Source organism: Plectrocnemia conspersa, unplaced genomic scaffold (genome assembly GCF_051122295.1).
Source record: "Plectrocnemia conspersa isolate PC_06_02 unplaced genomic scaffold, ASM5112229v1 ptg000011l, whole genome shotgun sequence".
NCBI classification, from domain to species: domain Eukaryota; kingdom Metazoa; phylum Arthropoda; class Insecta; order Trichoptera; family Polycentropodidae; genus Plectrocnemia; species Plectrocnemia conspersa.
In genome coordinates, this window is record NW_028277175.1 from 4,627,851 (window position 1) to 4,772,029 (window position 144,179).

Sequence of the window (144,179 nt, forward strand, 5' to 3'; positions counted from 1 at the left end):
ACGGACGGTATATAAAATTTGCAACAGTGTGGTAGCTTACTCGAAGTCGTAGGTCTCGGCCGACTTTAGTTGTAACTTCGGTTCGGACAACTTCCAGAGAGTGTAGTGCAGGCATTTGTGTTTATGTTTTAAAAATGTATTTTAACACTTTTCTATATTTAAATTTTGTTAAATTATTTTACATCTTTTTTATGTATTATTTATGGATTTTTCATATCAATATAGAGGCTTTCAATATTTTTTATAAAAATAATAAAAAATATTATTTGTAATGTTAATTTATTTCGTACTCTTTAATTTATTAGTATTATTTAGAAATCATTTATAATAAAATGAATTAATGTTTTATATTTCTTCAGTTATATATGTAAAAATATAACTATTTAGGGTACCTCAAAACAGTAAAAATTCTACCACCGTATATGTATACAATACTATAACAAAACTCAATATTACATTATTTATTCTTGGCTAATTAAAATTACATGTTTTTTTATTTTTTTCGTACGAAAATCTTTCTTCATATTATTAGTAAATTATAAAAATATGTACATATTACATAATAAAAATGTATATACTCAAATTAAATATCGCTAACATAAGTAAACCTTAATTTGTCCTTCATGTTTTTCAATATATTATAATTAAATTAAATATATTATAATTAAATTAAATCAGCTTTTACAGTAAACTGTTCAGCTGCTCTCATTTTTATGTTCTTAAACTTTTAAAATCTTTCAAACTTATATTAGTTAAAAATAAAATGGTTGCACATATATAGTAATAAGGCAGAATTTTGTATAGTACTATACATATATTTAATTAATATAATAATAATAACATATTTAATTAAATTTATTTTTAAGATTTATTATCATTTATTTTTTGTATTACAAATTTTCATTAATTGACTTAGCAATAATATTTATATTATCAATAGCATAGTATATTTATTTATTTATTTTAAAGTTTTCGTTGCAAAATAAACATGGTAACGTCTTTAGAAAATTTGATACAGTAAAACGTGTAATTCCAATATTTTAGTCGCGGTTTTAGTGGTAAATGTGATTTTACTCTGATTCTGATTTATTTATTTATTGTAATTCCTCAATTGCAACAATGTGTTTTAACGAAGTAAATACAATCAACAACATATATATTACTAATCAGCGACATATATAGTATTAATTATAAACTTTTATTATAGCGCAAAAATAATAGATGTTACTAAGCTCGATCTAGATCGATTTTATTTAGATTATTCATCCGTGATATTGAAGAAATCTAAAATAATCTAATCGGCGAAAATCAATCGGAATTATAATTACTAATTTCGATCTTCCAGACGCAATATAAATTTAAAAAAAAGCATCAAAGCATATATATTTATATTGTCTGCAAATATAAATGCACACAATAGATTGAAACATATTTTTTTTAAGAGTTCAACTTTTACAAAACCGAAATATGTGATTTTTACTTTATCATTAAATACATTAGTCAAGAGCTTATTATAAATTCTTGCAAAACTTAAGTCTGTATCGAATTATGAAATATTGAAATATAATAAGTAAGAAGTTAAAATAATTATTTAATACAATTACCTGATTAATTTTAAATAATACTAAAATAACAGTTTAACGGTTAAATTAATTTATATCTAACTTACATAAATACAGACTTGTGTTAGTTTGATCTTGCGAAATTTTATTTTTGTGTGGTAATGACAGTGTTATTAAATCGTTAAAATCAAAATTTAGTTATAATCTTACCTCATGATTTCAACGCTATTCGTTCAAACCGGCTGTAAATTCATATAACGGCACTCCGCCACGACATTTTATAGATTGACTCAATGCTATTATTGGAAACGATTAAATTTGTACATCATCACATATTTTACACGGAGAATGAATTATATATTTTTTATCTTATTTGCAAAAGCATTACTGTCATTACATACTCACGTCACACATTCAAGCTATAACGGATACTATTACGCGTCCGCCCTTGGCCTCTTAAGGGTTAAACAAACAGATTTCGGTGCGTGGAAGCCATTGTTTGTTCCTTTGCCCCCGTGGAACACGTCCCAGCCCAGAACGAGATTCCATCCCCGTTCTAATAAGCAACCCTCTCACGTACGCAAGACAAGGGTGAGGGCCAGACACCCTTCGGAAAGGGCGTGGCCTAACCCTCCCACCCCGCGCCGGGAATATTGCTTAATCTGATTGCATCTTATTTTTCTAGATCCTCGGGGAGGCTGCGGAGCGAGAGTATTGAGTGGAAAGATGTATGTATGTAGTAGGTACCGTATTATGGTAATTTCGATGAAAATTGCGTTCAAGTTTATGTATTACGTGTCTTGTGTACTTTTTTATAAGATGTGTTGACTCTCGGAGGTTTGATTCAAAGAGTATATCTATTTTGGAATTGAAGAAAAGCATATTCTAAGCTTATTGAGGAAAATTCTATTATGACGTTAGTAGAATATCATATCTTGTTTTCTTCTGTATATATGTATACATAAAAACATAATTTTAAGACACAACATTATTGAACCATAAACTTTCAATCCTTCATAGAAGATTTTCTTGAATTAAAAATTGATTTATTATAAATGTTTAACTATAAATAAATTTATTATTGAATCTTTAGATTTTATAACTTATATTAAAAAACCCAAATTGTTACATTAAAATTGATTAACTTTAAACAAGATTATATTAACCAACATAAACGTGGGTTTGAAATATATTTATACATTTGGAAAATTTACATATTAGTAATGGTTATAGTAATGTTTAAAAAACATATGGGTATGTTATTAATTGTATTTTTATTTTCAATACTCTTTGGTGTTTAGTATCTGAGTTTCTTTTAATTATTATTAAAGTTTAAATTTCTTAAATAAAAATACTATATTTTATAAAAATAGCTTATGACATTTTCTCCTGTTTTCATCATTATTTATTTGGTACAACCCATGCTTTCAAAAGTATTACTTAACCGCTTAATCATTTTTGTTCTATGGCACGTATGCAACATTATAAGATCAACTTTGCGTTAAGTGCCGATGACGCACTTATGCGTCTTTTGTAGTAAATAGCTATTTAAAACGCATTTTTAGTATAATATTGTATTATAATAGTAATTTTATATATTTAATAGAAAATAAAATTTGAATAATTTTATTTTTTAGGCTTATTTATTAAAATTTGTTTAGTATTAAACTGTTTTTGTAGTCTGAATATCACCATAACACTATTCACTAGACAACTTCAATACATGGTTATATAATTGATAGCAATAAAAATATTGTTTTTCAAAAAACTTTAAAAATCAGTTATTTCTTGAATAATTTTATGTTTATTGACTCATTTTTCGTACATTGCAAAATAAATTATAATTAAAAGCGTCTTTAAATATCAGAAAAGATGACTTTGCATTTTTTGTAGTAAGCCTAGATTTTATTTTTAGTGCTTATTTAAATTAATTTGTTTAAAATCCAATTGAAACATAAGTTTTATGTCTGACTCGTAAATCCATCAGAAGTTATATAATAGATAGCAATAAAAAATAATGATGGAGATTTTTTTTTTAATAAAAAATTTTATTTTTTGTATTGAAAAAAATTTATGACGATTATATAACATAAGGATAAAAAAAATAAAAGACGTGCATTTTAAGTACATTATTTTTTCTTTTCTTTAATTTCATCGCATTTCTTACAATAATTAAGTTTATTTATTACATATCACTACGCCATTTATTTACATAATATCCGTCGTAACTAATTACACTTTGTTAAATTTGTATAAGCCTGTATATCATTTAGTCGATCGCTTTATGTATTCAATTATCATAAATAATGTACACGTATATTTAATATCAAATATACAGGCGACACAAAAGTAAAAATCTCAACACGATACTATTAATGTATACAACAAAATCAACAAAAAATAAGTTCATGTGTAGTATATCGTTTTAAAGCCAAATCATTTTTATTTAATACAAAAAATATCATAATGAACTTTTGAGATACATTTTGGGATATACCACAATACGCTTTGGTCAATCGTACGTAGTTCTGCAATAATAATTATAATAATATCAGCATATTACAAATTTTATACAACAAGAATTTACATCATTAGTCTATATACTTTTTTTATTTCACATTCATATTGTTTTATATAATTAAAAGTCACTATCACTTTTGTTAATTATTAAATTAAATAATTCGCTTAGTATCTGTTATCACTGGTAACACTCGAGACTCAGACTTGTATGGGCTCGTCTTCGACGTCTGAGGCCGTCTGTGGTCGAGGGGGTGGAGGCGGAGGGGGCGATCCGGGGTCCAGGTCAGGACTGGGACTTCTGTTCCCTTGGACTGGCGAAGTGTACAGCCCTAGAGAACTTAAAGCTCCTAAAGGTGCGGAGGGTCCGGCTAGGCCTAGTCCTAAGGGAGGCATACCACCTAATGCGCCCATCGATGGCGGGTATAATCTATAAAGAAAAATATTATATTAGTATAATATAAAATCATAATAAAATCATGATATCTTTCTTTCTAAGATCATGACATTCTGAGTCCCTTTTTTATTTTTTACATACTATGACCATATGTTAGCCTTTGTACGCACATTCATCAATCCCTAACTTATCTTAAAGGTATTTTAGATTTTTTCTAATAATATTTGGCCCTAAAATGGTCTCGACCCGTATTAAGTTTCTATTTATTTTATTGATACGCAATTAGAAAAATATTTTGTTTTTATTATTACAAAAAAAAAATTGGTATTTAATGTTTAATCAGATATTATTATAGATATTACAAAAAAATCTTTGATGTACACTAAGTGTACATCACAGGGGAAAGAGTTAATATTTAATGTATTCATTTGTTTTAAATTAGATAATAATATAAGACTATATAATAGAAAGATAGGCAAAAAATATAATTGCATCTAACCACTCTAAAAAATTACTGATTTATTTTACTAATTAAATATTTAATTAATTTGGTCATATTTAAAAAAAATCATTACGGTTTTATTGATATTTTTTTATTTTAATTTTTCAGTAGAAATAAATTACCTGTAAGGCAACGGTTTTTGCAAGGTGACCGCCGCTGCGGCCGCCGCCGCTTGTCTATAATAAATATCGGCAGCACTGGGGGCGGCTCCGGGCCCCCCGGTGTGTCCTCCGCCCCCGCCCAGCCCCTGCGCGCCCCCGTAGCCCCAACAGCCGTAGGGGGCGCCGCCGTATAGTCTCTGGAAGGCGGCGTAGTTTCCAGCTTCAGCTAAAAGCTCTAATCCGACGGCCGTCTGTCGTTTCCATTTCGTTCTGCAACAAGAAAAATAAAAGATTGAGAATCACTGAAATGCGGATTATTGTAAAAGTCGCTATTTTTAATATCGAATATCATATTTTCAAAGTTTATATTTAAATTTAATAAATAGATATTTAAAAACAATATATGTAAAATAACATTTCTGCATATATTGCCACAAAGATAAGATAGTGTATATACAGTATAACAGTAAATGCTGATTATTAATTGTTATTATTGTTTTTCTATATAGATTTTTTAATATTATTATTATAGTATAACTTTTATTAATAGATTTTTATTTTTATTTAAATTAAAATTTGATTTTTAAAGCTATACTTAACTTAAACTTGTGCTATAAATCTTAGTTTATAATATAATAAGCATAATTTATTAAAGACATATGCTAGCAAAATATCATTGAATTAAAAAATAGCATTAGTAGCAATTTTTATACAACAAAATAACATTTTTACCGTTAAATTTTAGTATTGAATTCAAAACTCAGATAAAAGTAAGTTTAAATTATAGTTAAAATCTTAGTTTATAATATAATAAGCGTAATGTATTAACAACATATGCTAGCAAAAAAGTACTAATTTTTAGTGCGATTTTTATGCGAAAAAAATACTTTTTTCACATAAACTCATTCATAAAAATACATAGTTTAAATATGGAGTTCAAAACACAGCCATAAGTAAGTTAAACTTATGTTAAATATAATAAAACATATGTCGGCAAAAAAATACTGAGGATTTTTAGTAGCAATTGTTGTACAATAAATTTCACCTTAACCCTTTGGACGCGTTAATCAAAAATAAATATTAATATATAAATATTTTTTTTAAATGCAACATTTACCATGATACTGTCTGTGTTTAAATGTTCCAAATTCTTAATTTTTATTTATTTAAAATTATATTTTATGTTTATTTACAAAAAAAAGTTTTTTCTCAAAAATAATTTTTTTTACTGATATTTGCGTATATAGATAAAAAAATCAATTGGACGACTTCAGTCGATTTAAGCGTTCAAAGAGTTAAAAAAGCATAATTTTAATATGAAGCTCAAGATATAGCTTAAAATAATACTACAAATCGTAGTCTAAATTATATTAGTCATAGTAAATTAACAACATATGCTAGCAAAAAATAATGCAATAAAAACTACGAAGAATTTTTAGTAGCAAATTTTATACGAAAGATCATTTTCTAACCGTAAAAAAAACCATAATTTTAGTATAAAGCTTAGAACATTACTTAAAAAATATATACAATGAACCATGGTTTATAATAGATTAGGCAATGTATATTAATAACATATACTAGTAAAAAAATCTGCAATAAAAAATTCTAAGCATTTTTAGTAGCAATATTTATATCAAAAATCAATTTTTTACTAAAATCATAATTTGAAAATGATTTTTAAATCATAACTTAAAATAAGTTAAACCAATACTATACATCATAGTTAAAAATAAAGTGCATGAACAACATATGCTAGCAAAATAATATTGTAATAAAAAATACTGAGGATTTTTAGTAGAAATTTTTATAAGAAAAACAACATTTTACTTGGAAAAAAATATTTTAAAATATTATTAACATTCGGATAAAAATATTTTAAAGTACATTTTTAAAACAGTAAAAAAACAATAATAAGACTTATTATAAAAGATCTAAAATCATAGTTAATTTATATACATAAAATAAATATTCTTGTGGCAAAAATATTGTTGTACAGTGTGGTTACTTTTATTTTAAAGTGTTAGATTTCTTGTTTTCAGTTGATGGAATCCCTTTTTTTGCTTTCTTTACGAAATATTTGCAATTTATTATATTTAAATTATTATTACTATTAAATAATGATATAAAAAAGTTTTAGTAAAAAATTATTATGTATTTGTGGACAAGTATACTCGAATGTAGTATCGTAAAAAATATTTGTTTCAATTACAACAATGTTCACATACTTTTAAAAGCAGATTTACCATCCATATTTATGTTATTACATAAATGCTGCACTTCTGCAATCCAATGACATCATTTCATCTTCATATCTCATATTATGCAATATAATAATTGGCTTTATTTTTAATTCGAATTACTTTCGCTCTGGCAACGCTCACTAATAGCCAACGTATTTGCAGGCAATTCGTTCGAGATGAGCTCACACACATGCGCAGGTACTTTATGTGTGTTTTTCACGAAGCTCATCGCCACACCCCTAACCGACAGACAGACAAGGGTTGAGTGTGTTTTTTTCACAGACAATAAATTACCAATTCGTACTTTGGCCGCAATAAATTGTCGAGTGGCAATAATCGTGCGCTGGAATATAAGGAGCGTGCATAATTCGAGCGTAGAGATGATCATAATTAAACTCGCACAACCCTTGTATAGTACACGACATGTACAGAGAGCGTGGTGAATGAACACAAAAGGGGGACAAATGTAAGCGGCTGGTTTTGCGACAATACTGTAAAATTTTATATCTTAAAAAAATAAGGTTAAATATAAAAAAATACATATTTGCGGTTATTTTTTATACTTGGGCCATATAAATCGAAGACATGGTCATAGATCAATAAATACTGTCAATAAAATTGCGTCTTACAACCCTTTTGAATTTTAGCTTTTTAACCCCCTCAATAAAAAGCACTTACAGTACGCTCCCCTGCGGATGAGTACTTTTTTATATATCATTCGCTCCATTATCGTTCTCAATTACATAAAATAAATCACTGCAATAACAATAATAAATATATTTAACCGACGAAGGGTGAATTCCGCATAACTAACCCACATAAAAATGCGCGTTTGCATGCACGCGAAATGGAAAGTTATGGCCAAAATATGCTAAGCGTACAAGCGGCGCGTCTTCTTCTTCTTCTTTACATGCAATTAAATTAACCCTTTCTATGACTTTACTAACACTGAAACATGATACTGTAGATGTGTGTAGATATGAAATATTATCTTAGTTTACAATTTATTAAATAATAAATTTGACGTATGATTTTTTCACCTATAAAATAATTAAGCTTTAGATAAAAGTAAACAAAACAGAAATAATCATCATGAAAAATATTATTTGAACGAAAAAAATAAACAGATATTTATATCCGCATGGATGTCCATTAACTGTATATATTAATAGTGCCGAATTTCATTGCAAATATACATGTTAAGTAGTATTAAAGATGTATTAGGCAAAAATAAAATGCATGGATTCGACCCGAATCATCTGCATTGGTTAAAGGATCGAGAACTAAAAGGGACTTTACACTTTATGCCATTTTTCAATGGTAAATAAATCAGAACACGGCAGTGCTTAATAGCTTCAGTCGAGATTTTTCATCTAAAACTTGATTATAGAGCTACCACTTCGCTTCCAACTTGGAATAATGCGAGTTCAGCCATGAAACAAAGCTACGCTGAATTGACCGAGACGATTCTTATAAGCCAGAGAAAAGCAGTCGCTTTTACTTTGCCCCTCTGATAATTAATGTGCAAATTGTAGGCCCATTTTTAGAAAAAATCTTTGAAATAAAAATAGCTTACAAATTGTTATTTTAAAAATATTTGCGAATATGTGGTTTAAGTACGGCATTTTTTATTATTTTGCTCATTATTTTTGCTCAATATCAGAAATATAAACAGCAATCAAAATGGAACTATTTATACATATATTTAAAAAATAGAATTTATAATTAAATAGTTTTTTTAATGCCATAAAATTTTTATGTTATCAGATTTTTTCCTCGGAAGCACTTTCACAAAATTATCATGATATCATTATAAATTGTGAAACAATATAATGAACGTTTTTAATAAGTATTATAATGTTTTAATAATTGAAATAATTACTGTATAGATTTTTTGCTGTTTTTAAGTTAATATATGAACTGAGAAAATGAGTTATCTGAAATAAATTGCACATTGTGAAAACAGTTACATTTTTTTTAATTTTCAATCAAACTTTTATTTTATTGATTATAAATAAGAAATGTTATTTATTTAAATGTATAGATTGAATAAACTCTAATATATTTAAGATAACAATAAATAATATATATAGCTTGATTTATAGTGAATAGCAATAAAAATATATAGATTTTTTTTATTTCACACACAATTTACATGATATTTTATTTAAATGTAAATTTCATTAATTTATTAGTTTAAAAAAAAAGATAATTTAAAGCATAAAAATTGAGCATCCAGTACTCGTACACGTGATAGCTGCGGTACCTGACGTCAGTGAGCGATATACAGCTAGTTCAATTAATTTTATTACTTAATTCACATTTTTACGCTATTTGATTTTAAAGTACTTAATTCATTTAAAATATATTTAAATATAACATAAGCGATCAGTGAATATCAATAAATAAATATATAAATTCACTTGAATCTCACTTAGAAATTACATTATGTCGCAATATCTGTCAGATAAATTCATAATCACAGCAATTAAATGCAAAAAATTCAATTCAAAGAATAAAAAGTTGAGCGTTCAGTATTTGTACAATTGCTAGCTGCGGTATTTAATGACAGTGAGCAACCGACAGTTGGCAATAAATAATTAAATAATTTTAGTACTAAATTTTAATTTTTACGTGACCTAACTATATAGTGCTTAATTATAAAAAAAATATAGTATGATTTATATAAATGTACAAAAAAATATTAAATAAATAATTGCAACAATGAAATACTAATACCAGTACCCGTACATTCGATAGCTGCGGTACTTAATGACAGTGAGAAGCCGTCAGATACTTAATATAATTTTATCAACTAGCTTTAAAAACGTTAAATAAAGTATGCTTTAAGAATGCTAGTGTTGAAAAAATAGGCAAATGTTACCGTCTCTTTGTATTATATTTCATAATTATTAATTATGAAAACTGCTTTCGTTTTATGTTGTATGTTAATCGATAGGCAATTTGAAGATCTTTGATTAATTTCTGTAAAAATATCTTGGCTTCTATCCGCTGAAATGGCAGATCATTTTATTGCTTCCTCATTCACTTTTGTGACATTTGTGATTGTACATCTTTACAAACCTGATTCTATAATTAAATGCGAGCTTCATTTTTAGATGAAAAATAATATTATATCAAAAATAATACTCTTAGAGTATTATTTCTCTGAAATGAATATGAAATTTTGTACAATTTAATTAACATGTTTTTTAAGCTTTTATTACTCTAAAGATGTAATTTTTTACGTTATTTGGGATAATTATGATCGTTTCATTGATCTAAAGCCACGCAGAGATGATGCGTTTTTATTGTTATGTCTAGATGAGCATCATGAGTTATATCATTTATCTCTACTCAAAAATACGTTATTCTATGTCTATATTTTACATTTACATTTAAATATACGTTTTTAATATAATACGAAATGATTAATTGGACCTCGTTCGTACCGCAGGGGTGGCAAACGATTTTTAATCGCCCCGCTCTCTCTTTGCGGTGGTATAATTTGTCAATAAAATAAACAAGCACTTCAACCCCTTGTAATGTAGAATTTAAAAGCGGAGAGAGCGGGCATTTATCAAATTATAGTGAATTTGTCCCAATTGTGCTCAGCGTTGTCCAGTCGAGCGTTAATGCATTAACAAATTGGTGAATCGATTCATCACCCTGCTTCTGCTTCTTCTATTGTGGCGCAGACATAAAGGGTGAGCTTCTGTCGCTGCTTCTCACAACTGCGAAAAAAACGCCCAATAACGAAACGGGGGCGCCGTTATTTAAGCGTTATTACGATTCTAATTGCAGATAAGGGGGTCTAATTCACTAATCCGTCCACACAACCAGAAAATTATGGATATTTATTCAAATTGGTACGTACACAAGTGTGTGGTTTGTGTTTGAGCTAACTAGACGCCATAGGCGGATTTGTCCGGATAATGATCGCACGAAAATGTTGTTATTAGATAATGAGCTACGCACGATGCTAATTATTGTTATCGTGAAATTGAACGAAGCTATGACACGCAATAAAAATGAATGCGATCGGAAAAAATCAATTTTAAGAAAGTCTTCTTATGAGACAAGTGCAATTATAATATAGCACATTAGATCAAAATTTAATGATTGTAAGGAATACAATATATATTCGGATTTCCTTATATTGCTCTTAAATTTTTTTTTTAAGGGCGAATTTTTATGCAAAAGCCGACAAAACGAGTGTGAATGAAGCGGTCGGGAAATGGCCGGCTTAATTTTTTTGCATTCTTTTTCCCCGCGAGGAAAATCCTTGGCGATTTTCCCCGGTAAGTGGCGCAGGGCATGCGAGCGTTTCGTGCCGCTAAAATATGCATCTTCCGGTTGCAAATTATGCGGTTTAAACGCTTCTAAACGGATTCCGTGATGCATTCAGAGCGGCCCTTAGGTATAGAGTCTATAGAGCCAACCTCTTCAACCCTTTCGAGGCCGAGCCGCGTGAATTAAATTTTCAATTTGTCTGCAAAACGTTGTAATTTTCACGCCGAATTTTCGCGTGCTGCAGGTGAGATTATCAAATAAAAGTTGTGGTAAAACGAAAATAGAATGTCTGTGAAAGAGAAGATATCATAACTCACTCTTCACTCAAAATTATTACTCTAGTTTTTTAATATATAGGTTTACATACAACAAAATTTAATTTATTTTAACTTTTAAATCTTTTTAATAGATTCCAATCTTTAATATTTTTTTCTTCTTAAAATATGTTTGACTTATGTTAGGCTAATTTTTTTATAATTTATCTAGTGCTAAAAATATTTATATTTAAATAATTTATTTATTAAGTTAAAGTAATAGAACTAGTAAAATATTTTAATTTTAACAGTAAAAGTTTTTTAATTCATAAATATTATTTAAATTATCATTATTTTTTTGTATCACATTTTTTTAACTTAACCAGAATTTTGTGACATAAATATTGTATTAAAAACAGTTTTTTCTGTAGTTTTACCTAGTAAACGGGTGTTGATCCATCACAACAAAATTTATTCAAGTTTCATAATCTTTAGTCAAATCTATTTTAAATATTATTATTTAAAACTTTTTATATTGTTTAAGTGTGGTGTTTCATTTTTAATTGTAAATTAAATATACATATTTCATTTTTGTTGCTTTTTTTAAATAGTCCAAAAATATACATTTTACCAAAAATGTATATAGCTTCAAGATACGTGCAAGGTTTATATTATGTATACATCTATATTTTTTAAATGCATAAACTATTTCGTAAACAGTAACTTTTTGAAAAGTTTTTAAATACATAAGTAGTATTTAAAATATTTTTAGCTTTTTTTATCACATTTCTTTATCTTAACTAATATTTGTATTACAACTAAATTAAATTGTTTTACTTAGTATGGGTTAAATGGATGTTGAACCATCACAGCAAAATGTATTAATGTGTTTTAGTCGTTACATAAATCTATTTTAGATTTTATTATTTAAAACTTTCAATAATGCTTAAGGTGTGGTGCCTTATTTTTTTTATGTATATGGCAATTTATATGTAAATTTAATTTACAAATTTTCTCTTCGTTTTTTTATTTAATAGTCGATATCAAAAATTATATGTTTTACTAGGTTATCTATTTCTATTTTATTCGTATTTATAAAATATTTTCTATATTTAGTTATCAATTTTTTCATATGCAGTAACTTTTTGAAAAAAATTTCAATACCTAATTAAATTATTATTAATCTTTGTTTATCACATTTTATTAATTTGATCAGAGTTTTATGGTTAAAGCATAATTTATTGCATTTGTATTACAACTAAATTAAATTGTCAATACAACGTTTATTCTGTTGTTTTACTTAATAAACGGGTGTCGATCCATCACAATAAAATTTCCTAGTTGCTAGATAAATCTATTTTAGATATTAATATTTAAAATTTTTCATGTTGCTTTTAGTGAGTGATTTATTTTTTATGTACATGGAAATTTAATTTACAAATTTTTTCTGTTGGTATTTTTGATAATCGATATCTAAAAATATACATTTTTCTAAAAATGTTTCAAGGTTTTACAAAATTGTCTCATCATACATGGTTTTTATTATTATGCTTATTAATAAAATGTTTTGTAAATGTAGTTATCAATTTTTTTATATGCAGTAGCTTTTTGAAAAGTTTTTCAATACATAAGTAGTATTTTAATTATTATTTATTTTTGTTTATCACATTAACTAGACCAGCTTTTATTTTTATATTTAAAATTAAATTTTTAATAAACTTTTTTTTGATCTATCACGACAAAATGTATTAATGTTTCCTAATTACTATATAGACTTTATTATTTAAAACTTTTATATTGCTTATTGTTTTTTGCCTTATTTTTTCATCTAATATATATGGCTCTTTATATGTAAATTTAATTTACATATTTTCTATCTGTTTTTTTTTTTTAAATAGTCCGTATCCAAAAATGTTTGTAGCTTCACCAATCAAAATTTTAAGCGAATTTATCAAATATTAAAAATATATTTATTTATTGACATTTTTAAAACATATACTTACTGCAACAATCTAAACTCATTTAAACTTTTAATATTTTAGGGAAAAGGAACTATAAAGTAAATATTGCCATAATATTTAAATCATGGGTTCTTATTGCAATGATTTTATAAAAAAAATGCTTTAAATTTTTAACTAAAAATATTTTTTGCGTTCAAAATATATTATTTAAAAATGACTAAACAATTAAAAACTAGACCATAAATATTATTTAAAAATAAAAAACATGCTCATCATAATTTGCCCGATTTTTCCAATGCGTTTTGATGCTTTAACCCTTTCACCGCGGCTGATATTTTTGCGCGCCATTTCGAAATTTGTTAATATGTGAGGGGCCATCTATTCATGCCATATTTAAAAAAAATATTTTGTTTCAATAAATTCTAGTGATTTATAGCCTAAAATTAATCTGAATAACTATATTATTAGGCTCAAAGGTTTAGGTGCCTATTAGGTACTGTCGATTTTCAGAAAATTTTTAAACATCAGATTAAAATATTTTATTAGTTACAAACTATTATCACAGCTTACAATTAATGAATGTCAAAATGCATGAATTAGCTCGATATTATTTAAATTATTTATTACAATATTCATCCAAGGGGTATGGAAAATCTAAGAAAACACAATTTGTGATAATCAATCGTATCTATAATTATATAAAAATCACATTTATATAAAATTCCAATATTCTAGATCACACTTTAAGATCCATATTGAATTCGAGAATAATTAGTCTATATTTTGTAAGTGAGGAGAGATATAAAAATCTAGGAAAATTTATAAAAGCTTTATTTAAAATTGAGAAGTTACTTTTGGCCCAACTTTTGGTCTGACCACGATTCCGGTCTTATCGACCGCTGGTCTTCCACTCCATCCGGACGTTGGGAGTTCCGAGTATCGCTTCGTTTAGATACAACAACGATAATGGCGCACTTCCTGCGGCCGGAAAACCAAGTAACGTAATACGGGGCCGGGTAGCGGGTAATACGAGAAAATAATCGCACGTGAAATTCAATCATATACGCTAAATATGTAAATGGGGGCACAAGAAACGAAAAGCAATAATAGCTAATGAAACAACGGTCACGAAGAGCCGGCTGAAATCAGAGCAGTGCAAATACGGCATTAAAAACGCATTAATGCACTCATTGTCATTGAAATCATTGAAATAGCCTGCACCAGTCACTTTGTCACTTAACACTTTCGCAGCCGTTATGCAAATAGTAACGCAGCAATGGCAAAGCTCGAGCGGGCTAATGTCGAACATTCAATTTGTGTATGGTAAGTCATTAATTGACAGTTGACAGCCGGCCTCGCCTACACTTTGACATCTGTCACCTTTTTGTCGGCTGTAATCACTGGGCCGTTGACAAATGTCGTAGATGGGTGGCGATAATGACCCAATAATGGTGGGTCTTGGGGACAAAATTAAATAAACTCATACGCGGCGAACCACTTCATTATTGAAACAATAAATAAATCATCGCACAGTATTTGTGGGAATGAATATATGTACATATGTATGTTTAACTTTGCTTGGCAATATTTTATTTACTGTGAATTTCGTGTTTCAACATGACGTGGAGTGGCAACGATGTAAACACAATCAACAACCACAAGTTCTGAAACAGCAGAATAAGAATTATTGATGACTGTTTTATAAATTATGAGCTATTATTACTGTTCACACGAATGACCTCGATTAATTTTATTTTAATTAATCATCCGTGAGATTCGGAAAATCAAGGAAAACCTAATCTGTGATGATCGAGCAAAGTTATGCCAATATAATTAATACTAATTTTATTATAAATATTAATTATATTACTTTTATTTTGTCTCTGTAAATATAAAATAAAATGTTAATATTTTAGGTATTCATATCTAGAATCTTTCAATCAGAGTCTCGCAAATCCTCGTGCATAAGTTACACGTTATTCTTGTGTGGCATTATTTTTAAATCACTTATTGATGAATTATGCGCAATGGCAACACTCGACACCTCAACGTCACATTAGCAGAAATCCGCATTGTAGCATTGTATAATGACTTTCCGAGAAGGAAAAAATCACATTTACTCATATGTATCAATTAAAATTTGCACCGCACGAAACGCAGTGGTGAATTCATAAATAAATGATGAATAAAAATCGCTTTTTCAGCTTTGAAAAACGTGACGCGACCATTTACGTGCAAATCGTTCGTGCAGCGTAAATATGTATGTAAGCAATCCTTGGGCGCAATAGTTCAATTAAATAAATGGCGTATAATGAATAGCTTATGGCGTTTAATTGTCATTCAGGTATGAAAAAAAAATCTCAATTTTTCGTTACTGTTACGCCAATAACGTTACGACATTTACAAAACAAAAAAGCATCAGCGCTAATTGATATGCGCGAAAAACGTAACGTTACGGCCAAAAGTATTCGAACGACGAGCGAAGTAATTGTTATGAATTAAACGACGCATTTGGCGGAAATTATGCGCATGCGCAATTTTAATTGTTTTTTTTCTTAATTTGAATACGAAACTCAGAGCCGTAACCACTTAACTCGAATGTATTAATTGATGTAACAATATATAATTGAGCGTTGTATAATTTCAATTGAATTATGTCGCTTATGATGTTGTTGCCGCTGGAAATTTTGTTGGCACGATCAAAAACTTCCCAGACTATCTAATTATAAACGAAATATGATTTTGTAATAAATGTATGAAATAAATACATTTTGATTTTGATTTAATAACAGTTTAAAGTAAGTTGTTATTTCATTATAATTTTTATAATTCATTTATTTTTTTTAAATTAATATTGTCATAAAAAATATAATACACTTATGTCAGAGTTTTTTTTAATTCGTAAAACATTTGTGGCATGTACATCTCTTCAATGGTTGCAAAAAGTTGTTCTCTCAATTACAAAAGTTGCAGGGGATTATATCATGTAAACGCAGTTGCCGCGGCATCACAACGTTGTTGTTTTTGGATAAAAAAATACGGGATTAAGCGGTGCGTTATCGTGTTGCTTGCTACAATTTGAAAAATAATAATAAGGGTCGCAATCGCAACTCTCAATGGCAGGAGTTTTTAATCTGAAACTTATGCACTCATTGGGGATTTGTTGCAGTGAGCAGTGATTTAAATTTAAAGCAACTGCTTGATAAATCTAATAGGCAAAGGAAGCCATATAACCAGAAAGGTTTTTACAGCAACTAAAAATCACATAACATTGCTGGATTGTTGGCACCACCCCTCAGTAACTTTAAGTCAGGAAAGCAGTGAATTTAATATAAACATTGCTAGAAAAATAACACTAAAATAAAAATACAATCCGTGCTTTTGAAGCACTTTAATTGGTTAGATTCTAGACATTCTTTTAAAAACTGTGAAAGTTACACGTGCTCCGTATAATGAAACTGAGCATCTTAAACGCTTGATTGCAGACTTAATATAAAAACATTTCTACGTCTTTTGGCAATGTTAAAAAGTAGCTGATTGTTATGACTATTTTTTATCTTACGTTGTAACATGACAGGTGAAAATGTATTTTGATATGATTCCACTGAAATTTACATTTTTTGGTAATACAAATTCACTGTAACATATATATTTATACATCGTCAAAATAATAGACTGACTTGCACAGAAACAGTAGATCTTAAAAGTTTTTTTATGGATCACAATAATAACAGGACTTAATTTACACTGTTCAGTAGTAAATATACTTATAAAAAATGGTTTTATAATACGTCTCCGAGTCTGATTTTGATTATATCTCATATTTTTATCGCAGCACACATTCCTAAGCGAGAATATGAAGACCTAACGAGTGAGCCAATTTAGAATTCAAAAAGTCTTACGAAATTTCGGGCATAGCTATTAGCGTGTCAGAAAATAGCTACCGTTCGAGGGTAGTTAGTAGTACCTACGTGTGTGTATATAGGCATACGGTAGGTATAGTAATAAGCGAGGAGGCCTATTAAATACTCATTACATTTGCATTACTCAACCCCGGGTAAAAGGGGATCTGGGGCCAGCGGTCATGCCAATTGATAATCGCCCAAACGCGGATATCATCACGCCACTTTACGTGCTAGTGGACAAATTGAAAAGTCAAATACGACAACAAACGCGTGATTGTGATGGCGTTTATTTACATGGTTTCGAAATCGGAGTTGATTTTGAATGCTACCTAATAATAGCAAAACGATAGACTAGTGGTAGATATAAGTTAGTGACTAATACACGAAAGACTTTGGTTTGAATCCCATATAGATGACTTTCAATTTCAATTGTGTCTAGAAGATCAGAATTAGTTTTTTACAATAAATATTATTATTCAAAGGGACAGATTGTACATTTTTAACGCAGCTACTTTATGTTAAAATTTGTTTGCAAATTATTGTTGACTTTATTGCTTTTTGAAAGTTTAAAAAATATGTAATATTGAATGTAAATCAGAAGAGTTGTTAGAAGTGTTGAGCACATTGTGAGTAACATCAATAGACAATTTACATAATCTTCTTAGGAGTCATATAATGGTTCGCAAATTTTGTTGTCTCGCTTTGCTTTGTTAAATACAGGTTTTATAAAGGCGCGCTATGTTAAATTATTACAAGTGCATTTTTTTTATAAAATATGATAGCTTACTTATAATATAAAAGAGTTGATCAAAGTATATTCAAACCGAATTTTGGTCAATAGGAGAGCACAAAAACAATTATCATTTCTCAGAAGGCAAAAATTCACATCAAAAGCAATAAAATCGTGTCGGCGCCGTCGCAGTGGGAACGCTCGGTAACGAGCGTTCCCACTGCAACGGCGACGGCACAATTTTATTGCTTTTGACGTGGATTTTTGACTTCTGAGAAGTGATAATTGTTTTTTGCGCTCTCCTATTGGGCAAAATTTGGTTTAGATGTACTTTATTCAATTCTCACTCGTAACATTGTTGTAAAAACTCCTAATATACGCTTGATAATCGAACGTTTTCACTGTAATGGCATGAATTTATTGCATTTAACTTGAACTGTAAATTCACTATATGGCAACACTGAGCAGCAAAAAAACACGACTAATTATCAAGTAAATATTTTGAGTAGATATTTTAAATAATTTTTAATGCCTAATAAAAATATTTTGCATAAAATATGATTTCGGAAAATGTGTCGCAACAGTAGCTAGTTTTTATATTTATTTTTAGCATAGAAAATATTAACTCTTACCTATTATTATTCATGCAAAAAATTATATTACGATGTTAAATAATATATAAAATGCCATTTTTGTCATTTACAATTAATAAATAAATAAATCACTGCACATAAAAAAAGTTATTTCAATCAGAGCATAACATACTTTATCAAAAGCCTTTTCAAAAGCAATGTAGAACATAAATACTTGATTGTCTTTATTATTAACAATTAACATGAAAATAGCAAATGGATTGTCACTGATAAATTAATTATAATTGGCTATGAATATGTCCTTAAATTATTATCAATATGAAGTTTTTGTTACATCAGTCTTTCATAGATCATTTTTTTATTTTGCCAAAAATATGAGCCATGGACTAAAGCGTTTTTGCTTTTATATTTCTCGAGTGCATTGTGTGTTTGTGTTGCGCGCACAAAACCCACAAAGCGTTATATTTATCGGGCTTTTAAAGCAGTTAATTCGAAGACAAAGTGTTAAGTCATATCCGAAACCACTTTGGCGGCTCAGCGCCGAAAAGGCCGGGGCGGTAACCAATTTGTGGTAGCCAAAAAAAAAAAGAACAAAGAGTACCTACATACATATACATAAAAAACAGTTTTGTAGGACTGAAAAGTAATTAGGCAACGTTAAACACCCCATATGTCCAAATTTTTTACTCGACATGTGGGTTTTTGAGATTAAACGTCGTTCTGAGGAGTCGGTTGTGGCAATTTGGCGATGGTAATTTGTGGGACTTTCTCGCCGAGGAAGGAACATCAAAGGACCCTTGTGAGGTCCGGTCCCTGTGATCTGCTACTGGCCGCTTTCGCTGACTCACCCGGGCCTGGCGCCTCGCTGACACACCTCCGCTGGCTTCAAATCATAAACTAGTAACTCTTTAACCATAAAACTGTGTTGTATAAATGCACTTAACGCTGGGTTTTAAAGCTTTTCGATCATGCAAAACGTTAATATAGTGCAAATTAATGTAATGACAATTCCGTAGCGTGATGTTTGGCAATTAAAGTGATAATTGGAAATCAATAATGAAAGTTCCAATGCTTTGAATAGGACTGTACTTGTTACACGGAAGATATCCTTTTGATCGTTCTACTTAGATTGGAAAAATTACATATATACATTCATTTTTATACGTATGATTTTTCAATCATCGTTTTCACTACAATATTTACTAAATTTATTTGGCCGTGCAGTAAGAAAGTTTTTCGTTTTTTTACAGAAAGATACCATGCAGCTCGTGCAGCTGTAATTCTAATATTTTTTAGAGTATTTATTTATATTACTTAAAGCAATCTTGTTTTTTTATAATATTAAAACAAAAATACATTTTTCTTTCTCCAGACTAACATATTTTTTTATATGTCGCTACGCAGCCAAATAATCAAGTAAAATTGTTTATTTAAAAAAATATAACTGCGTGAATAATAGACTTTGATACATTTTAGTAAAATATTAGCCATATACATAATTATATTAAATAAAAGTTGTTTTTGTAACGTGGTTAAATAGCCCTAAATATTTATTAGGGAAATTTCTCGCTATCATATATATAAGATTTTTTTATTTTTTTATTATATAAGTATAATTTAAATATTTGTTTTGAATAAAACGGTAGTTTTTGTGATTTTATCTGTGTAGCTCAATCACTACACAGCCTAATTAGTTGTTCCATTTCCTTTGAGTCATATATTAGTTCTTAAAAATTTACTAACTGCATAGACATTGACCATATTATGCAATAGCAGTATATAAGAAAAATAGTAGCCAAATATATTGCGTTCAAGTAAAAAAAAAATATTTAAAAAAAAATTAAATTAAAAAAAATCTCGTTGCGTGGCTAGTTACTTCTAGATATTTTCTCAAATACCACGCAGTTTTAATTCAATGCCATTTTCTTTAACTATTTTTTTAACAATGATTCAAACAGTGAACTAAATATATATTAGAATTTATATTTACATATTCTCAAATAAGATAGTATTACACTATAAAATATATTGCGACTATTTCTTTAAATATTAAAGTCAGCCTAGTGATTTTTTTTATGTTAAATTTCCAACTACAGGACCTAATGAATTTGTGGTTGCGCAACTCAAATAATCTATAAAGAAAAATAAAGTACCTAAGCATATTATGACAATTTAGGTTTAGTAAGTTCTACATTTTTATGTTCAAAATATTTATATGTGAAATTTCTCGCTACGCGACTCAAATAGAAACACAGTATATTAAAAAGTAGCTAAATACAAATATAGCGGCAATTTATTTGAATATAAAAGTAGAGAAGTGATTTTTTTACCTTTTTCTAAATTTTTTAATGAGAATATGAAACTGCGCGGCTTAATTTATCTCTATATATTTCAGGTAAAGAAACTAAGTAGCGAAATATAATGCGGTATTGTCTTCAAATGTATTATTAGTATTTGAGATTTTTACTGTGCAACATTTTTAAATACAAAAATAATAAAAAAAATATAATAGTAGTTTTTTAAATGTTTTGCTGTGCACATATTTTTTTTGGTATTCGGCTTATTGAATTGCCATATTTTTTTGGGTTTAATAGTAAAAAAAAATTAAATTCTAAATGCGCGGCTGAAACGATTTGAGATTTTTTGACGTATAAAAGCAGTAGACAAATAAATTACATTCAAGTTTAAAAAATATTCTAAAAAAATTCTTGCTACGCGGCTCATATAGCACTCAAATATTTCTCATATTGTTTGCAGCTTATTAAAATCGTAAAATTTCCTGCAACCCAAGCCAAATAAATTGCCATATTATTCCATAAGTAAAATATAAGTTTGTAAGAATAGTTTAAAAAGCGCTAAAAACATTTCGACATTAAAACAATTTTTTAACTGCGCAGCTAGACATATATTTTTAAATAAATCAGCAGATTATAAGATTACATTTTTATTAATGCTAATAACTTAATAAAAAAATATATGTTTTTTAGATTTTTTGTTGTGTAACTTAATTTAACCCAATATTTTTGATTATAAAAATTTTCGCTACGTGCCTAAGTAAATTGCATCACTAAAATATATTAGTATAGTTATTTGAGGTTTTCAATATTAAAACCTAAAAGTATCTAATATTTATATTAGAAAACTTCTCGCTACGCTGTTTAATGAATTGCGTCATTTTATTTTAGTAAAAGTAGTTTTTGATAAATATTTAATTGCGCAGCCAAATTAGCCTCTACACATTTTTATGTAGAATAGTAAAATTCATAAATATTGTATCTATATTGCATTTTCTTCCATTTGCATTAAAATCACCCAATTTTTTGTAATAAAAAAATTTCTGCTACGTGGTTAACTGAATACAATTTTTTTTTAAGGAGATAGTAGTTTTTGAGAATATTTAAGTTGCATGGTTTAATAAAACTAAATATTTTATCAAATATATATACCTAGCAGTTTATTAGATTGTAAAAAAATCTTATTCAGACAAATTAATTGACTATTTTTTTGAGAATAATTATAACTACGCGGCTAAACTTGCATATTCTTTGGTATAATAAAATTAATTTTTAAGGCATGAAATATACTAGTCTTAGTAAAAAGTGCGACTTAATAGCCAATGAGATAATTTAATTTCGATATGCGAAAGTATATTGCGACATTTATTATAAAAACGGCAGTTTTTAAGAAAATTTTCAGCTGCGCGGCTTTATTTATTTTTAAATATTTTGGGTAGAATAGCATCATGATAAAAAAATCGCTAGGTAGTCAAATATATTTCGACCATTTTTTAATCGTATTAGTAGATTTTGCGTTTTTTGCTTTGTGACTAAAAAGCCCCCAATATTTTTTTTAAAAAATAATTTAAAAATAAAAAATATTCCACTACTCAGCCTAATAATTTGCAGCATTTCATTAAAATGAAATATATTTTTTTGAGTTTTTTTACTGTGTATCTAAAAATACATTGATTTATTCTCAATTAGATATGTGATCACAAAAGCAATTTAATGGATGCTTAAGCAGAATAATAGTATATGCAAAAACAAATTAACCGAATTGAATGATTGTAACTATTATTACTTTTATTAATATTAAATTTTTATATTCAAGTTATGTTCGTATTCTCATGCATCGCTCCGAGGTGCCTGTGATAAAAAGCCCGAAAACGATCTATTTACTTTGGCTCCGTTTAATGTTTTTGTTCTGGATCTCGGTCTTTGTCCGCGAGCTTTTTCCACCTAACCTATTTATTATTTTTATATATCATGCTCACACCGGTCGAGCGGTAGTCGAGATAATGAAAGGTCCAAGACACAGCATCAGAACCTGATCTCGGGCCAGAATGACCACAGCCCAGACAGACGTCGCCCGGCAATGATATTTCAACTCACACATACACATATGTGTGATTTTAATGTAACCATCGATTGAGATGCGTGATTTATATTATTAAATGATGCGAAATTATGAATTACCTTCTGTTTTGGTACCACGTCTTCACTTGAGTGTCTGTGAGTCCTAACTTAGCCGCCAATTCCATCCTGTCCTGAACACTGAGGTATTTCTGTCTTTCGAACGACTTCTCCAGCGTTTGTAGCTGGTGGTCCGTAAAAGCCGTCCTGGCTTTCCTCTGCTTCTTCGATAAAGATCCACCGGAGCATCCTTTTCCAGCCGAGCCGATGTCGTCCGAGTCTTCCTTGCCTCCTGTAAAAAATAATATTTTGTGATGAAACTCCATTACGAGTCATAATAGCCCATATCGTTTTGTACGACGGATCGATATTGACATTAGAAGGGTTCGGAATGGCTCAATTGAGAATGTTTACTCAGTAAACATTATCGTGCTTCGTGACATATTGAGCAGATTTGATGTATGTAAATAAGTTAAATTGATGGGGTCTAAAAGCATATTTTTTGCTTACGTGCTTCTAAATTATTTAATAGGAATTTTATTACACGTTTAATATGATATGAGTAAGCACAGTAAATCTCGTTTTGCCTCACCTCATCCACATAAACCGGTTTTCCATCAATTCCATCGGTCTTTTTTGATTGGCCAGTACTCTTTGCCCATTTTGCGTGGAACAAAGAAGCTGAGAAATAATATTCGGCGTATCGTGCTCGATGTTGGGAGAGAGAGAAAGACCCAGGGGTCGTAACCGGTCCACGAGAAAGTGATTTCTAAAGTAGTATTATGACATAATCGCATAAGAGGGTAGCATATGCTGGCTGGCACTTCACCAGAAGGGCGACGAGTTAGCTGGGGGATGAAATTGAAGTGAGCGATCAAAAGATGAATGCGCTTTTTTTGGGGCGACAATGACGAGACTTGTACGGGGTGAAGTAAAGCGAAAAAATCGCAGAAATATATTTATTAGATGAAAAAAATGTATACAAGATTTTCACCCTAAATGGATTTGTATGAAATGCAACATATAAATGTTGATCCAATTAGAAATAATTCAACCGCGATATTACATTTTAATATCAAATTATTATATATAAGCTTCTTGCCAATATTCTTTATCGTATTTGATGTTTGTATTAGATTCATTGAATATATTTTAAACTAAAGCTATAAAAAATAAATAAAATATAAAATGCTATTCCAACCATTAATGGACCAGAATAACGTAGTCTATAAGGTGCTGGAATAATAAACCAAAGCTGTGAGTTCAATTCACTGCAGCAAAATATTTTTTTTATATTAAAAAAAAGCAGTGATTCAAAGTTGCCATTAAAAAATATTAGTTTCAGTCTAGTATATTCACCAAAAATGTGTTTTTATGTTGTATATTATTCGTTAATAGTGTTTTATTCATATATACATATAAACTTTGCCAGAATTATTATCTCTGCGATTGTTTCGAGAAAGGATTGTCTGATTTTTATTTTCTTATGCTTCCATTGTATTATATAATGCCAATTTTACTACATATATTCCTACATGTAAAAGGCAAAGCAAAACCACTATATTATGGTAATTTCCTATTGTTATTAACTCAACCTTTCATTCTTCTTAACGGCGTTGGAGTCATCGGAAAAGCGTTACGTTAAATCGTAACGATCGTTACGGTTACGGCGTTACGTCAATTACACGATCCGTTTTAATCCGCTTTTACTTTCGCGCGTTTCACAAGTAATTAAGTTTTATCGAGTGCAGTTTTATTAAATGCATAAATGCAACAAAACTTAATTATTAAATAATGTTAATGGTATGATAAACTATTCAGAAACTTGTTGAAAAAATGTTTAATTGAACTACTTTATAATGCTCAATATTTAAATTAATAAAAATAGTAAATATTAAATCCATCGAAACCTTAGCAAGTCTCGTCTTGGGGCCAGCGATGCGTGTAAGTAAATAACAAGGGGTCCTTACATCGCATACACATTATATAGGTCGTTCGAGTCTTTGAGGACCTCAAGCGTGATACCAGCGACCGCAAGCACACCACAATATCCTCGGGATGACGACCCTCGTACCACTTGAACGGCTTCTCCCAAACTACTCGAAATATTCGCAATTAGCTTTCGTCTCCAAGGTCTTGACCCTGCCCGGTTTGAAAGACTGCCAGGAACAATGTATTATAAAACCATGAACCGGTCGTTTGTTTATCAAGCCGATCCGACACACGTGTGTAGGTCGAACGCTAATTTGTTTATGGCGTGCTCTCGATCAGTTTTGCGTGCCACTTTACCGGGAATTAACTCGAAAAATGACACTTAACACAGGTACAATGCGGTTCGAACATTGGTAGTTTGATGCGTTTCACTGAATGAATAGGAAGTGCAAGTGAAATGGTGTGAATCATAGTTTAGTACTGAAAAACTTTCTGATTGTTACAGAAAGTTAAGTTAACTTATATAGATATTTTATTTTAAATGATAAAATATAATCTTATTTTTCGTTCATATATAAAAGATATTATAAATATTAAATTTTAAAATAATAAATAATGAAAATAAATGCTGTGAAAAAATGCTTTACTCTGAAGCTAATATTTCTATTAAAAAAATGTTAGAAAATGTTATAGAAATTGGAATAAAAGCAGTAGAGAGCTTTGTTTTATAATATCCCTTTCATTACCTTTGTTCTTTGAGATAACTATTTAATTATCGTTAATTGAAATCGATCGAAACAAGATTTTTTAGCGTTTGTTGTAAAAAACCGCGAATTTAGCAGAAGCTTATGCCTGCACTACACTCTCTGGAAGTTGGCCAAGGTTGGCCAAGGACGGAGAATATAGTGGGTTACTTCGGTCGAGCTCGGTTCTGCCCGCTCTAAAATCTCTAGGAAGTTGTCCGAGGTTACCGAGAACGGGAGTGGGGGTAATTCAGTCGACTTGGTCAGCTTCGAGCGCTTCCAAGCATTGTCGGTATATTTCCGAGTCAAAGAAACCGAAGTCGGAGCTGTTCTTTCGAGCGCGAGCAGTGAGATACTTCCCCTTTCGCTCTCTCGCGTGTTAAGTGACAACAGTGAGAGAGATAATGATATGGTTTTTCGCAAACTGAGATAGAACGAGTAAATTGGTTCAATTTCAGTATGCGCGTAGTCACGTGGTCAAGTTATAATACCACATGCTTATCGGGGACTTCAACAGACTCTTACTGACATCTTTGCATATTTTATGGCACCAAAAGGGATTAATTATATTTTTGATAGTATATTCTTCCAACAGATATTGTTATTATATTGTTTTAATATATAATTAAATAATTAAAAAATAATTAGTGGTACTTGATTTTATTAAAAAATATCGTTTCAAATATCCTTGTGTATTTTCCTTGATCGGTTTATATAAATGTCACACCATAACGAATTCTTATTTAGAATCGATTGCGACAAATTCTAGAATAGTCACAGATGTGGTGTTCGTATTCTGAAGTATCATTTTTATGCCTTACGGCATTTTGCAAAAGCCGACAAAGATTTTACGTAAATTGGATATTTACGACCGAAAAGTTTTTATTGATATTGTATTGGTGAGTGCCCACACAAACTTTTATAATTATCAGTAGCGTAATTTTAATAATATGACAATTTAAAAATTGCGATTATTTGGCACTTTTTACAATCGCGCGTAAATATGCCGGCTGTACGTGACAGAAGCCGCCGTACATACGTCATTCACGGCCGCCGTCCGAACGGCATATGAAATTTGCGACAGTGCGACTTCAGTTGTAACTTTGGTTCGGACAACTTCCAGAGAGTGTAGTGCAGGCATTATGGTATTATTTAATCACCTTAGATATATTGTATAAAAAAATGATCTTATTAGTAGCATATTTTATCTTTTTGTCAAACTTTTTTATATTACTAATTCATAATGAAAAATTATTGCTATGTAAAATTTTTGTTTTATCCTGAGGCAAATATCAAATATCTGTAAAAAAACATATACGTTAAATATTAAAGGATGCTATAGAAATAAGAATAAAAGCCGTAAAAAGTTTAATTATATATTACCCTTTTATTGTCTTTATTCCTAGGAATTTATTTTTTATTAATTGTTATCAGAAACTTATGATTTCACTGAAATCAGCCTAATCTTAATTTTTAAAGGTAAATGATGACATTATTATTTTAATTTAACTTCTAAAAATAGTTGTTATTTATAATAAAGAATGTTGGAAAAAATGTGTTAAAATAGAGAAATTGGAATAAAAGCCAGATAAAGCTTAGTAATATAATAAACTTTTCATTGCCAAGTTTTTGAGATTATTACTTAATTATTATTTTTTGTAATCAATCACTAAAACATTTTTTTGTTTTAAAAAACATTAAAAATTGGCGAATTTAGCATATACTTATGATATTACTGAAATTAGCTTATAATTTTACATATATTTTATAATTATTACTTTATCTATTAATAGCATTTTAACCACCATCTAAATAACGTTGTATTATATAAAATAAATATATGCTAATAAAATTATATTCTTACCTTGAAATAAATATTATACAGTCTATTAAAAAACATACACGATAAGTGTTAAATAATATTATAGAAATAGGAATAAAAGCCGGACAAAGCTTGTTAATATAATATATTAACCTTTTCATTGCCAAGTTTATGGAAATACTATTAAAATATAGCTTATTGTAATCAATCATAAATATATTTTTTTTAGTATAGAAAAACGGGGAATTTAATATTCTTTTATCAATAGTATATTTAACCCTTTGTTGTTTTATCCTTTTTACTTTTTAAATATCGTTTTAATATATAATAAAAAATATATGTTAGGGAAATATTTTATTTTATCCTGAAGCAAATATCATACAGTCTATTAAAAATTTATATAAAGTTAGTGTTGAAAGATATTATAGAAATAGAAATAAAAGCTGTATAAAGCTTTTTTTATATATTAACCCATTTATTGCAAAGTTTTTGGGATCACTAATTAATTATTGTTTGTTGTAATTAATCACAAAAATATATTTTAGTATTTTAAAACGGCGAATTAAGCAGAAACTTATGATTTTATTATAATCAGCTTAAATTTTGCATATATTTTATAAATCTTACTTTTTCTAAAGACGAATGATGCTGTGATTAGTATTTTTGATTATCTGATTGTTCTCAATCGTTTTGGTATTACTATCTAAATATCGTTGTATTATACAACAAAAAATAAATGTTGGGGAAAAAATGGTTTTACCTTAAAGAAAATATCATAATCAAAAATTATTTCGGTAACAATAGGGTTAAGACTTGATATATTTCGCTGTGTGACTTGCGCAAAAATTACTATAATATATTGACAGGGCCACCGAAATCGAACCCAGGCCCCGGGAAAACAATGATTCCGGGCCGCATTACAATTTTTTTTTGCATTTTATATATTTTTAACTTTGTAATTTAATATATTGAATAAATTATAGTAGGAAGTTGTTAACCTTTTCTATGCTACAAATAAATATAAAAACTAGCCACCGTTGCGACATATTTTCTGAAATTATATTTCATGCGAAATATTTTAATTGGGCATTAAAAATTATTAAAAATATCTACTCATAATATTTATCTGATAATCAGTCTTGTTTTATTTGTTGCTCAGTGTTGCCATTTAGTGAATTTTCAGTACAGGTCGAAAGCAATAAAATCGGGCCATTGGGGTAAAAACGCTCGATTTTATCAAGTGTTTATATTAATACATTTTATAACAATATTACTAGTAAGAATCAAATAAAGCACATCTAAACCGAATTTTGGTCAATAGGAGAGCGCAAACAACAATTATCACTCCTCAGAAGTCAAAAATCCACGTCAAAAGCAATAAAATCGTGTTGACGCCGTCGCAGTGGGAACGCTCGTTACCGAGCGTTCCCACTGCAACGGCGTCAACACGATTTTATTGCTTTTGACGTGAATTTTTGCCTTCTGAGAAGTAATAATTGTTGTTTGCGCTCTCTTATTAACCAAAATTCAGTTTGAAAATAATTTGATCAGCGCTCCTATATTAGAAGTCCATAGTAATATCGTTAAGGATAGCTATCATATTTTAAAACATAGTTTAATATTGAAATGCAATACAAACTGTGGAGCTATATGTAAGATGCGATGTCTGTTTGTACTTATTTTCCCTTGAGAGATGAGTTGACTTATTTTGGATTTGATAAAATTAAAGTTCTATTACTATAATTAATTTTAGAACTTCCATTAGGTTACGTTTGGGTTTGAACAGAAAATGGACGTTTCGCAATTGTCAAATTGTGCTTCATGTACATTTTAGAGCAACATATAAGCGCCTATCAGTTAAATTATATTTTCGCTAGTGGAAATATATATCCACTGTTGAAAATTTATTTGGACTTTACTAAAGATAATATAACTTTACCAAAAAATACACATTTACTGTAACATTTATACATCAGATATAAATTACTAATGATAAATATGTTAATATATATATTAGTACATATAGAAATCACATAATTTTACTAGCACCTGCCAGATAATTTATATTTTCACTGGTGAAAATGAAATAACATATTTAAAAAAATATTTTTAGGATCGATTTAAGACTATTTTTTCTAGATTTTCTTTCAGAAATAAGCACATGAAACTATATGTATTATTTATTTATTTTTCTGCAATAAATCTTATTGTCAAATTACCGATAATACTATCTATAAAAACATTAAATTTGTACAATTCAGATGGTGCTGTTATTGATTTTTGTTAAATCTTTGCTTCTTCCTTAGGTTTTCGATCTGAATTTACAGATCAAATATCTAAATTTACTGCTACTAATTTACATTCTTTGAATAAGTTCTCTTATATCTAATATTTTATAAATATCTAAATATGTCCAAACTGTGTTTATGCAAATGTGTTTGCATTGAGGTCTTAGATATTAGCAAGTATATATTATAGATTTGATTATGGTGGAAAATATTCATGATAACACTATTATCGATATACGAGCTATCAAATGACAAAACCAGACTCGAGACGACGCCATTAAGAAGACGCCGTTACGAACGAATGGCGTGACCGAGGAAAAACTTTTTCGGCGATTTTTCCTCACTTTACATATGTACATTCATATTCGTGTTTTTATAACATAATATAAACCAGTGTGTGTGTGTGAACTTTTTCCTCGGAGTGGAAATTGTTTTTCAGACGTACCATTAGCTGGTCACGGTTGTGGGCTTTCCACACATTTGTATAATTTGTGGAACAATTTCTTTCACATCGACTAATGGGGGAAAATAATACCACGAATTATTCGACGCCATTACGAGTTAAGTTCTACGCCTGAACGCGAATAAACGCCGAACGATTTATATACTTTTTTACTTCTAGTTCTTGTTTTTTTTGTTCTTTGATGAAGCAGAACGAGATTGTTAGAATTGTGCGTGTGTGTGTGCGCGCATGTAATTAAAGTCGATTAATGACATTTTGGCATTTTGATTGCGGTCACGAAAACACAGCTCACCGTGTAACGATGTTGCGTTTTTATTGTAATGTATACCTATTATACATTTTTTAATACTTGTACACGAGGGCGGCTTTGATTAGTTAAAAATTATATTATAAAAAAGAAACAACCCTTAGACCACTATTTTTTTAGACTACTAAACTTTTGCGATCGAATTTTTTCATGTGCTAGTAACTTACGTATATTATTGTATATTCAATATATAAATTTATTATAAATTACAATTAAAAATGCAGGCTTAAAACTAAAAAAATGGTATATAAAATCGAATCCTTAAAAGTTGTTTTATATGATATTTTAAGGTTTCTGAAAGTATTAATTTTATATTTTAGTTAGAAATATTTCGGTCATATAACTTAAGACATAAATACTATAGCAAAAAACATATTTGTTTTATTGTATAATGTATTACCATCATAAGTAGTTTTATTTTATCTTAGGTTATTTTATATGTAAATTATGTTTATTACAGATATTATATTTTTTATGAGAAATTTATTATTAAAATTTTATAATGTACGAAACACGATGCCTTACATTGTATTAGAATCATATAGACGCAGTTAATAATATGTAATTGACGTTTTTATTTATTTTAGCTTCATTATTTTTTTATATTGTTAACCTTTTCTAAACCTCCAAAATAAAATTTAGATTTGAAAATTTATAATGGTTATTGTAAATTTTTTTATTGCGTCGCTAAGAATCACACTTTTTATAAATAAATTGCTGTGTTTTTATTTTATTTATTAAAAAAAAATATTTAATAATTAAAATATTTAAAAAATATTTTATTTATTTAAAAAAAAATTAGAATTAAGATTTATTTTATTATTTTTTTGTAAGTAAAAATGTAGATGGAATTTAAATCTAAAAAAGGACAGGATTAAAATATTAAAAATTGTGTATATAGTTTAATTATTAAAAGCTGTGTTACTTAGACTGTTTTATTAAATATTTTAAGGTTTTTGAAAGCAATGGTTAATATATTACAATAAAATATTTTGTAGGTTTGCATTATTAAATAAATTTAAATCTAAAAAATATAATTTAAACAAAATATTTTCCATGAAAAAATTAAATATTTATTATTTATCTTAAAATGTACGAAACACGATGTCTTACATTATAAATATTAGAATTATATAGTTGCAAAAAATATTTGAGATAAACATTTTTAAGAATTTAAACTTTACAATAATTTTCGTTATTAAGTAAACCTCTAAAATTTCTAATTGTTATTGAAAAATTTCTTATTGCGCGGCTCAAAATTATCGCATTTTTTTTATAAATATATGAATATTTTTTAATTATTTATTGTAGAAAAACAATATAATTTAGTTTTTTTTGTATGTAAAAATTGAAATAAAAGTGAGAAATAAATAGGGTTTAAATAATACACAAAAATCGAATCTTTAAGATATGTAATAAATAAATTATTATTTTTTAAAGCATTGGGTCAATATAATTACTTTAATACACATATTAATAGAAAGAAAGACTCTTAAATTGATTGGTTTCTAGATGAAACATATTGTTTTTATTTGTTAAATTATATCGTGGCGACCGGTTACTACCACTTATATGATAACACCACTTCTCGGAACCAAATAAAAACTGCTTCTAAATAGTTTTTGGTTTCAAAAACTCCTTCTCTTCCCTAGGCGTCAGGGATATCAATAGATTTGAGCCCCATACAGTGGATTTTGAGCCGTCTTAAACCAAGAAAAACAAGATTTTGCGTTTAATGTAAATCTCTTTAAAATTTATAAAAACAAACTTGAAAAATATTTGTTGCTTCTTCTATATATTAATTGACTTTACATATTAATATTTTGGTTTAGCTGATGAAAATCTGAAAACACGGCAAAATAATTCGATTCTAATTTTTTCAATTAAAATGTCGTTGTTTTGTAAAATCTAATTATTTATTTTATTTCATTTTTATATTAAAAATTTTACTCTAATATTATGATTTAAGATGTTTTTCTAATGCATGCACGCGTAAAATAGATAAGGATCATCCCACATCATTTTTTCAAAAACATTCTTGTGTTTGGCAAGTTCGTTGAAGAGCTGGGTAGCTCGTGCAAGAGGAGCGTTCTTAAACGCTGACGTTCTGGCCGCACGGGCAAGAATAAGGGACGCGATCGCGGCTCTCTAAAGCTTGCAGCTGAAAATCACTGCCCCTTAGCACATGTTAAAAGTGCTTTATTTAGTAGACTCTACGCCGAAAGTGCAATAAATTCCAATTAAATCCCAACGCTTCTAGGAAAATACGGATATGTTCCATATCTCAGATTCTCTCTAACAACAAGGAGTATTTCAATTTATTGGGATTTCAGACAAAATTTCTCACTGCTCGACCTAATATTATGTACACTCAGTATATCCGCAAAACATGGCTAAATTATTTTTTTAATTTAATTAAACAGTGTTTATTTTACAAATAAAACATGTATCATAATAGTCAAAGTTAAGTTAAGATGATAATCTTAACAACTGACAACAAAACAATACTACCCTGTGTACTCACACGTACCGGCATATCCCTCAAGGTGAACGACCAATTACAAGACAAAAATTAAAAAGCACGCGATGATCGCGCGTTGAAATTTGTTATTCTGCATTAATTGTTTAAAAGAAATATACTTTAGTGCTACATATTTTTTCAGTTTTTTTGCTTAAGCAGATTAAAAAGCACTACCTTTTTATAAATAGATCGATGTGTGATCTAAATACGTTTTTGTTTAGCCATGAAAATTTTAGTTTAATGTTAAAAGTAAGTCTTTACTTACTTTTAGATTGATTTTTTTCTTTATACTAAAATAAAGTTTCTCTTTTGTGCTTATGTTTCTGTATGTCAATGATTATTTTGGGAACAAGTTCATTTTTACAAAACTTATTCAATCATATTGAATATATCTTATCACAGTACGACATCTAGGTGATCAATCATATATACAATTGTAAATCTGTGTATTTGTAATAAAAAAATATTAGTAATATATTCAGTCATCTCTTTTAGAGTCAGTAACACAATTTTAGAGGCGCTAATGTATATTATGTGAAATATATTTATATATTAATATCATAATATTTTTTAACTAAGATATTTATTTATTATATCAACTTTAATAAAGAGATTAATAGTGTTGAATAAATAAATTATTTGTTGTATATAATTTTACGTAAAAAATAAAAGATCCACAAAAAATCAATCACACTGAAATACATTAAGTAATTGATGGAGTGTAAACTCGGCCCTAGAACAAATCGGACAAAATAAATATGTGTTTTAGTGTTGTTGTTGCAGAGACCGCTTTTTTCTACCTTATCCCATTTCACGCTATTTTGTACCGATTGTATTTTTTAAATGGTCGGTTTTTGTCGGCTACCACGGTTCGCGACACGCACGAACCAAACAACACAGAACAAACATTGTTTCTGTTCATTTTCTATTTACACGCCGAAGTGGGCTCCTCTGCTCTAGCCATGGTGGTCCCTATCGAAAGGTGTCTCTAATCCCATCAAAAAGTTTTTTTGTTACATCAAAATCCAATAACTTGAAAAAAGGTGTACCGAAACAAAACCAAAAGGTGCTGTGTGTGTGTTTTTTTATATATATATATATTTTTTAGTTATATTTACAAAAGCATTTTATAACAAAGCTCAGATGATCAACACTTATTATGGCATACTAGAGATTATGTAGTGTGATCATTCTGATTTTATGGGAGGTGAAATACTTATAGATTTAACAAGAAAACCAATGAATTTAGAGGTATAGTAATTGTCATGAAAGTCATTCATAACTATTCTTAAAATAACATAAAATAATGTTTATATTAGCTGTGTATTATCAACTCAAGTAAGGCTTAGGCTTTTAAAAAATCAGAAATATTTATTAGATAAAAGCATAGAAAATAGATAAGAATCAATGTCGGGCATTGTGTTTCGTACATTTTAAAATCAAATATCATATTATTTACATTGAATATGATCAAGGAAACAATACTATAATTACTATATTTTAGCTGTTATGTGTATTTTTACCTCATAATTTTTTTCATAAAAGAATACAATAAGAGGATCCGTCACTAACAATGTTTAAAATAAATACAAAACTATGTATATCGGACTACTTTTTTGCGTATATATGTACCATGTGAAAGAAAGAGATAGAGTATCATTCTGTATGCTATTACTGTTGACAGAATAAAATTAATTTATCTCAAAAGCTGTGCATAACAGTAAATATTACATATAATAAACAGTGACAATGTCAACCTTTTTATCGTGCAAATGCAATTTTTAATATATTTTTTTATTTAATAATTTTGCGTTATTTGACTTTTAGTGCTATATAAATTTATGACAAGTGTTTTCTTTATATTCATGAATTAAAACACTTTCCTCTAAATTTTATTTTCTTCTTCAATTTTATATTCAAAGCGGTTTAAAGAAATTGTAATTTATAAAAATACGAATAGAATTAATTTGACTGGATGAATAAAAAATCAGATTAACCAGCAAAAACTCTTGTACGGTGAGCTTTGGCGTCATGAAATTTGACTATTATATTATGTCTGAAATTTCTAGTCCAAAAAAACTGTTTTCATGACCAATATTAAATATCTACTTATTGTGCAATATAACGAAAAAATAATATAATCTTAGAGAATGTTGCGAAGTAGAAAAATTAATATACATTTATAATTTAAGGATTAATATTAAAAATATAGAACACTTTTTTGTCGTTATTTTTATATAGAAAAGTGATGTTTTATAATTTATAAAAATCAATAATAGCAATTAGGAGCGCAAAAAAATACTAAAAACTGTTATATATCATAGCAAGTAATGTTAATAAAATTAAAGTTAAGATTTAAATATTTTGACAAGGCGCTGGAATAAACATATTGTATTCCAAATAATATATCTCGATTTTAGAATGCTGTAAAATTGTGTCATAGGACAGGAATAACTGACGGATCGTTAAATGCGTTCCCCGTTAAATAGCCGGGCATTTTAGAAGATTTATCGCAGACGGCATTTACGTGTAGGGAGAAGCTCCACTTGATCTTAAAAATAATTATAAGGTTTTTAGTGGAAGTTTTTCTAGGCGGACTTATTATGTGAAAGTATTCGTTAAAGTGTATTCAAACCAAATTTTGGTCAAGAGGAGGGCGCAAAAAACAATTATCACTTCTCAGAAGTCAAAAATTCACGTCAAAAGCAATAAAATCGTGTCGGCGCCGTCGCAGTGGGAACGCTCGGTAACGAGCGTTCCCACTGCGACGGCGACGGCACGATTTTATTGCTTTTGACGTGGATTTTTGGCTTCTGAGAAGTGATAATTGTTTTCTTGCGCTCTCCTATTGGTCAAAATTTGGTTTAGATGTGCTTTACTCGATTCTTACTCATAATATTGTTATAAAAATTCTTAATATAAACGCTTGATAATCGAGCATTTTCACCGCGATGGCACGGTTTTATTACTTTTGACCTGTAATGAAAATTCACTATATAGCAACACTGAGCAAAAAAGGAAACATGATAATTTTTAACGTCCAAATAAAATATTTTGCATCAAATTTGAATTCGGAACAGAACATTTTATTGCTTTTGACGGGAATTTTTGCTTTGAGAAGTAATAATTGTTTTTTGCTCTCTTCTATTGGGCAAAATTCGGTTTACTGATTCAATTCTCATTTATTGTAAGTCGTAATATTGTTATAAAAAGTATCAATATGAACGCTAGATAACCGAGCGTTCCCACTGCGACGGCGCCGACACGATTTTATTGCTTTTGACGTGACTTTTAGAATTCTGAGAAGGGATAATTTTTTGCGTTTTCCTATTAGTCAAAATTTGGTTTAGATATGCTTCATTTAATTCTCACTCGTAATATCGTTACAACCATTTTATAGCTTTTGACTTGAATACTAAACAGAAACGCCATTTGGAAGGGAGGGGGGCAGGTGTGAACTACATATACTTATTTGCAATGCAAGTGGTTAATAATCGTTTTCTGCATTAAAAATTATTAACGGAATTCGATAAAGTCAATTATTGTATTATTGATAAATACTTTAAAGCGAGAAAAGTTCCCATTTAGTTATTTGTTATTATTTTCACTTATATTGTTGTTGAATTCCTTATGCAATATTTTTTAATTAACGCTCTTATTGAAAAGCTTTCAGCTTGTGATATAAAATAAAAATACAAATATAGACATTTTTTTATGTACGTAATATGAAAATATCTAATAAATTTTGTGGCGCGTTTTTAACATTTGAAAAAGAGAAACTAAGCCTTCCAAGTGCTTAATCCACCACTGTATTCCAACTTAACTTGCCAAAGGTGATTGAAGATAAATCTATGTATAATTATTGCGAATAATTTATCATTTTAACACAATTTGTCACCCTTTTAATGAATATAGGTGACTTTTATGCGTTTCTAAAGATCAGAAAATAATGACGTCTTACCAATTAGATAAAAAATACGTTTTAGGGAAGCAGCGAGACTGACTTTGCATCCCTTTAAAATTAAATCGGGAAGCAAAAGAGGCCCAGAGGAATTTCTTAAATGTGTATTTAAGATCTGAGCAGTCCGTTTATTTGATAGTCAGTTCAGTTATACTGAAGACCGAGTACAAAAATAAAAAAGGCGAAAAAGATTCCTGAGAAATATTTTATGAACCGTCCCAAAATATTTGGTATTCAATATAATTAAACAATTAAAAAAATAAAGTATGCTTAAATGCGCCCTTGATTTATATTAAATAAATTACTTTTTAACTTAATTGTAATCTTTAAATGAATTAGAATAAATATTAAATACGGCCCTGTTGATTTGTGATTGCTATTATACAAAAATAACGTTTCGTGTCGTTTCTTTAATAGGCATACCGTATTTCGTTATCGTCCCGTCTGTAAATTGTCTAATTTGGAATAAAAATTATCGCACGCAAATGCGGCGCGCACGAAATTAGAAATTTATTAGCACCCGTTGTTGTAGCTAAAATGCGTCCATCTCTCCGTCTTGGTCCAAGGGCGATAAATCAAGGCACTGATTTTTTTTTGTTTAATTCCTAATCGCGTTACAGCCGTTTTACATACGTACATAAATATCATCACGCCACTTTTGAAAAACCGTAATTGGTCGCGCGACAGCCGCGTAATTACAACGGCCGATTTTATAACGGCGATAAAAATTATTTATTATTTGTACACACATATATCCATACACATGTGTTATGTATAAAAGCTAAAGTTCGTGTAAATTAGAATTTTACTTTGTTACAAAAATCAATGTTCATGGAAGTCCTCCTATTAATTTGCAGATTTTAAAATATTTATACTCAACCATTAATGTTTTTTATTCAGATACAGAATTGTATTTCTCTATTTACAAATTTAATTTATGGTATGAGAATAAATGTTGTTCACAACTAGTCGTAAGGTATTTTTTTTTTAAATATATTTTATTGAGGAATTTCGTGAATATGTTGCAATTTTCCTCGCTCAGCTTTTTCAAAAATTCTGCTGGTCGGTCAAAATCAGGTCCGTTTTTTTAAAAAAATGTATCGCATTGGTTTTTATTTGTTATGGCTTATCTATGGTCCTCAAATAATATTTTTTGTACTTGATCCATTAATTTTTATCACTAAAGTTTAATTTAAGGAGTATAAATTTTTTTCGATTTAGTCTTAATCTTTTACTTTTTTATGTAAATTATATTCGTCGTATTTTGGTTGCAAATTTTATATTTCTTTGCATTTTGATTCATCCAATCTTCTTTGGGTTTTAAATTTTTTTATAAAATATTATTGTATTCCATCTGATTCATATTTTTTTAATTTCCTACGATCGTTTATTAGTTTTGGTGCTTTTTTACTGACTTCTAAGTCTCGAGGAACTTTTTTTCCATTAGAATTAATTTACCTCTCATATTTTCCCATTTATATTTTATCTCTTCTTCTTCATTTATTTGTTGGTCATCGCAATTTTGTTTAATTTTTTTTTTAAATTTCGATTCACTTATTTGCAAATTTAATTTAAACTAATATTTTTTTACCATTTAAAAGTTGTAAGTCTAATTCCGTTTTAGTTGATAATTTTTGTATACATTTAAATCTCATTTTATTTTTATATGTAAATTATATTTGTCATGTTTTGTTGCAATTTTTTTGTATTTTGATTTATCCAGTATTTTTTGGCTTTTTGATTTTTTTTTATAAAACGATGAATATTATTGTATTCTATCTAATTCATGTTTTTTTTTAATTTCTTTCGATCGTTCATTAATTCTAATATTTCTTCCGTCAACCATTGTTGCTTTTTACTAGCTTTTTAGTCACAAAGAACTTCCTTACCACTCGAATCATTGTCATTCTCATATAATATTTTACCATTTATAATTTATTTTTTATTACTCGTAACTTATTTTCAATATCAAAAAATTTAATCACAGTATTTTTTCGTCATTCAGAAGTTTTAAGTCTAATTTTGCTTTAGTTGAGGATTTTTGTATACCCACTTTTAACTCTCATTTTTATATTGGAAACAATAATATTGTTATTAAAAGCAGCATTTGCAAGGTTTGTGCTGATTTAATGCTGTTTTTAAATCTCTAATCAATCAATTTGGCAACGTATTATAAGTGGTATTTTTTTAGAGACATATAATTAAAAAAAAAATATAACACATAAAAATCTTGGTAATGGCTATGGCATTGGCAAGATAATTTTATGTCAATAGTGTTTAAATATGATTTTTTGAGCAGCTAGAGCCGTATATCGGCAATAACGCGGTGAATGTTGGCTTCCACGTCGTTCATCGACTTAAAATATCTCCACAGAAAATATTTCAAAGGTGTTAAATCACACGATCTTGGAGTCTGTTATGTTTCCTTCTATAAATTGATTATGTGGAAACCTTGTTGAAACCAAAGTTCTTTCACATTAATGCCATTCAATTGGGGAACGAAAAAGTCAGTAGTCATGGATCTATAGCGCTCTCCATTGACTTTGAAGTTCTCGCCGGCATCATTTTTGAATATATATGGACCAATAATTCCACCAGCTCATAAAGCACACCAAACAGTGACTTTTTGTGGATTTTCTTCACTCCAAATGCGGAAATTTTGCTTGTTGACGTAGCCATTCAACCAAAAATGAGTCAAATAGAAAGTATAATATGTGAAGTAACAGATAAGAAATAATGTCTAAAAGTATTTTTTAAAGACATTACAGAATGATTAAAAAATTTAAAAAAATATGATTCGATTTGAAAATATTTAAATATTTTTGCACTATTTTTATGTTATGTTTCTTGCATTAATGTCAGTATAAGAAATAGAGGTAATTAATCTAGGTTATAAATTTTAGTCCTAAAGTTATGAGTATAAAATAAGATTTTTTGAATAATAATCTCATGTCTTATGAATAACTTAAATTAATTTTAATTAACCAGTGGTATAGTTAATGACTAATTCGAAAGATGGATTCAAATCTTATCATGAACATTTGTGTTTTTCAATATTTATATCGCTTTTAAGAGACTGGAATAAATGATTATTATAAATTTATTTTTATATAAATTACTTTTTTATTCAAACATTAAACGAACAAAATTAAGCTGTGAAAAGTAGCTCTAGAAATCCTCATGTATTTCAAAATTATATTAGAAACGATCTGAGGCATGTTCCCATCCGCTTCTTATGGTCGAGCATAGCCCTTACCCACCGGCCCATTAGCGAGCATAGGTAGCTGTGCGCCAACGAATTGCTCCACCTCCGTTCTCGACCCAAGCTGGTATCTAATCACGATTAGAGTCGATGCTCTTTCGAAATCACTATCTATGCTGGAGATGGAAGATGGAATAATGATGAAATGATCTGAGATATCTTCATTTTTCTTGACTTCAAAATCAATTTCATATTTTCTCGGTTTTCTTTTATGAAAAATTGTTCGCATCGCCGTTACAGCAAAACGGTTTCGTTGTGATTTAGGGTCCCGCAACAAAGCCCGCCTGTTCAAACACAGTCAAGTGGGCAATCTCTCCCCCGATTGTCTTTTCGGGGGTCCGCAATTAAGTAGGGCAGGTGCGTGTGCCGGGGGTAGGTGTTCGACAAAAGGGAAAGGAGGCGGTCGGCGGGTCGGAACAGGAAGAGCGTGATTTCACATAGAACATGTAAATTTTACATCGTTTCGGTAATAGGCGCTGGCGATACGCATTAATACGGCCAAACTGGAAATTACATTTTAAATTAGCTTTTTTTCTCTCTCTCTCTCTCTCACACACAAATTTTTTAACACGGTCGCAGATAGCCATCGCTTTGAGTTTTTAACGAAAGAAACGAAAGGACCGTTAATTTGATATACATCATTTGTATATACCATTACACACGTAATATCCACTGTGCCATAGCGCACGTGTAAACTGACACGTTATATTAATAATATATATTATAGTTAAACTGTTAAATTTCGATAAAGTATACAATGACTATACAAAGTATGCACTAACTATGAGTTAAAGCTTACAATGTTTTCACTAGATAATGCATGCATCGTGTATGCTTTAACTAGTGAGTGTGTGAACTCTCCGACGTGAGCTAGTTACATCGTCAACTAACAAGATTTGACAGACAAGCGTATTACCTACCTACATTAAATAAACAAAATAAATGATAGTAAGCAAGATATGTGAATTCTTGACTTCACTTTTGATAAATGAAAAAATGTATATAATACTTATTTAATAATTATTTTAAAATCAAAAATCTTTGTTCCTTTTTTTGTTAATCGAATTTCGGCCGTGGAAAAATTCTCTCTTTTTGTGTTGATGTTGGTTTAATCGACAACAAGACTTCAAATAGCCACTGAAAAATATTATCTTGTCCATCGATAATATAAAATATAAAAATTACACAAATGATGGTCATAATGCGATATGTTAATCACCCGTCCACCCAAAAAATGATGTAGAACCAATAAAAAAAAATTAGCGTTTGGTCAGAAAGTGAGCACCCCATGAATAACTTTCTGCAACGAAAATAATAATAAAAAACTGATTACAGATATCAGTGTTATAAATGTATTAGGCACTATAGAAGTATGTAGAAATATTTGTATTACGGCAAAATATAAAAACAAGCAAAAACAATTTGTAAAATGTATTTTTTTAAATTTTGTAGATGATTCACATTTAAAAACTAGTGTGGATTACTACTGTGTAAATATCAATAACCAGCTGCATGAGCTTAGAATGTTGTGAAATAGTATTGTAGGCTTAGGCCTTAGGCTTTTTTGAGCCGCTTAGCGCGGAAAATAATTGTGATAAATAAAATGAAAAAGTTGAGAAATAAAATTAGGCACAGTATCTATTATATATTGCGTTGACTATAAAGTAATGAAATAGCATGTTTTAATAGCTCGTGCTATAAAAAATATTAATTATGCTTCTTATAATTTTAATGCTGGTAGGGGAGTACCTCAAGAATGTGATATAAGTATTTATAGACATATTTCAGAGATATTAGAATTTAAATTTTTATTGCCAACCTTTAGATTGCGTCTTCAACGAAATATAATTAAACATTATTATTATTAATATTATTAAGTAACAAGCATTGAATTTTTTGAAACTACTATTAATATTATAAATGAATCGCTTTGTAAATTTTATTATGAATTGCTGTTTTTACGTAAAACGTACATAAACTTTTTTCTAATTGAATCCACTGCAGTACATATTATTTATTTGCGCCCTCCTATTGACCAAAATTTGATTTGAATATACTTTGATCAAGTCTCTAATATCAGAAGTTTATAGTAAATCGGTAAGGAAGGATATTATAGTTTTAAAACATAGTGTAATATTCAAGTGCAGACAAACTATGGAGCAATATGCTATCTGTACTTCCTCTCATTTCGCTTGTTTTCCTCTGAGTATTTTAGATTTGATTTAATGAAAGTTCTAGAACTATAATTAGTTTCAGCATTTTCATTGAATTTTTAACTAAATGCTTAAAATTATTATATTCTAAAGCTCAAAAATAGCATAAGATAAACCCATTAATAGTAAACGAACCGTATTAAATTTATTGCATATACATATTTATAATTATTTTTATTGATACTGAAACATTTATTAAATATCTGTCATTGCAATTAGCAAATTAAATTTTATTGGTTAGTTTGTGCTGGGCTAGTTCATTAAAATTTAGGAAATTTAAGAATTCAACCGGGTATTTATTTTTTTAGCTTGTCAACGGATTATATTAAGCTTGCTACAACTGGCACTATTAAAATTTATTTTATCAACTTGATTGGCGTATCAAACCAATTTAAATTAACATTTAAAAATAAATCTCGAGTTATTTATAATTCGCAATAAAAAGCGTACAATCTTAACGACACGCAATTCATACTAGTCATTGCTATACGTTTTATTTTACCGATCTGTTCGACGCCGATACGTGCATAATATGTTTGTACACGTGGATATTATAGTTCACATAATTGGATGTTTTGTACGTTTCTATCGGCTTATTATCACCACAAATTACCCTTTAGAACAACTCAGTTAATTCCACAATCTGGTGTGGATCAAATCAAACCGTAAGCCGATGGCATTGCCGATAAGGCACGAACGGGGCGAAAAAACGACCACGAAAACCCCACATTTCCCACTAATAACTGTGGAAAAAAGATTAGGACCGCTACACACAGTGTACACAGTGCAGCGGGGCGATGGGGGTTATTTAGTTACTAGTTATTTTACACTCAAATAAATGACCGGGCGATGATATCTCAGGCAGATTTCACACAATGCCAAATTGCGTGGGAAATTGCCGAAGCCGGATGAAAACTTTACGATCGATACGTAGTATTAGACGATAATGCGATTTTACGTTCGCAGTGCAATCTTTTATGATCGCTTATTTTTTTGATGCAATACATAGCGTGCTTACGATTTAAACTGAAGCTATATTTGTAATCTAGAGTGAGTAACGTTTTTAACTAAGCCTAATAATAGGTGAACCGATAAATAATAGTTATAGAACAAAAAATAGCTAAATACGTACTTTAAAATGCGTTTTTGTTATTTATATACGGTCGCCACTTTAAATACTGCTCCCGTCACATTTGACAGATTTGGTCCTAACACCATTTTATTCGAGTATACTGCATTCAAATAATTTTATGATAAATGTCGATATTATTAAATCTAAAAATGCGTAATTATGATTTTAATAATACATTAACAAGGTTTGACGTTAATATTAAAAGCACACACAGTTTTTTAATATATAAAATTAAAATAATTTTATTAAGGCGTATAAAACAACTCTTTTATAACACAAATCGCCTGTACGCCTCGGGGTAGTAATCTAGCCACGCAGTAATGCCCTTTTTCTACGGTCATTTTTCTAATTTGCCACCGGTTGTTCGAGAGTGACTCGTACACTCAGCGCGAAAATATATTAATCCTCCCCCTCTTTTTTGATAATTTATTTAAACGATGTTATATCATTCCAAAAATGACACGCAATACAAATTACATATTACATAATTTCAATTCATTATTGGAACACGATCGTTTTCTGATCTAATGGTTTTTACGCCTAATTATATACTAGGCCTCCCCACTATATGATAAAACTTTCATGAGTACATCTTTTATTACCACTTTTTGTGTGTTCCATAAAAATAATGCTCGAATTCCGAGAATTTCCTTATTTGGCACTTCGCCGCTTAAATTAGGCGCGGGTATATTTTATTATTATTTTATACTCTTTTGTGCGCGGTGTACGTCATAAAAAGAACGAACAAGCGAGAAATAGCTACACGGCACCATTTTGGAGCGTTTTGTAAAATAGTTTTTATCCCCGTTCAGGATCTGCTGATGAAAATTATCCGATAAGACGCCGAAGGGGGCGGCGGGTGGGGGCTAGCACGCCAACTCCCCTTTCCAACCACCTTTGTGTAAATTAACACGGGCTTAGTAACGAATTAGTTCGCTCTCACATGGGGAGAAAGCGATTTCATATATAATATATAATAATATATTTTTTCTTATGCGCTAACACGCTTCGTAAGTGACCGTTTACATTGTTTTATTTTTCGTCGAATAAATACGACCAATTTTATTACTTCACAAATTGCGTTTAATTTAATTTAATACGACATCTCATATATTAAGAAAACTATAATTGCTTTTAATTTATTTATTAGCTAATATCAGGGAAATCCCAAAGTTAACCGTCAATTATTGTATCATTATGTTATATACGACGTTTAATTGACGACAATTAAAATATGTATATTAAACATAATTATACGTGTATATTTATGTGTACGTATAAAAAAAATACTTAACCGCAATTTTGATCGATGAGCGGCGCAACAGAAATAGCGTAATGATAGTTTAAATATTAACATTCAATTACTGCACGAGAATCGAAGGGGGGGCTTTTGAATTATAAATATTTATATGATTGGTAGTCGTCGGTCAGTAATAGAACGGAATGAGCCATTAAAACCATAAAAATTTTATCGGTTTCAAATGGCTTTTTCTTCTCTGCCGATTCCGTGCGATCGAATTTTTTGTGTTATGACCAAAATGTCAAGTGATAAAAATAAAACGCAAGATATTCTTAGTATTTGCTCATATATCATATATTACTGTAAACAAAAATTTTATTTATATAAGAAAAAAGCAAACTAAAACATTATACATACAAATTACTTTTTGCGAACAACGCAACAAACTTTTAATATTATATATATACTATTTACAAAAATAAATTAAAAGTAGGTGCGCTAATAATGTTACTATATTTGACGAGGTGTTACAATGTTACATCACTTGCATTTTATGTCACATCACTAAATTGCACGAATGTCAAACGAAAAACTGTCATGGCGGCGCTCGATCAAAAGTTTACAAAATGGCGTTTGACCTTTGCGCGTGGGAATTGACTGACAAATATGCAAGAGCGCACAAAGCAATTTGATTGTGTGTTATGAAACAATGAATCAGGAAAATGGCCATCTCGGCTACTTATCTTGGCCATAACGACTCATCCGCCGTCCAGGAAGCGGGAAACCGATTATGGCACTGTAAACAATAACTTGCATATTATCAGATAGCAATCGCCTCCAGGTGAAAGCACCGAGCGGTTGCAGTTTGCACTTTTGAAGCCAGCGGAGCATTGAAACAGATCTGGATCACGTGACCAATCTCCATATGTAACGCATCGTGTGAGTTTTTCCGGTATCATAACTCCATTACAAGCATAGCGATTTTGCTCTTTTTAAACGATTTAATTAGCCTAAGCGCGTGACATAATCGTCGCCTACGATATGTATTTATTTTATTATTTTTTCATCCCCTTAGCGAAGGAAGACTTATATATACGCTAATCTTATAAACTCATAAATCGGTAGCCTAAACGATGGTTCGTCCCTCGCTGTAATATAAATTTATATACATATAACGCATGAGGATTAAAATTGAAATGGTAGAACAGTTGTTGTCACGTTTTTTATAATATTTCTGAAGCGTATTATTGTATTATAATTATGCTATAGGGTGCTTAGAAAGTTAATATATTTTAAACACAAACTCTACATCACGATTTCATAGCCACTATCGACATAAACATGGTTCTCTAAGTGAAAATCAAGATCACAAAATTCCATTATGTTCGTTCCTAGATTATGTTTATAGGTACGGTATAAATTATATTATTTTTAACAATAATATATGCAGTATTCCATATGAAACACTCATATTTTTATGAGATAAGAGATTTGTTGTCGCCCTATAGCCCCATTATTATATTCTGATAGATATTTTTTTAAGTTAAAAAGCGTCACATTGTGAAGATTTAATCCCCGGTTGACAATATCCATGGTAACGTGTCGTCAAAACTCTAAACGGATTAATCTGTCAGGGATCATTCACGCGCCCTTGTACAGCGTTTGATTTTTTAATACCGAATTCCGTGGGACCTCATAGAAATACCTAGTTAAAACCAATACATGTTTTCATACATATGTTAGGTATAAAAGCAAACTATTCATAGAATTCAATACTTTAAAAATGAGGTATAACTTATATAAAGTGTTTTCCATAAACAATGTGATTATACCAAAATTTAACTGATTAACAAATAGCCAATTCTTTATCCATAATATTTTTATTTTTAATATTATTTGTTAATTTTAAAAGATAATTATATAATTATTTAAATAACGTAAAATAAAATCATGTGATATAAAAATCAAAAAAAATATGTACTTATACTCTAAAACTTTGTAATTTATTAATTAGAATCTCAAAATAAAGGCTTATTGTGATTTTGGAAATAAACACATTCAGGATTAAACTTTGATTAACCAATTGTTTTAAGTGAATTTAATAATTTAATTGATTACCAAATACCTTATTCTTTATCCAATATTATTTTTAAATTGATTGATCGCTTTTGTTGATTGATGTAGTGACATAAAAATTAATAAAAATATGTTCTTAAGGTCCAACGCTTTGTAAATTATTTATTGAAATCAAAAAGACAAGACGAATTAGGATTATGTTGATAGTTGCTAGTTGCCTAAATTACATATAAATATAATTATCTACGCAAACTTGAATATTCTGGATATTTTATTCATTTGTCAGCGTAGCGCAATATTTTTTGTTTATATTTTAATTTTAAATTAAGATTTTATTTATTGAAATCGCGCATATATAATTAAAACAACTATCTTATTTTTTTAAGTTGCGAATACATTTGCAGTAGAATGTTGTGTATAACTTATATTATATGTTATAAGAACATAAAAGTTTTAGAAGCACCCGTCTAACCAATCTAAGCGCCGCAATTAACCACAGCCACACCATACACTGTCGACAAAAGGCAATCAAAATCGAGGCCGCTTTCAATTATCAAATTGATTGTTTGTTTTTTTTTCTATTATACTCGTATACATATATAGCAGTGCACATTATACTCATACGAATATATACTAAATTATACTTCCACTAATAGTTACGGTGTGAATTTTGCTCAGAATGCATCATACAAAAGATAATATTTGGAACGATCTATTCTAATTTTTAGCTACATATATTCATGTTATAATTACTATAAATTATGTTTATATCTGACGCACTTACTACTTTATTTCTTTATTAGATATTAGAGGAGCCTATAAAATATAAATAAAATGAACATAAATCAAAAAGTATTATGGAAATTTTACACGTAAACGTATGGCTCCATAACATTTACAAACACGATGGTTATCGTACACCATTCGATTTTCAATAGCTAATGAACACAAGTGTGTTTATGTGAGTGTGTTTTTGTCTTATTATAAAACACGCGAATTGTGCTAAAGTCAATTACACGTGAGTAATTGCCGACTTCCTCCACACATACACTTATATCATTATTTTCCACTTTCTCTCTAAATTGTAACGACCCACTGTTCTTCGCTCATACATAATATAATAAATCTGTAAAAATTACACACACATGCCGCGACGTTTCGTACACTTTTATTGTTATTAATTATCGTTAACACGTTTTTTGCCCGCTTTCGCAACGAGCAAGCGCACTATACACTCGCAAAGTGAATCGCTCGCTTCTTTTGCGTAACCGGCGTGATTGTTTTATTTTATTTATTGCAAATGCGTACCATCCTGTTTGGAATTGTAAGTAATGATAAAGTACTTAGATATGAGAGAGTATATATATTTTTAATAAAAAATAATAATAATAATATTTTAAAATGTACGAAACACGATGCCAGACATTGATCTTATTTATTTTAATATTATTTTTTCCATTAAAATAATTTATTTAAATACCGAGTTGCAAATTTGCGAGCGCAAAACACAAGAATATGAGCCCGAAATAGTGCAATTTACCCGCTTAAAGTATTATATATTATATTTTAATTAACGCATGTCAACTATTCCCACATACCTACGTTTACGGGCAATTATAAATACTATTTTGATAGTTAAGATAGCTACAATATCTTAGACCATATATTGACTATTTTCACATTTTTTTATAAATAAAAATCAGTATGTCATTACTTATCCCATCTGAATTCCTTCCAGTTCTCGATCCACCGATCAATATCAATATTACGGGGAGAAACCAGACTCTTTGTTATTTTATTTACTGTCTATATTATCATACCCAAAAATGTGCATCTTTGTACCTGTATTTTAATTAATTTTCAATCGGGATTTAGTATATCAAATGGTACAATTAAATGCATGTCTTCTAAGATACGATTTTTTTGTGTATGTTGACGAAAAAAAAACTATTTTCTAGATATAATGGCGTACAATATATATTAAAATCGGAATATTTTGTAACGTCATCATTCTACGAAAAGCGTAATCCTGGGTTTTAGTACCTGTTTGGTGAAAATATGCACCGACCGATGTTTTTTTAAAGTAAGTTCCACAGGTTTTTTTTTATTAATGCTTTGGAACTATTAATGTTAATGGTCGCCTGCTTAAATACATAATAGCTTAAATAAAACTCTATTTAAAAAAAAACATTAGGTAGTTTTTATAATGAAACAAAATAAAACATTTTTAAATATATATTCTTTTATTTAAATGATTCAAAATAAAATTTTCTTTTTCCACCTCTCGATCATATTTTTAATCCATTATCATAAAATATTAGAGATTTGATTCATAACATTCCGATAGATTTTCACGTAGTCTGCATTTTTTTAAATGTTACTCGATCGAAATAAATAAAAGTCGAAAGAAGCAAGGTTTGAAGAATAAGGTGGATGAGATAAAACCTTCCAGCGAAATTCTCTGATTTAATCGTGTTGAAAAGTTCAGGCATTATTTTTTACTTTCTATTTCTAACACAACGATCCATATAATTACAATAAAAGTTTTCAGTCACTGTTTGCCCAGTTTTAAATGTTTCGTAATGCAAAAACCTTTTGCAATCCCACGAATATCTTATAAATGCACTTCCACTTCACAAATGTTTTTAGTGACCGTAGTTACTATTTTTTTCAAATCAATTAATTTACCATGTAATTAGATATACATTTTTTACTTTATAAAAAAATTGCCATCGTAAATTTTAGGGCCAAATTTTTTTAAATATTGAAATGTGAGAATTAGGTTTTTTAAAATACGTACGTCAAAACTTAAATAAAAAAAACGACATAAATTTTATGATTACCTAATATAGCGGCGTACGTAGATTCAAAATCAGTATAATTTTCGACGTCATCATTATTTAGAATGCTTTATCCGAGGCTTTAGTATCTGTTAGGCGGAAATATCCGCCGACCCTTGCCTTTGCTTAATTAAATACTATAAAACGCCGCTTTTGCTCAAAGTTTTATTTTATTATTTGTAAGAATTCCGCACGTGACAAGTGCAGGTGTATCGAACAATTAAAAGTTGAACTAAGATGTACTCGATTGTTCTTGACAAACATAAGTCCGTCTACATACGTATCTACACTTTTTTTGGGATGCATTTTAAGAGATAAGATTTTTAAATTCAAAATCAGTATAATTTTCGACGTCATCATTATTTAGAATGCTTTATCCGGGGCTTTAGTACCTGTTCAGCGAAAATATTCGCCGACCCTTGCCTTTGCTCAAGTAAAGCTCGCGGTTTTTATGCACGTGTTTTGGTATTATTGAACGTGTGCTCGGATACGCAATATTGTTTGTTTACGCCGACGAAAAAAGTTAATGTGCTGTTAATGTTCTTTATATGTAAGTAGAAAAATAAAAATAAAATAAATCGAAGAACGCATTGAGTCGCTTTGTGAATGAAATGGGCAGTAAACATTTATTTATTTATTGTCAACATATCATAGACTTGCAGAAATAAATATTTTACGGATTTTTATTCAAACTACTAGATACATTTTCAGCACGATAGACTAGTGGTATAAGTCAGTTAGTAATACTAGGTTCGATTCCCATATGGAAGCTATTGTTTTACAATTTCTTTCGTGTCTAGGATATCGTAAGTTATGACTTTTATATAGCAGTAATTTTGACCGACCATACCAAATTGGGTTTTCCTAGATGTTCCTTATCTTGCGGATGAATATTATTATAAATAATTAAAAATTAAATTATACAACATTAACTTTGTAAGCTATAATGATAATTTACAACTTTGATTTTAGTCCGATATATGCACTATGCACAGTTGTTGATTGTGAATACCCTATACCTGTCATGTTGCAATTTAAAATTTACGATAGATACATAATAAATTTTGCTAATACAAAACCATTTAAAACGTTAGCTTGCATAACGATTACTATTTATTTTATTATTAAATGACTGTGAATTTAATGAATGAGTTTTTAATTTGTTAAATAAATACACATTAAAATATTTTTAAATAGTTCAAAAGTTCTCAACACAAAATTTTTTTCCTTTTTATTAATTATATATTCGGTACTTTAAAGAATAAAATATTTACATTGAGATTAAGCTATTCTGGTATATGTATATTTAACGCTTATACTAAATAAATATATAATACCTCGCCTTTGTTATATAAACGTAATGAGTCTTTCAATTAAACTACCTCTTTGCGAGGCCATATAAACATTTGCGAGTTGCGGATATTATCATCATCTCGGCAATTTTAAATATTACCAGTATGCGACACGATCATTTATCTGTCAAGTATTGTACACGAACGTTCAAGGAAAACTCAATTATAAACATGATGTATGAATCAACTATCTAAATATTATTACGTATACAAGCGATATGGATTTAATTATTATTTATTATCTTAAAAGCATTACATTTGACAACCACTGAACCAACGAGACCCACATACGCTCGTCATCATCCAAGATGACATCTTGACGGAAACGGTTTTTGATTGTGCAATTCATTACAATAATTGCTAATAACAGTATTTTCACACGGAGACTCGACTCTCAGTGCTTCCACACTAACTGAAGCAATTAACTCTCGGCGCTGACTTACTTATTATTTTTCGTTATACACACCATATCAATAATACGAGCGACCGTTTTGATTTGCATAAGAAACCGCGTATTAACCCGTCGACTTAACGGCCTGGCCTTGTTGCGTTTAACGCCACGAAACGGCGCTTAAGCGCAATAAATTTAACTATATAAATATGAGCATGGATCATGTATGTATGAAAATAAAACGACTTATCGCGGGCTAAGCCGAGGGATCGAGGCTTTAGAAGAGTCCTTTTGAAGCGTGGTGAAGTGAAAAATTGCCATAAATGGATTTGCTCTCTGCGTAGACACTGAGATGACATCTCACGGGACGTATCAATCTTCGTTCATTCATGAAAATAAAATTTTTGTTTGAATATTCATATGTTATTTCATGCTTCGACTCACACGAGTATGTTTGTGTTTATAATGCTACATATATTTTTGTGAAACCGTGCCTTATTTTTCTGTAATACCGAAATAAACAGTGGGTCATGGCATTGCGATATATTATCCAATACAACACAAACTTTTTTGTGGCAAAATAAATAAACAACAATTTAAATAAATATTAAAATATTTATTAAACAATAAAAAATATTTAAATAGTAAATATTAAAGTATTTAATAAACAATAAAATTCTCAACGTTTAGTTGCTTTAATTTATTTAACTACTTTTTTGTATTGGTATGATTTAATAATTTATTTGAACATTTGTTTAATATTAATTTTTTATATATTTTCTGGCTTTTGTGTTTTTTTATAAATCAATTTAGAGGCTCTTAATCTTTTTTTATAAAATTGATATAACATATTTTTTGTTATGTTCTTTAATTTATAAAAAAAAATATTATTTACACATAATGTTTTTTATTTATTATTTCTTCAGTTATATATGTGGGCTACCTAAAAGCAGTGAAATATCGACCGCCGTACATGTACGGCGATACCGTTCAAAGAGTTAATACTGCAAAATGTGTAATTCTTATTAAAATTTTGCTTGTTAAAAGTGCAAGAAATCCAAGTTAGTTATATTTTTTGATAAATAATCAGAATCTATAAAATATACTGAAAGCTTAGAGTAAAAAAATGCAAATGATATTTTACTTCAGAGATGTTACGAAGTATGTAAACATGTTTATATTTGCGTAATATATTTTGACTGCATAAAACACGATCATTTTATAGAGGGACTAAGTACTATCGGGATTAATTGAGGGAGATCAAACAGATTGTCGTACAGGGATGTGTTTTTAATTTATATTATGAAACCATATTCAAAGAAGCATTCCAAAGACAAACATAATAAAAATCAGCGGAGAGATATTCGTTATATTGATAACACGAGCGTTGACTACCTTCAAAGATCCCTGAATAATTTAAATAAAGAATGTTTCAAAAAAAGCCTACGAATAATCATCGATAAAGCAAAATATATGGTTATAAGAAAGCTCCCCATGGGCCCACTAAGCTTATTATTAGAGAGGGCAAAACATTTTAATTTCCTGGGTAGTTGGGTAAATGTCGAAATGAACCCCTAAGTCTAAAATAATTAAATTCGTAAAGTGCTACTCAAAAATAATGCAATAAATAGACTGAAAGTAGTTATAGGCGTACACTAAAAAATCCATGGAGTCTCAAATGACACAATAGAAAACAGAGAAATATATAGCATTGAGGTCCAAAATATGAGCTTTTTTAAACTTTAATAATGGGAAAAATTGAATCGGAAGAATGATAGATGATAGCAGAAGAAGTGATTCATGCAGATAAGGATCGAGAGGTCCTTGGAAATAATCAACAAGGTGATCACAAACGTCTGGAATCGAATATGACACCGTTTGTTTTTGTAGCAATGAAGTAAACACAATCAACAACTAATAAATATTCAGTGAGAAACTGCACTTAAATAAAATATATTATATTAATTAGTTTGATTCAATTAAAATTATTCATCTGCGAGATAAAGAAAATATAAGAAAAGCTAATTTAAATTATATTCACATATATCTAAATCACTAATTCCGATCTCCCAGATAAAAAATAAATTAAAAAGCACTATGTTCCATATTGCATTCGAACAGAGTTTTCGGGTATAAATCATTGACTTATATTACTAGTCTTTTGTGCTGATACATGTGCTATTAAAATCTCATCTCTTAAAAGGTGTTCCAATAAAAATTTTCTATTAGATAATAAAGTGTAGATATGACTTATAATAATGTTGTCAATGAAAAAAATAGCTAGTAAAAATATAAACGCAAAGTTTATAATTATGAAGTAAGCTAATTTACACTATATGCTATGCTAACTAGTTGTATTTTTATTGGTGGAATATATAGACTTTGGTAATTATTATCAAAATAATAACTTAAATTAGTTGCTGTAATGACCTAAAATATATATAATTATTAATAAGAAAATGCTTAGTTACAGTACAACTAAAAAAATATATTCACTGAATCGCGGACTATTTACGATACCCATGAACCCTAATATTGGTACAAATAATCCTGAAAATTCAGGATTAGTTTTTTTGTCAAGATCTATCGAATACATCTTAATGCAAATTTTAATTGTTAGATACACCTGCACTTATCACGTGCGGGATACTCACAAATAATAAAATCAAACTTAAAATGATAATATATATATATATATATATTATATGTATAACGTTTTAATTTTTTTATGCATATTTAAAAAAAATGTGTTAGTTCAAACTAAATATTTTACATATTATTTTATAAATGTTATTTAGAATATAGTATTAAAATATAAATTTATGTTTATACAAATATTAATTACTGTTAATTTTTTTCCTCTCCCAGGATCATTTAATTGTATTCCTTAGTTACAACTGTATTTTTGAATGCAATATTATAGGTTACAATAAAAATTGGTTTTCTTTACTTTCGTTTATATTGTTTAAATATTTGTATGTTTGTCTGTTTTTTCCAAGATTTAACTTAGTTACAACATGAGTTAAATAAAAATAAACAGTTGTTTAAACAAAATATATAGAATTAAAAATTTTAATCTAGATACGACAGTATTTTATTAATATTAAAAATCTTATATAAAATATTAAAAATCTAGCAACATAAATACTACTTTTTAAGACTTTCTTTTCTCAAAACCACATTTTTAAACACGTTTATTTCTATATATAAAAATGTCAAGAGTACCTTAACTATTTTGATTAGTAAATGAATGATTACTAAATATTATATGTATTTAACAAAAGTAGGTAAATATTATTGTTGATTTTTATATTACAATATGATTTAATTTAAATAATCATTTAATTACCTACTAAAATTACCAATCAATATTAAAACTATAATAGACATAAAATAATCTAGTTTTTGATTAGTTATTTTTTAAATTTAATTAAAACAAGTGGATTAACATCATTTGGGGTTGGTAGTTATATTATGCTGCTATACATTGGATTCATATGTGTTTGAGGCAACGATTCTGAACGTGTTTATTACTAAAATAAGTCACAATGTTTTAGACTTTAGAGTACAAGTACATATTATTGTTGATTTTATTTTACTATATGATTTTATTAAACGGTCTTAATTTAATTTATTTATTTAAATTAAATTAAAACCATCATGCTCTAACAGGTTACCCCAATGCGTCACAATGGTCGAAAAACAGTTCACAGAATTATTTCAATATACAAAAACATATAATGGACAAAGCATAAGCTACTTCTTAATCAGCTAAAATATTAAATTTACTTAAAATAAGTAGATTATCAGACTAAAAATATTTATTCATTTAAATTAAAAAATGAATTAAGACCATCGTGATTTAATATGTAACCCCAATGCGTCACGATGGTCAAAAAACAATGCATATACAAAAAAAATATAATAGACAAAGCATAAGCTACTCGTAAATCAGTTAAATAATTAAATTCACTTAAAATAAGTAGATTATTAAACTAAAAATATTTATTCATTTAAATTAAAAAATGAATTAAGACCATCGTGATTTAACATGTTACCCCAATGCGTCACGATGGTCGAAAAACAATGCATAGTATTACTGCAATATACAAAAAAAATATTTGACAAAGCATAAGCAACTCGTTAATCAGTTAAATAATTAAATTCATAAAAAATAAGTAGATTATCGGACTAAAAATATTTATTTATTTAAATTAAAAATTAAATTAAAACAGGTAGCCCCAATGCGTCACGTTGCGCAAAAAATAATATATAGTAAAATTTCTATACACAAAATAATATAATAGACAAAGCATAAGCTACTTCTTAATCAGTTAAATAATTAAATTCACTTAAAACAAATGGATTATCAAACTAAAAAGAGCAAGCAATATAAAAATATTTATCTATTTAAATTAAATTAAGATCATTGTGACCTAGCATGTTATTCCAATGCGTCACAATGGTTAAAAAACAATTATAAAAAAATATATACATATACAAAGCATAAGCTACTTGTAAATTAGTTAAATTATTAAATTCAATTAAAAGCAGAGTTTATGGTTGGTAGTTCTATTATGCTGCCGGTGAATTTTTATCATTAAGTTGTGAATACATTAAAACGATCTAGAAAGTATTTTTTAGGAACGCAATTTTCATTGCTTTTGAGATTACAATAATTTGCTTAGTGTGGCAGGATTTTATTTGAGAAATGTGTGCTTCTCTCATGGTAATTTTTTAATCATTTATAACAATAAATGATACACGTATTAAGTAAGCTAAGAGTGTGCTTTTTAAACTATTAATTTGCAATTGACAGTACTTTTATATGAGACATAAATATATCTACTACGGGAATAATGTAATATTAAAATAGAGATTTTTAACACGTTCATGCCATAATGTGTTTTTTTTATTATTAAAAATAATTTCTTTAGAAGAAAAAAATATTTTTTACTAAAAAAAGTTTTTTAAATGAAAAAATATAATAGTCAAAAAATTTATTATACCGATTGTTATGGATTATATTTATTGTTTTATTTTTTATTATTATTATTATGTATGCCTTTATTGTTTTAAAATAAAAAATCATATTTTTTAATTCGAAAAATAGTTCAAATGTCTTTAACTATCATTGACTAAAAGACACTACATACCGATTCAACCGGAGATAAAATTACTTATGTCTGTTTAGTTGTTCAAACTTAATCGTAATTATAATTATATTTTTTCATGAGCTCTACTTTTTTCACATCATACTTTCGATTAAGCACGATATAGCGCAAATTCTGAAATAATAATAGAGCAACGATTATTACGATCCACATACAGGCACTAATGATACACTTTAAATCTGTTTTCATTGTGAGCGATTCGCATCACACGCATTTTTATTGACAATTAGATTGAGGAATGGCATTATCTCGAGTTTACGACTGAAAATGTTGCCGCTATCGTTGCCATGATCGCGATTCCGACAATCAAAGCCCACAATCACATGTCGGTGCGCTTTTCCGACACAAAACTGTAAATCGGTTTCGTGTCTCTACCACCATTCGGAATTCCACCATTGTGACGCTCCGGTGTGTCTCACGACAATAACTAGGAACACAACAACACACTTTTCTATCCGGAGGAGATAAGAATCGACGATTGGAGAAATTGATTCGGACACCTTTCCTTATTTTATGAGAGTTTTATCTAAGCAATGGTAATAGACAGGTTTATAAAAATAAAATAATATATATACTAAGATTCTATTGAAGCGTAGAAGAAGTGTATAAAATAAATATTATCAAAGTTTAAATATTTCCGTCAATTTAACAGCTTGTTCGCGTCGAAACTGAAAATACAAAACGCTAACTTGTAACGCCTCTAGATTTTAACTGCGATACGAGCGCGACGAAGCGAACGTTGGTTTAATTAATATAGAAAATTCCTCAATTTCATAATTTTTATTATTCGGAAACATCGTTTCAGATCCGCTGATTCTTCATCACAGCAATAACGCATATTTAATCTGATACTTGACGTTAACATAGGAATATAGCCTGAGTTTGAGTCAATTATCAGTAAAAATTTTCTCTCAGTTATGTTTCATCTCTATGGGCGTTAATATTAAACCAAACGCTTGGAATGCAAATAAATGTATGATAAATAAAGCGGCCAATTAAAATCAGGCGCGTTTTCCCATGGCCGCGCGTTTAAAAGCGATAAAACGGTATATCGGTTTAACGCGAAAAAAATTAATACGTATAATATTATATGTGTGGTACGAATCGCAATCACGACACGTATATCTATTATACAGTATTGGTACCATTGCAAAATTATACGCTTTTAAAAATAATAATTTCACGGCTAGGCGTTTAGCCACGATCGCGGATCTGACAGTAGCAAATCGGCGACATTGGTTTGATATAAAAGTGAAGAGACTACCTTGAATTAAATTCGGTTTCCTTATAAATAAGATTTATTTTAATTTTATTTATTTTTGTAGTCACAAATCGCTTCACTTTCAAGATCATTTTGTTAGATGGAAAGCATGAAAAAAAACAATTCACATTCGCAGTGAAAATGTTTAATAAAATATATATTTTAGACTAATCTAATATTAGAGCTATTTAATAGACATATTAATGTGCGTGGCTAATACATTCTTAAAACAACTAAATATTTTATTATTATTAAAAACGCAATTAAAATCGGGTTCGTGTTTTAAAATATTATTTTATAAATGGAGACAGAATTTTAATGCATTATTATATTTATTGTTTTATATTTTAATTATTATGATTAGTTATTTATATTATCATAAATATGAATTGCGTGCAATTTCTTGATAATAACTGAACTATTTAAAAACAAGTATTATATGATATTTTTTCAGGCAAATCCGGCATTGAAAAGTAACACAACAAAATTAATTTTGCCTAAAAAATGCGTTAGTTACTGTTTTATTGATCTATATATTATGTTAATGTTATGAAAAAAAATTGTTTTATTTCCAATACCATACACTACATTTTTCATTAAAAACTTAATCAGCTACATTTTTTTATATATATATTTAAGCCGAGAAATAATACTATTGCATTCATTTATATTGTTTTATATTTTAATATTTTTATTATAGTTATCGCAAATATTTTGTATAATTTATTAAATACTATAATACAAACTGTTTGATTTAATACTAGGTTATTAATTTTGTCAGTCAAATGTGGTGATGAAAAATAGTATTTAACAAAGATAAACATTATTTAGATTATTAAGCTAATTTTAAGATTATTCTTAGAAATAAATTATCAGCTACATTTAAATATATTTTTAACCCGTTGCACTCCAAAGACATTTTCAAACGTTTTTAGCAATTCCAATTTTGGAGTTGCTAAAAACGTTTGAAGAGGGGAAAAAATCAGATTTTAATATATATGTATATATATACATATATATATAAAAGGCGGTTAAAATTACAATAACTCTTAAAAATATATATTGCACATTTATTTAAGCATTTAATTTTTAAAATGAATTGTAATACTATTTTGTATTAAAGAAAGCTAGTTTTGCAATAATACGTCGTTTCTTATCTTTTTTTCGGACTTTGGGGTTCTGATTATGTTTTTTTAGATATATATTCTAATTAAAATGCCCCGAATATTTACGGGAATAAAATATTTTATAAAAAATTGTAACCAGGAACAAAAAGCCCGTAATTAAAAAGCTTCCATATTCGGAACATAAATAATTCTTATATTTAAGATCACACTAAGAAATTTCATTTTTATATATCTAATTGTTTTGGAGCTTCATATAAAATATTCATATTCACTACATTAAAATTAAATTTTTATAGTTTAAAATATCCTTTTGGACTATTAATTAAAAAACCCACTAATTTTAATTTATAATTAGCATTGAAATGTAAGTATATTCCGAATAAAAATATTCTTGGTGATATGTCTACCGAGAGATCCTAGCAGACCATTTTTTATTAATTCTAAATGTTGAATGAATACGTATTTATCTCTATTTAAACCAAAACCATTTTCCAAAATAATAAAATAGATTTAAATTATTAAAGAAACAGCTGGAAAAAAATGTCGAGCTAAAACACTGGAGCTGCTAGCAAAACAACCGATGTCGATTCCACCTCGACATAGATATTATTATTAATATTAATATTTTAATATTATAGAGATCTAAGTAATAAGCAATTTAATATTAACTGATTTTATTAAATACTTTTGGTAGTCAAATTTGGCAATGAAAAATCTGCATTTAGATATTTAGATAAAATACATTATTAAGCTAATTTTTAAAGCGACACTCCTTTTTTCATTTTCAAAAATATACTATTACAATATTTTTTGAATATATAATAATTTTAATGCACTATTATATGAATTGTTTTATATCGCTATTATTTTTAATAATTATTATTATGAATAATTTCATAAATAACAGATTTAATAACACGTTATAAATTTGATCAATCAAATGCGGCGATAAAAATATCGTACTAGAAGTACTAATTAGAAAATATAATCCTTACTTTGAGGTAATAAAAATATATTATTGGGCTACTCTTAAATGCGTCAGTCAATACAGAAATATTTTAGTAAATCTATACATTACGTAAATATTATAAAAACATATTTTTATAAGATTTTACCTGCCTCAATTTTTTTAAATTTTGCAGTGGTTTTAATTGTGTTATTTATGCAATATAGTATGATTTTAACCCTTTGCTTGCCAAAATCTAAAATATTGGATTATGCTATTTTTGCGAGATATGTTAGCTATATTTTATATCTCAGACTTTGATCAGAATTCGTTATTTTCAACTAAAAATGCAAAAATTCAGTTTGAATAATGAACACATGTTCATAAATACATCATTTTATTTCTTTATGAACATGTGTTCAAATAATATAGAACAAGACAATTTAGTGCAATTTTAAAAATAATAAATTGTTTCATGGTTTTTTAAATTAAAAAGATAAAAAATCCACATTCCACAGCTACACAATATTAACTGAAAAAATATGAGTAGTTTCTGGAATTTCGGCAATCACAGCGTGTTTTTTTAATATATTTTTATAGGATAAATTTAAGAAAACAAAAAATTGACAAGCAAAGAAACCCATTATAAAATAACGCTTACGTTATTGTAATATGCAAAGAATAGAGAAATAATTCACAGCTGTGTTTCTAGAGTTAATCGGTTTTTGTGTTAATCAAAAGTAGGTAGTCTCTAACTTTAGAATATAATAATGACATCAATATGAAATATGACTTAATAATCAAAATATAAACGAATACATAAGAAACGGGAAAATATTCAGGTTAAGATATTTAGTTAGAATTAAAAATTTTGAACTAGAAAATTTACAAATATATATTGACTAACTGAAAATGACCGACTATTTTTAAAATAGCAAAAAACTGCAAATACAATAGTTTGCATATAAAAAAATAATTAAAAATAAACCTACATGTGCTTAAAAAAATATTGTAGCTAATATTATCATACTTGATATTTTTAAATAATAAATTATGTGCATACTAATAAAATATAAAACATGTCTTATTTTTTTAAACATTGCTTCAGGTAGGTATTTTTCTAATCCCTCTACTTTTCGATCCTCCATCGCAATGTAAACGTCTATTCACATAATAAATAGCACGTCGAAAATCGTCGAATAGCTTAATAACAGACTGAAAGTCAACAATTCACAGAAGTACTATGGCATAATAGTATATAATATAGTCAACGGGTCAACCGAAGATACTTTACCAATTACCGATATTATTATTTAAACAACGCCGCCAGGTTAATGCCGATCGGTTAGCGAGCCTTTTCATGGCCTATACTTTGTCAAAGGGGGTCGAACACACCCCCACCCAACCCCCTAAACAATTCACCCTTAGGCTAGTACAGAGCGTTTTGGAAAATCACAGACCTCGTATAATAACAAATTATATATTATTTCGGCTCCCGAATGCATCGGTAAAGAGTTTGTAATGAGAGTAAAGAGGTATCTTGCTATAGTTGGGTTCGGTAGATATATCTAATATTCTAATGAAACGGTCGTTTTAAGATTTTGAGACGCTTAAAGCTGTGTCGGTCCGTAGGTGAAATTAGCATTTTAGATCTATTACAGAATGTATATAATGTACACTGGATAATTTGTAGTTGTGCACGGTTTATCAATCTGAATGGATGGTAGAAAAAAATGTATGGATGGACGGCTTCCTGTGTTGCGTCTTAAAAAATGTAGCTAATATATTATGTATCTATTTTAAAATGATAGAATAAATTAAATATAAATCCTGGATCACTTAAAAGATCTATCTATATTTTTTGGCAATTTTTTTCAATAAGTAAAATTACTATCTGTTTAAAATTTATTTATAAATAAGAAGTGTGTATATTTAATAGTATTGTATTTTATGTAAGTTTTTAATGAATAAGTAGAATACAGATTACTTCACAATATATTTGTTTAATTTACATAAAAATAAATTAATCGCCAAAAAATATTGCAAAATTGTAAATTCCACAATATTTCTAATAAAAATAAAAATTTTAATTCCAATAAAGAAATAATTACATATATAAATATATTATTTTATATTCAATCGTATAATTGAAACAGGTAGATATTTAATTAACAGCCTCAATTAAAATATATGAGCGTTCAATTATCATTGAAAGGGTAATAAATTCTGTATATTTATTATTTTACATGCACTCACATAGAACACAAAACTCTTATAAAATGTTTGATCGTGTAAAATAATTATTAACACTATTATATGCAAAATGTGCATCGTAAAAAATATAATAATAAAATCGATTACATGTGTGTGAGAATCGAGCCTCGTGTGTATGTAAAATATACCGACATAATATATGTAAAAGTAATTACACGCACACATACACATGCTTTATAATCATGTAACACAATACGGCGTTTAAAAACGATAAATTGCTCAAGTTTTAAGTGGGGAAATTTGGAATTCCCTATGGGGTGAAGTGAATATAGATGATGGTCTCCCTATGGAGTTTGCAAAGTTTTCATCTTTCTCTTTTGAAGAGTATCAAATTACAAGATGAGCACAATAGTCATATATAGCTGTATGGAATGAAACAATTAATCGGATTCGAGTCGCTGATTAATTCGATTTGTCAACGAATCCGGACCTGGTTTTATTTTTAAAGGCGCGGGAACAGAAGCCGGTACTTGGATAAAATATGCTTCGTCATTGTTCTTGTTATGGTTAGTTGATTAGTTATACACATGAGAATCATCGATTGGATTAAGATATGGGAAAATATGATATTAACATATTTTATTTTTATTAATAAATCGGATTTTATGTTTTTTTAATGTGTACAACGTTTCGCTAAAACAATTTAGGCATCATCTGGTGAAATTATTTTTGAGCAACAAAAAAATTGTTTAATAACATAAAACGCAGTATTAAATTTAATTTATTATTTTAATTCTACTATTACATTATTTTGCATTTAAAAAATTTAAAAAATCTAATTTATACAAATAATCAGATTTTTTTATACTAAAATATATAAAAGTATTCAGATTAAAATCTCAAAATATATAAAAATCTGTTTATAAAAATTTTAATACCAAATCATCCTAAATTGTTATTATAATTAAATTAATTAATTTATATTTATCGCTGTTTTGAAATTTTGCAAAACTTTAATTTTAATACAAACATATTTATAATGTATTATCATGTATTTTAATATTTTATAAAATTTATTACCAAATTAACAATCAATAGTATAAATTAACTGTAAGTGTTCTATTTGTATTACTAATTAAAAATGTAATTTATAAGTAATGCAAAATATTGCTGTATATGAAAATTCGAGTATTTTTCGTAAAAATATTACAATAATGTTTTCCATTTTTTTTATAAGAAATTCAGCAGACATTTCGTTTAAATATCATTAATAAATTAAGTTTTAAGATTTATTATATAATATTATAAAGCAATAAATTAATATTATTATGTAAAATCAGTGAATACAAATAGTAACTTAGCTGCTTAAAAATATTGTTGTATTTTATCGAAACTGCATGATAATATTATTGTTGTATTTTACAAAAAAGTCAATATATATTAGGCCATTTTAACAATTTGTGTTTAAACACTTATTTATGATCAGTTAGAAAGCAAATTCTAACAAATCTATACTGCTTATAAAAATCTATAAGGATCTAAAATAAATGTGACTAGAAAATATATTTTTTTAAAAGATTAAATAAAAGCTATGTAGATATAAAATATGTAATTTAACAGTAAATATGTAGGAATAGCTTAAAATATTGTTGTATTTTATAAATACAGTATATTGCCATTCTATAAATTATGCGCTTTTTTATTACATATTGTATCTTTAAAATGCTAATTATCAGTTTCATAGCAAATTTTATTAAATCCTTATCACAAAGGCACGTAGCGTTTTGTCATCAATTCGCGCATCTCCTTTGTATAAATAGTATTTTTCACTAATGTTGAAAAGATAGAAGGTGACGCATGCTTGTAAACATTAGAAAAAGTAGTAAAAGTCAAATTAAAATAAATTATTTTTAAATCAGAAACTTTGGATATAGTGTGATTTAAACTTTTTTTTCCTCTTGTATTTTTATATTCAATTATTCGTTATTTTGTTATTTTTAAAATATAATATTTACTAAAAATATAAACCCTAAGTGACAAATTTAAATTTAAAAAATAAAAATATGCGAATAATAATCACATTCTGGATTTATTATATTTTGCAGTTACCAATTGCAACCCATTTTTTTTACCGATATTACAATGGACTTCTAATATAAGAGGGCTGATCAAAGTATATTCAAACCAAATTTTGGTCAATAGGAGAGTGCAGTGGAAACGCTCTTTACCGAGCGTTCACACTGCGACAGCGCCGAAATTGCTTTTGACGTAGATTTTTGCTTTCTGAGAAGTGATAATTGTTTTTTGCGATCTCTTATTGGGCAAAATTTGGTTTACTTGTAATATTGTTATATACAATCTTAATATAAACGCTTGATAATCGAGCGTTTTTATTGCTTTTGACCTGGACTTGAAATTCACTATATGGCAACACTGAGCAGCAATGAAAATACGACTAATTATCAGGTAACTATTATGAATAGATATTTTTAATTCTTAATTAAAATATTTCGCATAAAATGCATTTTCAGCAAATATGGCGCAACGGTGACTATTTTTAATATTTATTTGTAGCATAGAAAGTTAACTCGTACCTATTATTATTTATTCAAGAAATTATATTACGGTGTTAAAACTATTATATATAAAATTCCACCCGCTTTTGGCAGCCCTAGGGGTACCTCAAAACAGTGAAAGATCGACCACCGTACATGTACGGCGATACTCTTCAAAGGATTAATTGACCTTGTTGGTCATGTTTAAAATATTATGATCAAGTACAAATAACAACCAAAACAACTCTTTGACAGCACGCTCTCCAGGGTCCATCTCGAACTCTGGGGTCGAGGGTCTGTTCCGGTGGCGGCGACGGCATGTGGTGTGGCATGGCGTGCATGTCCGATACCAACGGCCGTCGCCGGTTCGTGTCCGCCGCCGGCAATTAACAACATTAACAATTATAATCACCAGTTCTCTCCCCCACTTCCTGTGCACCGCAGATTTACCGCAGATAGCGTTTTGTAGCACCGACCGGACAGACTACCCGACCGACCACCGTTGACATTTTCCCTCAAAACGTTACGGAGTATCAAGTACGAAAATAACACACAAAAAACAATGAATAAAACTAGATCGCATAATTGTTGATTGTACAATGTGTTAAATAACGCATTAAGGACACAAATATGTTTTACATATTTCAATTATACAAAGAAATTAACCATCGCATAATATGCTTAAAGCATCAAAAACCAATTGAACTTACTTATAGATTTTTTAAATTGAAATTTAAAATCAATATATTTGTGGACATAGCTAAAAAAATAAGTAAAGTTTCTCTTCTGTCTATATATGTCCGATTATACACGACCTTCCCTATTGTATTGTATACTTCTCAGAGGGGCCGCATTTAAAACATTGTGTCATTAATTTCATGTATTAGAATTGCAGAAATGATGGACTCAAAGTAAGTAAACGTGTCTCGAATTCAGGATTCTTTTAATTTAATTCATAAATATTTTAAAACATTAGTTGAATCGTTGATTTTTTTTCGGAATGCAGATACCTTTTGGTGCTAAAGTGCTTTTTATAATTTAAAATGAACATCATACTCTATATTTAGCCCATAGAAATGGATATCTATTTTCTTAATACGCTGTCATTCCATGCTGCTCTGTTGAATGGCAGCTATGAGGAGCTGGTCAGATTTAAAAAATAATTAAATTATTATTTTATGCTATTGAATTTTTTACCGTTATTTTTTTATTTTAATAAATAAGTAAATAATACAAATTACATAAAATAAAAAATAATAATAGATTGACTCTTTTATAAAAGTGCAATTTCGTTGTACTACATTTATTTTAGATAATATTAATCATCAAATTACTATTTAAGGCATTTATTTATTAAATAATAATTACTGTATAAACATATAGCTGCAGTATATTCATTTTTAATAGCCATCAACTTCTAAATTGGTCTGAAAACAGAAAATTGAAAAATAATTCTGATGATGAATAATAAATTGAAGACGTTGCACAAACGACGATGAACGGCACGAATTAAATACATTTTAGGAATTTTATTTAAAATAATTCAAATATTAACAAATTATTTTCTAAATAGAAAGAAAAGTTTTATTAAAAAGCTTCAGATTATTTTTGTGTGACTTACAATAAATATTTTGCAGGAGTTGTTAAAAATGAAAACAGCAGATTTTGCCTTGAATTGTCCCGGAATATAATTCCTAGATATTTTTATCTAGAGTCCCGAGTATTTCAAAACTAATAATAAATATTTCGCAGTTGTTCGCCGGTCGAAATATTAGTGACAAAGGTAGGTATGTATTTGCTTTTATTTGTTAGTAGGGTCTAATCGAAGGTTATTAGATAACCGATAGACAAGATCATTAAAAATCTGCATTCATTGTCAATTATTAAATGTATATAATTTTAAACTTATTTTTTTTTCACAGATATTGAATATAAGTTAACAAATATAAACTGTGTTTTTGAGTGTACTAATATTTTTTATGTGATACCTTAGACAGGATTTATGAGTAAATAATTTAATATATAATACTATCATTAAACCATACAATTTTTTTAATTTTATTAAATAAACTCCTGTGTTTAATAAATTATTTTTCAATTAATTATCATTTATCCTTCATCTGAAAGACTGTCATCAAAATAATAATTATTGGTATCACATTTCTTAATTATTATATATTAGATCAATAAATAGATTTAAGTTATAATTTACGATTTGCATAAATTAAAATTAGCAAATTATATATATGCGCAATATTGTAAATATGAATTACTATACAAATATTCTTGTTTTTTAATGATATCTCTGCAACATGTAAAAAAATGCATAATTTTTTAGTCAAGCATATAAAACCCGACAAATTAAAAAATACTAATTTAAGATTTTACAAATTATTTATAGTAACATGAATAACAGAATAACCACTTTGTTAGATAATAAATCAAGGACGTTGCACGAACAACGATAAACGGCACGCTTCAATAAATTTAAGAAATTGCGTTTAAAAAATGTTTAAATAGATTTTTCACATCGTAATAACATTATAAAATAATAAATTGAAGACTTTGCATAAACAATAAAAGCGTTTATTTGATTATTTAATAGCACAAAAATCTGTAAAATCTGTTATTAGATTGCATGTACAACAACGAAGGGCACGATTTAATAAATTGAAAAATTGTGTTTAACAAACTATGTAATACTTTTTTATATCTATAATTCGATGGGTAATATAACAATAATGTATAAAATTACGTTATTAGATGATTAATTAAAGACGTTACAGAAACAACGATTAACAGAATGTTTTAATAAATTTAAGAATTGCGTTTAAAATAACTTCAAATTCAACAATTCGATGGATTAATAATACAAAAATAAAAAAAAAAGATTTTGCAGCAAAAACGATGAACGGCACGTTTTAATCAATTTTAAAAAATTAAAAGAGGATTTTATATAGATACTATTCATATCTATAAATGGGTTGATAATACAAAAAACTATCTAATTCCGTTATTAAGTAATAAATTGCAAACTTTGCACCGATAATAATTAATGGTATGCTTTAATACATTTCAGGAATAACGTTTATTTTATTTCCACATCTTTAATTCGATAAGTTAATAACACAAAATCATATCTAATTATTTTATTAGATAATTAATTGAGGACGTTGCACGAACAACGATGAACGGCACGTTTTAATAAATTTAAAAAAAATAATAATCAGGAGTTTTAAATAGGATTTTAATATTAAAGTAATAAAATAAAAAATTATATAAATCCGTTATTAGATGATGAATTAAAGACTTTGAACAAACAACAATGAACGGCACGTTTTAATAAATTAAAAAAATTGCATTTAAAAGAATTTTTAATATCACAATAATTGAAAACTATACAATAACAATGCTTAAATGTATGCTTTAATACATTTGAGAAATAGCTTCTAAATTTTTTTCCATGTATATAATTCGATACGTTAATAACATAAAATCATATCTAATTACTTGATTAGATAATCAATTGAAGACTTTGCATGAACAACGATAAACGACATGTTTTAATAAATTTAAGAAATCGAGTTAAAGAATAGTTTAAAATAGATTTTTTATATCTATAATTAGATGGGTAATACAACAAAAATCTATATAATTCCGTCATTAATGACGAATTAAAAACTTTGCACAAACAATGTTGAACGTCATATTTTAATAAATTTAAAAAATTGAGTTTAAAATAACTTATTAATAATTCAATGGGTTAAAAACATAAAAACCTATATAATTTACGGGAGATTTGGTACCAAAACTGATAAACGGCACGTTTTAATAATTTAAAAAATCTATTGAAAAGAGCTTTTAATTTATTATTAACATATATAATTTACAGGGTTAATAACAAAAAAATGTATCTAATTATGTAATTAGGTAATAATTTGAAAACTTTGCTTTTCTATAAGTTTTCTATATCAATAATTCTATTAGTTAATAGCACACAATAATATCTAGCTTTCTTATTAGATAAATAATTGAAGACGTTACACAGACAACAATGAACGGCACGTTTTAATTAATTTGAGAAATTGAGCTTAAAAATGTTTTTAATAGATTTTTATATCTATAATTTGATGAGTAATATAACAAAAATCTATATAATTCCGTCATTAGATGATGAATTTAAAACTTTGCATAAACAGCGATGAACGGTATGTTTTAATAAGTTTAAGAAATTGCGTTTAAAATAACCATTCAATAATTCAACAAAAAAATACTAACTAATAGAAGATTTTGCACCAAAAATGATGAGCGGCACGTTTTAATAAATTTATAAAATTGCATTTACATGAGTTTTTAATATATTTTTCATATCTATTATTCAAAGAGTGAATAACAAAAATATATATATAATTCCGTTATTAAATATTTTTTTATTTATTTTTTATTTAGATAATAGTTTAATAATTTAATAATAATTTAGGTAATGAATTAAAGACGCTGCACGAATAACGAGGAACGGTACATTTTAATAAATTTCATAAATTGTGTTCTCAATAATTCGATGTTTTAATAACACAAAATCATATATAATTCCATTATTAAGAAATAAATTGAAAACGTTATACAAACAACAATAAACGGCATGTTTTAATGCATTCGAAAAACTGTGTTTTAAATAGTTTTTTCATATCTATAATTCAATGGGTTAATAACACAAAACTCTATGTAATACCGTTATAATATAATAAATTTAGGACGTTGCACGAACAACGATAAACAGCACGTTTTAATCAATTTATTAAATTAAATTTTAAAGAGTTTTTAATAGATTTTTCATATGAATAATTTGATGGGTTATTAACACAAAAAAATCTATCAATTATTAGGAGAGGGAAAAACAAGTTTTATTTAACAGCTTCAGAGTTTTTGCGTTAATAACTTGCTCAATTATAGTTGACATTTAGTGGTATTTAATTTAATTTTTTATCACATATAAAAAGTAACAATAATTTTTGTTCGTGCAACGTCTTTAATTGCCATTTTGTTAGCATCATCATACATTGTACTTATTTTTTAACTAATTGATTTTACATATTATTAATATCCTAATGGTCACATATGACGGAAATGTATGTCACTTGTCTTTCAACCATATAATTGCACGTTTAAAAATCCAGTTTAACGTAGCGAACTCATCCTGGCGTGTAAAACCTTGAGAGGTAAACGAGTTATATTTTGGTACGCGATCGCGGGAGGATAATTATTCAACTGACCATTGGAGCAGACGCTGGAGTTGTCGTGGTGACTGGAGTCAGAATCGGTGTCGTCGTGCTGCAGCCGGTGATGATGCTGCAGCTGCTGATGATGGTGATTGTTATGGTGTTGGAGATGTCTAGCGGCCGGCGGTTCGCTCAGGATATCCGTGATCATGAACCTGGACCTGGTGGCCGCGGGCTGTTGCGATCCGGGACTGGGATGAGGCTGCAGCGAAGGTTGATGCTGCGGCTGCGGCATGCCGCTCACCGCCCTAACCGTCATCGGGCCGTGCCCCACCAGCTTCAGCGCCACTTCGAGCTGTTCACTTTTCATACAAAAAACAGTATATCTCAAAACGATACGACTCGTCGCTTGGCGCGCGGCAGAGACCCATCGACCATCGTACGATTCGCGAACGATGCAGTGTTCGAACGGAGAGCACTGCCCCACTCCGCGCTCAGAGTTCGACTGACGCGCAGAGCTTCAAACGCTCCATCCCCCCACTTTCGGATTGGAGAGAATTGAGCGGTGAGGCACCGACCAATAGGAGAGAGGAACGAATTAGCGCCGACCAATCGCAACTCGAGAGGGCAGGGCCGCGCCCTAAACGTAAGGGCGTTCCCGAGCTTTGATTTCAGCGATGGTCCAGCGGCGGAGATCGCTCCGTATCTTGGTGTCTCGGTTTGGGAGATTGCCCGAGCGCAATTTCGGATTATCGCATTATAATTGCGCAAGTGTTGAACGACGGAGAAAAAATATAAAGTGACTTTTTGTGCGTTTGGTGTTTAATCTGTATCAAATGTCGTAGTTTTAGAAAAATAAATTGTAGCTATAGAAAACATTGTTGCATGTGTTTGTATTCAATTTTTTGTTAAGTACTATCTTACTCTAATTATTTGAATAAAAAATAATATTTGCGTTTTCCGTTATATATAAAGCAGTTTTAGCAGTATTCATATAGATAGACAATATCAAATGTGCCATCGAAAATTATGTTAGGAAATAAACATAAATAAAAATCGGATTTTATTTATTTTTAAAAGCTCGCTATATATTTGTATTTAAATAAAAGAGGCTTACTAATTTATGTGCTTTTATATATTAAAAAAAAAAAGTTTTGAACAAAAAATCGTAAAACATTTGTAAAATGTAGTAAATAATGCAAATTTTTATTAAACTTTGACTCATGTCTTACTTTATTCATAGATATACAGTAGTGCAATTTATTTGCATAATTTAAAATTATCATTAGAAAATAAATAAGTGAAAAGTTATTTTTTTTAATCAATAATATAATTGTATAATATAATTTCAAAACATACCATAGTGGTATATAACTATTTTCATGTATACAATTTTATTATTAATATAATGGATTAAACAATAGGTATTTTAATTAAGAGAATTAAAATAAAACGTTAATATTTTTAAAATAAGGGAAAAAACTAAAAATGTTTTTACAGTTTAAATAAATCATACATCAAATTTAATAAAAGCTGAGGAACATATTTTTTCGCGAATTAAAAAAAACGCGATTTTATTATAATCCAATAAAGAAGATTAAAACGAGAGGATAAAAATAATTTAAATGCATTTGTTTCAATTATGTTTTTAAGCTAATGACAATTAGTAAAATAATTCATTTGTTTTTATACAATTAAAGATACATATTTTTAAGTAAACATTATTTAAGGTGAAAAATAACTTTTCTAAAATGTTAAAAAAAATATATTTTTTTATTTATTATTTATTAAAATTATGAATAAATTTATTATATTTTAGTGAAGGAATTGTGTTAAAAACTGAAATTTTGATCATAGTCAAAAATAAAAATTAGCTATGTTGCAATAGGTAAAATATAAATAATTTTTACCTGATAAAATTATCTTTATTTGCATTTATACAATTAAAGTTAAATGTTTTATACAGAAAAAATTGCAAATCTATTGAAGCTTTTTAAAAAGAACGAGTAAAATTTGATTTTAACCACAGGTGAAAATCAAATGTCATGCAATTGGTTTAAGATATGATTTGATTTATCTAATCAAAACATGTTTTATGATTTATTTGCTTTTATATAATTTAAGTTGAATTTTTTACATATAAAATATAAAAGTTAAATTGTATAAATGCAGAAAAAATATAAATTATAAAAAAAGTAGTAAAAATGTATGGATTATTTTTTTAAATACGTAAAACCTAATTATATTAAAATATAATAACTAAATATAAGTTTATATGCAATTACATAATATCTTAATTGTAGTAAAAGAATATAAATAATGAATAAACTATATTATTATTGTCAGTAACTGTTTAAAATAAGCACGAATAATTTTAAATAAAACTAGAGATGTACATAAATAAGCTATAGTGCAATTGCTTATTTGAATATATGTAATTAATAATTAAAATTTAAAACAAAAAAAAGTAAACCAGTTATAAAATCTATTAAAGTTTTTAAATATTTTATTTAATATTATTATAAAGGAGCTGTTTAAAATAAGCACGAGTAATTTTGATCAAAACTAAGGATGAAACGCTTTAGTGCAATTGCTTATTTGCATTTTTACGTAAAGGTAAAACAGTGGTAAAAATTAGTAAAAAGTTTAAAAAATAATTTGTAGTTATTTCAATTATAAATAAATTTAATAAAAAACTTTTTCTATAAATAAAAAGTAAAAAATAAACTTCTGTTACGTAAATTAAATTGTATATTTTACCTTATAAAAGTATATAGAAAAATGCATGTTTATTGTACTAATAATAAAAAACATGTTTCACGGAAAAAATGAGTAGAATATAAATAAAATCTAGTAGAAACTTATTTAAAATAAGTTAATAAAAATATTAGTAAAAGTGTTAAAACTTATTTAAAATAAGTTTTAACATTTTTTTTATATTTATGTGTGACTTATTATACTGTATTTAAATAAATAAGCTGTGTTGTAAAAATATATATTTTAAGAATTAAATATAAACTTTGGTGCAAGATCTGCTTGTTTGAAATTTTTAGTAAATTTTGATAAAACAAATATTTTTTATTAATGTGTTTTGTTAAAAATAGTTTTTTTTATAATTTAATTTTGTAAAAAAAACTTTAGTTTAATCAGTGCAATCTTTTTTTTATTTGATAAAAATATTTTTATTGATTTATTAGAATTTATACAATTGAATTATCGTATATGTTGTACAAAAATATTTGTAAAATATGGTAAAGAGCTTAAAAATATATATCTTAACAAATATTTTTTAATTATGAATAACTTATTATATTGTATATTAATATAGTAAAAAAGATGTGAACAAAAGTAAAGATATGCTTTTATCTGATAAAAATGTATTCAATGATTCATGTGCATGTACACAATTAAATTTATTCTTTGTATAAAAACATACTAGATAAAATATTTGTAAAATACAGTAAAAATATTTTTTGATTATGAAATAACTTTACATACTCTTATAAAGAATCTGTAAAGTAAACTAAAAGTGCTTCAAATACTTTATTTTTATTTAATAAAAATATGCAGAAAAATTATTAACATTTACATAATAAATATTTTATACAAAAAATAAACATGTAAAATATTTTTGAACCCATGTTTAAAAATATTATTATGCAGATTTATTAAAACAAATTTGTTTAAAAACACACTAGTTCATTTGAAAACCTTAGTTTATAGGTTTCCTTAAATTATACTTAATTCATTATTAAAAATAAGCTGTTTTAAAAAATAAATAAAACAGTAATTTTAAGCAAAACTGATCATAAAAAATGGTTTAATTGGTTTCAATTTTTTTTAATGTTATGAAAATATGATTAATGATTTACATGTCTTTATGCAATAAACATTAAACGTATTTTAAAGAAAAAATCATTTGTATGAACACATTTTATATATATTTAAATTTATGGATAAACTTGATTCATGCAATAAATAAACATTTTTGATAAAAGATAGAAGTGACTATGTAAGAATTGGTTTAAATTAGGTTTTTTAATAAAAATATTTTCACCTTCCCTCAATTAACAATAAACATTTTATACGAAAATAAGTAACACATAAATATATTTATACGTATTCTCTTAAAAATTATTCTATTCTTATAAATAAGCAGCTTAAGAACCAATATATATTTTTATTAAATTTAGTTGGTGCAAATTATAAAAATGTTGTATACGTAAAAATAATATAACAATTTTAATATTTGTGAAATATAGTAAAAATGTAAAGACTCATTTTAGTTGTAGTCAAACTTTTTGCGTAAGTATTAGTACAAAACTATTAAGTAAACTGAATATATTTTATTTTCATGTCCCAATATTAAATTATTATATTATTTGTTATAAAGTAAATTCCTAAAACTAAGTTCTTTAAGAGCAATAATAAGCCTTCATATACTCTTAATATTTTTTTTGTATTCAAAATAAAATTATTATCTTATTAACATTTAAATAAGTTAAATTTAATTCTGTAGTTATAGTTAATAAGTATTAATACATATTGTATAATAGTAATAGTTTATATAAATATATAAAACAATAAGAAAAAGCATTTTATTATTATTATAAAAAAAATATTTCTACAATTAAAATAAAAATAAAAACAAATAAATAAGATATAGAGTGACGTTAAAACTGAAACCCACCCTTTACATTATCTAGCACCCCTCTCAAACTCAAACGCTTTTCACAAAAGCATCATTCCCTAGTGACCCAAATTGAGATCATAATTCCGAGCATTTCAACTATCGACTTTGTAACGCGATACCACATTATATTTTTACAGTCTAGTCTTTGAGGCAATTTATTCCGGCCTAACAACGCATAACGAGATAATAATGCGAATAATAAATCGGAGCATTTTGTACGAAATTTGTTGTATTTGATTTTTTTTTAATTTTGTTATCCGCTGCTCGGTTAGCGTCGTAAAAAATATCCATTTCAGCCTCGAATTCCGCTGTGTAATTATACATAATCAGAGTGGAATGTAATTAACATTGTGCAATTTTTAAGTAGGAAAAATATATTGTTTTGTTTATATTAGGTATTATTGTATTATACGTCGTTTTTTCAGCAACGAATTTTTAACTGTTCGGAATGTTTTAAATTAATTGTGGGTGATTATTATGTTCTAACGCAATGATTCAGATTGTTAAAAATATAATGATACGTATTTTTTTCTTGTTTTATATTTCAGTGTTAACTACTTGGGAATGGTTTTATGTTTATATTTATGACCAATAGTTTTATATTTGTTTATGAATTTTAAATTCAGAAAATTTCACATATGATATCGATTATTTATTAGCTTTACAAGTTTAAACCTCGCTTCGTTTCAGTAAAAGAAAGTTGTAAATAGTTGGAGAAAATAGGATATGTATATTTAATTTTTTTATATTAACTGGTGATAATTACTGATATGTTTTATCTCATAATCAATTGAGCAAAAAAAATACAACAAGACAATGCTTCTCACAATTTGTCTTTAAAGCAAAAAATAAAAATAAATTCGACGTTTAGAAAGTTTATGAATACCTTAAGATATTTTTAATCTGAATGCACAGCTCTATTAATTATTCTTTTATGGCCTCCTTAAGGCAGCAATATACTTTTATTTTGAATGAATTGATGTCCTAAGCTTCCAGTCCATTTATACACTCTCTGAAATAACAGACATATGTCACAGTACTGAACTCTTATTACTATTATATATATTCATGTTACATGCATTATTCTATAGACCACTCTCATAAATATATATAATATATAAGGCTACAGAAAAATTAAATGAAAATAATGCACCGCTTTATATTTATAATTGACTTGCTAAATTAATAGATAATATTCAAAAGTAATAATTTCATTTTCATCTACCTTATTAATTTTTTGGTTATTTGATTCAGAAAATTTTGATTCTATACTAAATTTGCATAACTCTCCTTTGTTAATATATTGTAATATTTACCAGATTGCATTTTAATGGAAGCAAAATAAAGTTACAAAACATTTATTATGCAGTCGAAAAAGGATAGCGCTGATCCTGACCGCGCGCTTGTTGGCCGAATGTATTTTTTTTGGCCGTCTTAACAATTTTATTAATAACAACAAAACTATTCCTAAATTATCATTTAGATAATTTTAGAAAAATAGCTAACAACGTTTTGAATAACGATACAAAAAACATACAGTACCTACTTCTATATTTAAAGTTAAAACATATCTTAATAATATATTAAACATTTTTTTTTATTAAAACGATAATAATTAAATTAAAAAATGCTAAGTAACTTCATAATTACAACTATATTTTCTATCATTTAAAATTAGGAATTTTAGTTATTTAATTAATATAGTATTACTTATGAAAATAAGGTTTAATTTAAATTTAATTAAGTATAAAATAACGGCCATTAAAAAAAAGTTGGAGGAAAAATATTTTTTATTATAATCAATTTTGTGCCCACGATTTTAATTCTTAACGAGCGTTCCAGCTACAACGATGAAGTTACGAATTATTTATTTTGCCGTGAATTTTTGACTTCTGAGAAGTGATAATTGTTTTTTAAACTAAATATAGTTTTATTGCATTTTAATTAAGTCGTTAAAATAAACTGACAAAATTGTGCCGTCACTGTCGTACAAAAAATTTTGATTAACTAGTTTGATCTGCCATTTTAAAACAACGTGGCGAACAATAAAAAAATAATATAAAACTTGTATAAAAAAGTTGAAAAACTAAAATGTTATAAACTAAAATAATAAACAAAATTAGACTTATTATAAACGTATATGGGATATTTCAATTTTTGCAACCAAGAAACCTGTTGCTTTATTACTGTTTTGGATAAATATAGATATTAAAAATATCGCAAATAAGTTTCTTAGTCAGCTACTATTTTTTTTGTTTTTAAGAGACAATCATTAAAAAATATAAAAAAAGTAATAGTAAAAAGTTTAAATCAGAAAGCTGTATTTTAAATTATATCTTAATAACATTTTTCCGTAAAATGAACCTTATAAATATATTCACTAAGCTCCAAGCTAGCTTAATCCACCATATTTTTTTTCAAAATGGCGGTTGTTAAAATAAATAATAATTTTATTAACAAAAATCGCAATTTTTTCTTTATAAAAATCATAAATGTATTTTAATAAAAATTGAAACAAAATACAACATTTATTTTAATATAGGATAAAACATTTATTGCTACTATGGTAATTACCGTAGTTTTAATTGAATTTCAATAAAACTTTGTTCAAAAATTAGCCTAGCCTAATCTACCATCAATATTTAATGTAGTGTATATTATAAAAAAATCATAGTTCTAATTAAAAACAGTAAATAGGTCAATAATATAATCTAATAGAATTTAAAATATAAATAAAATAGTTCAGTATGTATATTTGTCATATACATGGGATATAACGAGTTTTGAGTACATGATAACTGACGTAGTTTTAACCAGGTAAAAATTATTTTTAATTCTTTAATTCTTCAAATTAAAAAAAATATTTACAAATCTTTTTACAAAAGACTTAAAGAAAAAAAGTAGAGCTTGTAAATGTTTTATATTGTATTAATTAATTAAAAAAGATACATGTTAAATTTTTTAATTTAATATGTAAATCTATTTATTTCCGGACGGATTTTTTTATTCATAAACAATAAGCTTGTGGTGTTTTATCATATATTGCCATTTGAGTTAGTTGAACTAAAACAATAAACATACATTTTATAATTTAGATTCGGTAAATATTTTATCAAGAAACGCATTTTTTTTGCATGAAGATAAATACAAAAGTATAAACAGTTATTTATTAACATATGTATAGAAATGTTAATAAATAAATAATTATAACGGCATTTTTACGGACTGTTTTGTATTTTCCTAAAGATGTTTCATGTACATATATTATTTAAAAAATATGTTTTGAGGTACTTAACCCTATTTCACTGTGAAATCATATACTTTATCAAATAAAGGAATTAAAATAAATTAATATTGTTTTTATTTATGTATCACTAGGCGCCCAACTCTTATTATTCATTAACGACCAATTCAAATATTATAAAAAGGAAATAACCAACTAGCCAGACAAAACGCCTAATAATATAAGAAAATGTACAATGCTAAACCATTGCGAAATAATTGGAAAATTTTACAGACTATCCACAGGTAAGCATATCCGCCCCGTTAACCAATCGTAAATACTAGAAAAACTACCCCTTTGTGCGTAAAGGATGCGCTATAGACAATGCACCTACATGCATAAAAACTACTATTGTATTTTAATGATCTTCGTGGACATACTCCATTTGGCGGATAATCAAACAATGCAATTGGCCCACCAACATTCACATCTGTGATTCACCAAAAACGGCTCGAATTATAAATATAAAAGATGTGCCACTTTTGGGGATTAAAAAATTCGAGACCTGAGATAGACAAATGGCAGTCGGAGAAAATGAAAAAAGAAAGAAAATGCGGATGTTTAAGCTTTCCAGAAATAAATGTTATATTAATATAAGTATATATATAACATATTTCACGTTTATAAAAAATATTTATATTATTATAAAATAAAAATGAATACTCTACGTTAATGTTGTGTTGCTATATTATGATATCCATCCATTGTATAAATTGAAAATAGCAAAATTAATAAAATATGTAAATTGTAGTTCATTTACTAACCAATTGTAACCAAATTAACACTTACACGGTTCATATAATGTTATTCATACGTTCATCATCATTGACAATATGGCCGGCGGCACATTTTATTTTATAGAATAATTTTATATAATACATGCAACGCTATTACATTAACATTTTAAACTCGTGTATAATTTACAGAATTTATTCGCCAGTGTTTTCGAACCGCGATAATTACCGAGACTAAAAGCGCAGTTTATAGAAATTTTAATTTTCTGCCAAAAATTTACGACTTCCATCCGCGCTGTTCGAAAACTATGCGATATGCATATGTATGTGTAGATAAAGTAAAACTTCATTTAACGATAATTGCGCAATCAAATTAGCCGTTGTTGGAGCGTTTATCGCTTTTTTGTACATTACTCATCGACCGTGCAACAGCATGAAGGAGTAGAAGAAGCAGAAGATGAATAAATTCGCTGATTTGTAATTCAAATCCGCGCGCAACGAGACCGGAAGAGGCGTAACGCTTTTGCGCGCGGTCAATATAATAATTTGTTAAAATTAAGTGTCTTTTTCCTTGTGGGGCAAACGATACAACAAATTGTTTTATCTCAGCTTAGAGTATGTCAATCTTACACTATTTTGATATATTAACCAGTTTTATGATATATTAACTAAATACTTCTCAACCCACTCAACCAATTTTTTAATAAAAAAATATAACTAGAGTCATCTAACATAAAGATTAAACATTTTTATTAAAAATATTATTAAGTGTAAATTAGACTTTGATGTTGATATTACAGACGAAAGTATTTAGTGTAATGTTTTTATTTTCAAAACAATCTGGGTTAAAATGTTCTGAATATATGACGCTTTTTAGATGTCTTTCATGAGACGTAAAATATGTTCAAGCCATATTTACCGCAATTTTAGTTCTAAAGGAAATCCAAAAAACGTGTATAATATTACTAAACTTAATATGTGACCAAAATATTTACAAATGAAATATTATTTTCCTCATTTATATTTAATTTGAAGTTAAATATAAATGCAAAGTATGGAATGCGTAGTCAAATGCGCGTTACGAACACTTCTGACCTCTCTATTTATTTCATTACTCTATGGCAGTCTCTAACTCTTTTCAATAATGACATCATTATAAAATAATGGTACTTTTCTGTTACCCAGTTATTTATGTTCTGACCAACACTCACTCAACTGCGAACGAGCGGCAGCGAGTGAGCACGTTAATCCGTACAGTGAACACAATGACTCCGAATAACAGATAAGTATCGACATATATTATTCCAATAAACTTTAAAAAATCACCGATTTGCGTATATGATCAATACTCAAATTAAAAATCAGTACTTAAATTTTAGAAAAAAATAGTAACTGTCTAAGGATATTTATCAGAGAATATTTGACATTTTTAACTATAATACAATGGAAATACTTGAATTTTTATTTAGATATTTAGAAAAAAAAAATATTTCAATTAATAAAAAAAATAAAAAAAACAAAATCAAGAAATACATATTTTTAAAACATTTTTATATAAATAAAAATAGAAGCAGTTTTAATACATTGTCATAAATACAATAATGTTTGTTAATGTAGTGTTAATGATAATCAAACGCTCGGTAAATAGTTAATATATTATTATAAATACTTGTTAAAATACAAAATTGCGAGTCTAAGAATAAACCTACTCTCACATAAAAATATTTGCTAAGTAATGAATCTATGTAATTGCTGTAATTCCAGAAATTACTCATATTTTTTAGTTAATATTTTGTGGCTGTGGACTTTTTCAATATCTGGGATTGATTTTTTTAAATATATATTAAATAAATGCAGATACAAGCGGCCCTCGACTTTCGGACGTTCGACTTTCGCACAATTCGCTATTTCGTACATTTAAAAAAAAAACATTTTTTTTTAATTTCATTTTTTTTTTAAAAAATTAAATAAAATATTAACACGAGTGAGAAACGGAAAAACTTGTGTTGATACGAACAAAAATAAATCAAGGACTCATAAACTTTACACGATTCAAGACAAAGATGGAAATTATTAGACGTTCTGATAGCGGTGAATCTTTTGCTTCAATCGGACGCTCGTATGATACAAACAGGTTTACGATATGTTCAATTTTGCAAAATAAAAATAAAATTAAGAAATACGTTCAAAATTGTGGAAAATAAAGATATATTTCTTTAAAGATATGTTTCCAAAAAAACACAGCAAAAAAAAACATGGATGAAATGGAAAATCTTTGTCATCGTGGATCGATGATCAACATCAAAAAGATGTCCCTCTGAGTATTTCAATTATTCAAGCAAAAGCTCTTAGTTTGCACAAAGATTGTAAGGATAGCTTAAAAAAAGATTTTAACACGGTTTTTCAAGCAAGTAACGGTTGATTTTATAATTTTAAAATGGGGTATTTTTTTCATAAAATTAAATTTACTGGAGAATCGGCTGATGCGGATAAATATGCTGCAAGAGAATTTATTTACCAATTATATAAAATTATTGAAAATGGAGAATATTCCTCTAGCCAAATATTTAATGTAGATGAGACAGGTTTATTTTGGAAAACTCTTTAACAATGAAAAATATGAATGAAGCCTTCACGCACCTTGACAAATTTTTAAATATTATGGAAGATTGTGATCCCAGTGGAGAACGCATATCTCAAGTGCGTAGGGCGATCAATAAAAACATAGCATGTTATAAAATACTATATGAAGAAAAGAAAAAGAATAGTGGAAAACAGTTAACTCTTGATAACTTTTCAAAGGAAACACCCGCAAACCCTACTTAAACGTGTCTCTTAAACGCCTCTTAAACATCTTATATTTACTTGATAAATAAATATTTTAAAATACACACAATTTCAATTCTTTTTACTTCCCTCGACTTTCGCACATTCAACATTCGCACACATTTTCAGGAACCAATTATGTGCGAAAGTCGAGGGCCGCCTGTAATGTATAATTTTAAGTATGTGCAAATAAATTTATTATGATAAATATTTTTTTAGTGTACCAAGTAGTCTTTTTGGCAGCAGATTATGAAGTCGTACTGATTTAAAGATTAAAACATTTTGAAACACTAAGCAAAAATTTCTTTAATTTTCAATTGATAGTCTTGCACGCTACCACTTAGCCACGTCCCAAGTATTCATGACGTGTTTGCTTTATTTCAGAGCATGTTTATAATAATGTAATTAATTTCTCGCATTGATTACTAGGAAGTATAAAGTCGTTTGTGTAAAACTGACGATGCGCGTCTGAGGAGAACGTAAACGGTACACTTTCGATTGTGTGCAGTTTGGTTTTATCATCAGGAAATATCAGTAATTTAGTATAAACAGGAACAATATGACAATACAACAATAAGATTTATTCTTAAAGTTGCAGGAAAGGGTGTCAGAAATACTAAATATAATTATAATTATAGCAATATCTGGTATTGATAAGTTTAGTTTTAGCCTTTCAAGAAAAACACTAACGATACAATTCACATACAATTCCCATGTACGGATCATGAACCATAAAATCCACAAAAATGTATCGACGTTTATCTTTCGAGCGTAAAATTCGAATCTTAAGAATTTCATGGATCATTTATGAAAAAGCGCAATTTCAGTAATGTTTCTCAAGGTCATTTATAAATTTTCAACGGTGTTTCGTTTGCGTTATTTATGATGCGTGTATGGTTCACACGAAACACTTTAATAACAACATATGCCGAATTAGTAACTAATGTATTGTATATTGAAAATTATAGTGTATTTTTTTATGGGTGTGTGTATAATAAATAAAATTGGTTTATCAGTATAGGTATTATAAATTGATGTTGAAAATAGAAAGTAAAATAAGGTCCTAGTTAACGAGACGAATTACAATAAAAGAGTCACTCGAGATTGTATTTGATAAGCGTGTTATAAATAGGGGAAAAGTGAGTATGGATAGTAAAGTTTTATTGTAACAAACGGACGGTTTTACGTGGCTAAACGTCCGATAAGAACAAGCGGGCGTTTACGACAAGCTAGGGTAAAGAAATAAAGAAGAACTGGTTCGATTTGCGCGAGTACAAATTAATTAAAATGCCTAGCGCCGGCTCTGCGCTGCTCCGCCGCGCCGTGGTGAGGTAATTAAAAGCGTTTTTAATTGGCCATTTACAGACAATCACCTGAACAATCACAATTCGAATGAGCGCTCACGTAACAGACTTGGACGCCCCAGATTAAAAGTGTTCTAACTGCATATTCATGCATTTTTTATTAAAAAAATATAATATAAACATATTTTTTTATATAATATTCTATTGAGAAATATCAAATTCAATCGTGTAATGTGCTATCGCACATTGTCGTGCAAGAGAATTGCACCTTTTGGATTGACAAGTAGGAGAATAGTCATTTCGTATATTTCTCGACAATAATTCTCAGCTGTAATAGCTTCGACGGGATTAAAATACAGACCAGCAAGCATTCACCATAATTTTATTTTGATGAAATACAAGTTTAGCGAAATGATTTAGGGCTTTATTTTTCACCAATCATTGTGCAAATTGTATTATGATGCTGCAAAGAATCTGATTTTTTTGCATGTTACAAAACGTGATCATAAAAAAATACCAACACGTCAACATCGAGGCAACAAACTCCTCAATATGTACAACTTGAAAAGACTAGACTTCGAACTAGTCTAGTTAGCATTATCAGTGTTTGTTAAGTGTAGAACAGAAAATTTTTGGATGCCAATGGGTAAACACAATTAACTAATTGTTGCTCATAAATGAAATCCATTTTAATGTAATAAAATATGTTACAATACAATTAATAAATGTATCATAATTGTCTTAAATAATGAAATGATTTCTTACAATTTTTATTTAGTTCTTGCGGTACCCGTTTATCAAGCTTTTTTATTTACATGTATTTTCAGTAGTTTAGAACTCTCGAATTTATGTGCGTAAGTATATTTTTTTTTTAATATTTTATGATATCATATTTTGATTAATTTATATAAAATATATTTATAATAAACAATCGTAAATTTAGTTAAAGCACGTTATCCTCTAATCACTTTTCTGTCTATCTACTAACTTGCAAACTTTCACCCTTGCAAAATATATAACAACTAAATATTTTATATTTATTAATTAATTATTAAAATAATTTACCGCCATTTTTATTTACTTATATTCTCTTGAAAATATAGCACTCGTTTGTTTTAAAAATAAATAAATGAATATATTATTTAAAATATACATAATTTATTTTTTGAAAATATTTTATGAAAATAGACTGTTCAATAAAATATTCAGTTATGTGATTCCTCTTGGCTACATATATCTATAACTATTGTAAACAGTATCAGTAAAAAATAGAGATAGTACGTTCTGTTTTAGACAAGTATTTTGTTCACGTAACATGAGCCGTGCGATGCTATCTGGCTAATAGATAATAAAAGTTACCTGTGAAATTGTACAACAAACTCGTCTCATATATCCAAATGTATATTTAAATAGATCTTAAAATCAAAATAGTTGTTGCCATTGAAAATCTGTTAAGAACCAAACAAATATTTATGACAGCACCTTTTGTATAATTTATTGCAGTTTAAAGTGATGGTTGAGCGTTATTATAAAACTGTTATGCTAATTTATTAGAACATAATCATTACGCCATTATATCTACAAGGCATATCATGCTAATAAATTACGGACACTGCTGGACGTGTTCGATTGCAATGATTGATCTGGTTCATAATGTGTATGATGTGAATTCATAAGCATAAATTTGAATCAATTTAGACTTTCAAAGAAATAAATTAAAAAATCGCTCTTACACCTCAAACCCGAATTTTCGGTCGTAATGGACGCGCCTAGAGTAATTTAACTTTTCAATTAACTTCTCGATACTCGTTAATGTTTTTTTTTGTCTAGCTCGTAACAATTACACTTTTCTCACATAGTACAAAATATTTTTTCGACGCAATTAATTTGGTAATAATTAGTTGCCGGCATTGTTCTGGCCCAAACAAGCGTTTGTATGTTAATTCGCTCTTCGACGTTTCGCCGCAGTCAAGAGAGATCAAACGAATTACATACTTTACTCAAAAAATTACCAATCTAACAACATGTAAAAAATCTTAATTACATAGAAAAAATCAATTAAGACCGACGTCGTTTTGTGCGTAAAATGTTAATAAAATGGACGGAGATTTAAAAGCGGTATTTTTATATGAAGATTCAAGTTAAAAATTGTAATTCGTGTATGATTATATATACTAGATATTTTTTTATTACAATCCTGATCATCATTATTTAACAGGTCTTTTCAGTGCCATTATTCAAACATGATTAAAAAAAAGGTGCACACCTAAAACAGATGATTACCATCCCTCATAATTTTTTTCAGCTCCTTATAGCTATCACTGAAATTGTAAATGTAATAAGCTGAGTTAATTTAATGACGCCGGAGATCACAGTATGAGAGTTTTCACTGATTTAGCAAACACATAAAATGTTTCATAAGCATATGATTTTCACTTGTAATATAAATATATAATAATGAGGTCAACATCATTATCATTTTTATTGCCCTCAATCGCAAATATGTATATTATATTTACTAATATTTATTTAATATGTTTTTTCATAAAGTACTTCATGCTAAATTTTTTTCAAAACCATTAAATTATTATCTGAATTTTTTGTTAAGCTTAAGATAAAAATATGTAGCACTTTGTTTTAATTACAAGTAAAAATCGCTTGCACCAAATCTAGGCTTACTAGGAGCTGTTTCATACTGTGCGCTCATAAATTTGCGCTTAGCGCTCATAATATTGTACACGCTCGTGATTTATGAATGACAGCTCAGGATATATTATGCTAATTTTATTTAAAGCTTTTTTATCACTTTCTTTGTGGACATTTAGCAGGCTCTATGCTGAAAATAAGCAAGTAAATATATGAATGGAAGGAAGCCTTTAACAAATAAGTTGCCTTTTTATAATTTTCCCTAATCAGCTAGCTCTCAATGTATATGTTGTTAAATTTTATATTAAAATCTAATATTTGCGTGGCTCATTTTAATATTTTAGTTTAATGAGCTAATATCTATGCATATATTTCTTGGCATTTAGTAATTTCAATATGTTTTCTGACTATAATTAAACAAAAAATTTAAAAAAATGTTCTAAGACTTTGACTATTTGTCTGATGTTACACTCTGTAACGTTTAAGTCTAACGCCTGTATGATACAGTTGTATTAAAATTATTGTAAATTACCAGCAAGTTTTATAGATTTATTTATCAAGAATAACATAATTTTGCATATATTGATTTAATTTTAAAAGTATTATTCTAAACCTATGTATAAATATTGTTGTATTTTATAAAAAATAGTTATTTAAAATACAAATAACCGATTATCACTGTGTATTTATAAAATCAAACAATATTTTATTCATAATAAATTGAAAATGATGCATAAGACATAAATTAAATAATGAGAACAATTAATCTATAATATTATTAATTATATTAATATTATATTAATATATAATATTTGGAAACGTAATAGCGACATTTTTCATAGTATAAATTTATTTTATTCGTGAAATGCTGCGAACGTTGAGAACAAAATAAACTATTTCTGCCTAAATTTTACTATTTATAAGAACTCTTAAAAGGCAACTTCTAAAAATTAAACAAAGCAATCTAAATGGTCCATTCGTATATACATACATTGTAAAGTCTATTCCATTTTAATTTTAATTACATGTGAAAAATATTATGAGGGATATTCAGTAAATTGTAAATAATTATAAAATTAAGTCTCCGGAAATCTATTTAGCCAAAATATTGTAAAATAAATCGTTGTTCTGGTTTAAATCTTTTTAAACCATTAAATTCATTTTATTCGCGAAATGCTGTGAACGATAAGAACGATATAAACTACTTTTGCCTGAATTTTACAATTTATAAATAGTTTTAAAATGCAATAGTCAATCTAAACCGTAATTAATAAAGAATATTCTATCCTAATCTAAAGTACATGTCGAAAAATTATGTGGTATACTCAGTAAATATTAAATTAAATAATGAAAAAAGTAAGCCAGAACTCTCTGGAACGCTGTTTCGGTAAAAAAAAACAAAAATTAAATATTAATAGGGTTTAAATCTTCATGAAATGCTGCGAACGAATGAAACGAAACATTTCTGCCTTAATTTTATAACCTTAAATCCTCAAAAAGGACTATGGGATGATTTTTTTATACACAACGTTTGATTCAATACGGTAACTAAATCATAAATGATACATTTTTAATTGATGACAGACAAATAATCATATTGATAATTAAATACTCAATAATATTCCGACTCATACCTAAGTTATTTTACTAAATTATATATTGTATTAATATTTGGAAATAACGTCATTTCTCCCGATATAGACTCATTTTATTCGCGAAATGTTGCGAACGTTGAGAACGAAATAAAGTATTTCTGGCTGAATTTTACAATTTATAAATATTTTTAAAAGGCAATCTGTATATTCGTTGTAAAATCTATTCTATGTTAATCTAAATTACATGTTAAAAAAATTATGAGGCATATTCAGTAAATCTCACTAATAAAATATAATTGAATAATTAAGCCAAATTACTCCGAAACGCAGTTTCGGTAAAAGATATGAAAACGAGACGTTGTTTTGTTTTAAATATTCTTGAAATACTGCGAACGTTAAGAATGGAATTAAAGGTTTCTGCCTGAATTTTATTATTAAAAATCCTCAATAAGCTGATTTTTTTACTATTACTATTAATTCACGATTGACAATTCTTCTTATTGATAATTATATACCAAATAATATTGCAATTTCGTTTCATATATATTTATATGAAATGAAAATGCTGTGAATGTTGAGAACGAAATGAACTATTTCCACCTTAATTTTACAACTTCTAAGTACTTTTAAAAGACATCAGTAAAAATAAACGAATAAATTGTAAATTGTCTATTATATTTTAATATAAATTACATGTCAACAAATTAAGAAACATATTCAGTAAATCTCACTTATAAAAATGTAATTTAATAATCAAAAAAGGAAGCCAGAAGTCTTCGGAACACTTCCGGTAAAAGAACGAAAGGTTTCTGACTAAATTTTGGAGATTTAACTGCGGGGACTGATTTTTTTTATTAAAACGTATATTTCAATACGGTAATTTTAGGAAAATACATATATAAAGTACATGTTTGTTAATGTTTACAATTTTACTAAGACAAACTAATGAAATGGTCTATCATTTACTGTTTTTAAGCGTAAAGTGGTGGAAACCTTAAGACGTTCTATTGGTTTATAAAAGTAAATTTTGTATTCGGAAAGCAAACTATTTTTATTGGAAAGCTAATCAGATTGATTCTATATTTTGAGTAACGATGATTGATTCCAATTAGGTACATATAATATACATTTTCTCTGTAGGTCCATCGATTACAGTGAAAGAAGACTATTCACAAAAAAATTAAATAAAAAAGCTACAAGCCTTCATGAAATAATTGTCGAAATATTAAAATTATGTAATTTAGTACTAAGATATAATTTAAATAAGATAAAAAAAGTTATTTTAAAAGGTGCAGAATATATACCATATCATTGATTGTTCACCAGATAGACTAAACTTAGTTTAGTTACTAAAAATAAGATAGGATATATTTTGCTATGAAAGTATTGATACATTTTTTATTGAATAATTATAGGTAAGAAATTAATCACATAAAAAAATAAACATCATAATCAATACAGACCAGGAAAAATCTGATGTGTTGGATAGCACTTTTTACATCTTATGAATGCATTTAAAATTGTATAAAATAACAGAAAAAAGTTATGGCAAGACAACAAGGCCAATAATCAAAATAAGAACACCTGCTAAGATTAAAACGCAAAAAAAATATTTTGTGAAATTGATAAATGAAATTATACTCGTAATCTACATTCATGACTTAACAAGCAATACTTGCGTATTTAGAAAATAATTAAACAAAATATATGTAGCTAGAATAATTGCCATTAACAAATAAAAGGTAAAGGACTAATATAAATAAATATACAAAAATTGATTTTTATTTTTAATTTAGTTTTGGACTAACAATGCATTTTTTCCTTTCATCCCTAGTCTTAAGAAAAGAAAGTCGTAATTTTCTCTATTCATCACCAGAATTATTTTTATTAGTCAACTTTACAAAGCAATGAAATACACTCATTAAAATCTTTGTTTTAAAGTCGATCAAAAAATATTGCACAAACACATTTAAATGCTGTACCGAATCAAAAAAAGTATATCATCTTAAAAATGTTAATACAAAAATCACTGTCTAAACTTGTTGTTTATGTTCATATGTACTTAAATTTCTCATTCTTACACATAATTTAATTGATATTACACAAAGGTGTAAGATTTTCCGCTCATAGAAGATATTTTTCTCATAGAAGATGAAGAGCGCGTATGCAAATAAATAATTATCGTTTTGTACGCTTTATTGCGATTTTATCACTTGCACACGCAAACGTAGTATAATAGTCATGGAAGAAGAAGGTAATGGGCGGACCTCTGGCTCTCGGCAATTAAGCGCACCAGAGATTGTGGGATTTTCGATTCCGCTAATCGCGCGGGGAAAACGGGAATGATGATACCGGATAATGCGCGGGTCGTTATGCATTTAATACCTACGCAAACTGTACATACAGATATACATACGAGATTGTGTATATGTGTGTGTGAGTGTGAAGAAATTTGTGTAACGCCATTGCGGATAAATAAACATACGCTCGCGTGTTGCAGCGTGTGTGGGGTCAATTATTATTATTGTACGTTCAATGTGTGCTAAAACAAAAAATAAAATAGGATTAATGCGGTTTTAAATGAGCGTGAAATTATAGTGGGCAAACTTTTAAATGTGCTATTACCTATATAATCAATTTTATTTACATAACTTTATAAATTATATCAAAATAATGTTTCAAAATGTACATCTTGATTTTCATTGTTAGCACGAGAGACTAGTGGTATATGTCAATGACTAATACCTGAAAGACGTATGTTCCAATTTCTATACCTTATGAAACATATTTATAACAGTGACTAATATATGATTTTATACAATAAAACTGGTAAAAAACTGGAAAATGAATTTAATCAATTATGTTTTTTTTTTAATATTCACACATTGTCATCTAAAAGTTTTTATATATATTATTTTATATATATTATTTTATATATATTATTTTTAATATATTATTTTATATATATTATTTTAAATTTTCCTTCCACTGCAGCTTTTTGTCTAGACAAAAATTTTGAAAAAAACTTTGGTATGGCCATACCAAAGTATTTGGCTATATTTCCATATAGGACGATGTGGCCATTTATAAAAAGTGATAATTGATATTAATATATTTAATAATGAAGTTACTATAAATAGATTTTAATTCGTTCAACTTTATTTTCTATGCTTTAATTGATAATCATATTAGGGGCTTGTTAAAGTTCATCATAAGTATCATTTTTTGGTTCGGTGATTATTGCGCACAAAAAAATCTGATCATAGATGATCAATATACACATATATGTATAATATAAAATACGTTAATATACATAAAAAAATTGTCTGTATAATTTTAATTTTAAAATCATGTCTAAAAATATTTTGCAATTATATTAATAATTTATATTTACATTTCCTATAATTACACATTTTTTTACTTAAAAATAGTAAAAAAACTATAAAGCAGTTGAAATTAAAAGTAACATATGTTCAGAATTTTCACTGTGTGCGTAATTGTACCACCCTTTTTTATAAGGATTACTAAGATTTTTTTATAGCATCAATAAATGTGGCAATCTGTGGAAAATCACATACATATGTGATTATAACATTCATTCATTCATAACATTTTATTCAGAATATTAGTTTCCTTGAGTAATCTGTTCCAAATATTGTTTCGATTATATGCTAATTAGTTTTTGAATAAACCCTATGTGCCATTCTTTATCAAAAGCATAAGTAACATCTAAAAAATAGCAGAGCAAATATGTTTTTCTTTGAGTGCTTTTTATATTATATAAATTATACGATGCACTTGATCCACTGTAAAATATTAAAAAAAAATTAGCTAAGTAACTACTAAAGATCCCCCCCCCCCAATAGCATGGTCAATTAGGGACGTGCTATTTGGGTGCCTGTTACTTTATATACGAGTAAGCCAAATAGAAGATATCTTACCACACGTACGTATTGCAAAAAATGTATGAGTATTTTCTAGTCCCCCAACTACACGCACCCAAATAGCACGTGTTATTGGGGGTCTAATATACTGCGTTTCTCTAAGTCTGAGTATTTTATTTAAACTAATATTATTTATTATTTTTATTGAAACTTACGTTGATGTTACATATTGTTAATAATTTCGCTTTTTGTATCATTGTCCAGTATTTAAATTTTATTTTGTTTGAAACATTATTTATGAAAGACACAGAAAAATAAAAATAAATATGGTATATGTCCATATTTTGTGGTATTCTTAGAGATAGATTTATTGCATTTTGAGACTATAATGTCAGATATACCCAGTTGAAAAATTTTTTTTTAAAAACAATCCATTTTTAATTAAAAAAACAACTTATTGCCCATCGGATATAAGAAAGATTCATTACTTAATAGACTTCTGCGTGATAAAAGCGTAACAAAATATCATACCATTCTTCGGTAAAAATAACTTTAGGAACGCAAGTTTTTTCAAGACCTATGCCGACAATCCTTAGAAGCATAAAACAAAGTGCAACTAAAGAAAATTTGGATCAAGCAGTTGCTCACGTTACGGAAGCTATACAAAAATCAGTTCGTGGTGTAACACTACCAAGAAAAAAAAAACAAAAAAACAGATAACTTTTAGACAAAAAATAAGTAGAGTGTTGAAACTAACGAGGGAAGCAAGCATCGAAACCAAATTAAATAAAGCAACGAAAACGTTAAGACAACAAAAAAATCAAACAACCACAAATGCATATACCACACATTAAACTAAAAAATGTAAATGGGCAAGAGTGGTAAAGAAAAAGTTATCGCATTCTTTCATCAGCTAAAAAAATCTTCATACCATTTACAGCACCTTTCATTATTTCTTGAAGCAACACATCAGCTCAATTTTTATTTAAAGAAAATAAAAATAAAATAAGTTAATTCTGTAATTAAAAATGATATGTCTTAAAAAAAGCTGCTGGGCATTATTTAATTACAGGGAAAGGTGCTTAAAGAACTACCGGAAAAAGGTATAAAAATAATTACAAATATTTTCAACGCAATAATAAAGCACAAGTTATTCTTCTTCCAAAATCAGGAAAGAACCCTAGAGATGTACAATCTTACAGGCTAATTTGTTTTTTGCCTATTTTATTAATGTTGGAGAAACTACTGCTACGTAAAATAAAGCTTATACTAGAGAAACGAGAAATAATCCCAAGCCACCAATTCGGTACAATTGATCAAATACATTGCAAACGAGATTTATAATAGTCTACAAGAGAGAAAATATTGCTTAGCTGCTTTCCTGGATATAAGTCAAGCTTTCGACAAAGTATGGAATATGAGATTAAAATATAAAATCAAAAAGACACTACCTCAACATATATTTTAAATTATAAAGTCTGAGTATATCTGAGCGATAGATATTTTATAGTAAAAATTCTCCGTCTATTTAATAAAATCTATATAATCACCATTAATATGAATGTGGGTGACTTTTATGAATTTTATGAGAAAATGATGATCAATAACTAAAAGCTCCTCGAAAACATTGGACGAAGCCATCAGCAATATTTTGTGAGCTTTCCAAAGTTTTTCTATCGAAGCTTATCACTGAGTAATAATTGAAATGAGAATGTAGCATCTACTGACAGTATTTTATTATATGCTGTTGATCAACGCGGGCTTAAGTGCTCATTCTAATTTCGTTAAAATAAATTTTGGGAAAATACAAAAATATTGATATTTCATGTAGGATAGGACGAACAAATATATTAATTTTAAAATATATTGTTTGTACAAAAATCAATTTATTTATTAAATATCTACATATAGTACATATAATAGAAAATATCAAAAATAATCTGGAAATTGTACGGCTTTAAATGTTGCATCAAAAATTATACGAAAAAAGTCAAATAGAAATTTTAAAGAGCACTTATACGAAACCATACAATAAAATTTGTCTAGCGAATAAAGCCCCAATTTCTGAGAAAAAATCTTCAAAAGCATGAGGTTTTGCTACTAATTGCAGCCAAGGAAAAATAAATTTATTTAAAAAAATACTGATTAAAGAAACTCAACAGTAACTTTACAACCAATCTATTGTATTTTTGTTTCAAATTAAACTGATATCTAATCGATATTTTAAACTATTTTTTTAAATACTATTTTCTTAATTACCTAACGGATAATTATAAAAAAAAACATTTAATAACCTTCATTGAGACTTTTTACGCAAAATCTAATAAACATAGTATGAGAACAAAAATTATAAAAAAAATGCCCATAGAACTGCGCCCGACCAATTAAACTCACATATTTTTACATCTTTATATCCATATCACTTAATTGTCGGACCATTACACTATTCATTCAACAACACACACAGGTCGCATTCATAATAATTGAACAACCCAAAAAATTCACAGAAACAAACAAACACAACGATCGTTAAACCACACATTTTTATGTCTCCGTTGCCTTTTTCTCATTGTCGCTCGTACCGTTCGAATCTCCGACTAAATTAATTCGACTTAATTAATCTTAAAATCTCTCTCTTTGTAACACCATACGAGCGCTTCTCAAACAATTAGCGTATCTGTTGTCTGTCTACTCATTCAACTGTTCTCACGGCCGCATAATAGGTATCACTGCCATATAGTGCGCGTTTACTGTTCAATTTTGACCGTTCGAATGATGTATAATCTGTCTAATCTAATTCTACCGGGTAATTGCTAGTAGAGTAATCGATTTTGGGTCGCGGGCCAAAGCGTGAACCACCCCTGGTGCTCTCTGTCTCTCTCGTCGCGCCGAGACGACTCTAATAAGGGTAAATATTCATAGTCGTGTCTGCGCCTTGTTGGCTTCTTCAGGGAAACTCAGCCGACTGTAAAATACTAAACATTACGACTTGAGAACAGTGCGTCGATCACGGCTAATAAGGGATATATAGCTTTTATCTCAACCACCATATTCTCCAGACCTTGCTCCTTTCGATCTATCCAACACTTACTAAACGTAAAAAAATAAAATGCAGACAAAGATGGCTATCGGAATATTTTAAATCAAAGCCTCCAACATATAATGCTAATGAAATTTAAAAAAATACTAAGAAATGGGAGAAGGTTAAATCTCTAAAATAAAATTTTATTTTAAATTATTAAAATGTGATTTTTTGTTTTATTAAAAAAAGCCATTTATTTCAGTATTATCTCATATAATTAAAAAAGCGACATACAGGCGGCCCTCGACTTTCGAACGTTCGACTTTCGCACAATTCGCTATTTCGCACATTTAAAAAAAAAACAATTTTTTTAAATTTTATTTTATTTTTAAGAAACGTTCTGATAGCGTTGAATCTTTTGCTTCAATCGGACGTTCGTATGATACAAACAGGTCTACGATATGTTCAATTTGGCAAAAAAAAAATACAATTAAAAAATACGTTCAAAATTGTGGAAAATAAAGATATATTTCCAAAATCTTTAATGATATGTTTCCAAAAAAACACAGCAAAAAAAAAACATGGATGAAATGGAAAATCTTTGTCATCGTAGATCGATGACCAACATCAAAAAGATGTCCCTCTGAGTATTTCAAATATTCAAGCAAAGGCTCTTAGTTTGCACAAAGATTTGAAGGATAGATTAAAAAAAAGAATTTATGACGGTTTTTCAAGCAAGTAACGGTTGGTTTTACAATTTAAAAATGAGGTATTCTTTTCATAATATTAAATTTACTGGAGAATTGGCTGATGCGGATAAAGATGATGCAAAAGAATGTATTTCCTAATTATCCAAAATTATTGAAGATATAGAATATTCCTCTAGCCAAATATTTAATGTAGATGAGACAGGTTTATTTTGGAAAACTCTTTAACAATGAAAAATATGAATGAAGCCTTCACGCACCTTGACAAATTTTTAAATATTATGGAAGATTTTGATCCCAACGGAGAAGGTATATCTCAAGTGCGCGGGGCGATCAATAAAAACATAGCATGTTATAAAATACTATATAAAGAAAAGAAAAAGAATAGTGGAAAACAGTTAGCTCTTGATAACTTTTCAAAGGAAACACCCGCAAACCCCACTTAAACGTGTCTCTTAAACGCCTTTTAAACATCTTATATTTACTAGATAAATAAATATTTTAAAATACACACAATTTCAATTTTTTTTACTTCCCTCGACTTACGTACATTCAACATTCGCACACATTTTCAGGAACCAATTATGTGCGAAAGTCGAGGGCCGCCTGTATACATCTGAAATGCTGCGAATGTTAAGAATAGAGCGGATCATTTTTATCAGAATTTTACTCTCAAATTAAAATGCTTTCTTTTTCACAAAACATATTTTATAGTATTTATTCTGTTTTGAAACACAAAGTGATGCAAGCGTAAAGAAGTTTGTTTGATGTTTTTAAATTTGCTTATTATAATAAATGAACTGTATTTTATTTAAAAATATCTGCAATTTCTCTAAAAAGCTAAGATAAATTGATTACTTATTTTTAAAGTGAGGGCAATATTAATTTTATGCGGATTGAAAAAAGGCAATCTAGTTTGTTATTTCTAGCTAGCAACCCTGTACTGCATGGACAGTGACACATCACAACAAATTTGAAGTGCTCCACAAAATCACAGCCGACAATAATACAACTCGACACTCCAGTGAAGACTCTTCGACTTCCAATAGTTGCCATTTTAACAGCGGCATTTAATTTATATATTATATGTTTATAAAATAAGCTCTTAACAGCCTCAAAACCCTAAATATTGCTTTATAAAATTAGCAAACCATTTTATTAATTATCTAAAGAAAAACGTGCTTTCAGTGACGCAGTGTTCCAAGCTAGTCTCGCACGGCAAACTTACATGTAAATGAGTAAACTAACTAGTTGGGCTTGTCCGGATTGTTCTGTATATAATTTATAAGCACCGGCTCTGCCCATTGTGGACGAGAGAGCACATCTGACAACCACCACTTTAGACTCTTGCACATCCTGGATCGTCCTCGCCGATGTGTGTTATCACCTCGCTGCGTTTTATAAAAAATAAATGCACAATAACAAACAAACAACGATTTGCAAAATCAACAGCAACAACAAACACACTAGAGCTCGAAGAGCGGAAGGAATAAATTTGCAAGCGATTATATTTTGCAAATCGAGATTTCGTTTTGGTTCACGCAGAGATGCAAAACGTGCAACCATTCTCAGCTAATTGAGACGTTACTCATTTACATACATATTACTTGTGTGAAATTTTATATTATTTGCATCTATATACTACATACAGGATGTCTAATCTATGAAATTTGGGCCTTACTATTGTTCTAATTGGACTATAATAATTTAACAGAATAATAATAAAAGACATATACATATAAATATTGAATGTGAATCTATGTAGGTATGTATCTATATTAGTATTAGATTTTTTTAATTTAGCTTTGGGAAGTGGGAGTTCATATACATTTGTATATATCTATATGTATATGTATGGTGAAAGTGCAAATTAGTTCTTTGTTCCCAAACTGATTCACTTGCGTTATATTATATTATTGCGCTCTTCCTGTTCGTTTAAGAGTTAAAAAAATTAACACAATAAAAATGTAAAACGAATTATTTGTAAAACCAATTTTGTGGTTGCGCAACTGTCGCTGACTTCATTTCTCACCTGCGATCGCGCTTCTCAAACGTAGCGTTCTAAATATTTATTTTTAAAATAAAATTACTAGATTAACTCATAGCACACTAATAATTATTTTAATTATTATAAATAATATTTAATTCGCAACAGACTATTTTATTTACTCAATATGACAAAGACAGTGTACAATTTTTTTGCACAAGATATATAATTAGCAGTCAAGATAATATATAGTATGTAGATATCTAAATTTTTATTTCAGACACGCAATTTAAAGTAATATATTTTTAATCCGTCATGATAGGCATTATACAAACAAACAAACATTAGAAATTACTAAGAAAAAAAATTAAATAAATATTTAATGATTTGTTTCCATATGCAATTTTTGTTTACTAATCTTTCATTTGCCAATATAATAATTTTAAGTTAACATAACATCAAAAAAATATAGTATTAAAAGTTACTTTTGTTAAACTCATTTCATGCCTCTTTTACTGTATCGTAATACTCAGTATAAAATATAATATTATTTAATAATTAAACAGCAATTCCCACAGTTTGAGGTTGTTTCGCGTGGCAATTGTGACTAATTACCAACTTCCCGCCTCACCTGGCTAACTACCTGCTCGCGTATTACATACCATCTAACTTCCCCAGAATATATTCTGATCATATGTCTCTACTTTCCACATGTGTGTTCGTATACTTGAAAACATATTACAACTTTTGAACTACGTTTATAGCAAATACAATCACTTGTATCACACCTTTATTATGACATCGCACCATTCGACAAAATACTACAATATTTTAAATGTTTATATTACTAAAAACAAATCTAACCTAATAAAGGTTCTTAAACTTTAGTTAGTTAAACATAAACTATACTTTCATTAGGTCAAGTTAGGCTTGGGTAATTCGTTTAGGTTAGGTTTGGGTTTGAACAACAAATAGATGTTTCGCAACTGTTACAGTATACGTATATTTTTCAGTGAAGTTATATGTTCACTAGTATAAATATATTTTTACTTACTAAGCCGGTGTCAATATGTAAAACAATTGAATCATATATTTTTAATTTCAGTAGATTAGGTTTGAGTAAGTGCGTTTAAATCGCAACATTTGCTTTTTTCATGAAAGTTATATTTTCACTAGTAAAAATATAATTTTACTGTTAATTAAAATGTATCAAACATTGTATTTATATTTTTTTAAATTTAAGTAGGTTGGGTTTGGGTTTAAATAGCAAATGGAAGTTTAGCAACTGTTACAGTGAAATTATATTTTCACTAGTATAAATATAATTTTACTTACTAGGCCAATTAATTTATATTTTTTAAATTTCATTGGGTTAAATAGCAAATAAACGTTTCGCAAAGTACATTTTTCATGATAGTTATATTTTCACTAGTATAAATACAATTTCACTCTCAGTTAAAATGTATCTAACAATGTATTTATATTTTTTAACTTTCATTGGATTAATTCATTTAGATTAGGTTTGGGTTTGAACAGCAAATGAACGTTTCGCAAATGTGTATTTTTCACAAAAGTTCATTAGTATAAATATATACTTCCTAAGCCAGTTAAAATAAAGCAGACAATTAATTCATATTTTTTAAGCTTTTCTCAGGATAATTCGTTTAGGTTAAGTTTAGATTTGAACAGCAAATATGTATTTTTCAGGGAATATATATTTTTACTAGTATAAATATAATGTTACTTACTAGGTCGGTGTCAATGTATTAAATTTTTTTTATGTTTTTTAACTTTGAGGTTTGAACAGCAATTAAACGTTTCGCAAATGTCTAATTGCGTTTCAACAACAATTTGGAACAGCATTTAATTTAACTAGGGCTTCTCAGTTGAATTATATTTTTGTTAATATACATATATATCTACCAGTGAAATTTTAACTTGCTGAAAGACAGTGACAAAATTTACAGAAGATCACCAAAGCTGTAAATTTCATAATGGCCAAGGGATTAATTAATTAATCATCAATTCCAAGATTCCTTTAAAAGTATGGATGCTTATAATAGGAACATATTATACTATTAAAAATTAAAGTAGCTCAGTGAAGATTAAATGCTAAATAAATTTTATGATTTACGAAATTAAATCAAGTGGAATCTAAAAGAAATTGCAAAATTAAGAATTGCTTACAGATTCAGCATTTTTCTGGATTTAATCGTTAAACAGTATTCTTAGTAAGTAAAAATGAACTCTCCACTACAATGTTTCAAACTATTATAGCATTAAAACTTTAAATTAAAGTAAGTTATACTTAAGTTATGAAAAATAATTTCATGCCTTTTTTAAACGCCCTATTTAAATACAAAAATTAGAAAACAGATTCTATGATTTTTCAAACAACTGTCAATAATTCAGCATGTCTTCTATTCCATTTCAGTTGACACAGACACATTAGCTAGAATAATTAAAATGTAATGCAAAGATTTTCACTCAGATATTTAATTGAAAGAAAAGTTTGCTAGTGTATCTTTACTGAATTTTTACAATAGCTAAAATATATTCCTAGCCTCACATTCACGTATTATTCATACCATAAATTTGGCAGTGCCTATATTTATGAGCAACTATATATTAAAAACAAATATTTCTGACGACCACCTTAAAAACTCACTCAGGATTGCAACTACTTCCATAGAACCAGACATTGAAAGATTAGTATCATAAAAATGAGCCAAATGTCTCACTATTCTTATATTGCTTTATATTTTTTACTACGTACATTAACTGTATTACATAACTATGTGTAGCCCAAGATTAGTTCTCTTAACTAAATTTTGCTCAGAAAATCCAAAAGAGATGGATCAGAACCATGCACAACAATTCGAGAGCTTATACAAAAGTAAGGTAATATTACAGTTCTAGACCATTTAAAAATTATTTAAATTGTCAAATGGGTACCGCACGAACTAAAGCAAAATCAAAAATATCCGTTACTAAATTCGTTTTGCGCTTCATTTACGCAACATAAACGATCCATTTATTTGTGGTTTGTGGCAAAAAATGCATCATAAAAACATCTACATAAAAATAAAAATAAATTTAACTATTGACAAATTTTGATCACAATCACTTTGAACGTATATTTTTAACTCCTCTATCCCAATTATGTTAAATTGTAGCACTCGAAAATTTATTGACCCAAAGAACGGTACAAGGGTGCCGAGTTTCGCTCGGCGTCCGCTAATTAAACGTTCTCAAACAGAATAATATTATTTAACCGGCAAATAAACACACACAGCATTTCTTAGAATGTTCAATTTATAAATTTTACTTTCGTACCATGGTTACTGACTTCCGTGGCGTGACCGTAGAACATTACCTGATGATGAGGGGAAGTTTCCACTCTGTTGGCAAGCAACTGAGCAGCAAACCGACACTACTCACGTGGTCATCGTTGCCTTTATAAAAATGACAATTTATAATTATAATAATTATTAAGCCAACGCGCAGAACCGTAAGATAAGATGTTCAAAATGCAACTAAAAAGCTATTTACTTTGTGTGTACATATATATGTAAAATCAAAATCTGATGAGTTTCTAAGTCAAAAAATCTAAGTACGGTCCTGCTTTGTATGTTTGTGGAAGAAAATTGACTCATTTGTAACTGAAACGATTTGTCGGTGGTGCAGGCTATGGGTTTTTGCAGTCACTTTTTCTCTCGTCGTTCTCATCATTACCCCCATAAAGTTTATTGTATCACATACAATAATGGATCGCGGATCTTCTCACAATGCGAGAGCTGTGTACACATTAACGATAATTAAAACTCTAATGTACCTGACTAACAAATGAATCCCATTTAATATGACTGAATTGCTTTTTTTATAATTTATGCGATCGGTCGAGCAACAGGTGACGTCGAATAATAATACTCGAATTAAATTTTGTATGCATTATTACTTTTCTTCTCTTGACTTATATATGTAATTTCAAGCAATATTTTAAAGTAATAAATTAATATATTATAATAGTAGCGTAATAGTCAGTGAATAAATCCCAAAATACTTGGGTTCGAATCTTATATAATTGTGCCTAAAATATTGAAATTAGTTTATAATATATTTCAAATCAATTATTACATATTTAGGGTTTCCTTGTTTTTCCTAGTCTCACGGATTAATTTAAATCGAGCTATAATAATTTACTTAATAATATTAAAATGTATGATTATTAATTATAAATATATGTTAAATAATAATGTAACATATTATATAAATAGTTATCAATGTATAATATGAGCCGTTTGGTTTGAAAGTGGTGTAAGTCCATTTTTAAAAAAATTTTGAACGATAGTTTTAATCAGAAAATAATATATTTTTATACAAAATAAATCTCATATATATAGGAGTTCTCTTAGATTAAAAAGAAATGTCAACTGTTATTACATAATCAAAAATTTAAATACAAAAATATGTATATAAAAAAATTGAAAAAATAGAACACTGAAATTATGCAATAAAAATCAATCAAATTTATATTCATCTCTGTGATGGCAGCAGCGGCAAAGGGAAGATAAACTCAAGCCTCAATAGCTGCCATATGAAGTGTCAAGCTACGCGACGCAGATCGCGTACTTTCTTAGTCTCTAACATTGAATTCGCATTATTCATGCCTAATAAATAAGATATGACAATGTTTGAAGGAATTATGAGTAGTTTTTAAAAAAAAAATGTATTATTAAACAATATATCATATCATTATATTGTACAAAAAACTATTAGCTCATAAAAATAATATTTAAAATTACAAACATAGCTATATTTTAAATACTGATTTATTTTTTATGGCAACTAAAATATACAAACTTAAATTTTATATTGCTGTTTATAAAATTAAAATAAAATCGAACTAATATTTTTTTTATTTAAAATAAAAAATACTCATAAAGCAATTCAAAAATTCACACATATCAATACCGCCCCTCAATACGATCGACCAATCACAGAGCAGAAATTTAATAGCACATGATGATCACGCGTTGAAAACTGACTGTTGAAAAAAATAGACTGTAGTTAAAATATAACCCAAATAAATTTTAATTACAGTTCTACTAGATCTTAGTGTAATTAAGATACCCTATCACAATTTTTTTTATTTAAGATAATATATATATATATATATATATATATATATATATATATATATATATATATATATATATATATATATATATATATATATATATATACTATACAATGTAGACGTCACTTGTTGCTCATACCATCTCTCTATCTGTCAGAACAATCGCGGCAATTCCGGTGCTCGAGCACACCGTCTCACGGGCATCTAATGGCAAGTTAGTATTTATAATTGCCGCTAACTGACGGGAAATTTTTATTGTTTTTACCTTAAACACTTTACGAGCTCCGTTTACGTCACACATTGCCGGCGAAAATCTGCCCACGACCGTAGACTATAGTTACAACATAATAAAGAGAACATTTAACAAAAATATTTTGTAATCTAACTCAACAATATTTTATGACTGCGGCGTTAAAGGTGTACCTATTCGGATCAGCATTAATTGCATAAATATAAATTCAGAAAAATTGATCATTTCTAAATAAAATACTATTTGTTCCAAATTTGCTCAATTGCAATCGAAGACCCTGAAAAAATTGAGTCTCACCTCCTAATTTGACATAGAATAATAAAGAATGAGAGAGTATTCTATACCATAAGTCATGTCTATTAATATTAATAGTTTAAAGAGAATCTTTAAAAACGTTATTTACGCGTATTATCATTTGATAAAAACTTTTACTATTTCCTCTATATATTACAGACCTAGCAAATACAATTTCCTATATATATAAAGCATAGATCTATGAACGTGTTCAGTACCGCCCACGGCGACATAAAAGTAGAATTTCTCAATATTAAAAATAAAATTTGAAGAAGAAAAAAATAATCTGGTAATATTGAATCGTTATTGAAAATCGGACAGATTATACAGATGGATGGTTGTTTTTTTTTTGTTGTAAATAAAAATAACAGAAATGAAACGTGTGAAAATGTTGCGATGGATTCGTTCGGATGTATTGGAATTTATATGTATGTGTGCTAGAGGATAGATTATAAAATTATGTTCAAGTCGGTGCTTTGGGATCAAAACGTGCAAGATGTAACAGACTTAATGGCTATCTTTATTGCCGAGAGATAAAAAACCTTTCAATACTAATATTTTATTTTGTAATAAAGTAATGTGTGTTATTATAATTCTTGGAAGTAAAATATGTGACCTATAGAATTTATTGCTTGGGTAATAATAACATTTTAATAAAGTTATAAAAGAAACTTTGCCACATAGTTTACATTCATAAAATTATTTTTTAAACTATTTTTTTCTTATTTTTGTTCTTTTTCTATAAAATAAAACAAGATTCACTTGTATGAGATTAAATTAATTTAAACGGTTGAACAGTTAAAAACAAAAATATTTTTATTTATTCAAAAATAAATAGTAAAAGAATATTAAAAATATTTATTGTTTAATAATTTAAAAATAATAGCTTATAAAATTGTTTATTACATATATAATTCATAAAAGTAAGTTCAAAACTGTTTTAGATACGTTAACCTAAATTTATAAGAGATACTTTTGACTACATGATAATTCTAATTTAATTAATATAAATAAATGGATTAGATTTTTACAAAATACTATTTTAATATGTTCAAATTTTTTTAAAGTAAAGTCTTTATATACAACAAAATTAGACAAATCATTATATTAAAAAAACATGAAATTAAGAATCTAAACTAAAATCATATTTTTTATTATAGTATTTTATAACTAATAGATTTTATTGTATAAGAAAAAATATTTAGCAGTATTGCATATGAGACATCAATTTTATAATTAATATTATATATTATACAAGGAAATATTTTAGTTTTCAATAAAAAAAAATTTAAATCAAATTTTACAGAATACTTTTCTATTCTTAAATTAAATTAAACTCAACAAAACTATATTATAATTGTAAATTAAGCAAATCCTAATAATAAGAGCGCATGTAACAATGAAAAAAATAAGGAAAAATCATATTTTTACTCTGTAAGAAAACGTTGTATTGAGCGATCATGCTTTGGACAGTTACACTTCTAAACCACCCACTGTACACAGCTGTGTATAGTCCATCCAAGATGTTAACGCTCATCATTGTTGTGTTGAAAATAAGGGTGCGTGTACGCATGCATGCATACATATACAGTTTTCCGCGAATTTATTTACACCGATAGGAGAACGTTACCAATACTAAATCAGGACTGTTTTAAAGGTAGAGAGACCATACGTTGGAAATTGAATTAAAATTATATTTTTATTATAAATAGTTGTCATGTTGTGGTATTTTGTTATCATCCTGTAATATTCTATCGGTATTTTAAAAAATATTATATTAAACAGATATTCAACCTGGAGAGTGATTCCAAAACTGCTCTCATGTTTTTGATTTAAATATGTATATAAATAAACAAAATAAGCAAGAAAGTGATATTTTACATTTTCTCCAATAAATTAGATTAAAAAAGGAAAAGTTAATTGAATGTGTAATTTCACATGGTCATCCTAAAATATTTCTCACCAATACTATATCGATGAGCGTTTACATCTTGGACGGACTGTACATCCTTTTATATATATTTATCTATAAAAAAAATCCAATATTTTCTTTGTTCAGTAAGTCGTAAAAAACAACAATAAAAAAATATTTTCTATGTATTATAGTTTTCTTTTGGGCGTTAAAGGGTTAAAACAGATCTTTAACTAATAAATTATCAATTCAAAATTTACACTTTATTTAACAAATCCTTAACTGATAAATAAGGAATTAAATATAATAACTGAGTTTAAAGTATAAATATTTTTATAAGCAAGATTAGGTGATAAATCAAATAATTTAAGTACATATTAGATTTTAATTTACACTAATAATAACATACAATAATTTTTAATCCTGGTTTAGTATAGTTTATGAAGATAATTTTAAATTAAAATTTCTTTTTCTGATTAAAAACCATATATTTCACTGAATTATTTTCTATTAAATTTATATTAATATATTTAAATAAAATGAGCTTAAATCAACTTGTAAATTATATATATTGAGTGATAGTATATTCTATAGTGAGTATAGTTCTGTTCATCCTTAGACCTTAAAGACGAGCTCATTAAATTTATTCCTTTCTATACCATTCCAATAGTCCAGCTCATTTTGAACAGAAAATCATTATTTCAGCGATGCTTCGAAGTGACAAAACGAATAAATCTCAACCTCAAGGACTAATTAGAAAATTAATTTCGGCATCTTAAGCTGCTTCAAGATCATTAATAAAGCATAAGGTGGAGCTACTGAAAGAACCCTCAATTCTGCTTAAAGAAAACTATGGACTAATTGCGTTGCTTGGTTTGTCCATGATCGAGAATTGCAAATTATAGATGAAACTGTATCTTTAGGGAAGAACATGGGATTGGAGGTGAATGAGGATGATATTCAAGTGTTGGTGGAGAACATGGCTTAGAGATGAACACCGAAGAACTAATAGATCTGCATTGCGAGCGACATCACTAGGCTACAAAGGAGAGAAGAAAATTTCAATAACAATGCAATGTGACATTTTTGACAAATCTTCAAAGCGAAAAAAAGTAAGTAAATTTTTTTAAAGTAAGATTTTTTTTGATTAAAATATATAATTACCATTTAGGTAAGCATTTATTTTTGTCTTATTAAAGCCTATTTCTTACATTTTTTTTAATAAATAAAGAGAGTTTAAAAATGATGAATTATATTAGTTCTCCAATATCAATTCTCTCACATAAATATACTAAAATAGCTATAAAGAATTCAAATTTGATATGTGATTTGAAATATTTGCAGTCACCGCACGATATCTTGAAACGCATAATTATCGATTCACTTAATAGCAAACTCTGGCGAAAAAGGGTCTTATGAAAAACGAAATAAAAAAAGGCAACCCGTGAGAATGGTTGACCGCCGCTGTTCGGCGCTGCGCCGGGCCTATGCACTATTATTTATTTATCAACGATCAAAATCATTCAGTCCCGTTCAATTGCTGAGGCCACACAAATTATTGTCCGTCGATGAAATATCTTTTAATTTCCCCCCAGTATATATCCATATAATTTGGTTACGATATCCATCGACCGAAGAAATCCAATAATATAGAATAATTTGACGAGTCATCATCATCATCTGCGATGGGGGATACTTTTCGCAATGGCCGCCGCCGGATCGTTGATAATAATTTCGTGTCATTATTGTTGCCATTTCAAATGGACGCCGCGGACGTGCCTAATTATCGCAATTATGTCTATGGACGCAGACGTAAACGTGAAAATTTACACACTAGAATATCTATATAGAGGCGGGCTTGTGTTTCTGCAACGTATAACTACGTGAGCACGTAATGTGATATAATCGGAGATTGGAGATATCGGAAAGGTGACAACGTGAACTATTGAGCTTTTCAATTTTTACTTCTACTTATATACACATATGTATATTAACTAGACAAAGAGCAATTGTAATAATGCTTTTAAAAGAAAGGCGCTGAAATACAAGAATATCTCAAGAACCTTTTCTGAACTTTTTCAAATAAAATAATGTATTTGTTGATTCGGGGACTCCAAATAAGAGATCCCGATTCTAGAATGCTGCCAACTAAAGTACTGTTTATAAATATGCTGTGGGTGACTATTCATTAAAGCTCGAAGATTTTAAACAGATCTTCTAACAAATCGTACTGGAACGTTGTGTAAAAGTGTACCAAATCGACGTTCCAGCCCCATTACACCACTGAATGTCACTTAATTTTATAACTAGTAAAATAAAACTGTCCATACACATAAGTAACACAGTCAGGATGTGTATTATATTTAATTATTTATTATATTTTTTTGTTGCCAGTGTTTTTTGAGAAGCTTTACTTTGGAAAAAGTCATAGCAAGAATATATTTATAAAAAATAAAAATTGCCCTCAAATAATAAATCTGAACTAAGCAATGATATTTCAGGTAAAAGTTCTATTTATACATACAATAAATAAAAGGAGCGGAACATTGCCTTCAAAAGCACCCATTATAGGTAGTAATTTACAGTAAACATTATTATTCAAAGGGTTTTTTGCCGCGGCTTCGTTTGTGTTAAATTTTGTTTGCAAATTGTTGTTGACTTTATTGTTTTTTAAACGCTTAAAAAATATTATACATGAGAGGAAATATTTAACGAATGTAAATTAGTAGCAGTAAATTTAGGTATTCAATCTAAAAATTCAAATCGAATACCTAAGAAAGAAGCAAAGAAATAACTAAATATCAACAACAGCACCAGCTAAATTATTTTTTATATATTGTATTATCGGTTATTTGACATCTAGTTTTAAGGCAGCAAAATAAATAAATAATAAATTCAGTTTATGTGGTTATTCCTAAAAGAAAATCCAGAAAAAATAGTCTTGAATCTATCGCGGAAATATTTCTGAAAATACGTAATTTAAGTAAAACCATATCGGAATACATTTTCACTAGTAGATATATATTTTTATCAGTGAAAATATAAATGATCTGGCAAGTACTAGTACAATTACATGGTTTCAACTTATCTATACGTAGTTATATACTGCTTTAAAATGTCTATGAAACCCAATTTGACAGTTGCGAAACGTCTATTTGGTGTTCAAACCCAAACCTAACCAAATCAAACTGCTAAAACTAAAATTAACTAATTCAAGTCCAAAATACAAACTAAACCAATTCATCTCTCAGTGGAAAAAAAGCAAAAGAATAAGTACAGACAGATATCGCATCTCACATAATACTCCATAGTTTTTCTGCACTTCGAAATTAGACTATAAAAATATTATAGCTATCCTTACCGATATTAATATGGACTTCTAATATTAAAGGGCTGATCAAAGTATATTCAAATCGAATTTTGGTCAATATGAGAGCGCAAAAAACAATTATCACTTCTCAGAAGTCAAAAATTCACGTCAAAAGCAATAAAATCGTGTGGGCGCCGTCGCAGTAGGAACGCTCGGCAACGAGCGTTCCCATTGCGATGACAACGGCACGATTTTATTGCTTTTGACGTGAATTTTTGCCTTCTGAGAAGGGATAATTGTTTTTTGCGCTCTCTTATTGGGCAAAATTTGGTTTAGATGTACTTTATCGGTTTTCACTCATAATATTGTTATAAAAAGTCCTAATATAAACGCTTAATAATCAAGCGCTTTCACCGCGATGGCACGATATTTTTGCTTTTTACCTGGACTATAAATTCACTATATGGCAACACTGAGCAGCAAAAAAAAACACGACTAATTATCAAATAAATATTATGAGTAGGTATTTTTAATGCCTAATTAAAATATTTCGCATAAAATATGATTTAAAAAAATATGTCGCAACGGTGGCTAATTTTTATATATATTTATAGCATAGAAAGGGTATACTCATACCTATTTTTATGTATTCAAGAAATTATATTAGGATGTTAAAAAATAGATAGTACTATTTTTGTCATGAGGCGGCCCAGATTACGACGAAGTAAACACAATCAACAACTACTAAGTAAGTAGTGAGATACCAGACTGAAAATCAGTGATTTTTTTATATTATTTTACCTTATAATTAACATATTGTCACTATTCTGAACTACTCAATTTTATTTTATTTATCCATTACAATATTTACACTTGAGATTAATAAGATCTAAAAATATATTATCCTTGACGATCGATCAGAATTAAAATTATATAATAATCACTAATTACCATCTCTCAGACAATACATGCATTGAAAAACACAGGTTAATATAGGATTTAACCTCATTTATTTCGGGAATTGGTCACCGACTATACCATTGGCCTATCGTGCTGTTAGAACCATCTTTATATTGTACTTAATTCATCATTTAAGTTAATGAATTATAAACTACCAGACAAGATAAAAAATTTAAGATATGAACATAGATCTTTCGTGCAGTTTAATTTATTTATAGCAGTCATAATATATATTTCTAAAAAATACTATATAAAATCTGCGCATTTATAATTAATATTAGATAGATTTAAAATTGTTTTAACCCTTTCAACTATTTTAACCCAAGGTTATGAAAGACTTTTAAATATCGATGTATTACATAATAAATACAATACAATTAAAAAAAATTACTGTACCTTTAAACAAAAATACCTTACAATCTAATAAACAATCCTGAAATTCTTGCCAAAGAATCAAAAACCAATATATAGGATTTCGGCAATTATAGGGTTGAACATGTGTTTTGATATATTTAATAGGCAGTTTCAAAATATATTTTTTACACAATGTAATTATTTGAAAAAAAAAGATAACTATTTATTATATAATACATAGACATTGTAAAAAAGGCATATTTGTAGCACAAAAATAATATTACACTATGCTACGGAGATTTTCCTTAAATAACAAAGAATAAACCAAAGTTTATATCACTGATATTGTGCAGTTTTGATTACATAAGCTTGTGTTATAAATATTAAATAAGGTATTATATAACTTTGAATAAATAGTAGCGATTTGTGCTACTAACACTAGTCGAGAGACACTGCACATGCGCGTTTGAAGTCCCGTGAGCGATGCCCGTGGACCTAGTAATACGCCCGCATTCTTACGATCGGTCTGATTATATATGTTTTAAATAGCAAATTCACATACAAAAAACAATTTTTATCCTATATAACACCGTTACACACACCAAAAAGTATGGTTAAATTTGTATTAAACAATAACAAAGATTCTGGTTTCACCCCAAAATATGCAGCTGATGAGAGGATCATAAACTAAAAGAGATGTTGTCCTTCTCATTATTACCTTGAAGGTATATAAGCCAAAACAATTTTTTTATAAGAGTTAAGTTGAAATTGGCTCAGTTTTATATTTCCGGTGAGCTTATAAATATAATATATAATATACTAAACACAAGAGATTGCTAATTTATATTAGTATATATAAAAGATCTTTATTGCTACGCTACTGATTCCAAGCTTTTTTAACTTTTCTATTGCTAATTAAATCTTCATATTCATTGCATTTAGCAATAAAGTTAAAATTTAATATTTTAGTATATATTATTGCTTTATAAAATAAATAATTAAAAGCTCTTTAAAAGTCAAGATTGAACTTTAGTTATATTTAATAAAAAAAAAATATATTTAAGCTTTAATATGAGTTTCAGGATACTCCCTAAATATATATTATATTTAAGCGGAATTGAAGTTGACAAAAATTGGACCCTTTATCTTCTTATTTTCTAATTTAAATGATTGATAATTTATGTCCATTTTATACCTGTGTTGGTATTTAACTTTTAATGTTAATTTTTTTAATATTTTATTTTGTATTTCCTAAAAGTAAATTAAAAATAATTATATTTTATTACGATTAATGCCAATGGATTTATCATTAGAAAAAGCTACTTTTGAATGATTTAAGTTGAACTTTGAATCGGAAACAAAGTTGGAGTTGCAGTCTATAGATAGGTTTTTTAGGCTTAGTGAAGGTTATTATTTTTTTTTATATATAATATGAAGCCAATAGGAAAGTCAAAGAGAATATTTCTGTCATCAGACATTTTCTGTCGAACAGTAATTTTAGATAATTAAAGTTGCTCACTAATTTGTTTTGCCTTTTGTTTTCAAAGATCATTCAACTATTTTTAAAAACATTGCTATTAAATGAATCCAAAATAGTTAATATTTCACACAAGTTAGTGATCATAATTTATTATTTAACAACTCATACCTTACAACCTCAATTTACCATCCTTATCTACAATTATTCCCTTTTCATCTCACACAACAATAATTCACTGCACACATTTTAAAATTATTACTGTAAAATATCCATTTCAACATCGAAATCAATCATTTTTATCTGAAATCTCCGAGAATATATATTGGTCGGAAACAATTCGCCGCCCATTTCCCCCCACGCTCAACCGATCTAAAAGATCATCGAAAGTCACGTCCAGCTTTGTTCTTGAATAATTACACCTAAGCGTCAGCGGGGGCAGACGAGATGAACGCAGCATCCCACCATCACCACGCCCATCTGAATTATACCACTACGTGATTGGACAGACTGGCTCGGACTCATCTCGGTCGTCTTTTTTTACACAAGACCATCTCAGCGTCCGCCATACATTCAACCACGAGTGCGGTACAAAAATTCTTGGACTAAAATCCTCTCATTCAAAGAACAGTTGTGATTTGATTATTATTTTTTACATATTAGTTATGTTATACTATAGAAACTATATCCGTATAAAGATGTGATTAATTCATAACCACATCTTCATTAGCACGATAAGTGGCATAAGTCAGTGAGTAATACCGAAAAAACTGAGTTCGAATCCCATATTGTTTTAATTTGTATAGTATCTGTGAGATCAGAATTAGTGATTAATATATAATTATACAATAACTCGGTAAATATCGATCATCACAGATTATGATTTCCTAGATTTTCCTAATCTTGCGGATGAATATTATTAAATAAAATTTAAATAAAATCGAACTGGGTCGTGCATTATTACACTAATAAAATATGTGTCACTGATTTACAGACTTTGATTTAAGTCTGACGTGTCCCTACTTATTTAGTAGTTGTTGACTGTGTTTACTTTGTTGTAACACATTAAGCTAACGTCTATCATGTTTCTTGTTATATTTATATTTTTTTATAATAATACGCTAAATTTGTATTATTATTTTAGAATTTCATAAAATTGTATGTACTACTACTTCTATTTTTATCATAAAAAAGCATACCTTTATATATATATTTTAATAATAATAATAATTTATTTTAAGAACATTAAAAATATTCAAATATAACGTTCTAGAACAATTTAACTTCATTTAGTACGAAATATTTAATTAATTATGATACGCAATATAATATTTTAAGAAAAAATACCTGGGTACATAATTTTATTATTTTATTATAAATTTTGACAATTTAGTTTTTAAGAAATAAACCTATAAATAAACATAAACCTATCTACAATTAAGAAAAATTATAAATGAATCTGTGTATTAGTAGACTTCAAGTTGTATCTAATATAGAATTTAACTCCTGGAGATTTGGAATGTCTACTGGACTGAACCAGATCAACAGGTTGAAATGAAAGCGACTGTGGATTTTTTCAAATGATTCAGCATAGCTTTGTTTGTTGTGGGTTGAAATAAACTTTCAAAATTCCAACTATGGTCAAAATTGTTTGTTTTTTCTTTATATTTTTTACAGGTTTAAATTGCTCATTTAAAAAAAATACACCTAATAACTACGACCTAGCTCGATTTGAATTTTTCCTCATGAAATTCGTCCGTGAGATTGAGAAAATCTAGGAAAATCTAACCTGTCTTAATCGATCAGAATTATAATTATATAAAAACACTAATTTCGATTTTTCAGATACGATATAAATTAAAAAATACAAAAGTTTGTGTGAATTTTAAATGCAGATATTTTGTCTATTAGTCACTGGTTAAAATTACAGCAATGTTTAGGCTTAAATATTATCAACTAATTAAGAAAAATTAAAGCTATATATCCAATCTATAATACAAATGATTTAGGGTAAAACCAGGCTCTTTATATTTATAACAGTAAATTTTGATGTCGTTATTTTCTGGAATGCTGTATATTTGATACGTACGCTCATATTTTGGTAAAGTTAGACCCAACGGTTTTTATTTAAAAGCTTCTGAAGTGTAAATGAACAGTTTATTTTTATTAATTCTGAGAGGCACATATCTATATTTACAATATTTAACCGTTTAAATTCGGGAAGGACGCCGGTATCCGCTTACGAACGACGACATGAATGCCGCTAGGACGCGGGTGTACATTTCTAGTTTTGTATTTTTTTTTTATAAAATTATGAAATATTTTTTTTAATACCTTTGTGTATTTATTTGTATAAACTGATTTAATTTTGTTCCTATAATAAATAATAGTTCACACAAAAAATTTAAATTTTCAGAAATATATTTATAAAATCATCTACATTTGCCAAAAAATGCTTTGCATTCTAAGCATACGCCGCCTAATTTCGCTTGGCACTAAAAGGGTTAAGAATCAATTCTGTCGCAGCGATTATGACTGATCCCGATTTCCTATCATCACATATACTATTGAATATAAAATTTTTAACAATAAACAATATGAATTGCATTAGTTTGATTACACGTTTAAACGATTATGGATGGTCCCGATATATTTATTATATAATAAATTTTCACAAATTTAAAAAAATACGTCATGCAGTAAAAATATTTTTTATGTTACAATTTTTATCATATGAAATACAATATATAAACATATTTTTTTATAATCCAGTAATATATTTTATAGAAAATTAATAAATATTTAATTTAAATTTTCATAAAAAAGAGTGGTAAGAAAAATTAAAAATAGCTCACGCATTGAAATACACATTTGATAATATTTTTCTAATTAGTCATTAAAATATTATTATATTTTATTTTTTATTGATGACATTTATGGTAAAAAGTCTAAACTTTTTGACCAATTTTTTTTGACAAAATACAATTTTACAGATGGGAACTTAATTTGCAAACAATTTTAACACTAACGGAGCCGCGTCAAAAAACTACAATCTGTCCCTTTGAATATAAATGTTTATTGTAAAAGTACTACCTAGAAATTAAGTGCTTTTGAAGGCGCTAAAACAAATAAAGTTTTTGTCTTCAGAATAAATTTTAGTCAGTGAATAAGTCGTGTTAAGTCCAACAATTTTTCTATCCGAGTTGTACACAACCATAGTACCTGTTCCAAGCGAAGAACGTTAATTTTCCTACAAAAGTCTCACATTCTATCACAATACCACAAAACGTATCATATCCTCGAGAGTCGTTATCCGTAATGACTCTTCACATAATACTCATGTGTGTATGAAGACGCGATTACGTTTATTGTGCGGGAAAACGCAGTAATGATACCGCGCATTATTTTTTATACATGAGCCCATTTATCTCTCTCGGCTCTATCGCAGATTAAGTGTAATCAATTGGGCTTAACCGGTAACGAAACGATTTTTGTACGACCGGTAATTCACCCGATTACACTTTTTTTGTATTCGGCAGGGTGTACAAAATGTGCGTCGACCGCGGGCTGCCGCTATTTCGGGGGTATCATTTTTCGACGGTGCAATTAGTATTGGTCTCTTTTCGAACGTGCGTGGCAAAACTGTGATTAAACGCGCCGTTTCGACGATTATTTACGACGTGCCAGGGCCGTATTTGGGCGGTGCGTATGCACGACAAGATGTGTATATTACTTTGTTTAAATCGTAGCCAATCGGCGAAGTGTACTCATTAATTTATTATGATCGGTGGTGAGATAGTATAGAATTTTGTCGTACTGTACTTTAACCATTACATATAGGTAGTATTTTAAATTGGAACGGCTTTCAACCTAATTGCAGTATTGATATCATTTAATTCGATAGATTCTATTACTAGTTACATACTTAATTTACAAGCAATGTGGACTAAATAAATGTAGAACGCATTAACTGATTGAATTTGTGTTTTTGCGCACATCATCGCAAACAAAAAAAAACAATTGTCCATTATCGGTGTCACAGACGAAAATAACAGTGTCGCGATCGCATCCCTTATTCTTGGCCGGTGTGACTAGGATGTCAGAACATGAAAACGTTCCTTTAGCACAAGCCATTCAGATTCTTAACAAGCTTGCAAATACAAGAATATTCTCGGCGATAACTATGAAAATCTGGACAAATATGTGGGATAGTCTACATCTATTTTAGATATACACCATTCTTTTTTTTATAATTATTGTTAGTAAAATGGCCATCATGATGCATTGGAGAAGTTGGCCAAAATATTCAGATTTGAAATAAAAAATAAATAAACTATATTATATATACAGTAGCGTGCAAAATAACGCTTAAGTAATTAACATATATATATATATGTAAAATAATTATTTAGGCGTATGCTTATATTGTTTTAATTGATTTTTAATTGAAGTTTTTGTAATTACAATATTAATAAAAAAAATATATTGCCAAATAGTTTACAATCGGATTTGAATAAAAATTGCATTATTATTTTGTATTCGTCAATTAGGTTATCGATTTGACACTTTAAAACAATCATTAGTTAAAAAACTTTTTTATATTAAAATAGGTGAAATAAATCTGGTTAATGGTAAAAATAACTACCTTTCTAGAGGTCGAGTGATACAGTGTGATTTCGTGATAGACATAAAACTTCAGTGGATTTTATTAATGAGTATTTGTAAATTTTTGAAAAAGAAATATATATGGACAACTTTTTTTTTCATATCTTCGATAGCACGTAAGCGAAAATTTAATTTGTAAAACTTAATGAATGCTTCTACAAACTGTCAAAAATAGTACTTTTACAATAAACCTTATTATTCAGAGGGACAGACTGTAGTTTTTTGACGCGGATCCGTTGGTATTAAAATTTGTTTGCAAATTATTATCGACTATATTCCTTTTTGAACGTTAAAAAAATATTAGACATGAGAGGAAATATTCAATGAATGTAAATTAGTAGCAGTAAATTTAGAAATAAATTTATAAATTTAATGTTTTTATAGATTGTATTATCGGTAATTTGACAACTGGACTTAATGTCGCAAAATAAATAAATATTATGCCTTCAGATAAATACGCGAAATCAAATAATCTGAGGGTGTATCTTATATTTCAGAATGGAAGGTATCCACTTGATCGACAAAATAGTAAAGGCAAAATTTTCTTGATTTTTTTTATGTCTTAGATAGCACCCGAGTGCTTAATGGATGCTTTTACAAACTGTCAAAAATAATCATGAATATTCAATTTGATCAATGCAGAAGAGATAAAATTAATTAAATAAGATAATTTAAAAAATACTGATACCTATTAAAATATTTCAGAATATAAGAAAAAATGTGGCAAAAAAAATCTTAAACAGCCCTCGAATAGTATTAATTAAATCAATGTAATAAATTAGAGCTATATTAAAAAAAATTATCAATCAACTTAAATCGTAAAAAATATTAATACAAGTAATCGAATAAGTAGGTAATGTAGGTATGTGATAACTAATTTCTTCTTAAGAATTATTTATCAAAAAAATGCCAAATCGAGAATTTTCATTTCTTTGTTAAAACAAATTATTTGTACGGGTACTTTAAAATATTTTACAACTATAGATATATATTACAATATAAGTTATTTATTTTAATTTAAATGATAACTATTTTTGATGAAAAAATAAATCATTTTTTGCAATGCGATAAAACTTAATTTTGAAAGGCATTATATTTAGTACCAAAGAATGTTCTGTATACAAAAATTGAAGATCTGGAAATATCTATACGTCTCAACAACTATTTTGAGAACTGATTTCTCATTCATTCATGGCAAGTTATGTGGTAGCAAACTTTAATTTCTTAACCAAACAAATCTGTTTACTGACGATGAATGTATTTAATTATGTTTTGTAAGCATAGCATAAATAATTTATCGCAAAAACTTACAGATAATAAATCTTATTCCATAGCTTTAAATGAAAGCACTGATGCTACAGAAATGGACCAACATCTTTTAAGGAATTTAATATTATCGAAAAACTGACTTTCCTAAATTTTCTAAAAAGCATGTTTCACAGATTAGTATGAAACTGAAAAAGCCATATTTCGCTTGACCATCACATGTTTATTATAGTAAGCGATATTTTTTTAAGAACATTGTAATTACATATTAAAAAAAATGTATGAAAATATGTATATTATCTAGGATGTAAAATATGTTAATTATAAACAGAAAAAAAAGAATATACTAGTATTATATTGCCCTACTTTTTAGATACAACGATTTTGCAAAAATTACAAAATAAAGTAATAAAAGTAGTTCTTAATAAAAATAGATTTACTTATTCTAAATTGATAGATTGGAATGGTTGGATATTCAAGAAATATTAAAGATAAATGTTTTAGTATTTTTTATTTAAGTTAGAAAATAATATGTTACTAAATTATTTTACTAAGTATTGAGTAAGAAATAAAGATGTATATATATTTAATTCTAGAAATATATACAATTTAAGGGTAGTTAGGTATAAAAAAAATACGGCCGGGTGATTTTGTATAATATTATTTCTAGGACAATCCGCAAAAATAAAATGTAGTGGGTTTCCTCAATGGAATAAAGAAACACCTTCATTCATTAAGAAAGAAATTATAATATAATTTGTATATTTTATAATATATTTATATTATGATTTATATGTATATTGTAATTAAATTGGCTTAGTGTATAAATAATTAACAATATTATTGTTTTTTGTATGAAAAGTAAAGTTTTAATCAAACCATAAGTAATTACATTAAAGAAAAAAATATTAAATTTTATATGCAGCCTTTGACAGTTATTTGTCAAGCAATTCAGCTTAGAATATGCTTTAGACCAGTGTTTCCCACGGTGGGGCGTACGCCCCACCGGTGGGGCACCACGCCTCAGAGGTGGGGCACCACGCTTCAGGGATGGGACACGTCGGAAATTATCAAATATTCCTTCCACATATAAATATAATTTGCTCGTTCACGACTAAATATACCCACGTGCGTAGGATTTCTTAAAATTTGGATTTATACCTGCTGGGCATGACGAATGCCTACCTTTTTGTCTTCTATGTGAGAAATCCTTTACCAATGAAACAATGAAACGAGGTCGTCTTGAAGTACATTTGAAGGCGAAACATAGTACTCATATTAATTCAGATATTATTTTCTTTCAAAATCTTTAAGAAAAATTTGGAAAACGAACAACATTAACAAATCTATTTTGTGCACAAACTGCAAGTATTAATCTTAGTCTTGAGGCTAGTTACCAAATTTCATTGCTCATCGCTAAATGTGGAAAAAACCATACTATAGGAGAGGATCTAATCAAGCCATCAATATCAGCATTTCTTAAAACAGTTCTACAACAAGATGACAAACTCGTGAAGGCTATGCCCCTCAGCAACACTACTGTTTGCAGAAGAATAGACGAATTGAGTGAAAACGTTGAAATCCAACTTGTTGAAAAGCTGAAAACAAGAAAATTTTCACTACAAATGGATGAATCAACTTTAAGAGACAGTGAAGCCGTGTTGCTAGCTTACGTAAGATATATTGATAAAAGAGAAATTGCAGAAGAAATGTTATTCTGCAAATCATTAGAAAGCACCACTACCTCCAAAGATATATTTAATAAGCTAAAAGAATATTTAGATGTTAAAAATATACCAATGAAAAATATAATATCTTGTGCTGCAGATGGTGCCCCCAATATGATGGGAAAGAAAAATGGCTGCTTAAAATTAATGAAAGACGAGAATCCAGATATGACTGTGGTGCATTGTGTTATTCACAGGGAAAACTTGGTGGCTAAATACATTTCACCTGTTCTAAATGAGGTACTAAATTCCGTTATAAAGTGTATCAATATGATTAAAACTAGTGCTAAATCTGAGCGTCTCTTCAAGTTATTTTGTGAAGAACAAAATGCGGAACACGTAAGACTGTTACTTCACACTGAAGTAAGATGGCTCTCAAAAGGAAATTCCTTAAAAAGATTTATGGAATTATTTGATACCTTTTGTGATTTTTTAAGCAACCGATCTGATATGAAGTTTTTGACGACGGTCGACGGTAAAGCATTTGTAAGCTATTTAACTGATATATTTGAAAAATTAAATATTTTAAATAGCCAACTTCAAGGATCAGAGAAAACACTTGTCGATGCAAAAGCAAAGATATTTGCATTTACCACTTTTATCGAATTATCTAAAAAAAATATTTTTAACAACAATTTTGAAAAATTTTACTGGCTCCAAAAATGTGAAGTGACTGATAATGCTAAACGTGTTATTTTGGACCATCTGCAAACTTTATCAACTGATTTTAAAGAACGATTTGCTGATTTAAAAGAGATACATTTTCCAGCTTGGTTGACACAACCAATGCTGGTAGATATTTCAAATGAAAATTTGTATGAAGAAGAACTTTCGGAAATGCAAAATGATGATTCGATTACAAATTTATTCAATATAAAAGGAATAATGGCATGGATGTGCGAAGAAGCTAACACAAAATATCCTAATATTACTTTGCATGCTAGAAATTTATTATTACCCTTTCCATCATCTTATTTAGTGGAATGTGGTTTTAGCGCCATAAGCGATTTACTCATTAAAAAAAGAAATCGATTGAATATTACAAATAGAGGGGACTTAAGACTGAAATTAACCAAGTTAGATCCAGACATAAAAGTTCTTTGTAACAAGCGTAAGTGAATTTAATAATGAATTAGATTTTACCATTTTATTTTATTTTACTTACATTTTTAATTTGTATTTTGTAATTATTTCAATTATAATATACGTTTTGAAAATTTACCTACTGTTTTATTAAAAAAGATGCCGGTGGGGCATATGACTTTTGAAAAGACTACGGTGGGGCATGGCATAAAGAAGGCTGGGAAACACTGCTTTAGACAGACTTATTCATATTAATTCATGCAATACCAACCATTGAAAATATCCACAGCTGCTCGATATTGACTCAGTAATTTCTGGAATTTATGCAATCACAAATTGTTCGTTGTCTATTAGCAGTTATTGCAATGGCTATTTTAAATAACAAATTGCATATATTTCGCAAAACAAATAAGAGCAAAATTAGGATGTAGATAATGCAGCGGTACATCAAAGACAAATATCTTCATACATTGTTGTAATATACAAGGATTTTTTTAATAAATTTATATGTTTATGATATTTTTAGAAAATAAAATTAATAATAAAAATATTTTACTACACATAAGAATGAATGTTTTATGAATAGTACGACAAATATTCAAAGAAAAAATAGTTAATAAAGATACGAATATATACGGTACAAGAATATTTTTTTTTTATCTGATGTTTTAAAAGTTATAAAACATAAAATTTAGCGAAATATAATACATAAATCATTTATTTATTATTTGCCATTAGATAATTGCATTTATTTATTATTTATTTAAATTAAATTTTGACAATCATAAGTTGCCCAATGCGTCACAATGACCGAAAAACAATATATAGTATTATTACAATACTAAAAAATTTTTTTAAAGATATGAACTGGACCAGCTCCTCGTAAAGCTGACATTAAATAGATCAATGTGCAATGCCACTGTATTAAGGAGCCGGATAGCGACAGCTATAGGTAAATCGGCTAGTGCGGGCGTCCTGGTTCTAATGAGCATCAAAAGAGGACGAGATCGTGTGTCTTGAACACAAAACTAAAATTCCTCGAAAATAGTTTGACTGTCGTTAACGCCCTTGAGTAGTTAAAAAATGCTTAAGGACATACAACTTACTGCGAAAAGCGCTCCTAACCAAATATCGTCTTATAAAGGTACATATCTCAAGAACCTGTTTGAACTTTTGTTTAGTTATTCTGCATACATAAGAAAACGAATTTATAACTGCCGTATTTGTGTCATTAATAAATAATGTAAACTCTCTACGATCGCTCAAATAACTAATGGCAAACTAAGCTTTTTTCATTTTAAAAATTAACCATGCAAATAAATTAATTTATTGCATATAAAACATTTTACAAACTTTTGAGAAGTTTTCATTTTCAATCAATGATATAGTATTTTATTTTATTTTTGCTATGAGTCTTAATCGAAAGAAAATAAATTGTGTCATTTGCTATACAGTAAATGGGCTTTTCTGCAACAGTGCGATTTATAACAATCATCAGAAAGAAATAAATAAGTTGACTTTTTTAATACTGTCTCGACTATTATTAAAATCATGATCGTTTCTCAAATAAAAATGTTTTTAATGACTTAAATATTGTTTTAAAAAAAATATACAACAATATATGTAAACATAAATTTTCAGTAATCAATATATATTATATTTGCTTGTACTTATTTATAAAAAATCATTTACATATCTATTTTTATAAAAGTATTTAAAAACAAATCCATATGATCAATACAAGCGCAGTGCACAATTCAAAATAGTTGCATAGCAACATTTAATAATATTAAATGTCGAAAATTCATTTACGTCCTAGCTGTATGCATAATATCTTCATTATTCATTTATATCATAAATTATAATACGTATAATATGCATAATAAAAACATGCACGATTCGAAAGCATCACGACACATTAATTAGATAATATTCTCCAAACACGACTCGACCCACCGGCATTTTTTTCGCATACAAATTAACCAGAAAGAGCTTAACGCGTAAATTAAACCACCGCCGTTTTACATAGTGTAATTTAAACTAAACCCACCGAAGCGGATAATTTACGTGGCCAAGAATTGAAAAATACATAAATTCACAGTGTATTAACCCATTATCCGACCTGCCTCATGCATCGTCAAGTTACAGATCGAGATCTGTATAAGGAACAAAACCCGAACTGTATTATAATGAAGAAGGGAGGAAAACCGATATGCATATTCATTAACGGTTTCGATTTTCGGCGTGTTCACACTTTAGGCGCGTTTTCGTGGTTAACTTGAACTTTGAAGTAAATCTACAGGATGGCCGTAAAGTATCTATTATATAAATATAATTCACGGCGTTATATAATAAATCTATATTGACGATAAAAAATATATTTTGGAGCATACTTTCCGAAAATATTTAATTCATAGTATATTTGTGCCGAAGGATAAATATCACCAGACGTTAATGATAAAATTGTAAGTGAGTGATCAAAATCTATGCGAATGGTTTTTTTTAAAAAATATAGATTTTAATTTATTGAATATTATACTTTTGGACACAGACTGGAGACGAGTGAGCGAGTGCGTTGTTGTAAAATCTGCTCTCTTGATCTTCTATGAGGTGCTATATTGTGCATTTTTTCAGTAGTTTGATGTGACATATATTTGATGGATTTCTGCTGAAAATATTTTATTGTTTTAAAATACACTAAGAGACCGGGAAATCCATTCACATTAAATGCGCGCGTTCTTTGTTTAGTTCATCACGATTATTATAAAAGTTTCCAAAAACAAATTATTAATGCTCCCAAAGCGTTTTGTAAATTCATTAAAACTAAAGCGACGCTCAATCAACGCCGAAAGTGATGCACTTGGTTCACAAAATATTGCTGATGGTTTCATTATTTTTATTTTCTTGGCCTTAGTTTCGGTACTGGCCATTAGGGAAACACTCAGATCCTTAATGCAGCTTTTAGAAGTTAAAGTTCTTCTGGGCTTGATTTAATTCCCGATTTAATATTGAAGGGTTTCAAAGTCACTGCTCCTCTAAAATATATTTTTGCTCTGACTCTTAAGACGTCATTATTTCTTGATTTTTAAAAATGCACAAAATTCAGCTACTGCGCAATTGTTCTAAATAAATATCCATACTCACTTCCGGCAAGTTTTGTTAGACCTACATCATAGGTTTCGTTCCACCCATTCCACTATTAATATATTTATGTCTTTCACCAAAACGGTGACAAAATCTGTCAATGCGGAAATTAAAGTAGACATCGTATATACAGATTTTAGATTGTTTTTTCTTAATAACGGAACGTCTTCTATTCTGTTAGAGTCAAGACATCTGCACTAGCCGACTCGTCTATGACTGTCGCCATCCAGCTCCTAAGCTATTTGAGCGGTATCGCCGTACATGTACGGCGGATGATCTTTCACTGTTTTTAGGTACCCCAGCTAGTTATATATTTACATATATAAAAATAATAAATAATAAACTTTATGTTTATTTAATGTTTTTTTTTTATTTTTATAGAAAATAATATCAATAAATTAAAGAGTACGAAATAAATTAACATAACAAAAAATATTAAGAGCCTCTGAATTATAATAAAAAAATCTTAACGCATTAGGATAAATTTTTAGGTCACTATGCTATTAATTTATTTTAATAACTTTTCTATTTTATTTGTGAGAGATTTAATCAAAAACTGCTGATTTTTATTTAACTCAATAATTTATTAAATATAATATATATGTATAAGATTTTAAGTTTGAATTCATAGAATGTATATATTTCTACTGCTAAGATTTATCCTAACAATTTAAAATCTCGGAAATTTTAAGAGTATTTGGTGTAACATAGCGGCAAGTCCTGAGGAGCAGAAAATTATCACAGAACAAGTTTTGAAAAAGTCAAAAAATTAACACACAAATTTAATTTACAATATATTGCATTAAAAAACATGCATTTTTTTGCCAAATTCAAGGAGAGAAACAAATGGACCCATTTACCCCTCCCCTTAGAATTCACGGCAAAAGCAAGAAAAATCATGCCGTTGCAGTGGCGTAGCTAGGGTATGCGTCGCCCAGGGCGATTGCCGCCCCTCCCGTACATTTTTTGCAGGGTCATAAAATCAGCATTTCTTAAAATAATAAATTGGTTAATTTTAAGCTCTTGTTATTCGTGGATTTATATATGTTTTAGTGAATTCAAGGTTAAGAACCACACTAGACGATCCCATCGCGAATATGCCGCCCCCAACCAAGTGCCGCCCGGGGCGGCCCGCCCCCTCCACCCCCCATAAAAATGCCACTGCGCAGCGGCAACATTCATATTAAGACTTTTTATAACAATATTACGAATAACAATAAGTGAAAATCAAATGAAGCATAAATAAACCAAATTTTGAGCAATAGGAGAGCGCAAAAATCAATTATCCTTTCTTAAAAGTTAAAAATTCACGTCAAAAGCAATACAATTGTGTCGGCGCCGTCGCAGTAAGAACGCTCATTCATACTACAACTCTTATAGTTATATTAGAAATTAAATAAGGAACATATAACCCGAATTTTGCCCAATAGGAGAGCGCAAAAACCAATTATCACTTCTCAGACGTCAAAAATTCACGTCAAAAGCAATAAAATCGTGCCGTCGCCATCGCAGTGGAAACGCTCGTTGCCGAGCGTTCCCACTGCGACGGCGCCGACACGATTTTATTGCTTTTGACGTGAATTTTTGACTTCTGAGAAGTGATAATTGTTTTTGCGCCCTCCTATTGAACAAAATTCGGTTTGAATATAATTTAAAAGCTCTTTTATAATTTACATATATAATTTGTAATGCAATTTAAAAAATATTACTTCGAAAAAGCGCTATTTTTAACTCTGCCTATGGGCAGCACATAACTTAGGGACGTCACTGGTAATGAAAACATAATAAGTTTTCCTTTCCAAGAATTTTTCTAAAATAATAACTTATAATACAAGATAATAAGTAAATAATAACATATTATAATGTATTTAAAATAAATAAATTAAATACAATGACTCAAAGATAAAAAAATGATAAGGAACTTTTTGTGCAACCCTAGACTTTTGAGCAGTTTTTTATCTCATTCATCAATGCTGAAATATAGATGAATTAACTGATTTAAAACCAACTTATCCTTTCATACAAATTTTTAATTAAGAATCTGCTCTGAGCTCACGAAAAGCTGTTGATGCGTCTTTTTGTTACTTATATTTTAATGGTTACCCTAAAAAACCCATAAAAAATACTTCAAACTAATTAAATTATTTTTAAGATCTTAGCAATTAAAGACATCTCCTTACTTTATAACAAGCCTATACACTAAACACGTATCAGTATATTTATAACATACACACATAGCAATCGGCGGAGCGTCACGAGTCCGGTTTATCGGTAACCGGCATCTACCGGCGGATACGGAAACACTCGACGCAGGAACGCCAACCCCCGATGGCGAACACCTGACCGCCCATTTGCATACCTAAACGACCCGTTTACCTTAATTAATTTTACTCGCTCGCTACAACACGCTGGAATTTTAGAAACGAGCAATCATTGCCGTTGTACACAACGTATTATAATGAGCGAGTTATAATAAAATGCGGGGAGAATAATAATTATTCTTATAATATAATATGCGATTTTATGTAATAAGTAATTGTACTCGCTGTTCCGTTCTCTGACTGAATGCATTTTTTTATTTACATTTTTTTTATTGCCACAGTAATTAATGTTCAGTGGAAATAATGTAATTGTATTAAAGTGCGATATAAACAAAATCAATCATTGATTGCCATAAAATAATTTTATTGGACAAGATTGCTGATTTCCTGTGTTTTATTGGTTTTCAATTATGATGCTTATTATAGTTCATAATCATAAAATAAAACTACAAAAAAATCAATGTTTTTTCTGATATACAGTAGACCCCCAATAACACGGTAAATTAGGGACGTAGAGTACGCTCGGGATAAGGATTCCGGTTTGTTATTGTGTGCGTGAACTGTGTGGCTCAAAACAATTTCGCTCAGAATATTTTATTTTTTTATTTTAAAAGAAAATATATGTTTATTTAACATACATACATCTGAGCTAAGTTGGAAATTTCAACGGACAATTAAAAATATATTATATAATCGAAGAAACCAGACATTGGTGTCATTAATTAAATATTTGCAAAATTCAAAATCTTTCACTAGTCAAAAAAATAATGAAGTCTTTAGCTATTCTTCAAAAGCAAAAAGATATAAAATGGGGAAAGAAATTATTCGCAGATTGTTTAATGGCTCGACGACTCTATTAAATCATTAGAATCCATTGAATAAATTAAAAAATTATCATTGGCGCAACGATAAGAATAATAACTTTTTTAAGCCTTACAGAGAATAGTGTAAAAAAACCAACAACTTACGGATTAATGGAAAAATAATTAAAATATTTTAATCCACGGGTAAGAGAACGAATAACTTACAGTGTATATTTGAAGACTTGATATCAATTAACCCAGATATGCCCAAGAAATTTTGTTCTCTTAAAATTTCATTCATAAAGAAAAAACAGTGGCACGAGTTTAGTGACCTACCCATGGGACAGTGGGCATATCTGGGTTAAATCAATATCAACACAAAATTATTTAAAATTAATCACTAGAGAAGATCGAACTTCTGTGCCACACTGCACTTTAATGACGAATACAGCGTTGACGAATCAGCGACTGTCCTTAAAAGAGAAAGCGAGACAACGAAGTACACGCTACATCGCTTCTCCCTCTCATATACATGTACACGCACACAATATCAAACCGACATCCTTATCCCGAGCGTACTCTACTATATCTAAAAACCGATACCTTTTTAAAAAATATATAAATAATGAGTAATAAAAATATATATATGTATAAAAAATATATGTTAGCATATATTTTTATCTTTGTAGCAAATATTTTTTTTTATATTAAATGAAACTTTTTTGTATATTATACAAATATATGAAGTTGCATTGACAAGAAATCTGATTTTTGCCTCTTTTTTTAATGACAGATATCAAGACTGCGATTTTATTATGTACAATAATTAATCCTAGATATGAATTTAATTTTTTACTAAATATATTTTCTTTATTTATATATATAAATAAACGAAAACTAAAAATACTTTTTAAAATATGCGTACATATGTATGTCTGAATTTTATCTCGCTTGAAATTACATCCAATACCATATGTTTTATTTAATGGGTCTTTTATAATAAATCATAAAATATGCAATGCCATAAAATTGCAATTCAAATCAAAGTAAATTTTCAAAAAGAAAAGAAACATTTATACCTTATTTTTAAAAGAACTGCAAAACAATTAATATATGCGTATATGTTTATCTTTGAGGCAAATAAAAATATGTTAAATATACATATATTGCAGTAATAATACTAGGGATAAGTATATATGATTATATACTTTTTAATATAAGAATCGTGACTCGATTCGATATTTTAATGTATATATTAATCATAAAACTAAAGATTTTTAATATAATTGAGATTCCAAATTAATTTTTTTAATCATATGTATAAATAAATTAAAATTAAATTCTTTAATTAAATATGTTTTAAACTCAATTTTAATTTTGTCAAGCATATTATTATAACAATAAATAATTTCTCAGCATTTTTAATATCTGTTTTTTTGACAAAAGACAAGTCTTTGACAAGAATTGGAAAAGTCATAGCATCCGTTATCCATCTAATAAAATTTATTATCTTTTAGAACATCACAAATATTAATTTTGTAAGATTTATATTTCTATGTTTTTATTACAACATATAGAATCAAATAAATTAAAATGTAACATAAAAAGAGTTCTTATTACGATGATTATTATGACTTTGTTATATTAATTGGAAAATATATAGAAAACGATAAATATTTAAATATATAAAAAATAAAAATAAAAATATTTAAAAAAATAAAAATATATAAATATATAAAAAACGATATAAAACTATATAAAGAAACTATTAAAAAAACTACAAAAAAACGATTAAAATTTAACATAAAAAGAATTCCTATGATTATTATTACTTTTTATATTAATTGGAAACTATATCATAATAAATCCGAGAACATAATATTTTTCCTATATAAGAGTATAAGTTTATATTATTTTGTTAATAAAATATACTCTAAATATTAATATAGTCTAAGTTGTGTGTGTCATTATTTTCAAGTATTATAATAAAAAAATATGTCTCCATTTATCATTTATTAATTGTCTACAGCAGTGTTTCCCAAAGTGTGGTACGCGTATCCCTGGGGGTACGGGAAGCATCATAAGATTCCCTATCGAGCTCGACGGTTTACCGTTACATTCTTACTAGAATCCACTACTATTTGCCTCTCAGCCATATATCGTGGGCTTCATAAGATTCCCATGTCATCTGGACGAAGTACCGTTACACGAAAGAGCATGCTTTATCTCTTTCTTCGTTGTAACGGTACTTTGTCCAGACGACATGGGAATCTTATGAAGCGTACGGGAAGAATTTAGTGGCTGCGCCTGGTGCAACAAAAGAACCTATTCCACTTTGCGTCATTTGTTCTAAAAATCTAACAAACGAAAGCATGAAACCATCCAACTTAAAGCGCCATTTTGAGACAAACCACAATCAGTACAAAGATAAACCAATCGAATTTTTTTTAAATAAACTTAAGGATTTAAATCTGTCTCGAAAATGAATGCGGAGTTTGCCAGGAAGTGACAATCAAAAAATCCTAGAAGCTTTGCATCGGCTGTCGCTTTTGATTGCGAAATACAGTACAGCGGAGACGATTGGCGAAACTCTAATCAAGCCTGCAGCCAAGATAATGGCAGAAGTAATGATAAGAGGTGACAAGGCAATACAAACTTTTGACCGCGTTCCCCTCTCAAATAATACAGTTCATCAACGAATCATTGATATGTCTAATAAAGTAAAACATATGTTATTAATTTTTGATATTTTTCAAAGTCGTTATTATGCATTACAAGTCGATGAGTCCACTGATATTGCAAATTTTACAAATCTTATGGGGTTTATTAGATACTCTTATTTTGATAGCCTTTATCAGGTCATACAACAGGAGAAGATATCTGTAATGTTATGAATAAATTTATGCAAGAGAACAAAATTGGTTGGAATAAGCACAGCAATTAATAAAAGACTCATTGCAAGAATTCAGAATGTTGCCCTAAATGTCACATCCACACATTGTTGCATACACAAAGAGGCTTTGGCAATACAGAAAGTTCTGGATAAAAGCGTGAAAATCATTAACTACATTAAAGGCCGTCCTTTGAATGCGCGACTTTTTTCGCAAATGTGTGAAGAAATGGGAAGTAATCATACTCAGCTTCTTTTTCATACCGATGTTCGTTGGCTATCTTAAGGGAAAATTTTAAACCGATTATTTGAACTTAGAGATGAACTTCAAGTTCATCTCTAAGTTCAAATTTTAAGCTGAGGATTTAAGCTGAGGAACTGTTTATATGATTGGAAATGCCTTTGGAAATTAATTGGCATACTTAGCAGATATATTCTCTGTTTTAAATTGTCTCAACTTATCGTTACAAGGCAAATAAATTTATCGTTTCACGTTCATTGCAAAATTAAATTTGTGGCAAAAGAGAGTTGGTAATGGAGAAGTGGACTCGTTTCCCTCTCTTCATGAGTTTATAACAAGTTCGGCTGGTAAAATTGATGATGATACTCTGTAATGTATAACACAACACTTAGAGAATTTACAAGTGGGCCTGAAAAACTATTTTCCTGATTTAAACAAAAATATTGAATGGATAAGATGTCCGTTAAACATTAATACAACATCCATGCCAGAAGACTTATCGCATGCGGAAGAAGAGCAATTGTTAGAATTAGCTTCAGACGGATTCTCGAAAAATAAACATAACATCATTCTGGTTGCAAATGCAACATGTGGATCCAGTTTTAACAGAGAAAGTCCTAAAATACATCTTGCCTTTTCCAACTCCATATCTATGTGAAGCTAGTTTTTCAGCATTTGTAGACATTAAGTCAAAAAAAGGAACAGGCTTATGGATGTGGAACAAAGAAAAAATAAATATTTTTTGATTGTTAGAGTACGCTCGGGATAAGGATGCAGGTTTGTTATTGTGTGCGTGTACGTGTATATGAGAGGGAGAAGCGATGTAGCGTGTACTTCGTTGTCTCGCTTTCTCTTTTAAGGACAGTCGCTGATTCGTCAACGCTGGTATTCGTCATTAAAGTGCAGTGTGGCACAGAAGTTCGATCTTCTCTAGTGATTTATTTTAAATAATTTTGTGTTAATATTAGTTTAACCCAGATATGCCCACTGTCCCATGGGTAGGTCACTAAACTCGTGCCAGGGTTTTTTTATTTATGAATGAAATTTTAAGAGAACAAAATTTCTTGGGCATATCTGGGTTAATTGATATCAAGTCTTCAAATATACACTGTAAGTAATTCGTTCTCTTACCCGTGGATTAAAATATTTTAATTATTTTTCCATTAATCCGTAAGTTGTTGGTTTTTTTACACTATTCTCTGTAAGGCTTAAAAAAGTTATTATTCTTATCGTTGCACCAATGATAATTTTTTAATTTATTCAATGGATTCTAATGATTTAATAGAGTCGTCGAGCCATTAAACAATCTGCGAATAATTTATTTCCCCATTTTATATCTTTTTGCTTTTGAAGAATAGCTAAAGACTTCATTATTTTTTTGACTAGTGAAAGATTTTGAATTTTGCAAATATTTAATTAATGACATCAATGTCTGGTTTCTTCAATTAGATAATATAATTTTAATTGTCCGTTGAAATTTCCAACTTAGCTCAAATGTATGTATGTTAAATAAACATATATTTTCTTTTAAAATAAAAAAATAAAAATTCTGAGCGAAATTGTTTTGAGCCACACAGTTCACGCACACAATAACAAACCGGAATCCTTATCCCGAGCGTACTCTATTAAAGTATATGCATTTTTTTAACGAGGGGTACTCAGTGCTACGAAAATTAGAGAAGGACACAGATGTTGAAAGTTTGGAAAACACTGGTCTACAGTATTGTTATACACACTATAAACTCATTAGATAAACGCCTGTTACTTTACAATAATAGATTTATAGCAATAAATAAAAATAAAGTTACAAACTTTTTTCAACTTAGTTCAATATTCGAATATTTGACATTAGAACCGTTATTGTTTTTGATAAAACTCACTACATTTTGTATGAATTTATAGCTTTTCAACAACGCACTAAATAATAACGGAATCATTTAATTTTAAATTTCGACGTTGGATTGTATCTAAACGTATGTATAATATATTATACAGTGTGTATGAGCCCACGCTCGAGCAGTAAACGTTTGAACACACTATACACCACAATAGTGTGTATATATTGTATATATGTGTGTGTATATATTTGATCGCTGCAAAGATAATAAGCGTTTCCATATAATGTGATTTGTTCATTTTAACGAGGCATTTTTGTAAAAAAAAGACAATATAAAATTAACAACGTGAAACATTAAGTTGTTTAGTAACGAGCTTTACATCCGGTTTCGAGTGGAAATGCTCAAAATTGGTTAGTTCACATATATATCAAATATTTTGAATCATTACCAATCATTTATACTTATTCTGACTGCGTAACGGTATACTTGTTATTTATATATAATATATATATATATATATATATAATATATATACATACAAACAGAATTCCATGTCATTGTTTATTCATTACTATTTTTATGTTTGTTAGCATATCTTGAATTTATTGCGTATCATTTAATTGACATATCATATATTATATTCTTGACAAATTTATGATTTTAATGCACAATGCAAGCCTTTTGTTGTTTTAATACACATGTGTGATTTTTCTCGTTGATTCAGGTGACGTGCATCATAAAATGTGCAGGTGTAATTATTAACGACGCGTTTAACACATACGTGCATTAGGGCCGTGGGATTTGGCTATTGTGTGTGTGTGTGATTCACATAACAAACTGTATAAAGATCAGATACACTCAGGTATCGAGCACAAAGAGATGTTACTAATATGTTATTTACTGTTAGACATTCGCCGCGATGGCCTAAATGCGTGCGAATTGTAGAAAATCGGGTATGACTCGCAAAAGAAAGTTGAAAAGCTTTTGAAATTAGTTATAGGCATTTTTTGCATCATATTCACATAATTAGATTTGGCTTTAATGTATGGTAACATGATATCAAAAACAAATTATAAAACATTTAATAAAATAACTATACAATATATTACCAGCACGATAAACTAGTGATATAAGCCATATGGACCTTAGAGTTTTTCAATATCAATTAAGTCTGGGAGATCAAATTTATGATTATTGAATATTTACAGATTAGGTGTTCTTAGATTTTCCCAATCTCGCAGATAAATAATTTAAATAAAACCATGATAAGTCGGGCATAGTGGCATCTATCGATTGTAAGTAATAATAATAGCTTATAATTGTTTTCTGCCAGCAAATCAATGATGTAACTTGGGGAGAGGGGGGCAGATGAGATTTGCTACCCCTTTAATTTGGCCAGAAAAATTTAATTAAACAATATGAATCTTAATGAAATAGATATCTATCCCGAAAAATATTTTTTAAATATGTCATTATAGTGAAATTATATTGCAATATATTTTCACTGGTAGATATATATTTACCAGTGAAAATATAATTGATCTCGCAGGTGCTAGTAAAATTATATGATTTCATCTTTTCATATGTAATAACCATGGCCATATTTATAGGGCCTCCTCTTAATAATTACAATATTTTCTTTTACTCAAAATAAAAAATAGCTAATATAAAATGAATTAATTCAATTTATTTATAACATAAATTATTAAAAAATCACTCTATGAATTTTTTTTTAAATAAATAAGTAAATAAAACGTAGATAACCAAATAAATAAAATACATTTCTTGAATTAATATCAATTAAATTTCATTCAATTAATAAAAAAATCCTAATTTAAAACATTATAAATCTAGTAATAAATCAATATAATTAAAAAACCCTATATATTTTTAAATTACAATAATACTATTTAAATTATAAATATATAATTTTACTTCTCGAGTTAATTCTGACAAAATAAAATTTATTTCATAGAATAATTTAATATATGTAGAAAAAATAGATCATTAAATTATTTAATTAAATATATCCATTCAAAATAATTTGGATTGGGGGCAATTTTGGACTACAAAAAGGTTATTAACGAGTTCAATAAAAATTGCAGCAAGCGGAGCTATGCTGAATAGACTGGGATGACCCTTAATGGCCCGAAGAAACAGCAGTTTTAATTCAAACACTTAACTTCAACCAAAGCAAGACTAAATTTGCATAAGTTCAATCCAACTTTCGACATAACAATGTAGAACTACACTGAAATCAGGCAAAAATATGCTCTTATCCTGCGTTTTATTTGGTAGATACGTTCTTTAAGAAGTACACGTTATTTACGTGAAAATCTTAACTTTTTTTTAATTTATAATAAATAATATAACTTATAATAGTAAACGAGCCAAATATTTAGCGATACGCGTGCACTACAAAAAACAACTCAGGACACACTGCATTGGCAGTGGTTGAGGTTCCAGATGTAGGTTAAAGTGCAAGATGTGCGAGTAAGCCATCAAGCTTTTCATAACCACGTAAATCGAAAAATAAATGTTTATTCATTATTGCACAAATTATACTCGTAATTTCCAAAATCGATTAATTTCTAGCTTTTTATAAAATAAAATTTTATGTACATATATATGCTAAGCCGATTTTGCTCTTGCATTGCAAAAACTGCTGATAATTTGTTGGGTTAATTTGGCTGTGCAGTGGGATTTTTTTATTATTGTTTTAAAAACTAAATTTAACAATCTTGCTATATACAGCATATTTAAGCACACTAGTTATAGAATATAGATATGTCAAAAATTCTTGCTTCGCGGCTGAATGATACTTTCTAAGAGAAAACATATAAAATTTATAATTGCACGTTTTATTAACAAAGTTGTAAAAATATATTTTTAATATAAGCTTTATAATTTTTTTACAAAACAGCACAAATATATTAGCAAGGATATAAAACTTACTTAAATTACGGCGTGAAACTTAAAGGCTTAAGCTTCGTACTGTTTTATATCATTGATAATATATTTGTACTATTTTGTAATATTAGAAAAATATTTATAAAGCTTTTATTCAAATACAATTTTTACAGCATTATTATGTAAGATGCGAGGAAAAATTTACATTGAGAAAGTCATAAAAACAATAAAAAAAATCATACGAACGTACATAAAAACAACAGCATTTGAACAGTCGAAAGTCTAGCGATATGACGCAAAAAATCCGTATCGGTGCAATTAATGTTGCAAATTTACCGTTAGCAATTTTATGCAAAAAGTTTAACGCAATGCATCTGCAGCGCTATAACGGTCTTATAAGATAATAATAATCTTAACCAGTGCATTTAATCATCTACTAAGGTTTTATCACAGCATAAAAATCAATTTACCAAATTATACCTATGTTGCGTTTATATTTTTGTTATTCCATTTTCAAAAAATATAATAAATGTGTGAAAGAACAATGCTTTTAATTTCACGTGTTTTATAAATAATGCAGAGTAACGACCATGAAAGGAACTAGCTAAAAGATAACATAATATTCGACAACGTGCCCAAAAAAATAACGTTCGAAGGAATAAAACTATATTAATGTATATTTTTTATATGAAATATTATATTTTATATAATTAAAATATATTTTTTTACTGTAAATCAAAGTAAATATAAATTTAGCTATTGTAGATGAACTATGAAAGTTAATTGTTGTAAAAATCTGGCAACCCTCAAACACTATACGACTCATGCATATCACTCAATCCCACGCGTCTTTAAATAAATCTTCTACGTAATTGTACTATTTATCCGTTCGCTAGGAAGTCGTCACTATCGTCATCATCTATACAACAAAAGCAGGAAGAACTACAACAAGAAGAAGAATTAGACAAGAAGGGGGGAATTCGTGTGAAAATGTGCGATAATGGCGCAACCGTGAGTTTAATCGTTCCATTTTGTACGCGGGCAATATCGATGGCGGCTAAATTGTTAAATTATTCATTAGCGCTTAGTTTATTCAGTAATTTAGAAGTCGCATAAAGATTAAACATTATTTGTAAAGCTCGCGAGCTCTCAACCGTGGCGCATCCGTCACGCGCGATGAGTTTAGGAAACACTGGATCGAGTTATAATATTTTTTTCAACAAATTAAAACGCGGTTTTGGACGGGGACATTAAAAACGTGGCGTTGTTTAACTAATTGCTATCGGTCACATTATAACTCGAAAATAATAGTATAGACCTACTAATCGAAATAGTCACGTGGTATATTCAATGGTGTTTTAATATCAATGACACATAAACAACGAGGTGCCGATATCCACCTTTCTTTAAAGATGCGCTATTATCAACTTTATTTGCCATGTTGCTTAATAATATTCTTTATGAATCATATAAATATTGGTATTTATCTATAAATATATTCGGAAGAAAATGATAAAACAGGGTCGTTTCATAAAATTGCTTGAAAGTAAAATTCAAGCTAATTTGAATTATTCATTACTAGACTAAGCATTAGGTAATCAAAAATATTTTAAAAGTCGTACTTTTACAATGTCTACAGAATACTCTACAGAATGAAAAGTAACGAAAAGAATAGGTAAACCCTCAACAATTCTATCCCTCAATCAGACTTATAATGGAAAATGAGTCAGAGACGATAGAAAAAAGGCTGAAGCTTTCAACGATCACTTACATCACACTTTTAAATCATTTCCCAAGAAAGAATAGTGACAATAAAATCTACGATTTTTTTAATGCACCTCTTTAGAAGAAAAAACTCAATAAAATAAGTAAAATACATAATAGAAAAATATATACCAAGAAGATACATAATAAGCGGCAAAGTAATAAAAGAACTGCCGGTAAAAGTCGTCAGATTAATGACCGTCATAATTAACTCAGTAATTAGATTAAACTACTCTCTAACTCAATGGAAGGTAGCTTAAATTATAATTTTACTGAAACCTGTAAAAGAAAAAAACAAGGCGGATATTGCCACCTACAGACCAGTTGTGTCTACAATATTAGAAAAAATACAATTTAAAATAATCTACCTGGTAATACAGGAACTTAGTCTCTTACCAAATCATCGTTTAGTATTAGAAATAAACACTATACTAGAGCAAGTGCATAAGTTTGCAAAATATATCAATAAAGACTTTAAATATTAAAAATACTGCTCAGCCGTATTCTTAGATATAAACCAGGCTTTTGAATAGGTGTGGCACCCTGGACCACTCTACAAAATGAATAGACTGCTTCTACACATCTTAAATATAAACACTTCTATTATAAATTAACATCGGAGAAGCCAACTCAAAATTGTACCAAATATCATAGGGTGTATCTCAGGTCAGCGTTCTTGAACCGATGCTGTATTTGTTATGCACAATAGATCTTTCTAAGACCGGTAATACCAGTATTGTGGAAAAAAATCCTTTGGTACTACCCGTATTACAAAATTAAATACCGGTAGTACCAAAAATACTTTTTTATTTTTTTTAAATCCATACATCTTATTTATTGAAAACGATATCTCCGTGGCATAGAACTATGAAAACAATGAAGCCCATATTGCTTGAAAGTAGTGCTATCGGAGTAGAATATAAAAGTAGAATAATGTCCAGGGGGGCCGAAATATCAGCCCACCATACCTATGCAAAAAATATCACCGGCCGATACTTAGACTGTTTTTAAATTTAATTTTATCTTTGATATTTTTGTAATTTTGTATATGCGCGACGTGTCAACATAAAAGGAATATATTTGCTTTATCTCAGTAAATCTATAATGTAACAGAGAACTGAACACGTTCTTTTAATGATAGGGATGGCAGGTGAAATGAAAATAGAAGCAGGTATTGTTTATACGAAATTCATTCTACAATTTGTACATTTTAATATCCTTTCAAAATATTTTTATCTAAATAGTCCATAGGCATATGTTTCACTAAACATTAGTGTTAAATATTAGTAATAATAAAGTCTGAATAATTATATTTAAATAAAAAACTTATTTGAAAAAATTGCGCGAAATGTGTTTTATTTTTAAATTAAACCTTTTTCATTGTAAAATAATGTAATGCTATTTTTTGTTACCAACTAAAAATTAGTAATAATTAAAATGTTGGGTGACAACCCAACATTTTAACACAAAACACAAAAAAGTTTAAAAAATTTAAAACACATTTATATATAACGTAATTTATTTTAAAATGCAAATTAAAAAAAAAACATTTGTTAGGCCAAATTGTTTGGGACTAAAAGAGTTAAGCACTATTTACGTATTTTTAATATATAATATTTACACAAACATTTAATTAATGTTATATTTAACATGAGCATAAATATATATAAGTATATGAGTTACATTTTTCAAAAATAAATACTACTGCGATATTTTAAAATTTATATTAAATGTGCAATAATTAAAAAGTTTTGAACAAACAGATTTACAATTTTTTTTGGATAATCGTAACTGACAAAAAATAATGAGTAATATATTTTATTGAAATAAATTGGTGAGTGGTAAAAAAATCTAGAAGGCATCCTGAATCAATCGATCAAAGATAATGTTCTAGATTTATTGTTCCAAAAAAAAAATGGCGCCTGAATTTTCGAAAATCTTTTTTTTATATATATATATATAAAATGAAATTATTTTAATTTAAATAATATATAATTAAAGTATTGAGTAAATCGAAGCAAAAGTTACCTCAATAAACATGAATCATTGCCTCAATAAATCATGCAAGCGGTACTCGGTTATTTTTTCAATAAATTAATTAAAATAATAATAATAATAATTTTAATACCGGTATTATTGCATATTATTTATAACAGCAACATTACTACCAACTAACATATAATAAGATAGAGAGAAGACTATAATTTAACTTAAAACCTTAACGCCCGTGGACTCGTGTATGAGTCTTGAAAGTAAATAGTTTGAGTCCTGCGTCATGCATTTTCGTTTATTAAAAATAGACTAATATACTATCAAGTTTGCCTCTATGTGATAATTATATATGGTAGTATACTATTTATATATAATAGCAAATAAAAAATAAATTAAATTTTAATCCCACTGTGTTGCAGTGTTTTTTTTTTGAAATGTATGAACCATAATAATTATTTTCATCTAAAAAATAATATTTTATGTCACATTCCTTGAACAAAAACAAATTTCTGGGTCAAAACTGTTGGCTAGGTAAACATAAAATCAATCAAATCAAAAGAAATCGATATATCAGCGATTGATAGCACATCAATTAACAAAGGTTTTCCACCTGAAATTCTGTATATTTTTAGAAAATTAAAAAGTAAAAACATTACGATATATGTAAATAAATTAGAACTTCCAAAAAATATCATCCATTAACTTACGAACATTTATACGGGTGTTTCTTATTTTAATATTTCCTCACAATTTGGAAAACAGAAATGATTCAGAGATTAATAAATTAGATAAATTATTTTCGTCTAAATAATTATATTATTGCGCTTAAAAGAACCTCTGGGAAATAAAATCATGAACGAATAAATATATTTTTTTCATTCCTAAAATTTCGTGTAAATTGAAAATGGCTGCTATGGTTACAAACCAGTTACTTATAATTTAATAATATGTATGTTTAAATGCTTCTATAATTTTTTTATAAACGATTTATAAAAAAATATCCGTTTATAATATAATATAATTTGCACTCACCAAATTTTTCGGCGTCCTTTTTCTGCTCACAACTGTCACTGACACATTTATTTTCATCATTACACTTAGAAACCACACACACTATACACCATAAATATATATCATATTTATTTTTATTATTTGCACTTTTTTTATTTACACCATTCACATTTTTTGCTACGTATAAAAACACTCAATATGAAGAGAAATTTCACAACTTCTGCACAAATATGCTGTATCTTTCTTATTGCATGTGTAGAACAATAACGCACTTTTTATTTTTATTGATTGATGATTTTTCAGCTTATCCGAAAGCTTATCTGGTGGTTCGACAGCACGGTGGTATGATAGATTCCACTGAATTCTGCATCCATCCTTTAGCGTTACTCAAAAGAAAATCTTTGAATTTAATTTTGTTATGATTCAGATTTTGATAGACACGGAACAAATTAAACAATGCGCATTGAAAAAAATAAACAAAAACCTTTTTTATTTATTCCATTGTTTTTCGAAATATTGGTAACTAGGTAGTGATCGACACGATCAACAACTTTCAAATATTTATTATAGTCCATTATACATTAAGGCTTATATATTGTAAAGGCAAGCGTTCTGCAGGCGTTTCACCTATTCAGGCATGTTTCATCTTTCGTGTCCTTAATTTTATGTTTTTGAGAGATTCTGGCGGACCCCTATTTTTCCTAGAAAATAAATATTTTGCGAGTAAAGCGCCATTATAAAAATTGTCAGCATAAACATGGTGCCACTTGTCCAGATATGGGTTTAGTACATTCTGAAACGTTTTTTTAATTTATAAAAAATAACATCGATGAAATTTAAAAAAAAACCAAATGTTGTAGTGTTTCAGTTTGCATTTAATGGTATTGCAAAACCCATTACAAAGTTTGCTGTAAAATATAATTGTTTACCGCTTAATTTCTACCTACTATAATATTTTAACATATGCATCGGTCTTCTCTATGTTGATTCCTTATGTTATGTCGACTATGAAAAATAATATTACATAAAATAATTGTGCTATTATTCATACATTATTATAATACACCACAAGATTAATAGTAATTAACAAATTTTACACGCCATTCGAGCAATCCTTTCACCTTACGGACGAACAACACATTTATTAAATTTCGCACCTGCAGACTTTCGACGCTCGATCACCATCACTTCCCTATTCGGCGATATCATCACAATATCAATTATCCAAAACACACATCCATAACGGATTCGTGAGCAATTAAACTTTGAATAAAAAAGGAAGAAAGTGAAAAACAATCCACGATCGTAATGCACTTTAACGGCGGCAATTACGAACGAGCAGGAAGAATGTGAATATAAAAACACACATACATAGGTATGTGTGGATGTACATTGAAACAATGACACGGTGGTTCGAAGCTCAGGATAATGTATGTGCATTTTTTCCCTTGTTCCACCTGCGTTTGTGAGTTAACTTTAATTAAACGCTAGGTAATCGTAACTGGCTACGTCTTATGCTAATGTCGCTGCGAACGAAACGAGCGTTTAAATTAATAATAATAATAATGACCATGATACAGGGTGTGCTGAAGCTTAGTGCGTGATTTCAAAGCGTTCTAGAGTCATTAGGAGCAGTCGGACTAATTGCAATACAGTGGCACTCAAAAATTATTCAATTTTTTTTATAAATAATAACATCTATAAAAATATAGAAGGTTATGTATGCGAATCGTAAAATTATGTGATATTTTTTTTTGAATCCTTGAATCCTCGAACAAAGGTGGATTTCTAAGCAAAAACACCATATAAATCGGAAAAGCAACAAAATCTACAAACTACAATGGCGACGCGAACTTCCGAAATCCATTAACGCTAATTACTGTAGCCAAAACTACTTCACTAAATACTTTATTGCATTGCGTATTGCGTCAATCAGTATTGCCATTTTTTTACTTTATCCTAATTGGCAGGCGACCACACTGGTTTTGTTTATAAAGATCCACACGGTAAACATGATCTTGTTTCATTAAAAGGGTTGTACAATATTACGATGAGTTTTTAGAGAGGCATTAATAGGGATTTCTTTAAAGATTCTGAAACTTTTATCAGAGCATACTGTAAGACCTTCACTACTCTACCGGCAAATATTATACAACTGTTTTGGTCCTAAATTTTATAGTAAGACAATTAAATAAATCAAATATATTTAATATGTACAACTTGAAAAAAATATGCAACTATTTAGCAACATATATTAGATTGATTTCTTAAAAACTATATTTGTTGCAAAGCAGCGATTTTAAGGACTTGATATCTGCTGGAGTTTTAATCATATAAATTCTAAAAATATATTGTAAATATCTCAGCTAGGTTTGTTAGCCAGTTTAATCGGTTTTCTTGTTTCAAAATGGCGCCTAATAAAAAAATCGTAACTTTGTTAAAATGTAAAAAAGTGAAAAACGTTTTATATTTTAAATTGAAATTATTGAACATATTTTTCTATAATTCTTTAATATTTATGTAAAATATAAAAAAATACAATGAAAATTTAACTGCCGTAGTATTAATATTATGAACATTAAACATGTATATTTTAAAAATCTTGTCCTAGTTTGTTAGCAAGTCCAAGCCGCTATCCTGTTTTAAAATGGCAGCTATCAAAAAAAATAAAAAAAAACATTTAATATGACAAAATTTAAGATTTGATAGTTGTAGTTTTTATCATATCAACAAAAAAACTCATTCCAAAAATATATTTTAAATATCTCAGCTAAATTTGTTAGCCAGTTTGACCAGTCAACAAGATAAAAACAAGTTTTAAAATGGCGTCTAATAAAAAATATAGAAAAATTCCGTAGTAATAATAATATAAAAATTAAATTTGTTCTAAAAATAAATTGGGTGAATATCTCGACTTAGTTTGATAGTCTCAGCCGCCATCTAGTTTTAAAATGGCGGTTATTAAAAAACATTTGTTAATTTAAAAAACAAAAAAAATCCTAGAAAAAAAGTAAAAAACCTAAACTAATAAAAACTTAAATTAAATTTTATTAAAAAAAATGTTTTTTTATTACTTATGTAATAAATAACGAAATTTGAGGACACTATAACTGCCATAGTTTTTATCATATCACTATAATACTTGTTCTATAAATAGGTTTTGTAAATATTTCTGCTATGTTCCCTAGTTAGTCTGATTCATCATATTGTTTTAGAATAGCGGCTGTTTATAATTTTTTTTTAAAACTTGGTGAAAAAGTAATTTTTATTTTTTTAAAGAATTTTTCATGTAACAAACGTTTTATAGTAGTATTTAAAATTGAATTTCAATTTAGAAGATATTTTTTTATAATATATGTATAATATATCAAAATTCGAGGACATTAAGCAGCTGTTGTGTTTAAGCGCAAATTAATAAAGGGACAAATTTTAACAAAAAATACTGTAAACAGTCGTTTTCGCGCACACACTCGAACGCTCAGATCTGCGTGTCCTTATCCGATCCGTTCCTTTTAAACACGGACAACGGACAAACGGCGGACAGACAAATCTGTGTCTTTTCTCACTACACACGGTCGGATTTGTCCGCCAGACAACCGCGACGGACAAATCCGCGCGTGTATGGCCAGCTTTTAACATAAATTTTGTGAATATTTCGGCTAAATTTGCTAGCCAGTCTAAGCCGCCATCTTGTTTCATAATGGCGATCAAAAATTTGGAAATTCATAGCTCGATTTTAAAAATCCCTAAAGAAAAAAGTAAAAAGTAATAGATATTTGAATATTATAAAATTAAAATATTTTATACAAACTATTTTTGCCAGACAGAATTTTTTAATTGTATTTGATTTTTTTTAAATATCATTGTATTTTTTAAATGCATTTAATTTGATTTTTTAACCAATAATTTAAAAAACACCGATAGAATAAATTTAAATAAACGATTAAAGCATATAACTCCTTTGAGTAATATGACCTTTTGCTTGACTATTGGTTTTATACAAATTGCAATTAATTTATTTTAAAAACAGAAATTAAAAAAATATTTTAAATAATCAACACATTAGCAATGATAAAACAATTTATATTTTACATTCACTAAAAAAATGACCCCACACGCGTGAATTTTATTATGTTCGATAAATCTGACAATAAATGTTTAATGGCCTGTAAAATAATGTATGCAAATTGTTAGCCTTTTAATGTGTTATCTATTTTATACTTTATTAACATACGGCTAATAGCTATCAATGTGTGAGTTTTTTTATTATAAATAAATAATGGACCCATCTCTTTTTTTCACAACAAATGACTGAAGAGTGTGATAAATTTGGTATTTTATTGACTGCTTGAGTATCATTTGGGTCAGCAGGTGTATAAAAAAATATAAATGCATATGTATATTTTTGTGCACATTTCTACAGACTTTATGGACAATAAAATATATTTATATACAGAGTGATTGCATGCAATATTATATTATATATCTTATATTATAATAAAGATTTGTTTACATGTTTTAATAAAAATCTGTATTAATCAAATCTTCAATTTGAAACTAGATTTTATGTACTTTAAGGTGAATGACTCTTAAAACAAATTATGTTTACTAGTTGATCAAATGAATTGTTTCTTCCATGCCACACCCGTGTGACGTAATCTACTTTGGGCAACACAAGAATTATCTCCGGCTTAGGAATTCGTATTAAATGCTTAAATCGCCATTGTCGTTCGTATCCCTTTCTCTAATCATATTAAGTATATCCAAAAGCATTAATTCTCGTTTCACGTTTAACAAATATCTTAACGCCCCGTTATCAGTGAACTGTCGAAAACGTTTCGTCGTGAAACGTTAATTTATGTTAAGTGTTGAAGCGATTTTTACGACCTCGACACACGTACACAATGGACGTTTAACGCCGAAAAACGAGGGTTGCCAGGTGTACCTTGTAAATAATGTACGTGCGGTTAAAGGTGCGAATCAGATTGGCGAAATGGATTAAACAGCTTATATTTTAATACCTCGTTGTCATCATTGATTTATTATTAATTATTTTAATTGGTTTAGCTCAAATGTATTTTAATCAGTATATAATCAAATATATTGTCTGCATAAAAATTAATTTTCACTAAGCAAATATTATAACAAATATCGTGATTTTAAAAATAGCAATAATTTGAATGTCATAAAAAAATAGTAAGTCATGCTTTTCTTTGTAATGGTAAGAAAACAGTGTACTGTATTGCTTCTTTTATTTAGGTTAGACCAAGTTAGGAAACTCAGATTAACCAAAGCGAGTTTTGAATGGAAGTGTCGATAGGACAGATCCGCGCGTGTATGGCCAGTTATTAGAGTGATTTGGAATCTACGTTATTTCATTATACACACCAAATATTTCGATCAGATCTGTATTATGCAATAATAAAGAATCATCAACAAAGGATGAAGAACAGAAGGGGCGTCAGACTTTTACGTTATTCTCAATGGTATATAAGCTAGAATACTGCAGTATTAAATCGCCTACTTCTGATTCTTCCTACGGTAACTAAAACAATAATAATTCGCTTATAAATTAGAACAGCAATAATTAAATCGAACTTGCGCTAGACAAAGCTATGGAACGATTCTTAAAAAATC

The 144,179-nt window shown here is 28.1% G+C and overlaps 1 protein-coding gene across 1 annotated transcript; it reads right to left on the minus strand.

Annotated features, from left to right (window-relative positions):
- Nucleotides 1–3,680: 3,680 nt before the first annotated feature.
- Nucleotides 3,681–71,010, minus strand: LOC148229192 (uncharacterized). Its single transcript, XM_088198554.1, has 4 exons — nt 70,564–71,010; nt 23,534–23,762; nt 5,101–5,349; nt 3,681–4,509 (listed from the first exon to the last, which is right to left on the minus strand). The coding sequence occupies exons 1-4, from the start codon at nt 70,877–70,879 to the stop codon at nt 4,281–4,283; spliced, it is 1,023 nt and encodes a 340-aa protein (XP_088054680.1). The 5' UTR covers nt 70,880–71,010; the 3' UTR covers nt 3,681–4,280.
- Between the last annotated feature and the right edge of the window lie 73,169 nt (nt 71,011–144,179).

Bases quoted from the DNA above. Each gene is read 5' to 3' on its own strand.
- LOC148229192 (XM_088198554.1), bottom strand. From the start codon at position 70,879: ATGAAAAGTGAACAGCTCGAAGTGGCGCTGAAGCTGGTGGGGCACGGC. The intron at 5,350-23,533 runs GTAATTCATAAT...TTCTTGTTGCAG, and splicing joins ACGTGGTACCAAAACAGAAG to AACGAAATGGAAACGACAGA. The intron at 4,510-5,100 runs GTAATTTATTTC...TTTTCTTTATAG, and splicing joins CAAAAACCGTTGCCTTACAG to ATTATACCCGCCATCGATGG.